This window comes from Phyllobates terribilis, unplaced genomic scaffold (genome assembly GCF_046119375.1).
Source record: "Phyllobates terribilis strain yellow unplaced genomic scaffold, ASM4611937v1 Scaffold_4__5_contigs__length_816908805, whole genome shotgun sequence".
Taxonomy (NCBI): Eukaryota; Metazoa; Chordata; class Amphibia; order Anura; family Dendrobatidae; genus Phyllobates; species Phyllobates terribilis.
The window spans coordinates 482,685,876-482,830,054 of record NW_027362764.1 but is presented as its reverse complement, the minus strand read 5'-3'; the positions used below and the strand labels follow the sequence as shown (position 1 = coordinate 482,830,054).

Below are 144,179 nucleotides of genomic sequence, written 5' to 3'. Positions count from 1 at the left end.
CTTAGGGAACTTATCTAGATGTGTGGTGAGCACCTTGCACCCCCAGCTGCTTCACAGAAGTTTATAATATTGAGCCGTAAAAATAAAATTTTCACATTTTTCCCTCAAAAAATGTTTTTCATTCCCTAATTTTGTATTATCATAAGGGTAACAGGATAAATTGCACCACGAAATTTGTTGTGCAATTTCTCCTGAACACGCCGATACCCCATATGTGGAGGCAAATTACTGTTTGGGCACATGGCAAGGTTTGAAAGGGAAGGAGCGCCATTTGACTTTTTGAATGTAAAATTTGTTTGAATAATTAGCGGACGCCATGTCACATTTGGGGAGCCCCTAATGTGCCTAAACAGCGGAAACCCCCCACAAGTGCCACCATTTTGGAAACTAGACCCCTTAGGGAACTTATCTAGATGTGTGGTGAGCACCTTGCACCCCCAGCTGCTTCACAGAAGTTTATAATATTGAGCCGTAAAAATAAAATTTTCACATTTTTCCCATAAAAAATGTTTTTCATTCCCTAATTTTGCATTATCATAAGGGTAACAGGATAAATTGCACCATGAAATTTGTTGTACAATTTCTCCTGAGTACGCCGATACTCCATATGTGGGGGAAAACCACTGCTTTGGTGTACGGCAGGGTTCGGAAGAGAAAGAAGCGCTATGTTGGCTGGGATAGCCAGCAGACACCATGTCACATTTGAGAGCCCCTGACATGCCAAAACAGCAGAAACCCCCACAAGTGACCCCATTTTGTAAACTACACCTCTCAAGGAATTCATCTAGGGAAGTAGTGAGCATTTTTTAATTTTTAAATTTATACCATTGGGCAGTGAAAAAAGCATAATTATATTTTTACCACAAAAAAATGTTTTACCCTCAGATTTTACATTTTCACACAGGGCAATGGGTAAAAATGGTGCCGAAATGTGTCACACAATTTCTTCTAAAAGTGTCAATACCCCATATGTGGCTGTATCGTACCACTTAGCCATACGGTGAGATTTGAGGGGGAAGGAGCGCTATTTGACAATTGGAGAACAAATTATTGTAGAATAGGCATTTGGATTTGGGAGCACAAAATTTTCTGAATTTCTTTTGGGGGGCAAGGACCATTTTGCTTTTCCAGAGCCTTTCTGCTACCAGTAACTTGGAAGTCCCTTATATTTTTAACAGATGATGGACCTGAGTGGGGACTAGCTTTTTTTGAGGACTGAGTTGAAGCTTTTATTGGGAACATTTTACGTAACATTTATCCGGCGCTCTAGGCTGAGCACTTACATCGGGGTTTCCATCTAATTTTCCAAGTGATGTAATTCAGATGAAACCCCTGCGGGATCCATTCACTGTAATGAGGCAGCAGAGTTACTCTGGACTCCGTCTGGCCTCTGTTTAGTGGTGTCCTTTTTTTCAGAAGTGCACAAAACTGTGGCCAACCGCACTTTTATGCACGCTTAAAACAAATGACACCGTGGGATCCCAGGCTAGACGGCATCCACAGTGGCCTATATCTGCCTCATTACAGGGAATCTTCCATCATGGGTTCTGGCTGAATCACGTATTTCAGAGATTTTCACGGAAACTCTGGTGTAAGTGCTCAGCGCAGAGCACAGGATAAATGTGAGCAGAGCCTTACTGGGATCTTTGGGAGACATAATAAACAAATCAGTAGCAGGTGAATAATATTTGTTTTATTTATTTTTTATGCCGTTCCTCGTGTGATATAACTGATTAGATTACTTTATTCTTCGGGTCGGTGCGATTACAGAGATACCAGATTTATATCGGGTTTTTATGACTGACAGCTGTCACGCACTAAAATACGCTTTTTTTGCAAAATCTAGTTTTTGCATCACCATATTTTGAGAGCTATAATTTTTCCATATTTCGGCCGATAGAGTCATGTGATGGCTTGTTTTTTGCGGGACGAGTTGACAATTTTATTGGAACCATTTTTGGGCACGTGACATTTTTTGATCGCTTTCTATTCCGTTTTTTGGGAGGTAAAGTTAACAAAAACAAACACTTCAGGAATTGTTTTTTGAGGTTTTTTTTATGCCGTTCTGCGTGTGGTAAAAGTGATCAGGCAGCGTTATTCTTCGGGTCAGTACGTTTACAGCGATACTACACTTACTGTATTTTTTTATGTTTTGGCGCTTTTACACAATAAAACAATTTTATAGAAAAAAAATATTTTTTTTGCATTGCTTTATTCTGAGCGCTATAACTTTTTTATTTTTCGGCTGATGGAGGTGTATGGCGGCTTTTTTTTTTTGCGGAACAAGATGACGTTTTCAGCGGTACCATTTTTATTTCTATTCTGCTTTTTGATCGCATTTTTTTCCACTTTTTGTTTGGCGATATGATGAAAAAGCATATTTTTTTGCTCCGTTTTTTATTTATTTTTATTACGGTGTGCACAGAAGGAGTTAATTAGTGTGACAGTTTTATAGCTCGGGTTGTTTCGGACGCGGCGATACCAAATATGTGTACTTTTTTGGGTTTTGTAATAATTTACGGAATTATTGGTTTAATATTTTATTTATTTATTTTTATTTATTTTGTGATTTTTTTTTTTAATAGTTTAAAAACTTTTTTTTTACTTTTTTTTACATTTTTACTTAGTCCCTGTATGGGACATTAATTTTTATTTTTCTGATCACTGATCTCATGTAATGTAATAGACATATATTACATTACATGAGATCTTCCCTGACTGTTTCAGTCAGAGTCTCCTGTCTGGTATCAGCTACATACAGGCTGAAGCCAGACAGGAAGGACACCATATATGGCAGAGCTGGAGGCGGTCATGTGACCTCCAGCTGCCATAGCAACCCCAGGTCCTCAAACGAAACGGAGGTCTTCGGAGGTAAGTAAGACGACCCCCTCTCTTCCTGCTGTCTCCTATATGCCGCGATCACTATAGATCACAGCATATAGAAGACAGCAAAGGGTTAACATCACTGGGACCTGATCTAATCAGGTCCCGATGATGTACCCTGTCAGAGTTAACGCTCTGCACCGGAATCGCAGTGCTTGCAGGACCCTGGGGGTCCTGAGCACTGCGAGACCACCCACCGTTTTTAAACGTCGGCGCTGCACAGAGCCCGGCAAGCGCCGACGTTTATCTACAGTGGGCGGTCGGGAACCGGTTAAGGAACATCCTTTCCAGGGAAAAGACTTGTGTATAAGTTAAAATAAATGACCAAAAACAAAAATACTCCTCCACACCTTCGGCTATGTTCACAAGTAGCATTTTTTATGCGTTTTTGCACTTCTGTATTGCTTTCAACTATGACAAATGCATTCACCGGGAAATGTCATTTTAACATTTTACATCCTTATCTGGCCATGTGCTGTGTGACACATGCATAAAGTGCTGAAAAGACATGGGAACAGCATGGGGAAGACCCCTGGAAGCATCTCTGACTCCCAGGTCACTGTCTAAAAGTGTGCCCATCATAAGTGATCCTTGCCGCATCAGAAGATGCAGACTTGCAACTATCCCCATGCAAGTTCTAGTCCCAGGGCAGTGTTCAATTGTACCTCCCCCATTTCTTGCAATACAAGCGCAAGTATGCAGCCTGCCACCCACCCACCCCCAGGCTGCAATACCATACTGCTTGCTTGCTTGAACTTGAAATTGGGCCTTTTAGGCATGTGGAGGCGGAATCTGGCCACCACGTCATGGCTGTGCTGGCGGCCTGGAATCCATACTCAGTCCCCAGCCGCCCGGCGGTCGGGTATCCATACTCGGTCCCCAGCCGCCCCGCGGCCGGGTGTCCACACACGGTCCCCAGCCGCCTGGGGGCAGCCAGGTGTCCATAAACGGTCCCCAGCCGCCCCTATTTCTCCTTGGAACATCCCCCCACACACTTTTCTTAGCCCAGCCTGCTTTAGGCAGCATTGGACGAGCCCACCAGAGAACCAGACTCCTCCGGTGGGCCCTGACTTCTCCATCGGTGGAGTTGAGAGTGCCAAGGTGAGGAGCATGATGATGATGACAGAAGTTAGCATCTGCTATGCTTTCTTTTAATGCAAGTGTAAGTGTGCAGCCTGCCACCCACCCACCCCCAGACTGCAATTCCATACTGCTAGCTTGCACTTGAAATGGGGCCTTTTAGTTTGGAGGAGGCCGAAGCTGGCCAATACCTCATGGCTGCTTCGGCAGCGAGGTATCCATACTCAGTCCCCAGCCGCCCCTATTTGTCCTGGTGTGCCTTATACATAAGATTAAGCGCGTATACCAAAACATTACCTGTGCCCTCCCCAGTGCATTTAGTGGGAAGGAGAGCCTATTCCGCTGTAGTGTGTGCATGCCAAACCCCTGTTCATGGTACATGCGAAGATGCCTCCCACCTTGCACCTGTCGTTGCAGACTTGCAACTATCCCCATTCAAGTCCTTGTCCCAGGGCAGTGTTCAATTGTACCTCTCCGATTCCTAGCAATGCAAGCGCAAGTATGCAGCCTGCCACCCACCCACCCCCAGGCTGCAATACCATACTGATTGCTTGCTTGCACTTTAAATTGGGCCTTTTAGGCATGTGGAGGCGGAATCTGGCCACCACGCCATGGCTGTGTCGGCGGCCTGATATCCATACTCAGTCCCCAGCCGCCTGGTGGCCGGGTGTCCCCGCTTGCTCCCCAGCCTCCAGGGGGTGGCCGGGTGTCCATACTCGGTCCCCAGCCACCCCTCTTTGTCCCGGTAACCTTTCCCACACTTTTCTTAGCCTGGCCTGCTTTAGGGCAGCATTGGCCGAGCCCACCGGACTATCAGACTCCTCCGGTGGGCCCTGGCTTCTCCATCAGGGGAGTTGAGAGTGCCAAGGTGAGGAGCATGATGAGGATGATAGAAGTTAGCATCTGCTTTGTTTTGTTGTAATGCAAGCGCATGTATGTAGTAGCGGCTAGGCCTGAGGTGGTCAGCATTTTGGCGCATATCCTACCTCCTCCGAGGATTGCTGGATGTTTTCCTGCTACTATCCAAGTTCTATGACTCCGGTTAAAACAAAGCTTCAGGTGATAAATGATGGATGAGGCACTCCAATGCCCCTTGGAAATGACATGGAGGTCAGAGGGCGTTAACTAAACCTTTTTTTCCATTTATAGCAACTGGGTCTCCTGTGCACTGTTGGCCTAAGCAGTGAATGGAAGGCTTTCCAAAAATTATGAGGAACTGCAATGCCCCTTACAAGAGCCATGTGTGGCACCCCAGGGGTCTGGTCACCACAGTAATAGAGATATTACGTCGGAGAGCAAGTGGGAGGTTTCCTGGTCAGGATCCCTTAAACATGCAACATCCTCCTGCCCCAGTCCTGGGAGGGGAGAATTCTGCCCTTATAAACTGGATCTGGGGCGGGGTTGAGTGAGTCAGAGAACAGAGAACAGTCAGAGTCAGAGTGAGAGCAAGGGAAAGTAACAGCAAGGAGCTCTGTAGGAGCTAGGAGCTAAAGACCAGGGGCTGGAAGCTGAGCAGAGCTCGCCCTGGCAGAAGACAATAGGAACCGGACACAGGAGTCCGAGGCTGTGAGGACTTATATATCCAGCATCAGAAACCAGCCGGCAGGGGATTTCAGGTCCTCTGGCCATAGAAGCCCGGAGGCTCAGTCACAAGCAAGGGACCAGCACCGCCGTCGTGGAGAGGAGGCTAACAGAAGGCCCCAAGTCACCAGCCATACGGGTGAGCACTACACGGTACACTCAGGGACGTGGGCTACTTCTACCCGCTTACAGCAAGGTAGCCAGGAAGAGTGCAGACAGACGGGGAGGCCTACAACTCCACCTGGCCAGGGGAACTCCTGCTTGCTCACAGACTGACCAGGCCTCTTATGCTAGCCAGTACTCCCAGGAGGGTCTACCTTATAATCATCAGTAAAGACCCTGAACTGCACTGCAAAGACTCTGAGTCGTTCCTGCTGCGCTCGTGCACCATCACCCCTATCATTCACACTCACTGCCCTGAGGCTATACTCCTCCCGTGGGGAGTTATCCCATTCTCTGCTGCGCACACAACACCAGCCTCAGCGGTCTGCCTCGCAGCGGTGGTACTCGCTGACCGCAATCCACGGGTGGCGCAGTCGGACAATTAACCTCAAAACCTAAGAAAGACTGCCACTGGTTTGACCAGCCTGAGACACGGGACCGAGTCACCGCCACGGAGACTACAGACCCCAGAGACCCGGCACCGGGTATCCCACACACGTGTACACACGGCCCAGGGGACGCGTTACATGCAGTACAGCATATTACAAACATAAGTCCCATTATTGGGGAGTGGGTCTCCCATAGTATTTGCTTATGCCTTGCAAGCAAAAGCTGCCAAAAATTAGGACGGAGCAACTTGCAATGCCCCTTACAAGAGCCATGCAGTACAGCATATTACAAACATAAGTCCCATTATTGGGGAGTGGGTCTCCCATAGTATTTGCTTATGCCTTGCAAGCAAAAGCTGCCAAAAATTAGGATGGAGCAACTTGCAATGCCCCTTACAAGAGCCATGCAGTACAGCATATTACAAACATAAGTCCCATTATTGGGGAGTGGGTCTCCCATAGTATTTGCTTATGCCTTGCAAGCAAAAGCTGCCAAAAATTAGGACGGAGCAACTTGCAATGCCCCTTACAAGAGCCATGCAGTACAGCATATTACAAACATAAGTCCCATTATTGGGGAGTGGGTCTCCCATAGTATTTGCTTATGCCTTGCAAGCAAAAGCTGCCAAAAATTAGGACGGAGCAACTTGCAATGCCCCTTACAAGAGCCATGCAGTACAGCATATTACAAACATAAGTCCCATTATTGGGGAGTGGGTCTCCCATAGTATTTGCTTATGCTTTCCAATCGAAAGCTGCCAAAAATTAGGACGGAGCAACTTGCAATGCCCCTTACAAGAGCCATGCAGTACAGCATATTACAAACATAAGTCCCATTATTGGGGAGTGGGTGTCCCATAGTATTTGCTTATGGTTTCAAAGCAAAAGCTGCCAAAAATTAGGACGGAGCAACTTGCAATGCCCCTTACAAGAGCCATGCAGTACAGCATATTACAAACATAAGTCCCATAATTGGGGAGTGGGTGTCCCATAGTATTTGCTTATGCCTTGCAAGCAAAAGCTGCCAAAAATTAGGACGGAGCAACTTGCAATGCCCCTTACAAGAGCCATGCAGTGCAGCATATTACAAACATAAGTCCCATTATTGGGGAGTGGGTGTCCCAAAGTATTTGCTTATGCCTTGCAAGCAAAAGCTGCCAAAAATTAGGACGTAGCAACTTGCAATGCCCCTTACAAGAGCCATGCAGTACAGCATATTACAAACATAAGTCCCATTATTGGGGAGTGGGTCTCCCATAGTATTTGCTTATGCTTTCCAAGCAAAAGCTGCCAAAAATTAGGATGGACCAACTTGCAATGCTCCTTACAAGAGCCATGCAGTACAGCATATTACAAACATAAGTCCCATTATTGGGGAGTGGGTGTCCCATAGTATTTGCTTATGCCTTGCAAGCAAAAGCTGCCAAAAATAAGGACGGAGGAACTTGCAATGCTGGCACCCTGGTGGTATAGTGGTGGTGGAGGCTGAGGATAAGGAGAAGATAAAACAGCCGAAACGAGGAAGCGTATACCCATGTGTGGGTGTGAAGCGGTGCATGTGAATACACCTCCCGAAATAACACAGTGGATTTGACTTCATGTTACTCTGCTGTCATTTGGTGGTGATGAGAAGTCTGGCCCAATCCCGCCCTTGTTCATTTTGATAAGGGTCAGCTTGTCAGCATTGTCAGTTGACAGGCGAGTGCGCTTATCAGTTATAATTCCCCCAGCGGCACTAAAAACACGCTCCGATAACACGCTAGCGGCAGGGCAGGCCAGGACCTCCAAGGCGTACAGAGCGAGTTCATTCCAAGTGTCCAGCTTGGATACCCAATAATTAAAAGGCACAGAGGAATCACGGAGGACGCTGGTACGGTCGGCAAGGTACTCCCTCACCATCTTTTGAAACTTTCCACTCCTTGTGAGAGTACCCCGCGCCTCAGGGCCTGTAAGCTGGGCAGGTGTCAGAAAACTGTCCCAGAACGTTGACAGTGTTCCCCTGCCTCTGCTGGATTGGAGTTGCATCTCTCTCGCCTGTACGCCTTGGTTGGGCAACGAACTGTGACCTCTGCCGCTAGCGTGTTCAGATGGGAATTTTTTTAAGAGTTCTGCAGCAAGGGCCTTCTGGTACTGCCCCATTTTTGTAGACCTCTCCACCTCAGGAATAAGAGAGTGAAAGTTCTCCTTGTAGCGGGGGTCTACAAGTGTCACCAACCAGTAATGACTGTCACCCAACATTTTGACAACGCGAGGGTCACGGTTAAGGCAGCATAACATAAAGTCAGCCATGCGTGCCAGACTGGTAACGGGCAAGATTTCCGTGTCCTCACCAAGATGACGACTGACCATGCTCTCCTCCTCCTCTTCCTCCTCCCCCCTGTCCTCAGGCCACCCACGCTGAACCGACGGTATGACAGGCACTACCATCTACAACGCATGATAGCAGCTCCTGTTCTTCCTCCTCCTCCTCCTCCTCCTCCTCCTCCTCTCCCTCATTGTCCCCCAATGCACATTGGGATGAGATGAGGCTGGGCTGTGTGTAATCGCCCGCTACGGCTTCTTGATCCATCTCATCATACTCTGGCTGCAATGCCTCCTCTTTAATTCTCTGCAGAGAGCGTTGCAAAAGACAGACAAGTGGGATGCTGACACTAATGATGGCATCATCGCCACTCACCATCTTGGTGGCCTCCTCAAAGTTTGTCAGGATGGTACATATGTCAGACATCCAGGTCCACTCCTGAGGTCTTATGTGTGGAGTCTGACCTGAATATCAACGGCCTTGTTGCAGCTGGTACTCCACAACTGCTCTCTTCTGCTCACAAATCCTTTGCAACATGTGGAGGGTAGAGTTCCAACGTGTGGGGACATCACACACCAGTCGGTGTGCCGGAAGCTGCAAACGCTGCTGCAACACAGCAAGGGCGGCGGAAGCTGTAGCCGACTTGCGAAAATGAGCTGACAGGCGGCGTACTTTCACGAGCAGATCTGGCAACTCGGGGTACGATTTAAGAAACGGCTGAACCACGAGGTTAAGCACATCAGCCAGGCATGGTACGTGTGTGATCTCACCTCGCCTCAGAGCCGCCACCAGATTACGGCCATTGTCACACACGACCATGCCGGGATGTAGGTTCAGCGGTCTCAGCCACAGATCTGCCTGCTCTTTCACAGCTGTCCACAACTCACAAGCAGTGTGAGGTTTATCACCTAAGCTTATGAGTTTCAGCACAGCCTGTTGCCGCTTGGCGGAGGCAGTACTGCAATGCTTCCAGCTTGTAACTGATGTGGTGATATCTGAGATGGAGGCTGAACATGAGGAGGAGGAGGAGGATGCGCAGGAGCTGTACACTGTGGGGGCAACTCTGACTGACATAGGGCCCACAATCCTCGGTGTGGGGAGGATGTGTTCCGTCCCAAGGTCCGACTGGGTCCCGGCTTCCACTATGTTTACCCAGTGTGCCATCAGAGAGATGTACCGTCCCTGGCCACAAGCACTTGTTCACGTGTCCGTTGTCAGGTGGACTCTCCCAGTAACTGCGTTGTTGAGGGCACGGCCGATGCTTTAGGACACGTGCTTGTGTAGTGTGGGGATGGCACACCGGGCAAAATAGTGTCGGCTGGGGACCGAGTACCGAGGGACGGCCACCGCCATAAGATTGCGGAAGGATTCCGTCTCCACCAGCCTAAAAGGCAGCATTTCCAACGCAAGCAGTCGTGAAATGTGCGAATTTAGGACTGTGGCCTGTGGGGCGTTAGCTGCGAATTTCCGCTTTCATTCAAAGGTCTGGGATATGGACAATTGAACGCTGCGGTGGGACGTGGACGTTGATGCTGTTTCTTGAGAAACTGCCATAACAAGTGAAGACTGAGAGGAGGGGGCATCTTTACATACAGTATGGACAGGGGATTGCCTTGCACACACAAAAAAAGGGGTCCTATTGCATGCACAACAGTGGAAGAAGCAGTGGTGACACCCGCTGACACTGGTCGTGGACCCTGGGTTTCGCCCCACAAAGTCGGGTGCTTTGCTGCCATGTGCCTGATCATGCTGGTGGTGGTCAGGCTGGTAGTTTTGTCACCCCTGCTGAGGCTGGCATGGCAGGTGGAACATATGGCCTTTTTGGGGTTATCAGCAGAGTCTTTAAAAAAATTCCAGACTCTGGAAGACCTACCGCTTGTACTGGCAACGTCCCTCGTGTTGGTGTTACGGGGAACGGTTGCCTGCCTTCTGTCTGCGGCCACCACACTGCTTCTTCCTGCCTGTTGGGTTACTCTGCCTCCCTCCCCCTGTGTGATGCTGGCCTCACTCTGCATGTCCTCCTTCCACGTTGGGTCAGTTACTAGATCATCCACCACCTCCTCCTCTTCCACTTGCGCACCACGATCCTCCTCCTCACTTCCTGGCAATTGTGTCTCGTCATCGTCCACCTCTTGTGACAGATAGCCAACGTCGACTTCCTGTGGCCGTGGCTGTTCAAATATTTGGGCATCGCAACATGGGATCTCCTCTTCCACCACTTCAAGCGTATCAGGCGAGGGGCCCAAATATGGAAATGGACCAGTGAACAGCTCTTCAGAGTGTCCAAGTGTGGGATCACTTGCTGTCTGACGACACTCGGCATGGTGGGGGGAAGGAGCATCAGGGTGAGGAGGAGTATGCGGTCGATACTCACGGCTACTAAGAATTGACCGTGTGGAAGACAGACCGGGGGTGGTGGTGCCCAGGTAACTGGAAGTATTATCTGCTATCCAATTAATAACCTGTTCACACTGATCAGTTCTCAATACTGGTGTTGTTCTGTGCTTCCCTAGTAATTCGGTCAAGAAGTGGGAGCGAGAATATGTGGCTGTTGGTTGTGGCACATTTTGACCTTGGCCACGGCCCCGTCCTCTGCACGAACCATCACCAGAACGTCCACTTCCACATCCCTTGCCACGCGCCTTGCCCATTGTAAATGAAGTAAAATAGCTTACACTTGCACTATCAATGGAAAAAGGGTAATAAAGAGTAGATTAGAACCGTGGAAGAGGAAAACCACAGTTATTGTTTACTGGGGTATACCACACTTTTTTAAATAGAGATATTTGCGGCTGAACAGTGAGCGACACACTCAAACTGCTTTTTTTTTTAGATACCAAAGGCCCAAAACTGGATAGTACAGGGATTTGACCCGTGGAACTGCGAAACCACACTGGGATGTCGGGCCTACACAAGACTATTTTCAACAGATATATTTTTGTGTCACAACAGTCAGGAGACACTACTGTTTTTCTTTACGGAAAATATACCAAAACCTGAATAATAGAGATTTTTTACCGTGGGATGGCAAAACCACAGTTATTGTTTACTGGGGTATACCAGACTTTTTTAAATATATAGATTTGCGGCTGAACAGTGAGCGACATACTCAAACTGTTTTTTGTTTTTTTTTAGATACAAATGGTCCAAAATTGATAATACAGAGGTTTGAACCGTGGAAGTGCAAAACAACACTTCTGTTTCTCTAGCCTACACCAGACTATTTTCAACAGTTATATTTGTGTCTGAAAAATCAGAGACACGCTTTTTTTTTGGGGGGGGGGGGGGGGGGGACACATCAAAAGGTTAGTAAGACGGTACAGTGTCTTACTAACGGTACAGTGTGTCTTCACACGGTACATTTGTACAGTGTGAAGGAGGAAAAAAAAAGGAGGATTTAGATGAAAAAAAAGGGATTTTTCCTGGCCCCCGACACCTGGTGCTAAGTCCAGCAATTTCAGCAACAGGAGCACACAGGACTGTAATGCAGCGTTTGCTGGTATAACCACTGTGTCTCCTATACAGCCTGCCTGCCTGGTATCTGGGATGGATAATAGTCCTGAAAAGGACTGTTTGTTTGTTCTGGCAGCCTTTACAGACCCTACACTAACTATTTCGCAGTTTATATCTCTCCCTAAATCAGCAGCGCTGTCCCTACACTGTCTAATCCGGAGCGACAGTGTCCAAGATGGCGGCGCCCGGTTTTAAATACTCGAGGTGACGCTGTGCGGCCAGCCAATCACTGTAATGCCCACAACCAACATGGCTGCAGCATTACAGTGACTGGCTGGCAATCCCTGCATGTTCATTGGCTCTGTAAAGCGCGCCAAACATGCAGGGCGGAGACCCGAGCTCCCGCCCGAGTAACCTGTAAATGCTCGGTGCTCGCCGAACATCCCGAGTAGCGTGATGCTCGGGCGAGTACCGAGCAGTGTCGAGCATGTTCGCTCAACACTAGTACCCATCAATAAATATTATAAAAAAATAAAAAACAACAATAAAAGTACACATATTTGGCATCGCCGCGTCCGGAACAACCTGACCTATAAAACTGTCCCACTAGTTAACCCCTTCAGTGAACACGGTAAAAAAAAAAAAAAAAAACGAAGCAAAAAACAATGCTTTATCATCATACCGCCAAACAAAAAATGGAATAACACGCGATCAAAAAGACGAATATAAATCAAAATGGTACCGCTGAAAACGTCATCTCGTCCCGCAAAAAACAAGCTGCCATACAGCTCCATCAGCCAAAAAATAAAAAAGTTATAGCTCAGAATAAAGCTATGCTAAAAAATATTTTTTTCTATAAAATTGCTTTTATTATGTAAAAGTGCAAAACAGAAAAACAATATAAATGTGGTACCGCTGTAAACGTACTGACCCGAAGAATAAAGCTGCCTTATCAATTTTACCTCACGCGGAACAGAAACAAAAAAAAAAAAAAAACAATTCCTGAATTGTTGGTTTTTGTTTATTCAGCCTCCCAAAAATCAGAATAGAAAGCGATCAAAAAATGTCACGTGCCTGAAAATGGCACCAATAACAACGTCAACTCATCCCGCTAAAAACAAGCCGTCACATGACTGTCTGCCAAAATCTGGAAAAATTATAGCTCTCAAAATATGGCGATGCAAAAACTAGATTTTACAAAAAAATGCGTCTTTTAGTGTGTGACAGCTGTCAGTCATAAAAACCCCATATGATTCTGGTATCACTGTAATCGCACCGACCCGAAGAATAAAGTCGTCTAATCCCTTATACCGCACGAGGAACGGCGTAAAAAATAAACTCTCGGGTTAGGGTTGGGCTAGGGTTAGGGCTGGGTTTGGGGTTAGGGTTGTGATGGGGTTGGGTTTTTTTTCATAAGTAAGAAAAAAAGGTGACGATATGGCGACTAGTGTTGAGCGCAAGTGCTCGCTACTTGAGTTTGCATCGGGTGCTCTGGTATGCATTGAGTATCGTGGGTATTTGAGTGACATGCTCGAGTCTCCGCCCCATATGCTTCGTGGCCAAAAAAACTTTGCGGGGATTGCCTGCCATGCACGAGCGATCCCCGCATGTTTTTTTTGGGGTGTCTAATAACCGTGAAACATGCGGGGCAGGGACTCGAGCATGTAACTCGAGCACACGCAGTACATGGTGCATACCTGAGTACCCGATGCAAACTCAAGTAGCGAGCACTTGCGCTCAAGACTAATGACAGCTTATTCAATATGATGACCTAATGTTATCAAATTCTGTGTCATACCTCTGGGTTCAAAATGTTCACTATACACCTTAATAAAATCCTTGAGGGGTATAGTTTCCAAAATATGGTCACTTGTGGGGGAGCTCCACTGTTTAGGCACATCAGGGGCTCTCCAAATGCAACATGGTGTCCGCTAACAAATTGAATGGAAAATCGGCTCAAATTGTTAGCAAACACCATGTTGCGTTTGGAGAGCCCCTGTGTGCCCAAACATTGGAGCTCCCCCACAAGTGACCCCATTTTGGAAACTAGACCCCCCAAGGCACCTATCTAGATGCATAGTGAGCACTTGGAACCCCCAGGTGCTTCACAAATTGATTCATAAAAATGAAAAAGTGAAAAAAAAAACACTTTTTCATTTTTACGAATCAATTTGTGAAGCACCTGGGCGTTCCAAGTGCGCACTATGCATCTAGATAGGTGCCTTGGGGGGTCTAGTTTCCAAAATGGGGTCACTTGTGGGGGAGCTCCAATGTTTAGGCACATCAGGGGCTCTCCAAACGCAACATGGCGTCCGCTAATTATTCAAGCAAATTTTACTATCAAAAAGTCAAATGTCGCTCCTTCCCTTCCGAGCCCTGCCGTGCGCCCAAACAGTGTTTTTTTCCCCACATTTTTTTCTTCCACATTCCAAAAATTCCTGTGAAGCACCTGAAGGGTTAATAAAGTTCTTGAATGTGGTTTTGAGCACCTTGAGGGGTGCAGTTTTTATAATGGTGTCACTTTTGGGTATTTTCTGTCATAAAGACCTCTCAAAGTGACTTCAAATGTGATGTGGTCCCTAAAAAAATGGTTTTGTAAATTTTGTTGGAAAAATGAGAAATCGCTGGTCAACTTTTAACCCTTATAGCTCCCTAACAAAAAAAAATGTTGGTTCCAAAATTATGCTGATGTAAAGTAGACATGTGGGAAATTTTATTTATTATCTATATTGTGTGACATATCTCTCTGATTTAAGGGCATAAAAATTCAAAGTTTGAAAATTGCAAAATTTTCAAAATTTTCGCCAAATTTCGTTTTTTTTCACAAATAAACGCAAGTGATATCGAATAAATTTTACCACAATCATGAAGTACAATATGTCACGAAAAAACAATCTCAGAATCAGGGGGATCCGTTGAAGCGTTCCAGAGTAATTACCTCATAAAATGACAGTGGTCAGAATTGTAAAAATTGGCCTGGTCATTAACGTGCAAACCACCCTCGGGGGTTAAGGGGTTAAATGGGAATGGTTGGTGTTATCAACTTCCTGTTTGTGGCACATTAGTATATAGGAGGGGGAAAACTTTTCCAGATGGGTGGTGCCCATGGCGGCCATTTTGGATCCAACTTTATTTTTTTCAATGGGAAGAGGGTCATGCAAGACATCAAACTTATTGAGAATTTCATAAGAAAAACAATGGTGTACTTTGTTTTAACGTAACTTTATTCTTTCGTGATTTTTTCTACAAGTAGCACTTGTTTGACATACACCATTGGGATTAAGGAATTTATAATCATGGCAGTCAGATTTCTTTTAGAGCACAAATTATATTAGTTTTGACAATAGTTTATTTCTACAGCGCAGAGGTGTCAGCTTGGGCAACAAATTTTCACCATCATTAGCCAATATGGTCATGTCCAGGTGGGAGGAAATGTTTCTACATAGTGACAATAATAGATACAGTTCTAGCATTATATGGTATGGTCGATTCATAGACGACCTCCTCCTGGTTGGAGGTGGCTCACAGGAGGAGGCAGAGGGCTTTGTGCAATACATCAATAGTAATAATTTTACATTTAAAATTGACACACACAGCTTTCAGCATTCGCATATTTCCTTGATTTGGAACTCGCGGTCAATAATGTTGACAATACAGTAAAAATAATCCCATATAGAAAACCAACAGCTAGTAATTTAATCTTACAGGCAAAATGTTGCCATCCACTACATATAAAAAAACAACATTCCCTATGGTGAACTTATTAGAACGAGACATAATTGTACAGACATCGATACATTTAATTTGGAGTCAGCAAAATCTTGTGATAGATTATCAAAAAGGGGCTACCCTGATTGGTCCTTAGAAAAGGCAAATAATGTGGTATCCCTTATAGACCGTAAAAATCTTATTAATAATAAGAATTTAGGCACTATAAAGAAGAACACCAATATCATGTTCTCTACAATCTACAGTCCACAATATAACAGGATCATGTCTATAATCAAAAAATATATTCCAATATTATATCAACACCCACATCTTATGGATATTTTCAATGATATTTGTTTTGTTGCGAAAAAGGCCCCAATATTGGGAACTTTGTCACCTTGCCTTTTCCCAAGCGACTCCCATAAATTAGCCAGATATTCAACTAGGTTAAATTTGAGTGTTTTTTTCAAATGCGGTGCGAATTATTGTAAAGTATGCTACTAAAAATGACAGGTTTACATCTCTACATAATAATCAAACCTAGGAGATTCATGACTTTCCAAATTGCAATACTGTAAAATCCAACACGTGGGCTGTACTACAGGACCCCCGAAGGGAAGCATGAGACATTTATCAGATGTTGTGAATCCCCTAGCCGTTAATACATCTGTAGCTTCTAAGCACTTCTCAATGAAATATAAGGGGGACTTAGCAGAATTCAGATTTCAAGGGATAGAAAGGGTTTATAAACCCATACATGGGGGAGGAGGTGGGAATCACAAACGCAAGCTCTTAGAAAATCCTTTTGGATCTTCATGCTGGAAACACATTCGCGACATGGGTTAAACCTTAGGCACAACCTAAAATTCTCCAGTATTAGCCATTTATTCATATTTTGTTACTTTTTTTTATTTAAATGTTTTAATATTTTACATATATTCTGTTATTCTAAATCACATGCCAATGATCTTATTCTCATTGGTTAGCTAGCATATGGTAGGTGACGCCCTCATATATTTATTAACATCTTAACTTGCACCTTTGCCAACGTATTGTGGAGCACCATGTTTTAATGGCTAAATAAAAGCTAAGTTTTACTCATAGCACCGAAGCTTTTTCACTGGATTATTTCCTACATTTTCCCCATTATATGGGATATTTCATTAAGACACTGTGAAAGAGTCAAATACAGACCAAAAGCTATTGCATTTGTTATCACACACATCACATTAGGAGAGTGCATTATTTTCATGGATGAAGCTCAAAAACTAGAACCAATTCAGCAAAAAGTAATGGGATTTTTGAATTCAGTACCCCCAAAATACCCCAAATCCATTCAAAAACCTTGGCAACTGAAAACAAAATTTTGTAGACCTGTGTAATTTTCCATATTTCTGAATAAATGTAACCTAAAGTCACATCAGAATTTTACATAAATCCTAAAAAGGTAGGGGAAAAAAAAAAAAAAAAAAAACAGTTGGTGATAAAGTACGTAAACCTTTAGAATTATGGATAATTTTGAAGTGAAATAGAGTCTGGTATTTTGAATCAATGGGATCACGATGAGGTTTGAGTCGTGACCTGCATTATTTAAAGATCAAGAATCTATGAAAGTCTGTTTGTCAGAAAATGATAATTGAAATGTATCATGGCACGAACAAATTAGATTTCTGAGGACTTCAGAAGAAAAGTTGTAGTTAAAGAATCTGCATTCCACCAATTCAGACAGATAATAATAATAATCTTTTTATTTATATAACGTCAACATATTCCGCAGCGCTTTACAATTCAGACATAATCAGCAATGTCCCCATTGGGGCTCAGAATCTACATTCCTTATCAGTATGTCTTTGGAGTGTGGGAGGAAACCGGAGAACCCGGAGGAATCCCACGCAAACCCGGGGAGAACATACAAACTCCTTGCAGATGTTGTCCTTGGTGGGATTAGAACCCAGGACCCCAGCTGAAGTGCTAACCATTGAGCAGATTGTGTATAAATGGAAGAAATACAAGACCATTATTTCTCTCCCGTGAGTGGTTGACCAACAAAGATCATTCAAAAAACAAAAATGTATAATAGTCCTCAAGGTCACAAAGGAACTCAAGGTAACCTCTAAGCAACAAAAATGCCTTTCTCACATTAGGCAATATTAAAGGGAACCTGTCAGGTCCCCCATGCAATCCAACCAAGCAGCATTCGTATATGTATTAATAAATTCCCTGCCTAACCAGCCTTTTATAATATTAATCACTTAAATCCATGTTTTAAAAAATAAACTAAAAAAGGTATTTATGAGCTCTGTTTTTATTTATGCCAATTAGGCCTTTGACTAATCGATGGGGCACTAGGCTCCCCAGACTAGTAGTTCCTCTTTACAGGTTATCATGCCCTTTTAGGGGGGGTGATAACAGGATTTGCAAGAGCCGGCATCATCGCCAGCTCCCTGCAAATCTCGGGCATGCACGTGGCTTTCCTCAAGCACATCATTCCGCCTCTGAAGCCAGGTGCATGCTTCCTGGCTTCAAAAGCGCACTGCACATGACTGGAAGTTCAGAAGACCGCTCACGTACATCTACTGTTCTCAAAATGGCTACTGATGGAGGATCATGTGCTCAGGCCTGTCCATCAGCCTCTTCCAAATGGAAAACTGCCTTCACACGCACAGGTTTGTTTGTTTTTTTGTTATTGTTTTTTAATAGAGGAGACTGATGGGACAGGTCTGGTCACAGGCTTCTCCATCAGCATTTTGTGGACAGGACAGCTGTGCTGTCTGATAAAGACTGCAGTAACAAGTGTAGGAAGAAAACTAATACATGCATATTAGTAGGTGCAACAAAATCACGTCCCCAACATATTTGTTAAAATTATCCTTTTGAAGCAAAAAAACATTTTCGAAAGAATTTTATTTAACATTCATACATGAATATCAGATTGGTTCTTAGTAAATGAGACTTCTCTGATTTCAGTTTCAATATATAAATGTATTAAACAACATCATTTAATAAAGAGATCATTGCCCATGAACCACAACAAATATCTCCTAGTCTGTAACGTAAACGATGGTTACTCCTTTTCCCTTCCCCTCTTGTAGCTATGATGTTTATCTTCATCCCTAAAGCAAAGAGAACAAAAAATTAAAAACAACATTCAATAACTGGTCATGCATGAAAGGGAACCAGTCATGTCCAAAAACACAATTTACTTGCAGATACAGGGTTGATCTTCAGGTAAATAGCATTAAAATCATGTTTGAAGGGTTAACTGTAGCAGAGGCTACAGGGAGAAAATGAAGTAATATCCTCCCTGCAGCTGCTCACTTGCAGTCATTGGGGCAGTGCGGAGAGTGGTCACAGTCACCACTCACCAGACAGTAACCATGCTGTAATCACTCCCAGGTAATTTGACAGCCTGCTCTGGGTAGTAATTACAGGTGCGCTCACAGTATAGTGAACAGTGACTAACTGCTTACTGCACCGCCCTAATAACTGCAGGGAGAATATTAAAAGATAAATAAATACTCCCTGTAGCAGTTGCGCAAGGCAGGCATCATTTTATCGCCATTTACCTCCTGATTAACCCTATGCAACAGAGCCCACCCCCCCCCATTTACAAATGCAATACAAAATGAAAAAAGTAAAGAATGTACCACACATGATTTTTTTAAGGGATAAGCCACCTATATGACTGTATTAATGGTTTAATTTCAGATGTGGGTGACAGACTATAACCCTATCACGCTGTGGCCGTTTTCCACTTTTTTGCGCTTTCATTTTTTGCTCCCCTCCTTCCCAGAGCCATAACTTTTTTATTTTTCCAGCAAAATGGCCATGTGAGGGCTTATATTTTGAGGGACAAGTTGTACTTTTGTACGACACCATTGGTTTTACCATATAGTGTACTGGAAAACGGGGGAAAAAATTCAAAGTGCGGTGAAATTGCAAAAAAAGTGCAATTCCACAATTGTTTTTTGGGATTTTTTTTACCATGTTCACTAAATGCTAAGACTGGCCTGCCGTTACGATTCTCCAGGTCATTACAAGTTCGCAGATACCAAGCAGGTATAGGTTTGTAATTCTGATGTTTTGTTTTTTTTTCTCGTTACGCCGTTTACAGATTGGATTAATTATTTTTATATATTGATAGATCGAGCGATTCTGAATGCGGCGATACTAAATATGTATTTTGGATTTTTTCTGTTTTATTTTGAATGGCGCGAAAGGGCGGGGATTTGAACTTGTATATATTTAAAAAAAAAAACGTTTTCTCTACTTTTTACTTGCTTCAATAGTCTCCATGGGAGACATGATCATCTGATCGGCTGTGTTATAGGTTGTCATGCCAACCCATCGGTGGCTCGCGATCATGTGACTCGAGATATGGACCCTTTTCTTTGGCGCCAAATTTTTCTTGACTTTACCAAGGATGCGTAGCTCACAGGATTCCCATGGGGTGTCTTTAGGCTTCTCTGAATTATTACCCTATGAACAACGCCACCTGACATGAAAATTGGTGCTAAACAAAAAAGACTAATCTTTATGCAACTGAGGATTTAATACTCCCCCAAAAAAAGTGTACACAAATGGGCACCTCTGACCTGGTGACAGGTCCTCTAAACAAAATTCTAAATATCTGCGTATTCTAACTGCGCTAACAAAGACCTAATGGGTCATAAAAAAAATTGCATTATTAGATTTTGTTTCAATAGGTTGGCCTTGTAATGGGGGACGGGTGTTAAACCAAAAGAAGGGAAAAATAAATAAATAAAACTTGCCTGTCTTTTTTGCGTCTAGAATCTTTGTCCCTGCCCCCACTTCGCCGTCTCCGTGGACTACTGCTACGCTCTCTTCTACGTCCAGATCGATGTCTGTCTCTGTGACCTTCTCCAGACTGTCTGGACTCTGTAGAACGAGATCTGTCTCTCCTGAAGAAGCAAAAAATAAAACATTTACAGCAATGGTTGTATCACTTAAAGTTTGCAAGAAATCACTTGACCATATTGGCTTGACAGTAGAGAGCCATCAACTCAGAGAGATTCCTGCATATCTGACTACATCAAGTAACCAGGCCTCCTCCTCCTTAGCAAAGGTTCACGTTGGGAAAACATGCTCAATTTTTATTACAATCCCAGTGTAACAAGAATAATAAAGAGCTAAACTCAAACAGTGGCACGGCAATGCTTATAAACCAATGGCCATGGTTTTCCTGACAGTTTAGTGCCCACCCATAAATTGCTTTGAAAAGTTGCGAACATCAAGAGGTGCAAGATTTTTGTGCCACCTCGCACTGCGCACAAATTACTACATTTCAAAGCTTTTTATGCCAGTTTTTTTTGGCATAAAAGCTTTGATGAATTGGGGCCTATGTTGTTAGTAAATTATCTTACATTTTTTGCCAACTACTACGCCCATGTTTAGAATCTTGTCATCACCTTTTCATTGAAGAAGAAGAAATTGAGGAGCTGGCTTCATCATGGAGTTCATCATGCCATTTACTACTCAGATCTTCCATATGCACATTTATGACATCTCGCATTATCTAGAAAAAAAAAAAAAAGATGAAATTGTGTGAGGAGCTGCCCACTTACTAAAGACTGAGACTTTTCCCAACACAGAGCTCAGTTTCCATCAATATTAGTGTTTTATTAGAGATTTGTTTGCGGTGTTTTATTAATGTTCTGCTTGCTCGTCAGTTTATGTACACTAATTTTACTTGTAAAGTGTGTCCAGCATTCCAGTAAGCTCATCAGTATCTCAGGAGCCTTAAGCCATTATTCAAACGGCATCTAGGCCCATTGTGTGAGTGTTGAAAGAAGAACTGGCGGAGCAGTCACCAGGTAATGGGTTTGACCTGAGAAAAATACCTCTACTAATGCACACTTAGCTTTGGGGGTGGAGGGTGAGAGGAGATCTGCCCATTCAGGGGGCTGATCCCAGTGGAGGAGAAAATAAGTCACATGCTTAGTGGCAAGTTGGTGGAATGTCGTCAAAGGGAGAGCATCTAATCTGAGGACCTGGACCATGGCTGGATTGATGGCATATGGAGATCAGTACCGACTGTGCTGGATAAACGTGCTACAGTTGGGGGATATGTCGTTGGGATTAAAATTTTCTTAAAGGACTGTTGCTACTGGATACCTGTGCTTCTATCGGTTTTATCTGTCATATGGAGGATTGTGGACATTTACCTGGAATTGCTGTATTACCATGGATGTAAGGAATAAAATATTGTCGCATCGTTAACCTGTCTAGGTGATTATTAAAACCCACACAATCTCAAATCTGGCATTTACCATTTTAAAATGGCTTTTTAAAGACATTGTACTTTTTGTTCAACTGTCACGTGATCTGTGGGTTGTGACCTAGTGAATAAGATACTATCAACTCATATACATGTAGAGAGTTCTACTTCTGAACGTCGGTCCAGTCTGACCTACTGTCAGGATCAGGAGGAAAGATTGTTCTCTTTTAGGGCAGAATATGTCATACATTTCATTTTTTTACCCCTTTGGATCAATAAATGTGAAAAAAAAAAGTTCTAAATTTTACCCCCATCCCTTCATACACCTCTTTTCCCATCATTTGGTTGAACCCAATGCACACACAGTGCAGTATGCCTTTATTTAAGTGTATTATGTATGTGGCTACTGTAGGGGAAAAAAAGTTCAAGCTAAACATTGAATAAAATGTGGTGTAAATTCATATATCATAATGCATTTGCCAAGGATGAAAGGAGAGGGAAAAAAAAATATATATAAAAAAAACAAATTAAAAACTACTAAACAATCATACTAAACTCCCGATATATTACCTCAGTATACGACTTCTTTGTGATATGGACATTCTTAGCCCTGTAAGACTGGCGCCTCCTTTTGTAGTCCCTCATTTCAGCAATGATTTCCAGGTGGGACTTGGGACACTTCTGCTCATCATCTTCAAAAGAAAAACAATAAAACAAACAATATTATAAAGCCTGAGCATAGAGATATTATATCAATATTCCCTTGAGCAATTCCCCCAATCCATCACCTCTGCCTAATGCAGGACAATCACTCCTAAAGGGATACTCTAAAGTTTGGAAGTTATCCCCTATCACTAGGGGTCGGACTGCTAGAACTCCCACTGAATTGAGGCTTTCTGTGAATGGAGCTTTGGTCAATCATGCGCACTACCACTCCATTCATTCTCAGTGTAGGTTCACACAACTGTATAAACACACAAAAAAAAACTGCTTCAATGAATAACCTTGATCAGAGTGCAATCTGTTTTTGTTAACATATAGATATCTATTTATCTATATCAGTGGAGCTATGCAAGGGGCTTGTCTTTTTCCTGCCGCTTTTATTTGTACAGTTTTGAAGCATATACTATGCTTTGATTGCTTTTTATGGCATTTGTTTGCATTGTTGTGGATTTTTTTCCCTCTTTACAGCACTGACCGATCAGCTTAATTAAATTTTATATTTTGATATCACTGCGTCAGAAGTCTGAGCTATCAAATATGTATATTTTATTTATTTTTTTACATTTCTTTAATGTTAACTGGAGAAAAAAAAAGGGAGCAATACAAATTTTTTAAAAACTTTTTGAACCTGTGATCATTTGATTGGTATTGCTGCATATAATATATTCACAGTATTGCTGTATTTAATAAAAATAGCAGTCTCCGCTGATCTCAACCACAATCGAGACCACAAGACAGGCACAAGAGTCTTGAGCCAGCTGCCTGGTTTTCACAAGAGTACAGTCATGCCAGGCAAAAGAGGGGTTCTTCAGCCATCGTCACCCTGAGATTTTGACAGCAAATTAGAATAGCACCCCCCCCAGGACATGTGCTGTAAATGATACTGTCACAGACTGCCAGCGGCATTTGACAGGGTAATAATATAGCCATCATCTGCTCAGTTCCTGAGCCCGCGTATGACACACCAATAAGTCATATGTCGGTAAGGAATTAAAAGGAAACATTCAGTAACCTTGATTGATCTTGGCTGTTAAATCCTCAAATAAATCAGATGCACTTTTCTCTTCCGCTGCGGTCTGCTTCTTAGTCTCCAGAAGGACATGGTCATATATAGCAAGACGATCGGCAGCCGTAAGATCACAGATGGCACGCTTGTGGTTCAGAGGAACTTCAACAGCTGACGTAGAGTAGTTACCTGGAGGGAATAAAAGGAACCGCCATATTGAAAAGACAAGGACACATTATACCTTGTTCTTTTAGCTGAATTATATAATATGCATCACTGTACACAGACACCACAGCAAGAAACAAGTACTGTAATCCTGGCATTTAATAGGACAGCGAAATAACTACATTTACACTTGGGCTAATGGTTGTTTTTCCTAGTTTCATTAAAGAGTACTGCACCTTTATATAATTTAAAAAAAAGAGATAAACAAAACATGTTCTTTCCTGGGATGTCCTGAGGAGCTAACACTGCCTTAGATGGTGACTAAACCGGACATCACCATTCATGGCTATACAGAATAGCTGCAGCTAGTTGAGAGGCTGCAAGAACGTTAGAAAGCAAGGCAAAAAACAAAGAAAACTAAAAACAAAATGACTAGGAAGAAACAGTGGGCATGGACATCTGATTTCTGAAAAAGGAGAGCTCATGTCTCCCCAAGCACAGCCAAGTCACAGGATGGATAGACATGTTAATGACATACAAATGATGAAAAAAAAAATTGATATTTTCTAATCATCTTAATTTTTTCAGTGTCTAGTATCAGCATCACATGCAGAAATACACAGACTTATAAGCCTTTGCTAGCGTCAATGAGGTTAGTAATGGTTGTCTGAGGAATATGTTCTGCCACACTAAATGCACTTGGTAATGCAAATCATCAAGATCTGCTGCTGGCAGCTTCCTTTGCAATTGCAGTCTAATAACCTTCCAGATGTGCTTGATTGGAAACAAGTCCAGAGACACTGCAGGCAATGGAAGCAAATTTAGGCCACACATGTTGCTCATACCACTGTGAGCACCATGTGGCCTCACATGGTCGTGTTGAAATACAGATCCTAGAACACTTTGGAGAAATGGTCTGTTTGATGCCTTAGGCTTGGTATGTGACATCCAATTTCACTTGCAATACAGAATAGATTAACTGTGGAACCAGTGGTATTGCCATTTTTCGAAAGTGTCCCAGGAATCATTTTTCAACAAAGCGCCAGACAATATGTTACTCGTACGACTGTGGGCAGCCTCTGTGGCCATCATTGGTTTGCAACTGCAAAAGGTGCTGTCAGCAGCAGATCTTGATGATTTGCATGCCCAAGTGCATTCAGCGTTTCAGAACCTTCATCTCTATTTATTCAGCATAGGTTCCATTTTTTCATCATTTGCATATCATTAACTGTGATTTTATATAATTCCACGACATTGCAACACCAATGTGGAGGAGTGTATTAGAAAAACGAGAAACTATTTGATACGTGACATAACTGGCAGCATGGCTTTACTGATCCATACTCGTTATACTGCAATTCTAATACCATGTAACTCAAACATTGATAGCTTCACTGGTTCTTACTTAGTCTTGACACATTAGGAATGGACAGGAATGCCCACTTACCCAATCACTGGCTGATGTGGAGAGCGACTGGCTGAGCGGGCATTCAAGATGTGTCAAGAATGGACTAGAAAATTAGAATTTAGCAGGGTCTCAATGAGGGAGAGTATTACTTTTAATAAAGGGGTTGTCTGGTCTAAAACGACAAGTCTGCAGTCACTATGTGACTGCAGATTTGTGAATCCTCATAGCGCACGCACTGTGCGCTGTGAGAATTCTCCGGTGTCAGCGCCGGGAATGGGGGTCACGTGACTGCGAGTATTCGATATGCATACTCCCGGTCAGAATCAGACTAGAGTGCATCCAGCGTGCACAGTGCAAGTGAGGCCAAAACCAGTCTATTCATATTCTGGCTGAGTATATATCATATCATTCACAGTGCTGATATCGGAGAATCAGACTTCTCGTTTTAAACCGGAGGACCCTTTTACACAATCTGAACACTGGGAACCTCCGTATTATATAAGAAATAGACCTCTTACTATAAACACAATTGGTGTATTTTCTTTGTAAAAGGATATTGCTCAAAAAGGATACTGCACATAAGCACAGTGGTTGTCAGGACGCTATTCCCGCTCTATACTCACCCACGCTGTGGAAAGAGAAAGCATCAAACAGATTAAGCTCTGATATACACAATGAATGACTTAACAAGCAAAAGCACAAACATGCTGGCAAAACAGTTATTGGTGCAACTATAGAGACCTTATATAACACACAAAGGGAATCTGTCACCCCCTGGCACTTATCTGACCTGGTTGCTGTGAAATTAGTTTTTATTCATACAAGTTTCTGATGCTTGCAGGCCAGGGGTCTGGAGGAAATCCCTGCCTCCTGTGGTAATTATAATGCTTCCCCCCCTCCCAGCCACTGTGACATGCAGGGGAGGGGGGAAACATAACTACCACAGGAGGCAGGGATTTCTTCCAGGCCCTGGGACTGGAACATATCAGAAACTTGTAGGAAAAAAAAGACAAAATCACAGCAACAAGACCTCTAATATGAGGCATACAGGTATGTATAGATTTACATTTCTATCACCTGCATGTCCATATTAGAGGTCAGAAAAGTGCCAGGCGGTGACAGATTCCCTTTAAATTTCCTCTCCTTTACTTCCAGTCTTACAGAAATCCTTGTTCTGGGTGTAGATGATAAACTGTCCCCACCTAGTGGCTACACTTGTGTACTGCATAGTGAAGTCAACACTAACGGGAGATATGGTATAAACACAGCATTAAGTCACTTACGTTTGTCCCACGATTTGTCTTCACTTATGGCAGGAGCATTATTTCGGGCATCTTTTATTATCTGACACTGCTTAGACTTATCTGTCAGGATGAAAATATTATCAGGATTACCATCCAATACATATTGGAATAAGGTTTGCTTCCAACATACAATTTACATTCTACAATAACACCTGCTTCCACACATCAGCTTGGCAGTGCAATGGGTTTTCTATAGTGCCCAAAAGCTGCTTCACCATTAACAAGCATAACCCTACTTGTATTTCATAAAATCTAGAATTCAAAATAAAGGAGTCTCCCACCATAAACATTTAAAGGTAATCTGTCAGGAGCAGCAACCTTCCTAAATGAAAGGGGGCATTACCAGTGTGCGACATGTAATAACTGACACTTGCTTTCCTAATCTACATGTCTCACACTGGTATCTCTCCTTTTCATTTAAAATAATATCTGGGGGCTGATTTTCAGGGAGATCTATGTCCGGCCCATAGATCTTAACAGCTCATTTACATATTAAGAAAAACATGGATTTCTCTGAAATAAGACATTGGATCAGAGATATCAAGTTATTTTATTCAGCTTCCTATGACCTACATGCCCATATAGACGGCTTATGAGGGTTGATCTTACTGACAGATTCCCTTTAAAGCTGGGACTACGGACTTGAACTTGACAGCTTCATAGGCAATCCATAAGTTATGCCATAAATGACCAAGGGTGGGGTCCTGTGTCCCTTTTTTTAGACATCTGGTGGCCTTTCAGATTTATACACTATGGGAAATCTTCCTTAGAGAAGCCTGTGGGTGCACCAGCACTTCTCTACAGACAGTGACCCTATTCTTGGATCTCTGTAACCTGTCTTATCGATACAGAATAAATGTTTGTCATGGGAATATTTCTTTGAAATTAGTTTGGAAATTTCTTACTTCTTCAATGCCATACATGGTTTTTCAGTTGCAGTCTCATGTAATGGGGGAAATCATATAATTCCTAGTCCTGCGAAGAGAAGACAAATGCATACATACCTATAGTAACAGAGGTCACCTTTGCCTTTTCATAGAAAAACTGGGGATCGCATACGACTGCCTGTGTATGGAAAGATCAGGAATATAGAATGCTGTATGATCCTTATGGTCAAATTAACATTTTAAAAGGTCCAGACACAAAGAAATACACAGTCTCTTAACAGTATGCGTTTAAGTGGGTCTCTCTCCCAATATTAGATTATGGGGGAATGTCTCATGAGAAACATTTGTGACATTCACAGGAAAGTGCCACCTCTTGGACCTGCACCCATCTCTAGAAGGGGTGTTCCCTTATAGGTGCATGCACCCATCTCCATTCATTACAAGAGGCCAAGTAGAGCAAAACACATCTGTAAGATTGTACTTAGGAACTTCCCAAGCAATGAAAAGAGTGATGCATGCACTGCCGGCTCTCCGGTCACTATGGCACCAGTCAGAATCAGTAAGGGGATCACCATTCTGGAGATAAGTGAGGGTCCCAGCAACTGGACCTACACACGTGGTCAAAATTGTTGGTACCCCTCGTTTAATGAAAGAAAAACCCACAATGGTCACAGAAATAACTTGACTCTGACAAAAGTAATAAATGAAAAATCTATGAAAATGAACAAATGAAAGTCAGACATTGCTTTTCTGCTTCCACAGAATTTTTAAAAAAAATTAAACTCATGAAATAGGCCTGGACAGAAATGATTGGACTCTTAACTTAATATTTTGTTGAACAACCTTTTGAGGCAATCACTGCAATCAAACGATTCCTGTAACTGTCAATGAGACTTCTGCACCTCTCAACAGGTATTTTGGCCCACTCCTCATGAGCAAACTGCTCCAGTTGTCTCGTGTTTGAAGGTTGCCTTTTCCAGACGGCATGTTTCAACTCATTTCTCTCTAGAATCCCTTGCTAGTCTTGAGATTTCATTGTACCTTGCACAGATTCAAGACACCCTGTGCCAGATGCAGAAAAGCAGCCCTAGAACATAACAGAGCCTCCTCCATGTTTCACAGTAGGGACAGTGTTCTTTTCTTGATATACTTAATTTTTCCGTCTGTGAACATAGAGTTGATGTGTCTTGTGTAATGCAGCGACTTGCTGGCATTACGGTAATGGTCCAGGATGAGTTTTACCTGACCATGTACCTTTCCCCTCAGGTGACTGGTCACATGACTGTGACATAGCACAGGTCCTGCGCGCACAGAATGTCTGTCTGATCACATGACTGTGACATCAGCAAGGTCCTGTCAGTATGTGTGTGTGCGCACGGGATGCATATATAAACCCTGCTTGATGGGAGACAGGTGTGTTCTGTGAGAGAGGCGTAAGGTCTGTTCCCGTGTGTGTGGGACACCAACCGTGTGAGGCCGAGTGAAGCCTGGTGCCTGAAAGGCAAAGCCTGGATCCTGTGTGGATGCTAGTGGCCTTGGAAGGCAGAGGCTTGAGGAAGAGTCCTGAAAGGCAAAGCCTGGATCCTGTGTGGATGTCAGTGGCCTTTGAGGGAACGACGGCTAGAGACCCCTACCTGGGAAGCCACAAAGCCACAGTGGTGGCAAGCCTAATGGACTGCAGCAACTAAACCCGGCAAAGGTAATACACTTTGTTACATGTACGTTGATATGGACATTGATAATTTATTACCTTGCCGTAGGCTGTAACCTGGAGCAAGTGGGCCTGTGTGCCACTTGGCTCATGAATATTGTAGATATGTGTGTCGGCGTGCCACGGAGTTGGACCCAGTGAACTGTGGCTTATGAAGTAATAAACTGCAGCATTGTGAGAAAAAAGTAAAGACATTGCACGTGTGCATTGATTGACGCAGCGAAGCGAGTAACCCCCAGTATGATGACTAGCGCTGCCTTACATATGGTTCAAGAATGTGGGCAACTGCAGCCCGGTTGCTAGCGGCAACGACAACCCGGTTGCTAGGGGCAACGGCACAGGACGACGAGTGTGGATATAGGCATCTTGCTGCAACTCGGCGGGGTTGCGAAGATTTTCGTCGCACTCAAATCCGGATTTTGCTGCAACTCGGCGGGGTTGCGAAGGTTGTCGTCGCACTCAAATCCGGTTTTGCTGTGGCTCGGTGGGGCCACGAAAATTTTTCCAGGGAGAGCGGTGTGTGAATACTGTCCTGAGGAAATGCAGGAGCAGATAAAAATGGCTCTGAAAGGAGCAGCAACTGAGTCTGAAGCTATTGCGCGATTAGAGCGATTAAAGTGCCTGTTAAAACCGGAGCAGGTATTTGAGAAACGTCTACTGGACATGAAACTGGACATGGTGCAGGAACCACAGGAGCGGTGGGCACCATATGGAATGGCGACAGTGGACCATTCTATGAACTCTCCGGGGGCGCCAGTGTTGTCCCAGAGTGCCCGGGGAGGTGGTAAGAGCTGTTGTGAACTGAGTCCTAAGACTACTATTGATTTTTCTTGTAAAAATTTCCCTGCCTGTGTGGTTGTTAAAAAGGGGCGGAGACTAAAAAAGGGGCGGTTGTGCAAAACAGCATGGAGGATAGAAAATCAAAAAAAAATTACTGGTGGTGGGTTGGTACCTCCTAAAAATGACAATGTGACCGTTGATAACAGGGTAGCTCCAGTAGAAGGGGGTGACGTCAAGGTGGGAGGTGACCTGTTAGTCCACAACACCATGGGGAGTGACACAGACCCCGTAGCTGACGGTGACACTACGAAAGTAGAAGGAGAGGTCAGTCAGGAGGGGCTAGACGAGGTGAGAAAGTCCCCATCTCGTAGACGGAGCAAGGGCCACAAAAAGGTTGCTCCTGTAGACTTGGCTGAAAATGAAAATAAAGAGAATGTAGTACTGTGTGCCTTTGCTTCAAGTGTGGATCCTCCATTAGAGGTAAAAGAGGAGGCGTCCAGTCGTGACCAAGAGCTGGAGCCTATCGGCCAGCAGGGTCAGAGTGACGTGCAGCAATTATGTGAAAACCTGGGGAACGTGTCCTCAGACCAGTTGATCCTGGAGTCTGAACAGCAGAAAATACACCAGCTTGTGAAGAACTTACAGTGAGATCTAAAGGGAAGCAACGAGGAAATTAACCAGTGGAAGGAAATGTTCTAAAAAATTAAGGAGGACCGCCACAAAATCAAGGAAGAGATTTTGCAGTTGAAGCTTGAGAAGGAGGTGCGGCAGGATGGTGTTTCTGGACGCAAACAAATCCTAGAACGACTGCGCAAACAGCTCAACCAGGAGCTGTGTGACTCCAAGAAGGAGTGTGGTGAACGCAGTAGGGAACTGCAACAGAGTAAGAGAGATTATGAGGATCTCTTCAAGGTGAAGAAAAAACTAGAGGAGGATAAGGCGGGTGCAGAGCAAGTACGCCAAGTGGTTGAGACCACTCTGCAAGACACCCGTGAGGAGAATGATGATCTCCGGGGAAAGACCCTAGATCTGGAAGCTCAGGTGAAGGAGCTACAGATGTCCTGTGATACTCTCCAGAAGGCGAAGACGTACCTTAAGGAAACAGTCAGCAAGATGGAAGCTGAGCGAGAGAGGATGGAGGAGTCCATCGGAAAAGCCACAGACCAGGGCCAGGAGTTGACCGCTGGTGATGGGAGGTATGAAGCAGATACCTCCTCGAGTGATGTGGGCTCGGAGGGTTCGGTGGATGTCGAAGACGAGATCAAGCAGCTCAAGGAGTTGCTACAAACCCAGTTGACGCAAGAGAAGCGTGAGAGACTGGCTACTTAGAGCCGAGTGGGCGCATTGGAGACGGAGAGGTCTGAGAGAGCTCTGCTGCTGGAAGAGCAGTTGAAGCAGGAAGAGCTTCAGAGACGGGCCGCTGAGAGGCGAGTGGCGGAGCTAGAGGAAGAAGTTTCCGGGCTCAAAAGTCGCCTGACAAAGTATCACTCAGTGAACGAGGCCTTCTTGGAGAAGGAAAAGGGCGAACACGTTGCACTCACTTCCTTATACCATGAGAAGGTGGACCTGAGGAGAGCTAAGAGAGTGTTAACCACAGATAAATATGAGATGGAAGTGGTCAAGACGAAAATTCGTGAATTTGTAGCTGTGAGTCAGCTCAGGGGAAGCATACAGGGTGAAGAAGCTGGAGGTCAGTTGCCCCTGAAACCTGAGCTGGTTGATCGTCTGGAAACCACTGGTGAGACCGAAACGTCTCGGTACAAGTGCCTTGTAGATGTACCCGAGGATTTGAGGGAAGAATGCACCAGTGAGTCCGTGCATGAGGAGTTTAAGAAGGCCATGGGAACCTGTAAGGTGTACCTGACCTCAGAAGCTAAACAGCTGGTGGCCCTGTCCACGACCAAAGTCACAGTGAAGAGGGTGGCTATCCTAAGTGACATGCACTGGCGATGTATTCGCACGAAGCGGTTTCTCCGGTTGAAGACGGAACAAGCCGTTAGACAACTGGAGTTGATGAGGAAAGCTCACAGTATGCGTGAAGAGGTCATCCGGGTGCCTCATGTTCTGGTGAGGAAGCTCGTTGGGAGAAATGGTCGAGCCATGCAGGTGATGGTCAAGAACTCTGGTGTGGTGAAAGTAAGCAGTCCATGTGATCGTCAGGACTGGATACCAGACGAAGACGGCAAGGTATCATTCTCCGCTGTAGGAACAGAAGAAAGCCTGGGATATATGCGCATACTGTTGGAGTACCGAGTGACCTACCTGCGAGAGGTAGAACAGTTGAATCTCGTTAGACTGCGAGTGGATAGACAGCATCATCTGAGTAACAGAAGATGGCAGCCGTCTAGAAATTATGAGACCAGACAGAGAAAGGGCCCCCTAAATAACAGAACAGCTATAGCTGGAGTTAGGGACCTTTCAAGATGTCCTGAGAGTAGTGGGCGTGGGTTTAGAGGTAGTTAAACCTCCAGCAACTCAGGTTTGAGCAGCCCATACAAACGACCCAATAGAGGCCGGGACATTACGGAGTCGAACCGGACCTTAGATACCAGGGCATGTGAGTCATACCCCTGTATGACTGACCGCTGGGAGCGGGGGAGACCTGACAAGGTTAAGACTGACCGCTGGGAGCGGTGGAGCTCTGACAAGGTTACGACCCGGAAAAGGTGACCTGACGAAGTCAGTGACAGTGACAAATGGTAGGTCCCTAAGGAATGGGCTAATGTCGTTGACTAATGTTCCAGGGGCTGAGTAGCACAATTGTAAAGTACATGGTCTCTATGTGTACTGGGGGTTATAGTGATTGTGTATATTATGTGTTCAACCCCACAAGTTTGAACAGAGGGGGGGGGGAATATGTAATGCAGCGACTTGCTGGCATTACGGTAATGGTCCAGGATTTGTTTTACCTGACCATGTACCTTTCCCCTCAGGTGACTGGTCACATGACTGTGACATAGCACAGGTCCTGCGCGCACAGAATGTCTGTCTGATCACATGACTGTGACATCAGCAAGGTCCTGTCAGTATGTGTGTGTGTGTGTGTGTGTGTGTGCACGGGATGCATATATAAACCCTGCTTGATGGGAGACAGGTGTGTTCTGTGAGAGAGGCGTAAGGCCTGTTCCCATGTGTGTGGGACACCGACCGTGTGAGGCCTAGTGAGGCCGAGTGAAGCCTGGTGCCTGAAAGGCAAAGCCTGGATCCTGTGTGGATGTCAGTGGCCTTTGAGGGAACGACGGCTAGAGACCCCTACCTGGGAAGCCACAAAGCCACAGTGGTGGCAAGCCTAATGGACTGCAGCAACTAAACCCGGCAAAGGTAATACACTTTGTTACATGGACGTTGATAATTTATTACCTTGCCGTAGGCTGTAACCTGGAGCAAGTGGGCCTGTGTGCCACTTGGCTCATTAATATTGTAGATATGTGTGTCGGCGTGCCACGGAGTTGGACCCAGTGAACTGTGGCTTATGAAGTAATAAACTGCAGCATTGTGAGAAAAAAGTAAAGACATTGCACGTGTGCATTGATTGACGCAGCGAAGCAAGTAACCCCCAGTATGATGACTAGCGCTGCCTTACACTTGCCAAAAACTTCCATTTTTGTCTCATCTGTCCATAGGACATTCTCCCAGAAGCTTTGTGGCTTGACAACATGTAGTTTGGCAAATTCTACTCTGGCTTTTTTATGATTTTTTTTTTTTCCAATAGTGGTGTTCTCCTTGGTCGTCTCCCATGAAGTCCACTTGGATCAAACAACGATGGATTGTGCGATCTGACACTGATGTTTCTTGAGCTTGAAGTTCACCTTTAATCTCTTTAGAAGTTATCCTGGGCTCTTTTGTTACCATTCGTATTATCCGTCTCTTTGATTGGTCATCAATTTTCCCCCTGCGGCCACGTCCAGGGAGGTTGGCTACAGTCCCATGGATCTTAAATTTCTGAACAATATGTGCAACTGTAGTCACAGGAACATCAAGCTGCTTGGCGATGGTCTTAGAACCTTTAACATGTTTGTCTATGATTTTCCTTCTAATCTCCTGAGAACTCTTTCCATTGCTTCCTCTGGTCCATGTTGAGTGTGCTACACACCATGCCATCAAACAGCACAATGAGTATCTGTAGCCCTATATACAGGCCCACTGACTGATTACAAGATTGTAGACATGTCCCTTTTGTCACATTATTTTCAAGGGTACCATCATCTCCACATTGAGAACACATACAGTATTTGTGGGGATTGAGAAATAACGTTGGTTGAAAGCCATCTGATGTGCGGCCACCCTTAGATCATCTATTGGAGAATCTAAGATACTGTGGATGCACCAGAGGGAACATTTACACTACAGTGAGTGTGCCTTTAAAGGAATGTGTTTCAGTTACAGATTTCCTTTAAGACAAAAGGATGTTGATCTAAGCTTTTATAATGGCAAAAGCACCAGCCTGGCATCACTGGATCCAAAGGCTGTTAGGTGCCCATAACCAGGCAAAGAAGTACAGAGATAAAAAAAAATACTCTGAAGTTAATTGTACCGTTGCATAGTTAGCGGGACACTTACCTCCTCCTTGCTGTATCCCATACGACGACGTCTGCATAGGACGACATGCTTCTCCAGAGACGTCCTTGGCATCCTGTGATTAGAGTCGTAGGGACACACAGCAGTCTCCTAGTGGAGGGAAACAGTTAATACGATCCCACCGTTCCACTGACTTATGGACAAGTTCCCATGTTGAGGATTGGCCCATGTATAGGGCTACTATACATATGGAATAGCCCTGTCGTCATTCAGTAAAGCTAATCCAGCGATTTTCCGACATGAACAAGCCCATTGTTCTCACAGATGAAGGAGCAATCATATTGGTGATGAGTATTCCTGTCATATGTGCATGGAGAATAAAATCCTCAGATCACCTGTACTGGATGCAGAATGTTGAGGCTCATCGTGACAAGCCGAGCAGAAACGAACGCTCGTTCCTCGATTATTGGTTTGTATAAACATGTGGGCAATCACTCAACTAAGAATCAAACACTTGTTCGTCGAGTAATTTGATAATTCATGCCACCGTTAAAATCTTCATCCTCTGCAGCACATCATCCTGGGTAAACTAGAGATGTGCTGCCGATAACATAATATTCCACGAGCACAGAACCATTAACGCATTCACTGCACATAGAATTCTGATCATCCTGTCTAAACAGACCAGTAAACCATTGCCGGTTGTCTTGTACATATCGGTGGTCATCTAACAGCCACGGCCGGTTCATATAAATGGGTCCTTAGTGGATTTTGTGACGTCACTGCTCATCATTCCAGCTCTCATGCCGCTCTCTGTGACCTGGTGGCTGTGAACTGCAGTAACCTTCCTGACGCCACCGCTCGTCAAAGAAGCAGGATCCTTGCGGAGTGCAGAGTGAGACCCGGCGTTGGCTGCTGCTCCAGTCTATTTTAGTTTCATTCTCTGAACTGGGCTCCATACGCTGGACGAAGAAGACGGAGATCGTCATGGGACCTCCATTTGGATTACGCCAGACCAGTGTGGATTATTAGTTTTTTTTAATAAATAGGGAAATTTTTACGAATAAAGGACTTTTGTGTGTGTGTTTATTTCTTTTGACTACGGGGTTAGTAATGGGGGTGTCTGATAGACACCTCTCCATTTCTAACCCCAGGGCTTGATGTCAACGATGCCTGCTTGCCAACGTACCAGGGCAACTGGGAAGAGCTGAGGCTAAGCACCAGAATTGGTGCATCTAATGGATGAGGGCTGCTCTTATTAGGCTGGGAAGGGGCCAATATCCTTGGACCTTCCCAGCCTTTTAATCTCAGCCCACATTTGTCTGCTTAGCCTCTGCTAGTTTTTAAAAATAGGGGGAACCACTTTTTTTTTAAGGGTTCCTCCATTTTTAATAACCGTTAAAGGCTAAGCAGACAGTTCTGAGCTGATATTAATAGCAGGGCTGTGGAGTCGGAGTCGTAGAGTCGGAATAAAATGGACCGACTCCGAAAATATATAATAAATTGGGTACAGTAGTTCAATGCAGTTTGTGGAGAATATTTTTTCATAAGAATTTGGGAAAGTTATGAAATGTCCTATAAATGTCTGTCCTATTCCTGATCTAGACTTTTAGCTGAGATGAATCTGTGCTACAGTAAAGTTATCACTTAAACATGAGCCATGTATGAGGGAGTCGGTGACATGGAAATTGAGGAGTCGGAGGTTTGGCTTACCGACTCCACAGCCCTGATTAATAGGCTGGGAAGCTTCAAGGTTATTGGGCATAACACCACCAGCCCCCAGCTGTCTGCTTTCCCTTAGCTGATTATTAAAAATAAGGGTGACCCTACACCATTTTTTTATTTTTTATTTTTAAGCTAAATACATGTACAGTAGACTACACACGCACTGCACTAATTATGTATGTCACAGACATCTTTCCATCTATTCTCTATCCTTGCACATCTAACCCCTAAACATCTGTCACTTCTATTCTGCATTCTATTCCAGTACATTTCACGCCGATGGTGCACACAGACGCCACACGTAAGGTACATATGGACGCATGGATAGCACTGGTACGGTTATCTTCAGTACCGGAAATATCAGGACGTGTGAATGAGGCCTTAGGCAGCGTGATATCAGGAGTGATGACCCATTGACAAAACAGGGGAGAAGAGAAGGAGCTGCTCTGTCAACATGACATCACAGGGAGCAGGGGAGTCACCACCATGAGTGGTCCGAGACCACCATGAGGTGGGAGAGATAGTCACCAGGCAGAATTGGTAGGTAGTAACGAACTTCCTGCTGATAAGTGCTTGGCTGCATAGGGTAGGAAGGGGGTGGGGGGAGACTAAAGACAGATAAAATACAGAGCTCCAGAGACTGGCCATAGCAGTGATGCCCCAAGCAAGCGCCGGTTAGAAATATAGCGAGCAGTGCCACCACTGAGTCTGGTACCTGATGTAACAGGGCAATAAGATGAGCAGTTGTGTCCCAGCATTACTGAGAACACACCACAGGGTGGCAGCACTGTGCACAACTCTCCCGCAGGGAGCAGCTCATGTCACTGGCACCGGGCATTCAGCATAAGGGTTATCTTGTGCTGTGCCTTAGAGACCCCCGGCCACTAGGCGGCGCACTACAGGGATCAGGTGCGGATCCTGCACTACATGGAAGACAGGAGTGTAGTCCTCAATGCTGTGTACAGACCTGCTCTCCGCCCGCAGCCTCCTGCTCCCAGCCCAGCTCCTGCAGCAGCTCGGACAGCCGGCTCCGACATTGCTCGGTAAAGTCTTTCAGCTCCTGCAATAAATGATGACGAACCCCAGACAAAGGGCGCTCCATCACCACCACAGATGGACGTACACCGGAAATACGTAAGAAGAGGCGGGGCGCACTGCGTATCAGACCTCGTTCTCGTTTACTGTCTAGTTGTCCCTTTGGTGGTTGGATTTGTATGTAACATGATGGTGAGGTTTTCTCCACACAGCGCCTCCTGGTGGTCAGTTTTTATACTACAACTAGTTTTTTTTCTATAGACTTTGTACTTCATTTTTCCAATATAAGTACGAAATATAGACATATCGGAAAAAGAGGATATTGGGGTGAGATGGGGTCATTGGAGGTAAGAGAGTTTCTCAAGATTTTCATTCCATATGTTGATGAAATATTCCATAATTGTATTGGTGGTGGTCTTTCCCCTGTGACACTGACCCCACCATTGCCTAGCATAAATGGGATGGTAGTGCTCAGTCATAATGTTTGCATTGGGGGTCCACAGCACAAATCTAACATCACCTGTTTATTTTTACCAGATTGCCCCCCATTTAAATCAAAGGTCACACCCCAAAAACCTGGAAGAAAGTGTCCACATAAGAGCGGTAGACAAGGGCCCCAAAGTAGTGACAGCCGTGGGGCCCCTTCTCTTACCTGAGCCATTGTGGATTGAATTTCATGAATGTCAGCAACGACCAATGGCCTGCCCAAGGTCAGGGGCGCTATTATTTTAGGGGGCGCAAAAATGGGGGACGTTAGTGTGTTGTGGCACTATTATATTAGGGGGGCACATTACAGTGTGGTAGCATTACCCAATTATCATGTTGTGGCACAGAGAAGGCACTACCATGTGGGGGCACTATTTACTGTGATCGGTAAATGGCGTAAAAAAATGGTACGATTGATTTTTTTTCTTAATTAAACCCATAAAAAAATGTAAAAAAAATGTAATGCTGAGGCCGTGTTCACATGTAGCGTAAAAGCTGCATCTTTTTCTGCTGCTTTTTATCTGCACGTTTTCTACGCAATAACAGTCTTCTCTGATTATTGCATGTCTGCTGCGTTTTTTATGCCTTTTCCCCCTGACTTGAAGCAGCATTTCTTTAATACTTTTTTTTACACTATAGAAAAACTTTGATTCTTCACTAAATTAAAAACGCGGGTTGGTAATAATCGCATGATCGTATCATTAACCTTCATGATTAAAAGAAGTTTTTGACTCAAGTTTCTATTTGTAAAGCTGCGCCCATCCAGTCCATTCTGAGCAAGTAAATGAAGGGTGGATGTATCGGGTACCCTACTCATGATATGGGTAGTGAATTGGTTGTTGTTTTTGGGGTTGCTGTGGAAATGCAGTAAATTAGTCATTTGTGAACTAAGGAAATAGGGACGATTTCCACTTTGCTACAAAAGTTTGATAAACCTTATAGATAACTTAAGAATTGTGGAACATTCCCTTCACCGCTCCAGCCTGCCAGTCACTGAGCTGAGCGTCTCCTTCAGTCAACCTCAGTGCATGAGCTGCTGAGCTCCGTGACTGGCTGGAGCCGTAGTAAAGCGACATAACCGCTGTAGTCAAACACCGGAACCGGAGGAGCAGTGAGGAGCCACCCAGGGAGAGCGAGTACCTGCTGAGTTTGTTATGTATTTTATACAGTTCGGACCCACTTTCCTGAAAGTGAATAATATCTTTAATGGCTTATTAATTCATACCTCCCAACTTTTGAAGACTAGAAAGAGGGACAAATTATAAGGCGCGCGTAGCGCTCTGTGGCAAATTTTGGCCATGCCCCTGGTCACACCCCAATCCACGCCCATTTACCATTATCTTTCTCCCCTGGCCGGAGGAGTTGTCAGAGGAGTGCTGGCAGTGAGGGAAATTCAGCAGACACCCAAGACTGCAGGGCCTAGACCAAAATCTAGGACTGTCCACTGTATCCGAGACAGTGGGGACTAGAGATGAGCGGATGAATTCACAGACCTCCAGTTCAGTATCCAGGTCAGTGCTATCCGGCAGCTGGAGGGAGGCCGTGAATCTCTTATCTTTCTGGGCTGCATGACATCATCTCTGCATCCTGCTCATCTCTAGTTGTAGATTATTTCTTGTTCCCTCATTCACAGTCGAAGCCGCTAGAACTTTCTCATCTTTATGTAGCTTCACTATACAACAGCCGGCTTTTTGTGTCTCTAAAGCCGTGTTCACACGTTGCAGAAATACTGTGTTCTTTGTTTTCTGCAGATGTCCGCACCAAACTCCACAATAACAATCTGTTCCCCCCTTATTTGATGCGTTTCTGGTGCAGATGTGAAGCCGCGTTTTTAAGGTGCTTTTTATAGTACAGAAAAGAGCTTTGATTTTGCACTTAATGAAGTATCTGCGTTTTTTAGGCTCCACATACACGCGTCTGAAGACGCTGCTGAACTCTGCGGTAGTGATGAGCGAGCGTGTGTTGTTAACCCTTTCAGCAAGCACGCTCGGCATTTATGTTAGTGCTGCCGCGGCTGCATGTGTCACGGCATCCTGCATGTGTCACAGCTGTCTAACAGCCTCGACACAGGCCACCGCGGAAGCTCAAACATAGATGCTGAGCAAGCCGAAAATACTCAGCGAACACCCGAAAGGGTTAACAATACATGCTTGCTCATCACTACTCTGCGGTTTTGGTGCATTTTCTCTCTATAGGCTTCTGAAAAAAACGCATGGAGAAAAAAAACGCCCCTGCATTTTTATGTGCAGAATTAAAGCTTTTCTGTACTATTAAAAAGAGTTAAAAACTTTGCTTCATATCTGCACCAAAATCGCATCAAATAAGCGGGAAAACACAAAAAGAAAGAAACGCGGCAAACACATAATAGTCATAGAAGATTGTTACTTGGTTAATTAACCCTCACCCACTGGGTCCCTATTCTCCAAATGCTCGAAATGGTATTGTTTTATCTCTCTCCATGTCAGGAATATGTATTGATGTACAAATGTTTTCCCCTTTGATCGTACTCGAGAACTTTGAACATTGCCATGGGTATTAAGATCTTATCTCTTAATGTGATGGGTTTAAACTCCCCTTTTAAAAGGTCTCTCCTCTGGAAAGAGATAGGATCATCTAAATGCGAAGTTATTTGTTTGCAGGAGACTCATCTGCTTTCCCAAGACGCACCTAGATTATCCAATATTCATTTCCCTACAATAATTCAGGCCAATGCCCCAAATAAAAAAGCAGGTGTTGCGATACTCATAAAACATACCATATCATATTCCATGTTGTCCCTCTATACTGACCCCAGAGGGAGATACATAGTCCTATCTTGTTTACTAAATAATTCCCAATACACGATTGTGACCTTATATAGCCCTAATAACAAACCCAAAATTTTCTTCTCTAAAGTTCTTAATAAAATTCACTCCGTTTCTCAAGGACCATTGATAATTTGCGGAGATTTCAACGCCCCTGTATCTAGAGATTTAGACACGGACTCGGATCGAACCACGGGTCGGGAGGAGTTAAAAGTTATCACTGTGTAAATCCTCATATATAGGTTCGATAACCTGGTCCGATCATGCCCCAATTATATTGGAACTCGATGACGGCGGCCCTCCACCCTCTGCGTTTACTTGGCGTTTGAACACTTTTCTTTTAAAATCTGCTCATAATAGGGAATATCTCTCTAATGAACTGAAACATTTTCTCGAAATTAATGATAATGGAGAAGTTTCCGATGAGACTTTATGGCTATCCCAAAAAGCCTTTATGAGAGGTTTATGTATAAAATTGGCTTCACGAGAAAAATGACGCAGAGAGTGCGAAGTGCAATCAGTCATAAATAAAATTAAAATCTTGGAAAACAACCAGAAACAAAACAAGACCCCGGCAGTTAATAGTGCTTTGCTGGAGAGTAGAAATGACATTCAGAAACTCTTATTATTCAATTATGAATATAATTTAAAACAAGTTAAAGCAAAATAATATGCCTTGGGGGATAGAGCAAGTGCTATACTGCCCTGTAGAGTGAACAAAACTGACTGCTAAGGGGAGGATTGACCATTTGCTTCAGACGAATGGGGACAAAATTTTTGACCCAATAGAGATTGCCAACGCATTTGCGGACTATTATTCTCATTTGTACAATCTGAATATGGATCATACCATCCAACATCCCTCGACTCTACATATAGAACAATTTTTAAAATCTATTGACTTACCGAAAATCTCACAATCCCAACTTGAATCTTTGAACTCTCCTATACAGGTTGGTGAAATAAAAAGTGCAATTAAAGCCTCTAAATTACACTCCACTCCAGGGCCAGATGGCTTTGCCAATGAATTTTATAAACTGCTTTCGGAGCAGTTATCCCCGTACTTGCAGCGACTATTTTTGGACTGGAGAATCAAGGGTAAAATCAATCCATTATTCTTGGAAGCGACTATAGTTACCCTCCCAAAACCAGGCAAACCCCCAAATAAACCTGAAAATTTCCGACCTATTTCACTATTGAATTGTGACCTTAAATTGTACTCTAAAATTCTAGCCTAAAGAATTAATACGGTCCTTCCTCAGCTGGTAGCCCCAGATCAAATGGGTTTTGTGCCGGGGAGACAAACCAGAGACGCCACTCGACGTGTTCTAAACTTAATCCACAGAGCAGAAAAATCTGGGGTCCCCAGTGTGCTCGTTTCGTTGGACGCAGAAAAAGAGTTTGATCGAGTACACTGGGGATACCTTCAAGCAGTCTTGACTAAATTCGGATTCATGGGACACATACAGAAGGATATAATGGCGTTATATTCCTCCCCAAGTGCGAAGGTATTAGCATAAGGCTTTAGCTCGGAACGGTTTCATATCTCGAATGGAACTCGCCAGGGGTGTCCGTTGTCGCCTGCAATTTTTGCTTTGGTAATGGAACCCTTGGCGCAGGAGATTCGTACTTGTAAAGATATCTTTGGAATAAAAATGGGATCCGTGGCCCACCCAGTTGGTCTGTATGCGGATGACGTAATTATCTCTAACACACCCTGAAACTTCTCTCCGAGCACTGTTGTCTATTCTCTCTCGGTTCTCAGAAGTATCTCTCTACAAATTGAACTCCGCAAAATCAGTGGTCCTTCCGATTGGCTGTCCCCCAGGATTAATTTCTATTTTAAAAAAGTCTCTGCCATTTATATGGGCTAAGAACTCCATTCTCTATTTTGGAATTCACCTAGTCTCCCCCTCTAAAAACTTAGTCTCTAAAAATATTTCAGAATTACTAAATACTATCAAGCCAGAGCTCAAAAGACTGAGCACCTTAGAACTCTCTTGGATGGCCCGTACACAAACATGTAAAATGACATTTTTACCTAAAATTCTATATCTTTTAAGATGCATACCACTTCCCATACAAAAAAAGCTACTAGACGAAATCCAAGCTCTACTACTTCGCTTTATTTGGGGTGGCAAAAAATCCAGATTCCAGAGCTCTCTGCTGTTTTATAGAATGGGAGAGGGAGGTTTGGGACTACCGAATATCCACCTCTACTATAAGGCATGCACGATTGATGCTCTTAGAGAATGGTGGGACCTTACGTCCAATCTCTCGTGGGTTCAAATGGAAAAATTAGATACCAAACTTCATTCTACTAGACTCACGTTGGAGGCGGAATTTCTGCTCCCGAGGTCTCAATCTTGCTCACTCCCTACAATGACACATGCTCTTAAAATGTGGAGAGAGATGATTTTTAAAAAAATTATACACATTCCGTTGAAATATATCTCGCTTAGGAGCATTGATCTGGTGGTCCCGTTCTCCCAATTCCACCGTTGGGAAGATTACGGCATTCCTAATTTGCAGTCTATGTTTTCAGCTAGTTCTATCAAAACTTTTGACGAACTATATCAACCATATATCAACTCCCCGGTAACCTTCACTTTTCCTATGTTCAACTAAAGAGTTTCCTATCCTCTTCTCCAGCAATTGTGTCACGGCTGGCTCCATCCACAATACAACACTTTTTTCTGGGCAAGAAGGGATTCTCCAGGGGTGTCTCGGTAGCATATAATTTTCTCAATACTCCCCCTGATAACACTAAGCTCCCGTACATGACTAAATGGGAATCAGATTTGGGCACTTCGTTTACTCATGACCAATGGCAATTGGCCTTATCTTGGCCCCTTAAAAGTTCGCCATGCATAAACCATCTAGAAATTGCAAAAAAAATTCAACTTTGTTGGTATCTACCCCCAAACCGTATAGCTCATCTATCCCAGGGAACATCTCTATGTTGGAAAAAATGTGGAGAAATAGGTACACTCTTGCATTCTTGGTGGTCATGTTCTAAATTAAATAGCTTTTGGAGGGAAATATTTGGATTGTTGTCTGCCTGTGCTGGAAGTGACGGCCCAATGAATCCTGCATTACCTTTACTGAACATAGGCATTACTGACCTCCCGTACAAGAACAGATGGCTCTGTTCTTTTGTATTAACTGCAGCCAGACAAGCCCTTGCCTCCAAGTGGAAATCCCACTCTGCTCCATCAATGGATGACATCTGGTAGAGAGTCGACTCATATAATTCTTATGAAAAGATTCTGTCATGGGACGCTTCAAAAAAAGATAGGACCCAACAACGGTGGTGCGCATGGCCAGAAGTTAAAGCACTTTTTCGTGGCCAAAAATCTTAGGTATAATATGCTCATTGTTCCCGTTATACCATACGTTGTTTTTCTGTGGAAACTAGATTTAGTTCCCTTATTCGTACGATCCTTGACGGTATCTACTTTGGAGAATATACCCTTCCCTGTTTGTCCCCCCATCCCTTCCCCCCATCCCTAATGAGAGGTTGGCTTATATCCTGCTGCTCTTCCTCTTCTATTCCCCAGGTTCATGACACTAGAAGTTCCTTGCTATTTGCTCTCAAATGCTGTATTGTACACTAAATATCGTATGTGCTGCACCTGATGTCCTTTTTCTTTGTTATGTTGAAAAACTTTAATAAAAATTTATTGTTAAAAAAAAATAAATAGAAGATTGTTACTGCGTTGTTTGGTGCGAACACCTGCAGAAAAAAAGCAGCAGAAAGAGCGCAGCATTTACGCTACGTGTGAATACGACCTCAGCATTACAGTTTTATTACATATTTTATGGGTTTAATAAAGAAAATATATCAATCACGCTATTTTTTTTTACGCCATTTACCGATCCCCGTAAATAATCTGATCGCTGTGTCCTGCGGGTCATTTCGATTACAGGGACACAAATATGTCCATGTTATTTGTTCATTATTTTTTATAAAACGCATTAAAAATGACAATATTATTTTCATTATCAAATGGTTTTCTTTATTATTTTTTAGCAATTTTATAGGCTGAAAAAATCTTATTCTCCATGTAGAATAAAAATACCTAGTACACAGCAGTGTATTTCTATGTATCAGTGTATTTCTATCCTAGGCAGATCCTGCAGTACAGATCAAGTAGACAGAATTCTAGAAATTATATCACTAGAGCTTGTGGTTCTGCAGGTTAAGTGTCTGTGTCAGTAATGTTTTAAGGTTGTGGGTTCAAAACGAAGGACTCAAAAATAATTTTCTTCTGCTCAGTATACAGGCAACATAAAAATACATTGCTATACACAATGTATTTCTATGGAGATGTATACTCTGCTTCTGGAGTCATTGCCTGCATTGTAGATTCAAGATAACTAAATCCTCCTATGTTTATCATTGAGAGCTGTACTCAGTGGTTAGAGCTGCAGCCTCTGGACACTGAGTTCCCAGTTTGAGTCTCAGGGAGATGCGATCACAGGAGAAAGGTGAGTAATATAATTTAATATATTCACTGACCAGTGAGTGGCCCTGCCCCCTGAGGAGGAACTATGGAGAGGTGAGTATAAATAGAACCTGGGAGAACAGCTCAGCTGTGATGGATGCAGGACTGAGCCCTGAAATTGTGACAGTCCTGCAGAATATGGGACAGTTGGGAGCTATGTTAATTGGTTATATCATAAATCTCAGAACTTTATATGTCAGTTGCCATTAATAAGTTGTAAAACAATGTGTACATATTCCAAAACCTAGCTGACAATTGCATCAAAATGCACAGTCTGGTGGTTCTTCTGACCAGCCTGTGACTGGCGATCTCCCGGTGGGCCCATGTGTTGGATATAGTGGGGACCCGCCGGTAACGATGGTCTTTATAACCAGGGGCCTATCAAAGGCTGCTGAGCGCTGATGGCCGCCGGGAACATCACTGTCTGCTATGCAGTGACGTTCAAAGGCCGCCGGACAATCAAAGGCCGTGTGTGTCAGTGTTTGGCCTTTGATAGATCAGTGGGCATTTAACGTCACTGCTCTGCACCTGGTGCTGACATCAGTGCGTGGCGCATAGCAGTGATGTAAAACTGCCTCCGTCACTACTATGCGCCAATATGAAGCCGTAAGAGGACGCCGCCGGGGAAGGTAAGAAGTTTTTATTCTTATATGAATGGACAGGGTAGTGAGTGGAGATAGAGAACTAGGATGAGGCAGCATTGAAGCTCATGGGTGATAAATACAGGCCCAGGATGGGTGGATGGGGGATACATACTGGCCCAGGATGTCAAGGATGGGTGGGGGGGATACATAGGAGCCCAGGATGTGTGGAAGGGATACATAGAGGCCCAGGATGGGAGATATTATTAAATAAAGGGAGCCAGGATGAGTGACAATTACAGTGTGGGGGCCAGAATGAGGTATTAGTTTATGGTGGCAAGTTTGGACATAATTACTGTAAGGGACATTACTGCTGTAATATAATTCTTCATGGGGGACTAACAAAAGGGAGGTCCTATTACTGTGCAGGGCGGCACTATGCTCCCTTTTTTCTTCATCTTGTGTAGTGAAGAAATCAGGGAATAAGTGTGGAATGTGCTCTAGAAGTGATCAGCTATTGATAACTGTGTGTTATTTTCTGCAGCGATGAGTCCTGGATGGAAGATGTGATAGTGGTCTGTGCCAGATGAAGAAGAAAAGCGAAGATGAAAGACTTCAACTAGAGACATCACTGGTGAGTCAGTGTATTACATGTACATGCATACTATACACTATATAGTATATACAGAGCTCCGGTGTATAATGTCACTGGTGATCACTGCATTACCTATACACTATATACAGATCTCCTGTGTATAATGTCAGTAGTGATCCCTGTATTACCTGTACACTGACAATATATACAGAGCTCCTGTGTATAATGTCACTGGTGATCACTGTATTACCTGTACACTATACACAGAGCTCCTGTGTATAATGGCACTGGTGCTCCCTATATTCCCTGTACACTGACACTATATACAGAGCTCCTGTGTATAATGTCACTGGTGATCACTGAATTACCTGCATAATATATACATGGGAGCTTTGTGCATAGTGTCAGTGAACAGATAATACAGAGATCATCAGTGCTATTATACACAGGAGCGCTGTATATGATGTATCGCGTACAGGTAATACAGAAATCAGCACTGACCGTATACACAGGAACTTTGTACATAGTGTAATGTCACTGGTGATCACTGTATTATCTGTACACTGATACTATATACAGAGCTCCTGTGTATAATGTCACTGGTGATCACTGTGTACATTGACACTATATACAGATCTCCTGGGTATAATGTCACTGGTGATCACTGTATTACCTGTACACTGACACTATATACCGAGCTCTGGTGTATAATGTCATCAGTGGTAATATTTGTGTTATTAGTATTGTGGTTTTTATTCATGATCCTTATTATAGTATTATTCGGTGACAATGTAATGGTAACGTGTGGTCTGGTCATGGTATGGTGGTACTTGTATGTGGTGGTAATATGTGATCTGGTCATGGTGCGGCATTATTTGTCCCTTGTATGAGGTATTATTCGGTTACTATGTTGTGGTGATATGTGGTCTGGTCATGGTGTGGCGGTATTTGTCCCTCGTATGTGGTATTATTCGGTCACTATGTGGTGGTAATATGTGATCTGGTCATGGTGTGGTGGTATTTGTCCCATATATGTGGTATTATTCGGTCACTATGTGATGGTAATATGTGGTCTGATCATGGTGTGACGGTACTTCTCCCTTGTTTGTGGTATCATTGGTCTTGGTATAGTGAAGTGTGTTGTGTATGGAGGTCATTTGGTCTCTCTGATATCAATAAGGGGAAGATTCTTTATTTCCAATATAGATTAATTACTTTGACGCTTAACCCCTCCCTGTCCTGTGTCTATTACACAGTAGCAAATATGCACTTAGAAAGGTTCTCCGGTGAAAACAAGTAATCGCCTATCCTAAGGCCACATTCACACATTCATCATTTGGTCAGGATTTTACATCAGTATTTGTAAGCCAAAACCAGGAGTGGGTGAAAAATGCAGAAGTGTTGACGTGTTTCTATTATACTTTTGCTCTGATCCACTCCTGATTTTGGCTTACAAATAAATGTTGTAAAATACTGAACGTGTGAACGTGACCCAAGAATAAGTAATTGATTGGTGGCGGTATGACTGATGGGACCCGTGCGATCTGCAGAATGTGGAGTTTATATCCCCATTAGACTGGAGTGGCATGTGCGACTTGACCACTGATCCATTCATTCCCTCAGTGGCTGCAAGTGCTTCTCTTGTTTTTTTTCTGGAAGCCTCAAAGAGGATGAATGAAGCGGCGGTCAAACATCCCACCTGCCGCTGCTTTTTAACCCATTCCCGGCATGCGCCATACATGTGTACTGCTCTGCGGGAGTTGCGTTCCCGCAAAGAGCAGTACATGTACGGCGCGGTGATTCACGCTGAGCGGGTGTCAGCTCTGTGTGAGAGCTGACACACCGCAGCACCGCCCACGATCGGTGCTAGCACCGATCACGGCTGTTTAACCCCTGTGATGCCGCTGTCTGTAGGGACAGCGACATCGCAGGGGGAGTGGACTCCCTCTGTGATACCATCAGCACAACGTGATGTGATCTCGTTGTGTTGATGGTCTCCATGGCGACCCCCAGTCCCAAGATGGCCACGGGGTCCTTCAGGGGCCTCAGTGAGCAGGAGCTGAGATGCCTCCTTCCTGCCTGTCAGATGCTGCTCTGATGCTCTGCAGTGCAGATGCATTGCAGAGCACCAGATCAGTGATCTGAAAGTATGAAAATGAAGTCCCACCCAGGGATAAGGTAAAAAAAAGTAATAAAGCACTTAATAAAAATTATAAAAATATATTTAAAAAAAAAATCACAAAATAAAGAAAAAAAAAGAAAATATATTAATCCAATAAATATATTTATTGGTCTAAAAAAAAAAAAAAAGTACACTTATTTGGTATCACCACGTCCGTAAAGACCCGACCTATAAAATTGTCCCACTAGTTAACCCCTTCAGTGAGCACCGTGTAAAAAAAAAAAAAAAAAAAAACCCAAAAAATACAACGATGCTTTATCATCATACTGCCGAACAAAAAGTGGAATAAAACGCGATCAAAAAAACGCCTGCAAATAAAAATGGTACCACTGAAAACGTCATCTTGTCCTGCAAAAAACAAGCCGCCATACAGCTCCATCAGCAGAAAAATAAAAAAGGTACAGCTCTCAGAATAAAGCGATGCCAAAATAATTATTTTTCTATAAAATAGTTTTTATTATGTAAAGGCGGCAAAACATAAAAAAAATATATAAATGTGGTATCTCTGTAATCGTACTGACCCAAAGAATGAAGCTGCCTTATCAATTTTACCACACACGGAACGGCATAAAAAAATCCCCAAAAAAACAATGAATTCATAGTTTTTGTTCATTCTGCCTCCCAAAAAAAGCCACGTGCCCGAAAATGGTACCAATAAAAACGTCAACTCGTCCTGCAAAAAACAAGCCCTCACATGACTCTGTCGGACAAAATATGGAAAAAGTATAGCACTTAAAATATGGCGATGCAAAAACTTGTTTTTACAATAAAAAGAATCTTTTAGTGTGTGACAGCTGTCAGTCATAAAAACCCGATATAAATCAGGTATCGCTGTAATCGCACCGACCCAAAGAATAAAGTCGCCTAATCAATTATACTGCACGAGGAAAGGCGTAAAAAATAAATAAAACCAATTCTTTTCCTGCTGCTTATTTGTTCATTCTGCCTCCCAAAGATTGCAGTAAGTCTCGCCTCACATTTATCCGGCGCTCTGCGCTGAGCGCTTACACCGGGGTTTCCGTGTAAATCTCTGAAATATGTAATTCAGACGGAACCCACGGCGGAAGATTCCCTGTAATGAGGCAGATGGTGGCACTGTGGGCGCCATCTGGCCTGTGATCCCACAGTGTCCGTCTTTTTATTAGGCGTGCATAAAAGTGCCGTCGGCCACAGTTCTGTGCACTTCTGTAAAGAAGGACAACACTGAACAGAGGCCAGATGGAGTCCAGAGTAACTCTGCTGCCTCATTATAGTGAATGGATCACTTGGGGATTTCATCTGAATCACGTCACTTGGAGATTTAGATGGAAACCCCGATATAAGTGCTCAGCGTAGAGCGCAGGATAAACGTGATCCAAAATGTTATGTAAAATGTTCCCAATAAAAGCTTCAACTCCATTCACAAAAAAGCAAGACCCCACTCAGGTCCGTCATCTGTAACAATAATGTAGGGGCTTCCACATTACTGGTAGCACAAAGGCTCTGGAAAAACGAAATGGCTCCTCGCCCTCCAAAAGAAATCCAACGAATTCTGCGCTCCCAAATCCAAATGTCCCCCTCCCTTCAGAGCTCCAGTGTGTGTCTAAACTGCAGTTAGTGTCCACATGTTTGGCATTTCTGTAGCGATGAGAGCCTGCCTAATTTACGTGTGCATGTCTCCAGAAGCACGAGCTTGGCATAATGTACTGGTAACCACAATGTACTGGTCACTACAACATACTGGTCACTACAACAGCAGTTTGCAATCTTCACTTAGCAACATCCACTACTGCTGGTTTGTGGAAAACACCCATGAAGTCAAAATTGTCACTACACCTGTAGATAAATTCACAAAGGGGTATAATTTCCAAAATGGGTTCACTTGAGGGGGAATTCTGCTCTTCTAGCACGTAGGGGCTCTGTATAAGGAGTCCTCAAACTATTCCAGGAAAATCTGCGCTCCAGGAGGCAAATAGCGCTCCATCCCTCCCAAGTCTCGCCCTGTGGCTAAGCAGTACTGTACAGCCACATATGAGGTATTTCTAAATTCATTAGAAATTGTGGGACAAATTTTGGTGCAATTTTTACCCATTTCCCAGTGTAAAAATGTAAAATCTGGGGCTGAAACAAAATTTCCGTGTTAAAAATGTAATTATTTTTTCTTCACAGCCCAATGGTATAAAATTACTTGACCCACCTGTGGTGTCGATATGATCACTGCACTCCTAGATGAATTCATTGAAAGGTGTAGTTTGTAAAATTGGGTCACTTATGGGGGGGGGGTCAGCTGCTCTGGCACCTCAGGGGCTCTACCAATGTGACATGGCACCCTCAAACCAGTCCAGCAAAATCTGAACTCCAATATGGTGCTTCTTCCCTTCTGAGCTTTGCACTATGCCTCAGAAGTAGTTTTCGACCTCATATGGGGTATCTGCATAATCAGGAGAAATTGCACAACAAATTTTGGGGTCCATTTTCTCCTGTTATCCTTGTGAAAATGCAAAATTTTGTGCTAAAAAACATTTTTGCGGTAAATTTTTTTATTTTCAATGTTGTAAACTTCTGGGGGTTCAAGGTGCTCACCACACATCTAGATAAGTTCCCTGAGGGGTCTAGTTTCCAAAATGGTGTCACTTGTAGGGGGTTTCCACTGTTTAGGCACATCAGGGGCTCTCCAAACGCTACATGGCGTCCGCTAATTATTCAAGCAAATTTTACATTCAAAAAGTCAAATGGTGCTCCTTCCCTTCTGAACCCTGCTGTGCGCCGCCCAAACAGTGGTTTTCTCCAACATATGGGGTATCGGCTTACCGATACCCCACCGAGAAATTGCACAACAAATTTTGGGATCCATTTTTTCCTATTACCCTTGCAAAAATATAAAAATTGGGGTCTAAAGTAACATTTTTCTGAAAAAAGTTAAAATGTTCATTTTTTTCTTACACATTCCAAAAATTCCTGTGAAGCATCTAAAGGGTTATGTCACAAACCGATCGGAGCCACGTGCCCCTGATCCTTCCTCACAACTTCCGTGAGTTCTGGGTTTAGGATAATGGGAAGCGAGCTTATAAATTTTATATATTTATTTACTCAAAAGAGCGATGCTAGGTACAATATATACAAGCGGTTACAAGATATATATATACAGTAGTCAGACAAATACAGTAAGGAAGCAGTAATACGATACAGTAAAATTAAAAGGAATAAAAGTGAATATACCACACTTTCATCAAAGGTCTCTGGACACGGCGGGAAGGGTGCTGTCATGGGTCCAGGGCGGTTCCTTGTGTCTTTCTGCCCATCTGTAGCGACAGGTGACCCTCAACAGAAGACTCCTCCTCTCTCACAGAGGGACACATTTATACGTAACTTGGGCAGGGCAGAAAATAGGCGATTTACATGTAATCTCCTCTTCCCTTCTATTAGACATTTCATAATCCATTTCCCAGCAATATTCTCAATGTAAAGTGCGCATGGTAATTGATCTAACACAGGAGCTTCCCCTGACTTCAGAGGTAATTCAATTAGCTATTCCTCATTGCCATGATTCAATTAGCTCCCCCATACTCTTTTGTCAGGAATAGGCGTTTGCACTACAAAGGTATATATCCTAGCTGACCTGTATTCAATTCTCTCCTGGGCAATAGCATTCTTTTGGTAATTGCCTTTTGGAGCCAGCGTAGTAACGTAATGGTAATTAAGTCATATCCTGACTGTGGGGAATACACCATTTCCCCTGGGGTCCTTTGAAGTCAGACAGACTAGCATTCCTGCTGAGACCTTCATAACTGGGAATATGAATTTCCAGTCCCTGGCCTCACCACAGGTTAATAAACTTCTTGAATGTGGTTTGAGCACCTTGAGGGGTGCACTTTTTAGAATGGTGTCACTTTTGGGTATTTTCTGTCATATAGACCCCTCAAAGTCACTTTGCATGTGATGTAGTCCCTAAAAAAATGGTTTTGTAAATTTTGTTGGAAAAATGAGAAATCTTATAACTTCCTAACAAAAAAAAAATTTGGTTCCAAAATTGTGCTGATGTAAAGTAGACATGTGGGAAATGTTATTTATTAACTATTTTTTGTGACATGACTCTCTGATTTAAGGGCATAAAGATGAAAATTTTGAAAATTGCTAAATTTTCAAAATTTTTGCCAAATTTCTGTTTTGTTCACAAATAAACGTAAGTCATATCAAATAAATTTTACCACTATCATGAAGTACAGTATGTCATGAAAAAACTGTCTCAGAATCACCGGGATCTGTTGAAGCGTTCCAGAGTAATTACCTCATAAAGTGACAGTGGTCAGAATTCAAAAAATTGGCCTGGTCAGGAAGGTGAAAACAAGCTTCGGGGTGAAGGGGTTAAAATGGGGATAAAAGTTCCCAATTCTTCTGATCGGTGTGGTTTCCAATGGTCGGATTCTACCGATCAATAAGATATCATTTACCTAACCTGTGAATCGGTGATAACTTGTTTTCATCAAAGAACCCCTGTAATTGTACATCCCAGTTATAGTGGCGTACAGTAGATGTGTAGGAGCCGCCTGTGTTTTACAGTCAACGCTCCACTATAATGGGGATAACGGCTAACAGGTATTTGCATAGGGTCAATTTCCCCTTTGGGCCCCAGACACCCCAGTCCGACCCTGCTCCTGACTCAAGCTTAACAGCTGCATAGAAATACATGCTGTCATGCTTGGGTCAGGAGAGCCACAAGCCAGTCCGAACATTGACATGCCGTTGTGGTCTGTGTTATATGGCCGTCTGGCTGCACCCATATGCAGAGTATCACAGGCAATTATTCCACAAGTTCTGTAGGAGCAAGACTACTCACACTTTATGCATAGCTGTAGACACTGGTTCACACTGCCTGATTTGATAGATGGAGTATATTAGCTTTTAATGTTCATGGGTGACTCTTATACTGTTTGAGTTATGGCTATAAGAAGACTAGTGTACCCCTGATGGTTTACCTGTTTTAATTCTATTGGTTCCCCTTCCCCCTCCATGCAGGAATGCCGACATGCTCACCACCCACGGCCGCATGCTTCCAGCTTCCGGGTGTTGTGCGCGCCACAGCCTTGTTCTTAAAGGGCCAGAGTGCGCACCTGCAAGATGGCTTCCAGCCAATAGCTGGGAGGCATGCTGTTTAAAAGCCATCCTCCCAATAGGGAGGGGCTAAAGCAACATAGAATTCTTAGATAGTGTGGTAGTCTACATCCTGGCGAAAATGCGGCACCGTGACCGGAGTAACGGTGATCGCATTAAGGTGCCTGCTAATTCTTACAGCAGGCCGCCGGGATTCGTTGCCATGGGGAGTGTCACCCCCCCCACCCACCCCCGCAACTACGATCACCATGATTGGCTGTTCAGAACTAAACAGCCAATCACAGCGATTTCAGTGTTTCAGGAAATGAAAATGCCTGAAACACTGAGATCCAGCCTATGATCGGTGCTGTAACGGCAGCGTCAACAGCCCCCGCACTGATTGGTGCAATCAGATCAGTGTGCAGAGACGCTGTCTGACATCACAGTGACCGAACTGCACTTCCTCATTCCAGCTTGTAGACATTGTAGGGCGGTCGATGTGCTGCTCTTTCGCGCATCTGCTGGGTCTTCTGGCACCGCAGGTTTTTCATGCCTGTGCCAACACTTCTGCTGCTGTTGATCATGAAAGATGAATGAAGACGTTCCTTATCTGTTCCCAGATTTTTCCTAATACACCCCAATCCCCCTTTTCACTCTCTTCCTAACCCCTTCCCCACTCCCCCTTCTGCCGCAGAATGCTGATTAGCACTTGATTGCTCTTTTTTGTCAGTTTTTTCATGTGTCCTGCAGCTGTCGAGCGTTGATCAGTGACTCAAATCACCAATCGTCACCCGTGCTTCCTTTTGGCCAGGACTTTTGCTATTTTTCTTCCCCCCTTTTCCACCACATCCGTGCGTGCGTCCCACATCCATTAAGCGCTGATCAGCGACACACATCATTGATCAGCATCCAGTTGTTGTCATGGGGTTTTGTTTGTGAAAAAAGAATTAAAAAAATTATTTAAATTAGTTGATAGGGCTAGATTAGGGACAGTAAAAAAATATAGTGTACCAATCAGCATCTACTACAGTATTTTTTACTGAATATAGTCAGGGTTAGTGTCAGATAGTTGTGGGCACTCAGTAATTTTATTTTTACTGACGTCCTTTTAGTTCTTTTTTTATTTTACCAATTTTTTTTTTTTCTTTATAGATTCTTTTTCTGTTCTAAATAAAAAAGTTGACGCCAACAAACACACACACACACACACACACACACACACCTGAATAAAATTCGATACACACACACACAAACACCGCATACATGAAAAAATGTCCTGGTCACCCCAAGCACAGTATTCAACTGAGGAGGCATTCGCCTTCCTTGTCGCCGATGTAACATACCTGGCGGCGTCCTTGCATGGTGGTCCATCTCCCACTGTGCAAGAGCGCGCACTTTATCTCCAGTCCAGAATGTCTCTCTGGCTTCCCTCCTTGCTGTCTGTTTGTCTGTTTTGGCTGCATAGGGCGACGCCCGCTGAACTTCCTGTTTCTTGTACCTGCTGCGGACACGCCCCTGTTGCACCTTCAGCCTATTGCTGTCCATCTTTGGGTATTTATACCACCTTCTTCCTCAAGATGGCGCCTGAGCATTGTGTCCTGTCAGTCGGCTTTTTGTCTCTGACGTGCCAGGTCCTATCCTGTTTTCCTGCCTGTTCTCCAGTTCTGTGTCTGAACTGTGGTCTGTTCTTGTGAACAAGCTTCTAGCCTGTTCTTTCGCCTTCTAGGGGCTGTATTCCTAGATCTGCCTGTCTGTGCCTTGCGGTATCTGTTCCCGTCTGAACAGAGTCCTGTTTGTGTCCCAGCCTTGCTGTATTTGTTCCCGTTTCTCTGTTTCCAGTTGTCTGTGCCTTGCGGTATCTGTTCCCGTCTGAACAGAGTCCTGTTTGTGTCCCAGCCTTGCTGTATTTGTTCCCGTTCCTCGGTTCCTAGTTGTCTGTGCCTCGTTTCTACTTTTGCCTTTTCTCCCTTTTCCCTCTTTGTTTTCTGCGTCTTTCTGCAGAGTCTGAACTTGCTCCTAAATTCCTTCTCGTCGTCTCTGTACCTCTGTTGTGAATTTAGTGTACGCTCGCTACTTCTTTGTAAGTACTGTGTGTGCTTCTGGTTCTGCCTTTCCTTCTCCGTCTGTTCTTTGTGAACAGAGTCCTATCCCCCTGCCTTGTCTGCTGCTCTGCGGTTTCCGCTCTGCTCCTGCCTTGTTCGCCGCTCTGCGGTTTCCGCTCTGCTCCTGCCTTGTTTGCCGCTCTGCGGTTTCCGCTCTGCTCCTGCCTTCTTAGCCGCTCTGCGGTTTCTGCTCTGCTCCTGCTTAGCTTGCCGCTCTTGCGGTTTCTGCTCTGCTCTTGCCTTGCTTGCCGCTCCTGCGGTTTCTGCTCTGCTCCTGCCTTGTTTACCGCTCTGCGGTTTCCGCTCTGCTCCTGCCTTGTTTACCGCTCTGCGGTTTCCGCTCTGCTCCTGCCTTGTTTGCCGCTCTGCGGTTTCCGCTCTGCTCCTGCCTTCTTAGCCGCTCTGCGGTTTCCGCTCTGCTCCTGCTTAGCTTGCCGCTCTTGCGGTTTCTGCTCTGCTCTTGCCTTGCTTGCCGCTCCTGCGGTTTCCGCTCTGCTCCTGCCTTGTTTACCGCTCTGCGGTTTCTGCTCTGGTCCTGCCTTGTTTACCGCTCTGCGGTTTCCGCTCTGCTCCTGCCTTGTTTGCCGCTCTGCGGTTTCCGCTCTGCTCCTGCCTTGTTTGCCGCTCTGCGGTTTCCGCTCTGCTGCGGCCTTCTTAGCCGCTCTGCGGTTTCCGCTCTGCTCCTGCCTTGTTTACCGCTCTGCGGTTTCCGCTCTGCTGCGGCCTTGTTTGCCGCTCTGCGGTTTCCGCTCTGCTGCGGCCTTCTTAGCCGCTCTGCGGTTTCCGCTCTGCTCCTGCCTTGTTTACCGCTCTGCGGTTTCCGCTCTGCTCCTGCCTTGTTTGCCGCTCTGCGGTTTCCGCTCTGCTGCGGCCGTCTTAGCCGCTCTGCGGTTTCCGCTCTGCTCCTGCCTTGTTTACCGCTCTGCGGTTTCCGCTCTGCTGCGGCCTTGTTTGCCGCTCTGCTGCGGCCTTCTTAGCCGCTCTGCGGTTTCCGCTCTGCTCCTGCCTTGTTTACCGCTCTTGCGGTTTCCACTCTGCTCTTGCCTTGCTTGCCGCTCCTGCGGTTTCTGCTCTGCATCTGCTCGCTGCTCCGGCAGTCCTGTCCTGCTCTGCTTCTGCTCGCTGCTCCGGCAGCCCCGTCCTGCTCTGCATCTGCTCGCTGCTCCGGCAGTCCTGTCCTGCTCTGCTTCTGCTCGCTGCTCCGGCAGTCCTGTCCTGCTCTGCTTCTGCTCGCTGCTCCGGCAGTCCTGTCCTGCTCTGCTTGTGCTCGCTGCTCCGGCAGTCCCGTCCTGCTCTGCTCTTGCCCACCGCTTCGGGCGTTCCCTCTCTGCTGTGTTTGGCTACCGCATCTGCGGTTCTGTTTCTGTGACCCAGTCTGTACTGGGTCTTGTCCTCTCTGTGCTCCAGCCTGTCCTTTCGGCCAGTACCTCCCTGCCTGCATATTCGCCTGTATCCACCCGTCTGCATACCTGCCGTGTTCGCTTATATCCACCAGTCTGTGCCAGCCTAACCTGCCTGTTCCAGTAATCCCTGTGTGGGTCAACCCCCGTGTCCGGAGTTTGACCTGGAGTAGCACCTGGTCCCTCTGCCCGGTTTCTCCCTGGTGCACTGGCGTCGTATGCCGTCGTGCCATCTTGGTCGGATCGGCCAGATACTTAGTCACGCCCCTCCAGGCACTCTCCGGTTCATGGTCCAGTGGAACCACTTCTCCCGCACACGCCAGTCAGTCCGGGCGTGTGCATAACATCCGACACATAGTGGGGGAGAGGATGCCACCTTCCTTTATTTGTCTTCTTCCTCCTCTTCCTCAAGCAATACCGAACTGTCACGCAGAGGCCCCAGGACAAACAATTAACCAGCCCCAACCATTCGTGACTCCCTACGGACCTCAAACCCCCCCCCCAAAGATTATGAGTCACAGATTTCTGACATTGTGGCACAATCAGAAATCCAATTTGACACCACCAGCCCCACAAAAATAGACTTTTTCAAAGTGTTTTTCTCTGAGGATTTTGCAAACCTCACGGTGGCCCAAACAAATTTGTACAATCAGGAATTTTGGGCCCAAAACCCCACTACGTCATTTTCTAACTGGACCCCTGTAGATGCAGTAGAAATGAAGATGTTTTGGGGCCTTGTTCTTCACATGGGGATAGTGAAGAAGCCAGAACTTTGGCAATATTGGAGTGTTGATGTTTTATACAACACTCCAGTGTTCCGCATGGCTATGACCCATAAACATTTTGAGGCCATCCACAAATGTTTGCATTATAAAGGTAATGTGCTATGTCCTCACCGAGATGACCCCAACTTTGACCGACTTTTCAAAATTTCAGCCGGTCATTGATCACTTTAGCAACAAGATTGCTGAGGTGTACATTCCCCAAAGGGACATCTGCGTGGATGAGACCCTAACACATTTCAAAGGGAGGCTCAAATTCTGAAAATATATGCCCAGTAAGAGGGCCAGGTACGGAATAAACTCTACAAGCTGTGTGAGAGTACCACCTCAGGGTACACACACAGATTTAGGGTTTATGAAGGGAAGAACACCCGGATTCAACCCGTGAATGTCCCCGTGTTCCAGGAGTGAATAGGAAAATTGTGTGGGATTTTGTGCCCCCACTGCTGGATCAAGGTTACCACCTCTACACAGATAACTTTTATAACAGCCTCCCACTCTTCAAATACCTCTCTGCCAAACCTACCGCAGCATTTGGTACTGTCTGCGAAAATCAGAGAGGCCTTCCTAAGTTGCTAATTGGGCAGCTGCTAAGAAACGGTGAGAGCAGACCCCAATGTAGTGTCAACATGCTGGTGGTCAAGTACAAGGACAAGAGGGATGTCCTTTTCTTCACCACCATGCATGGTGATGGCAGCACCCCCACCACTGTATGAGGTACCACTACACGTCCCCAAACCAGACTGTGTCCTGGAGTTCAATAAAAATATGTTGGGAGTTGATCGCTCTGATCAAGTCCTCTAGCCATACAGTGCCATGAGAAAAGCTAAGGTGTGGTTCAAGCAGCTGGCTGTTCACATCGTACAGATGGCATTGTATTATTCTTTCGTGCTATTATGATATGCAAGCCAGACCGGGACCTTCCTTCAGTTCCAGGAGGTAGTGATCAAGGCACTAATATTTGGAAGTCAGGAAGGAATGGCCCTAGTACTTCCGGAACTGAAAGTGCCCGTATTGTACCAGGGCAACATTTCCCTGGTGAGGTCCCTCAAACAGCGAAGAAAGGAAGGTCACAAAAAAGGTGCCGAGTGTGTTACAGAAGAGAGATAAGAAAGGACACCACTTGGCAGTGCGATACCTGCCCCGACAAACCTGTTCTATGTATAAAAGAATGTTTCAAACTGTACCATACATCCATGGACTACTAAATTTATTTCTGACTCACGTATGACAACCTAACGTACATTACACAACTCATGTATGCCAACCTGATGCACTTTACGCTACTCACGTATGTCAATCTGATGCATTCTACACAACTCATGTATGCCAACCTGATGCACTCTACACTACTCACATATGCCAATCTGATGCACTCTACACTACTCACGTATGCCAACCTGATGCGCTTTACTCTACTCACGTATGCCAACCTGATGCACTCTACACAACCCACGTATGCCAACCTGATGCACTCTACACAACTTACGTATGCCACCGCATAAAATTCATGTTGCATGAATTTTTTTATCTGAACCCTGTGGATCATGAACTTTTAGCTGAAATAATAAAAATCAATTTTTTATGGACCTGGAGTTCCTCTTCCTTTTCCAGTGATTCCCGCACGTTCTCCGGCTCCAACATGTTGAGAGCTGCTGCAGGTGAGCTGGCATATCTTTTTCTATGGAATAAAATTCACATACCAGGATAACACTAGATCAATTCCAGTATAGGGTTTCCACTATTTAGGCACATCGGTCTCTCCAAATGCGACATAACCCCTCCCTGTCATGCGCCAAAACAGTAGTTTTCACCCACATATGGGGTATGTGCACAACAAATGAAAAAATGTAAATAAAAAATTTTGGGCTAAAATAAATTTTTTGTAAGAAAAATGTGATTTTTTTATTTTCACGGCTCTACATTATAAAGTTCTGGGAAGCACTTGGGGGTTCAAGGTGCTCACCACACATCTAGATAAATTCCAAACGCAGCTTGGCGTCCGCTAATGACTCCAGCCAATTTTGCTTTCCAGAAGTCAAATGGCGCTCCTTCCCTTCCGAGCCGTGACGTGCGCCCAAACAGTAGTTTTTTCCCACATATGGGGGTAACAGTATACTCAGGAGAAATTGCACAACAAATTTTGGGGTCCATTTTCTCCTGTTACCCTTACGAAAATAAAAAAAAATTGAGTCTAAAGTACATTTTTTGTGAAAAAAAAGTTTAATTTTCATTTTTTTCTCACACAATCCATTAATTCCTGTGAAGCACCTGAAGGGTTGATAAACTTCTTGAATGTGACTTTGAGCACCTTCAGGGGTGCAGTTTTTAGAATGGTGTCACTTTTGGGTATTTTCTGTCATATAGGCCCCTCAAAGTCACTTCAAATGTGATGTGATGTGGTCGCTAAAAAAACGGTTTTGTAAATTTTGTTGGAAAAATGAGAAATCACTGGTCAACTTTTAACCCTTCTAACTTCCTAACAAAAAGATTATGTTTCCAAAATTGTGCTGATGTAAAAGTAGACATGTGGGAAAGGTTATTTATTAACTTTTTTTGTGTGACATAACGCTTCAATTTTTTCACAAATAAAAGCAAGTCATATCGAACACATTTTACCACTATCAACTGTCTCAGAATCAATGGGATCCGTTGAAGCGTTCCAGAGTTAGTCCACATAAATTGACACTGGTCAGAAATGTAAAATTTGGCCTGGTCAGGAAGGTGAAAACAGGGTTGGGGGGTGAAGGCGTTAAATCTCTCTACATATAGGTTTATATCTGTGACTAGCTGAAACAGTGGGCTGTAACCTTATATTGTATTTGTATGTCATTGTACTATTGTGGGTGTATCTGAATTGTGATTGGCTAATGATCACATGATATAGTGAATAAATGTCTGTATTGGCACATGGGTTAGCTTAAGACCACACAGGTCGAAACGTTGCAGCTGCTATACTTATAGAGGAATAAAGGATTTATATGTGAAACTTCACGATGAGCCCAGGCTTCACTTGCTTTGGCTGATACTACAACATACATACATATGTTTATTTATGCTGAAGAAGAAGTATGGTACTTCAAAATAAAAAACGCACATTATCCTAGTATGTACCTGGATTTATTACCATCCACCAGCAGCGTGGATTTTTCCACTTTTTCCTTTCCACACAATTCTACTTGGTACCTGGCCCCGTGGACCTGCTGCAGCTGGGATTACATGCTCATTCAAATGTTGTGTGATCACAACATAATCAAGTTAGAATAACCTTTATTTGTTTTATCCATTTTAACCTGATAAGACCCTATTGCGATTTTCTCTCTTCCTTGGTATTACTATTTGACAGTTGTATGAGACTTCTTGCTTCTCATTGTGTGGGTAGAGACATATAAATACTGGGGAGACGGTGATAATTTCATACACAGGCGAGGTACAGTTGTCTTGATAATGAATGTAGTTAGGCACGAAGAACTATAACCATGTGTATGATGAAGCAGGAGGAGAAAGAGGTGAAGGCAGCTAGAAACAGTAACTACAGTCCTGTCTCAGCTTCTCCTTAGTTTGCTGTGGCTGTTTTTGTTTTGTAACAGTGTGTAGTGAGAGACTGAGATTAACCTTTTACATGCAACCAATTCCTTTTTTTGCAGACTTTACAAACAGCTCTGTCCTGCTTGTGCATATTAACCCTCCTTTTGCAGCTTATGACAGATATGTTACTTTTTACTTCCTTCCTCATAACCGATAGGTTCAGAAGGAAATCTAGTGCGAGCATATGGCTGCTTCCACAAATGAGCGACATTCTGTAACTGCAACATTTTTCAGGCGATAGTCATATGTTATGTGTAATATATATGATATACAGTGAGGAAAATAAGTATTTGATACGCTGCCGATTTTGCACGTTTTCCCACCTACAAAAAAATGGAGAGGTCTGTAATTTTTATCATAGGTACACTTCAACTGTGAAAGATAGAATCTTAAGAAAAAAATCCAGAAAATCACATTGTATGATTTTTACATATTTCATGCAATAAAATCCAAATTAATTAAGTATTTGATACTATAGAAAAACAGACCTTAATATTTGGTACAGAAACTTGGTCTGTAGTTCTTGACCAAGTTTGCACACACTGCAGCAGGGATTTTGGCCCACTCCTCCATACAGATCTTCTCCAGACCTTTAGGGTATGTGCACACGATGCAGAAATGCTCAGGATTTTTTCCTGAGCGTTTCTGCATCTCTCTGGCAGGAAAAAACGCATGCGGATTGTACATGCGGTTTCCTGCCAGGGACATGCGGAAATGAAGCGGTCTTCACTTTCATTTCCGCATGCGGGTTGACAAGCGCTTCCCAAGCGATTTTAGCATCACTTGGAAAGTGCTTGTCAACTTTACACTATATAAATCCATGCAACCGGCATGGATTTATATAGTGTGTGAATGTCAAAAAATAAAAAATAAATATATACTTTACCCTCTGATGGCCCCCGGTGTCCTGCTTCGCTCGGCCCCGGCTGCCGGCAGTGAAGACTTTAGGACCTTCCGACGTCAGCGTCACGTGACCCGTCACATGACTCTGACGTCAGCGAAGGTCCTTCTTCATTCAACCCCGAAGTGCCGCGAACCAAGCAGGAGCGCTGAGCGGGCCGTCAGAAGGTGAGAATATATATATTTTTTATTTTATTCTTTTTTTTTTTAATGGTACCTGGGTCTGGATGAGAGTCCTCTCATCCACACCCGGGTACCATCCGCACATTAGACCGCATGAAAAGCGCATCAACATATACAGTGATGCGGATTCCATGCGGTCTAATGCAAGTCAATGGTGGCAAAAGAGCAGCGTTTCCGCAAAATTAATTGACATGCTGCGGATTTTTGACCGCAGCGTTTACGCTGCGGAAAAATCCGCATCATGGGCACAGCACATGCGGATTTCAATTGGGGAACATTGCTTCCCTTCTACCATGCGTTTTTCATGCGTTTCCGCGGCATTTACGCAACTGCAAAAACGCTGCGGAAACGCATTAAATACGCATCGTGTGAACTCAGCCTTAAGGTTTCGGGGCTGTCGCTGGGCAAGAGTTTCAGCTCCCTCCAAAGATTTTCTATTGGGTCCATGTCTGGAGACTAGCTAAGCCACTCCAGGACCTTGAAATGCTTCTTACAGAGCCACTCTTTAGTTGCCCTGGCTGTGTGTTTCTGGTCATTGTCATGTTGGAAGACCTAGCCATAACCCATCTTCAGTGGTCTTACTGAGGTAAGGAGGTTGTTGGGAAAAATCTCACGATACATGACCCCATCCATCCTCCCTTCAATACGGTGTTCCCTTTGCAGAAAAGCACCCCCAAAGTATGTTTCCCCACCATGCCGCATGGTTGGGATGGTGTTTTTGGCATTGTACCCATCCTTCCTCATTCAAACACGGTGAGTGGAGTTGAGACCAAAAAGTTATATTTTGGTCTCATCTGACACCATGACCTTCTCTCATGCCTCCTCTGGACCATCCAGATGGTCATTGGCAAACTTCAAACAGGCCTGGATATGTGCTGGCGTGAGCAGTGGGACCTTGCTTGCGCTGCAGGATTTTAATCCATGACGGCGTAGTGGGTTAGTAATGGTAATGTTTGAGACTGTGGTCCCAGCTCTCTTCAGGTCATTGACCAGGTTCTCCCGTGTAGTTCTGGGCTGTTTCCTGACCTTTTTCAGAATCATCCTTACCCCCCCCCCCCCCACCCAAGGAGAGATCTTGCATGGAGCCCCAGACTGAGGAAGATTGACAGTCATGTTGTGCTTCTTCCATTTTCTAATAATTGTGCCAACAGTTGTTGCCTTCTCACCAAGCTGCTTGCCTATTGTCCTGTAGTCCATCCCAGTCTTATGCAGGTCTACAATTTTGTCCCTGGTATCCTTAAGCAATTCATTGTTCTTGGCCGTGGCGGAAAGATTGGAGTGTGATTGATTGATTGAGTGTGTAGACAGGTGTCTTTTATACTGGTAACGAGGTCAAACAGGTGCAGTTAATACAGTTAATGAGTGCAGAGTAGGTGAGCTTCTTAAAGGGGTTGTCCGATCAAAAGTGATAAGTCTGCAGTCACTCCATGTGACTGCAGACTTATGAATCCCCCCAGCACAGGCACTGTGAAGATTCGCCGGTATGAGATCCGGTAATGGAGGATATGTACACTACCGTTCAAAAGTTTGGGGTTATTTAGAAATTATTTTTGAAAGAAAAGCACTTTTTTTTTCAATGAAGCCAACATTAAATGAATCAGAAATACACTCTATACTTTGTTAATGTGGTAAATGACTATTCTAGCTGCAAACGTCTTGTTTTTTTTGCAATATCTACATTGGTGTATAGAGGCCCATTTCCAACAACCACCACTCCAGTGTTCTAATGGTACATTGTGTTTGCTAACTGTGTAAGAAGGCTAATGGATGTTTAGAAAGCCCTAGAAAACCCTTGCACAAGTATGTTAGCCCAGCTGAAAATGGTTTGGCTGATTTGAGAAGCTATAAAATTGACCTTTCTTTGAGCTAGTTGAGAATCTGGAGCATTACATTTGTTTGTTCTATGAAACTCTCAAAATGGCCAGAAAAAGAGAACTTTCATGTGAAACTCGACAGTCTATTCTTAATCTTAGAAATGAAGGCTATTCCATGCGAGAAATTGCCAAGAAACTGAAGATTTCCTACAACGGTGTGTACACTCCCTTCAGAGGAGAGCACAAACAGGCTCTAACCAGAGTAGAAAGAGAAGTGGGAGGCTCCGCTGCACAACAAGACAAAGTACATTAGAGTCTCTAGTTTGAGAAATCGACGCCTCACAGCTCCTCAACTGGCAGCTTCATTAAATAGTACACGCGAAACGCCAGTGTCAACATCTACAGTGAAGAGACAACTCCGGGATGCTGGCCTTCAGGGTAAAGTGGCAAAGAAAAAGCCATATCTCAGACTGGCTAATAAAAGGAAAAGATTAATATGGGCAAAAGAACTAAGACATTGGACAGAGGAAGATTGGAAAAAAGTTTTATGGACAGACGAATCAAAGTTTGAGGTGTTTGGATCACACAGAAGAACATTTGTGAGACGCAGAACAACTGAAAAGATGCTGGAAGAGTGCCTGATGCCATCTGTCAAGCATGGTGGAGGTAATGTGATGGTCTGGGGTTGCTTTGGTGCTGGTAAAGTAGGAGATTTGTACAAGGTAAATGGGATTTTGAATAAGGAAGGCCATCACTCCATTTTGCAACGCCATGCCATACCCTGTGGACAGCGCTTGATTGGAGCCAATTTCATCCTACAACAGGACAATGACCCAAAGCACACCTCCAAATTATGCATGAACTATTTAGGGAAGAAGCAGGCAGCTGGTATTCTATCTGTAATGGAGTGGCCAACGCAGTCACCGGATCTCAACCCCATTGAGCTGTTGTGGGAGCAGCTTGACCATATGGTACGCAAAAAGTGCCCATCAAGTCAATCCAACTTGTGGGAGGGGCTTCAGGAAGCATGGGGTGAAATTTCTCAAGATTACCTCAGCAAATTAGCAGCTAGAATGCCAAAGGTCTGCAATGCTGGAATTGCTGCAAAGCGAGCATTCTTTGACAAAAGCAAAGTTTAAAGGAGAAAATTATTCTTTCAAATAAAAATCATTATTTCTAACCTTGTCAACGTCTGGACTATATTTTCGATTCATTTTGCAACTCATTTGATAAATACATACACCTCCAGCCAGGTGTATGTATACAAGTGTATGGAGAGCGAGGCCGCACTGTATGGCTGGGGGCATGTATAATGTATACATAGCCTCTGGTCCCAGGTCTCATACCGGCGAATCCCTCCAGCGCACAGTGCCTGCGCTGGGGGGATTCAAAAGTCTGTAGCCACACAGAGTGCGACTGCAGACTTATCACTTTTGACCGGACAACTCCTTTAAATAAAAACAGGTCTGTGAGAGCCAGCATTCTTGCTGGTTGGTAGGTGATCAAATACTTATTTCATGCAATAAAATGCAACTTAATTATTTAAAAATCATACGATGTGATTTTCTAGATATTTATCTCTCACAGGTGAAGTGTACCTACGATAAAAAATTACAGACCTAGCCATTCTTTGTAGGTGGGAAAACTTGCAAAATCAGCAGTGTATCAAATGCTTATTTTCCCCACTGTATCATAGTTGAAGGAGGTAGGGGTGGTATGCATGGGTAATAAAAATCCCTCCCCTGACCGGACCTGGGAGGAGAATAATATTCAACACCATCCCCAAGGACACAAGTTGGGGACCCAAGTCAATTGCACATTCTATCCCATCTCCCTGGGAGCAGAAAATAATGTTCTTACAGAGGACTGCTGAGTATAGAACTTTCCTATTTTTTTCACCTTTTATTTTTATAACTGTTTTTGCACCTTTTATGTATGTCCGTTATTTTTTTTATATAGTTTTTTTTCTTAAAGCACTGTTATTTTTGTGTATTGTAATTAGAAACATTTCTGACACCATGCAGCAAACTTTAATGTGAACTACAACATATTTACAGGGGAATATGCATTGATACCAGTATCTATCACCCAAATTGTTCCCTACAATTGGGAGCAATTCAAGGTATAGCGGAAAGTAGGGGTGAGGAAAAAAAATCTAATTTCCTACGCTCTTAGTAAACGTTATCTGAATACGATCTATGATTATTTAGTCATACTTAGTATTTAACACTGGGAAGTAAATTTGCAACTAGACCATTTCTGGTATCCTAACATTTAGAGATGAGCGAATCGGATGAGATCTGAATGAGCCAAATTGCAGATTTTACTGGGTAATTTGTTTCAAAGTGAATTTATCCTCTGAGAGTTGAGTATAAAAATACCCTAGAACACCATAAACGTAAGCTGTAGAAAAAGAAAAAAAACAAACAACTAATACTCACCTCACTGCTCACCCTCTCCCAAGGTTGAAATCTTCTCTTCTTACTGCTGCCACACTAATGCAGGCCAGTACTTCCAGCCCCGATTAGGTCCGGGACATCCCTTGACACATGCAGGAATGTCCCAGGCCTAGTCGCAGCTGGAAGTCCTGGGCTTGCATGAATATGCCCGTTGTTTCAGAGCACGGAAGCCATAAGAAGAGGCACTGAGCGCCGAGGACTGTTTGGCGAAGAGTGAGCAGCAGAAGTGGCCAGAGTAGTAAAGGGAGTTTTTTTTTGTTTTTTTAAATAGTTTGCTGACCCTTTAAATTGTAGGTTAAAAATCCTACCGCCATTTTGCTGAATACACGGGGTGTGAATTACAAAAAAAGAAAATCTGAATTCTGGAAAAATACAGGTTTTTGTAAAATTTGAGTAGAATTCAATTTCACGTAAATTAATTTGCCCAACCCTAATTATGTCGCTATTAAAAAAAATTGGAATTGGTAGAATATACTTGTCTACAGTATCCTGATCTATTATGCCTTTACGGAAATGGGACTTATTTATGGAAATTGGAATTTAAAGGGTATTAGATATATAAACTAATGTTGCTGTCAAACATTCACCCAAACATTAAAGTACAACATAAAAAAAACTTAAAATATTTAAAAGTTTATTGCCAGCCAATATAACAAACAAGCATAGTTGAATATAAAAGGCCAACTCCTGTAAACCATACAGCGGTATGCAAGTATGACATACAATCAGCTATGTTAGTGCTGGAAATAAATCTATATAAAAATCTATGACTGGAGCCTTAACCATTTTGGTGTTTTCAGAACTGCATCAAAGAAATTCAAGTCAAAATGCTAAAACTAAAGAATGCAGAAATAGCAAGTAAGCTTTCACCAACATTGTCTTAATCGGATAAGAATTTGTAGAAAAGGCACAGCAAATGCAAACTACATTACAAATAATGTGTTACCCATACACATTTCTAAATACATAAAACATTTTCTTTAACCATTTTGGTAATAAAGAGCTTGTTAAAAGCCATTATGCCCCTCATAACAAAAAGATTAAAGTTTGTTTTTCAGTGCACATGTTATAACATTTCAAATAAGAAAATATAAAGCACGTACTTTAGCCAAGTGTTATTTTTAAGGCCAAAACCAATATAGTTTACCCCATTAGATAGTAAACCCCATTACCAATTAATTTCCCAAAGAACTACTGCTAACAGATTGGAAAGAATAGCTGTATGAAGAGGATGATGAAGCATCAAAACTTCCTCGTCGGGATCCACTTCGAGAACCTGAACGAGATCCTGAGCGGGATCCAGGCGCTGAAGATACATTATATGGGCTACTTATTCCTTTAGAGGACACTGAAGCTGCTTCCAACATTCTCAAGCCTGTTACATCTTCAACCATTGAACGATCAACTGCTTCTTTGTAGGAGATTTTCAGTTTAGTTTTTGGACAAGTCAGAATTTTGGGGTAGTTGCTGAGGTCTCGTAATTTCTGTGCAGCACGACCATCAATTATACTTTTCCGTATAGCTTCTTCTGTTGTAATTCTGGATTGTGTTTCTGGATCGATAAGGCCTCCTGTTAAGTACTGAAACTCAAGGAAACGTTGTCCAGCTTCATATGGCAGCCAGTTTACCTTCATAGCTTCGGCAGCAGATAATTTTTTCTGCCCTCTAACACCATCAAAACCAGAATATGCTTTCTGGGCTTGCTTCAGTCTGGCTGACATATCCTGATCTATTATGCCTTGATTGACAGCATCTTGCAGGGGAATTCTTTGACCAGAGTTTAGGTTTATAATGCCACCTGTGCATGCCTGTGCTTCAAGTAAACGCTGTCCAGTAATTGTATCGACAATACCACGCTTGATGCCCTCTGAAATGGAGATTTTTTCTAAATTTTCTGTATCAAATATGGCTGCAATAGGACTGATTTCCTCTAAAGAGTCTGAAAATGAGCCACTTTTAGACCAGGAGCTTGAGCTTGTTCGAAACTTGGGAGATAATAGGGATTCTTGTCTTGAAGTAACTAGTACATCATCACTTAGATTCTTGTTGGAGATCATGTCTGCAAATTGAGTAAGGCTTAGGGTACCAGCACGGTATTGTTCAAAGTTGCTTTTATTGATTATGTTCAAGTCTATTGCTTCTTGGACATCATATTGGTTGCCCGTTTTGCGGTCGACAAGTACAACTCTGGTTGAGCCATCTGAACCTGTAGTAGTTATTTCTTCCCATTCACATTCTTGTTCTGAAAGCTCAAGATAGGTGTCATAATCTATAAGCCCTTTGTTGTAAGCTTCTTGTACAGTCATTTCCCTGTTGGTATCTGGGTCAACTATTACCACTCTGCGTTTCCTAGAAGTTTTCTTTTGGGATGCTTGGACTAACTTTTTCTTTTCTTTTAATGGCAGTAGACAAAGATTGGTTTTGTCATCTACAATGCACCGTTCTTTTAATTGCAAGTATGTCAAATTTTCCTCTGTGTTAGGATCAAAAAAGCCTTTGGTGTCATCACTAGGATCTGAAAGGATTTCATTCAGTTCTTTATTGAAATAACCACGTTTATATGCGACATCAACTGGTAAACGATGACTTGCTTTTGGATCAATTATTCCACCAGTAGCTATCTGAGCCTCCAACAGGCGGATACCATGACCTTTTTCAATAAGCTCTTTGTTCATAGCCTGAAACAATGAAATGATGTTCCCAGTTTCTGGGTCTTTGTAGCCAGTTACAGCTCTTTCTGCAGACAGTAATTTTTCCTTAAATTCAATTCCAACAAGTCCTCTTCTGTAAGCTTCTTCAACTGGAAGTCTTAGATTATTTACTGGGTCCACTATGAATCCTGTTGCTGCTTGCGCTTCCAGTAGTTCCAGTGTGGTTCCAGGTCTTAGCAATCCCTTTTTCATTGCATCATAGATTCCTAACTTTTCTTTTGTAGCCTCATTGTAGATACCAGCAATACAACTGGATCCTTGCAGAAAATCTTTAATTCGTTCACTGACTTCTTCCACTGATATCTGCCCAGATTCTAGTTGATCTACAGTAGAAGAGCGAATTATACCCGACTCTACTAACTCTGTCAAAGGTACTTGATGTCTGATACCAGGGAATGAAAGGCTTTTCTTCATAACTGGAATCAAAAGTAATCCTGTGTGGGGTTCAACTCTGCATTTCTGCTTAAGTTGTGCATAACTGACGTTCTTCTTAGTGACTGGTTCTATGTAATACTTTCCATCATCACTGGGGTCATTAAGAGATTTATGTAAATCACGGTCAATCAAGCCACGAGATAAAGCAACCTCAATGGGCACAAAGACACTGTTCACTGGATCAACTATTCCACCTGCAGCGACTTGAGCTTCTAAGAGCCGTATACCAACTTCCCGACTAATCAGATTTTTCTTGATAGCCTCTGAAGCACATACAATTTTTCCTGAGAAAGGATCTTTGAAACCAGTAACTGCTTTTTCTGCAGTGTAAATGGCTTCTCTGTCTTGGAAATCAATGAGGTCCCTAGCTACAGCATTGTCTACTGAAAGCTTTTCATTCCTGTCTATGTCTATTATTCCTCCAGTCGCAGCTTGAGCCTCTAGTAACATGACTGAGCTCTCAGGTGAAATCAGTTTCCTTCTCTTTGCTTCCACAAATGAATGTTTCTCTTTAGGTGTTACAGATACTCCGGCAATTGCACCAGCTCCCTTCAAGAAGGGTTCTATTTCAGCGGCAACTTCTTCCAGTGTTCTCTGGCCCTTTATTAATTTTTCGTAAGTAGACTTTGTTATTATCTGACATTCCAAGAGCTGATGTGCTGTAACTTTTTTCCTCAGACCATCAAAAACAAATTTGGAAAGATCAACTGACATGTCTTCATCAGTTTGAATCTGCTTACTTGATGATATAGGTCGCCTCCTAAGATTGTCTAGTTCTCTTTCAAGAGAAAGTCGTTGATTGTCAAAATCTACTTGAGTCAACCGTTGAGTCTCCTCCATCTTCCGCCTGTATCGCTCTTCAATAGATCTAATCTCTGCCTGCAATCTTTCAATTTCAGCTTTATATGAAACTTTCTCTCTTTCACTTCTCTCCCAATCACTCTCAATTCTCTTCACATCTTCCTCCTTTCGGGTGTATTGTGTTCTCCACTGATTAAGGTCATTTCGAATTTGCTGTTTCTCTTCTTCCATGCGTTGCTTATTACGTGTTTCTGCATCTAATGAAGACTTTGCACGACTTAGTTCCTCCTCAAGACGTTGCAGCCTTGTTCTGTCTTGTTCCAAAAGTTTTATTTTCATCAAGAGGCTTTCTTTTTCTTGAACAATTTCTGTACACTTCATACTAGATTCCTGTATCTTACCGGTGGCCTGCAACAAAAGAAAAGAAATACAAAGAAAAGATTGTTTATTGCCATAATCAGCCTACATCACCGACAACAATTTACTCATATTTACAATACTACCAGTATGGGACCTAAAATCTCATATTGTCCTTTTCATTTCGGTATGCTAATGAAGCATTTTTATAATGAAGTAGAAACTATGTATTTGACTACATTCCCATCCCACACAATATGAAATGTTTAAAATGTAAAATTACACTGCATTAAAATAAGGATTGAACAAAAGTAAGGCTATTGGTTGGTTATAGCATGCTACCGTAGATTTTGCTTTCGGTGATTTTATTCTATAATTGGTCTGAAAACTGAAAAATACACAAAACAGAACAAAAACATTTACAAACGGAGACAAAATTTAATGAGAACAGACTTGATTTACTGACATCTGAGATTAATACAATGATTGGAACATAAACAAGGTTAGTGAAGACTTCGGAGAGTAAATCAAATCACAACATAAACAAAAGAGAAATGTTTAATAAGATTGACAATATGGAGATTTTATCATTTTAGAAGTTACAGAAATGGTTTAATTAGGTGCTTAAATTAGTGTAGCTTAAATAGGTGCACACATTGCTATACTAAATACATTTTAAATATGTATGCTCTTTTAAATATATTTATCATAAATACATGCAAGTATAGTATTTAGCCTCCCCGGCCTAAATATGACAAATACAATAAGTAGTGAATGTATCTATGTAACTGGCCTAGTATTAAATATTATATGCTTTTTAATAAAATTATTAATAATGCTTCATTTTTTATTTTGTTATTACTAATGAAATTTATCTTAATTGGAATTCTGGACTTTGTGTGTGAGGTTTCCAGAACAGTTTAATGCCCGCTTACTGCTTTATAGATAACCAAAAGTGCACCCCTGTCCTCAAGGTGCCCAAAGTTAGAAAGACTCATATTTTGGCAACTAGAAATTCAATTATAAGTTATTAGAAGCTAATTACATATGTTAGATTATAGAATGACTAAATTACTGGACAGAAAACACATTAAAGGAAATTTATGTGAGTACCTCTAGTGCTTGCTTTTGGAATTTTTCAATTTCCTGTCTCAAATTTTGCCTCTCTTTCTGTAATTCATTTATTAGGCCCTGTAGCTCCAAAGATCGCTTGTTGCTGATTTGCAGCTGGTTCTTTAACTCTGTAATAGTTGCATTTTTTTCACCATCCACTTCATCTTTACATTTCTTGACCTCCTCATTTTCCAATCTAACATAACGCAGCTCCTCTTCAAGCCTCAGGTGTTCTTTAGTCAGATTTTCTGTTATTGACTGCAGCCTCTCTATTTCTATTTTACTCTCATTAAGGCTTCGGTTTCTCTCTTCAATGGTTTTCTGCAGGTGCTCATTTCTTATGTGAGCCTGCCGTAAGTTTTCTTGTTCTACATGTAATTGGCGACGTAGACTTTCCACCTCGGCAACAAGTTTACTCAACTCATCAATGTTTCTCTGCTGGTCTCTGAGCTGACCATCTAAAGACTCTCTCTGTTGTCTTAAGTCTTCCTCAGTTTGCCTTTTAATGATTGTAACTTGCTCTACTTGTTGTGTTAGCGTTGTGATCTTTTTCAGTTGCTCACTACTTGTTCTTCTAAGAGCTTCCAACTCTTCTTCTAACTTTTTATTTTTTGCATGCTCATCTGCAGCAATTCTTTTTTGCCTGTTAATCTCTTCCTCAAGTTTGTTCTTCTGTGTCTCCAATTCTTTCAGTTTGACTTGAAGTCTGTTTATTTCATTTTCTTTTCCTTGTTTTTCTACTGACAGCTTTTCATAGTCTGATTTAAGCCTTATTAATTCTTGCTCCTGAATCTTTAATTTGCTTATGGTCTCTGTGGCAGTGGTGTTGGATTTTTGTAGATCAAACTGGTTCCTTTGAAGTTTTACATGCTCCTCCTCAAGTTTCTTCTTTTGGTTTATTTCAACCTCAATAACTTTTTTCAATCTTTCAATCTCTTTATTGCGTTCCTGAATTGTTTTGGCAGCATCGTCAAGGGATTTTTTATTTATTTGCTCCTCCTCAGACCTAAGCTTGGTGAGCTGCTTCAACTCAATCTCCAATTGCTGCTTCCTTTGAGTCAAATCTGATGTGAATGACTTCTGCTGGTGAACATCATCTTCTGTTTTTTTCAAATTAATTGTCATTTGTGTCAAAGAGGTCCTTAATCTGTTTAACTCTAATGACAAGTCTCGTTTCTCTCTTGCTAGACTGTCCACCTGTTGATTCAAGCCAGTCATGTTGTCTTCTTTTTCAATGCTTAGTTCGTGGATGGTGGTTTTTGAAATATTAATTTCTGTCTCATACTTGTTTCTTAAATTTATAAGCTGATCGTCATAATTGTTTCTTACCTTTACAAGCTCGTTTTCATATTGTCTCTGACGTGCAGCCTCCTCCTGAAGTTGGTATTTTAATTTGTCAATCTCACCGTTTCTATCTTGAATTGTCCTGCTAGCTTCCTCCAGTGATATCTTAAATCTTGTAACTTCCTCTGAGCTACTATTAATCAACCTTTGTAGTTCCTTTTCTAATTGCTGCTTTCTCTGAGTGATCTCAGACCCTGAGGCTTTCTGTTGAAGAGCATCATCTTCTGCCCTTCTGCGTTGTTCATTTGTTTGGACAATGTTTTCATTAAGTCGAGTGATTTCTTGGGTAAGATCTCTATTTTCTCTTGCTAATTTCTCAAGTTGCGCTCTTAATTCATATGTGTCTTCTTCCTTCTGAACCGTTATTTGCTGTATTGTTGTCTTCGTAATGTTTATTTCAGATTCATACTTGTTCCTCAAACTACCGATTTCGTCACTATACTGCTTCCTTACCTTTGACAGCTCATTCTCATAGTCCCGCTTCCTCTGGCCTTCATCCTGCAGAAGAACTTTAAGCCTCTCTATCTCATATTCCTTCTCCTTGATTATCTTGTCCGTTTCAATTTTTTGACGGTTGACACCTTCTAAGTCACTTTGCCTCTTTTGCTGAATTTGGCTAAATTCATTCTTCTGGAGCTCACATCTGTCCTCCAGTGCTTTTCTCCTCCTTTTCTCATCATCAATCTCATATGTGAACCTGGTGATCTTTTCATTGAGTTCAGTTATCTGACTATAGCATTTATCAAGGTTCTGTTTTGCAGAAGACCCTTCCATTTCTGCCTTCCTCTTCATATCTTCCAGAAGAAGGAGTCTTGATTTGTACTCTGAGCACTCGGTCTGATATTTTTGCAGATTTTGATCAAGAAATTTGTTTTTCTGGGAGTTATCTGAATTTGCATCTCTGGCAAGACGCAGTTCCTCTTCAAGAAGCTCAATCCTAGTGTTTTTCATCTGTAAAAAAAAAAAAAAAAAAAAAAATGTTTGTCACAATTCAATATTCCGATTATAATTTTCCAAAACAAAAGTTAATGTCCTTTTATTTGAGCCATTGATTTAATGAATGAATATTGTCCGATGTAAACGTGTCAGTGTTTTTCAGCAAATTGCATTTTTTACGTGGGCCGAAATATGAGTGTTAGTCAGTAGGACACCCCCTCATTTAACCATAGTATGCAAACTAAGTGGATGAACAATTTTTATAATAGTTGATCCCCATGTAATTTACACATGCAGATTACTGCAAATGGAAACAGAAGTATAAATGAGTGTCAATTGACATGATGTCTTCTGAAACTGAAGACCGTTCAATCGAAAGTCTATAACATGCCTGTCTTTGGTCTCATAGGAGAGCAGCTCTTAAGCCTTTTTTTTAGCGATCTGTGGAGGTTTTAGCAGAAGAACCCCTATGATCAAAATATCTGACAACTCTATGACATGTCAAGTATTCTATTAAAATGCAGTTACATTTTAATTAAAACATAAATTCTTATTCATATGTTCTCCATGGACAAACATTGTCAGATTGGGTTAAATAAAACACTCTATAAGGTGTATGCATGGTAAAATACCTTTAAGTCTTCCATGCTCTTTGACATTTCATGCAAAAGTCTGTATAAATCATTTCCTCTAGTTAGCAACTCTATGTAGCGTGCTTGAATGTCAGAAGCCTGAAGAATAAAAAATAACATGGGTTATGCTTGTGGTTGTCTTAGCAGAGTAAAGAAGATGCTAATTATCTAATATATGCAGCTTTACAACAAGCAATTACATATTTGCAGTTACCTTGCTGCCTAAAATAATGACAACTTTACTAGTTGTCCCATGATAATTAGTCTGACAATAATGGTATCACATGCACATTTTGTTGCCACTACTTAAAAAATAATGGCCAATCTTATTTTCCCTAAAATATGTTTATATCTGTTGAATGGTTTGATAACTTCTGAACAGACATACAAAAAAATATATATATGTTTTACTAACTTCTTGCAAGACAACGACTGCTGGGGATTGTACCACGGTCCTTTTTATTGGGATGTTAAGTAAGGTTTCCAGTCCAGAGCTGTATGACGCCAGCTGGAGCTCATAATCCTGAATAATAAAAACAGGAAAACATTAATATTAATGCTTTTTATATAGTGTATTATAATGTATACTATGCCATTAGATGGTGATGCTTTAAGCTCATAATACATTATTTGTGGATGTCGTAGATTTGTAGATTTTAGTGAAGACATTGCAATAAAAATCTACAACAGTGTACAGTATAATACTTGGGATGGGGTTCATGAAACCTACTGTATATGTGATGGATTATGATCTATACGCACCCTATATATCATGTATTTTTATATAATACTATGAAGTACAATTAGAATTGGAGTGAAAACAGAAAATATTAGGAAAAGAGGTACAGACACTATTTAGAGTGTACTGTCATGCGGGTCAGATATTGGCTTACCTTGATAGAAGATGCACATTGGTCTGCAGTCTTCATCACCTCTTCTACCTTTTCTCTTTTGCTTTGTATTTCGACATTTAAATTCTAAGACGCAAAAGAAAACTTTTCAATTCTGGAACTTCTGTACATTCGATACATTTATAAGATTGGTTATATAGTCTACGGTGCAAGGTTTAAAGACTACAACCACAAATATGTTAACGAAAAAGTTTAGAGGGACGATCAGTTTTACCCACCTTTTGTTCATTTAGATATCTTGCAACGGTGTTGGCATCTGAAAGCTTCGCAGACTCTAATACATCTATCTTCTGTTTGGTGTCACTGATCCACTTGCTCAGGGACTGATACATATCTCGGTAATTCCTCAGCTGTTTTCCTTGCTTTTCAAGCTCCCAAGATCTAGATAAGGGAGCATTGTTAGACTCCTGTACATATGCAACCTCATAAGAACCAAATGAAGTCTTTTATTCATTCTCTATATTATTCCCATGGTAACATTAGTCCTATGGCAGCACTAGGTGGCCCACATTTCCAGTCTATAATACTTATACACCCCAATGTCTTCAGCCTCATCCAAAACACATTGTATTGGCTACAGCATAAAAATCTGTCCCCAGAATATAATGTTTGTGTCTCATTTCTGTAGGAAAACACATTTACCTATCATCAATTTCTTTTTCGATCCTATGCCAGCGTTCCGTCAGTTGATTGGCTTTGTCAGAGAATTTGGAGAGGTCTACTTCACAATATGGATAGGCCTGGACAACACGGTCATTTATCTGCAATGTTTTCTTCAGCTCTGTATCCAGAGATATCAGCTGGGATTTCTTCTGTTCTAGCTCAGATTTCATTTTCTAAAATTCAATATTGTAAATCTTAATATAGGAAATACTGTATGATGTTAAAAACAAACACACGGCTAAAGTTGTATAGTTGGACTTTTTTTATGTATGGTTACAGCATGGTGTATGAGAACTTTGGAGATCATGAAATTTCATTCTCTCATTGACTGATTTGGAGGTAAAATCTCTAGACCAATAGTTACTAAATAGATAAAAACAACAAGCAAACACCAAACGTTTTTATCTGTCCATACACCTGATTCTCAGCTTTTTCTTGCAACAGACTTGTATACATTTTGGTTGAGCGAGTACGAGTTCTTGATGGGGGAAATCGGAGTAAGATTGAGCCTTGAAAGTCAACATATCCGATTCTTCTTTCTCCTGACATCAGCTGTTGAAGGAGAGTCGATAGGCCCCTGTATGCATAAGGTTCCCCTAAATCATTCAACTTTGCTCTTTGCAAGTGAACGCTACTGGCCAGCGTCCCTGCGTGTCCACTCTCCCTCCTCCCGGGAGGGACGCAGATATATTCACCACCCCGGCTGTGCTTCCTGCTGCCATGGTTCCACTGGCCTGTGGACACTGCACAGGTCTCCCGGTGGCGCGCCTAGTACGTGCGCACTCTCACTCTTAAAGGGTCAGTGCACGCATTTTAGAAATGCCCCCAGCCAATAGCTGGGAGGCATCAAGTATAAAAAGCACGCTCCCCAGTAGGGAGGTGCCGGAGCAACCCCTGTAGTTTCCCTACTGTGTTTGTGTAACTAGTATGTTGCCAGGTCCCTATCCTTGAGTTAATTAGTGTATGTACCTGAACCCTGACACAGCTCCGGCGGTACCTGAGCCTGAAGACGCAACAGCGGTACCTGAGCCTGAAGCCGCAACAGCGGTACCTGAACCCTGAAGCTGCACCAGGGCCCCTGAAGCCGCACTGGCGGTACCTGAACCCTGAAGCCGCACCAGCAGTACCTAAATCCTAAAGCCATGGATGGTTTTAAAATAATAAAAAACAGGCATGCTCACTTTCCAGAGCCCCCACGGATACAGTGCAAGGTACTTCTGAGGTCTGTGAAGACCTCAGCAACACAGTTAGGTGACTGGAAGAGAGCATCAAAGGATGTTTTTTTTCCATGATGCACTCATCTAGTCACCTTACCGCTGTAGTAAATCACACCTGCAGCATTCAGATAACTAGAAGAAAGCATCATCAGAGAACACACTTTTACAGTAACTTGACCATCCTGTGACTTCTGAAATGAGCACACATCACTTTCAAAGAAGGCACAGACCTCTGAAGCAGTCTGTGGTAGATCTGCAGGGGCACTGAAAGAAGACTATGCCTCTGTTAAATACTTTAAAATCATCCATGCCTAAAAGAAACATGTATTTAGGTGTCAGACAACCCCTTGAGGCAGAACTTAAAGCACCACCCCAGCATGTTTTTTTTTATTGCAGAGCTGGAGTGGTGCTACTAATCTAAGGTCCCTGACCCTACTCTCATATTTACCTGTCGCCGTCTTCCCCTTCTGCCAGTCTCCGGAAGTTTGTGACCTGCCGGATCGCTCCAGTGTTCCATGGAGCGAGCTGGAGGTCAGTCTTCAATGTAAGTCTATGAGAGCCTAGTTCCGGCTCGCATAGACTTGCATTGGGGGCTTGTGACGTTGCTTCTGCCTTCCAGCCAAGAAGTTGTGGTCACAAGATGGCGGCACCAAAAAAAGATGAAGATGCCGAAGGGTGAGTATAAGACTGAGGGCAGGGACCTTACATTAGAAGCACCACTACAGTGCTAAAAAAAAAAAAACGCTGGAGGGCGTTAATGTTTTTCTGGTGACTTGTAGCTCTCAGACATATATTTCAGAAATTAGAAAGTAGTATCGGACTTCATTAGATAAAAAATTGTATTCAGGAATAAAAATATACTTTCAGTCCAGCACATCTGAGGCCAGATACAGACGAAACGGAGACTTCAGAAGCATTTTAGTATACTGGTTGGCAACTTTCTTACCTTCAATGCATTTCTATAGGCTTCAACTTTTGCTGGATCAAGTGAAATAGTTTCTTCTTCTGTCAGTCGAGCTTCATAAACCTTTATCAGATCCTCAAGCTGAAGAATGTTTTGAAGTAGAATCCTCAGTGCCTGAAGTCTTAAGGACACATAAAAGTAAGAATTAGCAGGAAAAGAATACAGGATACCTGTGTAAAGAATGAAGACTGCTCACTAATTTCTGGGTTGCATCTGCTTAATAGTAAAATGTTTAATAGGTTTAAATCCCATATGATAACCTGGCCTAGGAAGATTTTTCAGTTTTGCCAGATTAGTAAAATCCAGACAATCAATTGTCAGATTAATGGAATTTTGCTGCATTGTTTTTATTCTTGTTAAAAGGAGTCTGTCAGATTATGCCTAATAAACCATCTACAGCTCTGAGTAAAGGTTTTCAACCACTCCTTCACCTGAAGGAACATAGCATACAGGCTGTGAGTCAGTCAATCAGGAGGAGGTGGGGAATAGAGCTGGAGTGACAGAGGCTTCATCTCTACAAGAGATCTTTAGCCTCATTTGCATATAATTTGAAGTGCTTCTTTTTCAGTAACGGAGGAACGGACTGGTTATGTAAAAGTATTTCAGGTCTTGACTTTGAAAGAGCTACATGGGCATATAAATAATTTGGTGGGTGAAATCCTGCTGACAGATTCACTTTAAGACATGTAATGGACCACTGCCCAATTATGTCAGTGACTGATCAATTCTAAAATCTTTCACATGTGTTGTATATTCTCGATACGACTTTTGAACGGTACCGCCCCTACTTTGGGCAATGGCTATACTGACATACTGTGCATGCATGAGATTTCAGTACTGCTCACAGTTACTGTCACAACGGTGCAGCTGGCCATCAAGGCTAAGGGGTTGGCAGTAGACGAAGGTTAGTGTTGCATGACTTGTCTGAAATAGGCTGCCTGGAAACGTAAATGATTTACTAGGCATAATTCCATTTTTGTCCTTTAGAGGAAGCTTGTATAATAAAATAGCTATGTAGCATAATGATGCGTTCCTTTGTGATGTCCTTTTAAAGCCAGTACCTAAATTGGTTTATATTGAGTAACCGCTTTTTTTGTCCAATATGACTAAAAAAATGCTAAATGCTGAAGTCCCTCATAAACATGTTAGTGATCTAGAGTTATTAAACCACCATTGTTATGTGTAACAGTGATGTAATAATACTTTATTGTACCTTTCCAAGTGGTCTGCAGAAAAACCATGGATATTCTCCATTTTCTTCAGAAGCGCATTCAGCTCTGACTGCATATACGCAGACTTGTCTGAGTCCTTTAAGCTCAGGATCATCTCTTTAATCTTGGTAAGTTGTGATGCAAAGTTTTGTCCATCTCCTCTCAAAGCCTGTCAAAGAAAAGTAGAAGAAAGCGACCAGAATTTTAGGTAAATAACACCCAATTATAAAGCACTAGCAGGGCCTACTCATCATTAAAATATACCATCATCCCGAAAAAAACCTTCACAATTTGCATTTTATTTCATATACAAATGTAAATTTACTATATATCCTTACCCACTACCTTTCCCACCCCTTTGTGGGCATGAACATGGGCGCCACTGCATTTTATAAGTCCATTGTATTCCATACCATCCTTGTTAAGAAATATTTAATTTGCTCCATAAAATTTCCAGTGAAACATATTTTTTGGATCTTCTCTAAGCAGTGCTGTGGCCCTGGGTTTAAGTCCCAACAAGGACAACATCTGCAAAGAGTTTGGGTGGGTTTCCTACCACACTCCAAAGGCATACTGATAGGAAAATTTAGATTGTGAGCCCCAGTATCTCATCCTGCTTTTTTCCTAATTCTCTGACATTATTCCAAATATCACTATTTTGCAAAAAGTGTGCATTATGTTTTCTAATATGGCTTACATACAGGCACCATTGATAATATTCCCTCATATACTTTATCAATGGAGTATAAAAAGCGCAGCAAGCTCGAATGAAAATAAGTTGAATTTCTCAGAAGTTGCAATAGTGACATACCTCTAAATCGTTTATTCTGTATGAGAAATCTCTAAATGTTTCTTGATCGACATTGTAGACATTCCTTTGCAGAAGCTTGGTCTCGTGGATCTCCAGTTGCTGGCGGATCTTTTGGAGCTCTAAAAGCAGCCAGTTCTCCTGCTTTAGCCTGTCACTGTCTACTACAGTAGTAGAAGTATTGCTTCCTTTCAAATTGGAGGCAGTATTCTGGGTAACAACTTCAACTCTTTCAGCTGAAATGAAATAGACAAATAACATCTTGTTATGTGACAATAAAATGCAGCTCTGAGAATAAAAATTAAATATCAGAGGTAAATGCATACATAAATCAACATTAAAGGAGTCGTTGTCTGGTAACATGTTGTCATTAAAGCACACCTGTCAGCAGGATTGTGCTTAGTAAACTACATACACTGTCAGGTGGGCGACATTACATTGATTAATATGATACCTTTGTTGATGAAATCCATCCTGTGGTTCTTGTGTAATCTTTACTTTCAGTTTGGAGATAATGATATGCTCGTGCTCCGGGGCGCTCTATCTGGTGCTCTGATTACATATTCATCTGTATGCTCTTATGACAGCTCACTGTGCCTTCACTGACCAGCCTCCTATTTTACCTGGCCCCGCACTACTAGATGCCTTATGTAAAATAGGAGGCAGGTCAGTGAAGGCACAGTGAGCTGCCATAAGAGCATACAGATGAATATGTAAGCAGAGCACCAGAGAGCGCCCCCCACAGGCCGCCCTAAAGCACGAGCATACCATTATCTCCAAACTGAAAGTAAAGATTACACAAGAACCACAGGACGGATTTAATCAACAATGGTATCATTTTAATCAGTGTAATGCCGCCCACCTGACAGTGTATGTGGTTTATTGAGCACAATCCTGCTGACAGACGCACTTTAATATCAGAATTCTGACAAGGGTTGGATGTAACCACTGAATGAAGTTCCACTGAGCAGCTCTACTCAATGTGTAGCAGCCGCTGCCAAGTACTACAGAACAGCTCCTATTCTCAAGCATAGAAACTGTTCTGCAGTACTAGGCAGTTCCTGCTACTCATTGAATAGGAGCTGTTTCTCATTATCCAGAAGTAGCCATTACACATTGAATGGAGCTACATAATGCACCTCCTTCTGGCTGGAGCCGAACAAATAGCTGATCGGTGGGGGTGAACTCTGAATAGGTCATTAATATCTTGTGGACAGACAACCCTTTTTAGAAAAGAAGTCACAAATCACACCAAGCTGCCAGACAACTGTGCTCAATGGACTGCTAGATTACCGATATCTGGTCTCTGGCCAATTAGAAATAAAGCTGGATCCAAATGGGCTAGATTAATATTAGCATAAAAACGCTGCTGTGTATTGTGGCCTGTAATTTAATGTAAATGTGGAACATTTATCTTAGAAGATATGACACTTAGTGTATGGCGATTTGCATGCCCCTATTGATATCCAACATATTGTAGATCTATACGATATCTATCCTAAAACCAGTTGTATGAATGAGGCCTTAAATTATTACATTCTTACAACCTTGAATACTAATGGACATTGCATTTAAAAATCATGACAACTGAAATGTAATAGAATGGGGTAATCACTGTTTCTATAACCATCTGATGGCCATCTGATTCTGCCCAAATCTACACAGGCGGTATATATGACAAGCATGGGGTGTGGTAGGAAATGTAGTTTGTAAGCTGAACGTGAACATATTTACATACAAGTATTTATTTGCTGCTGTGGTCGTGTCTTGATGTACGTGGTCTCCTTAGTTTGGTAGCTGGGAAGTTGTACCACCAGGGTCTGATAATGCTTCTGTGCTTCAGAAAACTGGTTGTGCATTTTTCTTTTGTCTTCATCACCGAACATGTTTGAACCCTGGCTATTTCTCATGAATTCCTGGTAATGTACTTCCAAATCTGATACAACCCTTTGGTAGTCTTCTTGACGCATGGTCTTCAGCTGTAATAAGAAGCCATATATTTAATAACATACATTTTAAATACTTCTGGACCACTGATAAACAATAAATGCTTGGGTGTTCTATATTCTGCTCTGCAGCGCAGCAGCCGCACGACGACATCATGCAGCTGCGGATGCGAGGAGTCGTTTGTCAGACACAGACGAACTCCCCATAGAGAAGGTAGAGACTGTAATAAACCACCTCTGCCTTCTCCATTGCTGTATAAACATCGCTGAAAAAGTGCAATTTATGCGGAATAGGATGAGCTGACAGTGCTTCGACCTCCAGACCCATTGATCAAGTTGTTGCTGGGTGTGGGTATGGAGCCAGAGTTTCTGGGACCTAAGACTTAGATCAGTTCTGCTATGCAGACAGGAAGCTGAATTTTTACTGTAACTAGGGACAATATACCAAAGAATAAAAAGCAGAGGGATAAAAAAACTAAAACAAAAATAAAAAAAAACACATGGCCAATCCATACTGGTGATGATAGCTCCGCCCTCATCGATAAAAAAAAAACTAAAAGAAAGCAAGTTTTGGATATACAAAAATAAATTTTGTTCCCCTCCCCATAATCATTAAAATGTACTTTAGTGGTCTTTTGTGGCAATTAAAAATGTGAAGAAAAAAAACAAAACACATGTATTTCCTTTATTTTCCCACGGATATTGCCGGATATCGGGAAAAAAAAAAGTATGAAAATAGAACAAAAATTAGGCTCCACATTTCGTGAAAAAAAGATGCACAAATTATTTGAATATCCAAAGTAAGAAAAACATTATAGCTCTTTAAACTGCGTGCACAAAAAAACTGAAAATGTGCCTGATCAAGAACGGGGACTAATTGGCCTGGTCTTGAACTGGTTAACCATATTATAATTGCTGATGTGTACATAAAGTCATACCTTAGCAAGTGTCATAGTCCTAATTTTCTCTATGTCAATCATGCAGTAGTGCCAGGACACCAAGCTCTTCATATTGATGTACAGTTGGTTCCAGAGAGTCAGAATTGCTTCATAAAACTGTTCTATCCTGAAATATGAAAGCACATGTTTATTGTACTTATGCTCAAGATGTGAGAGGACATGCAAGCACACAGTTATCAGTTCAGGGGTATGTGCTTGCTATCTAATATTGAAGAAGCCTTAAACAGCCCAATTTTTGGTCAATCACATAATTATATCATCCCACAACTAAAGGTGTCCATACACCTTAGATGACTGCCAGACACCTCTGGCGATGGCTTATCTCCTGGGAGGACAAAAAGATTGGGTGATATTAATTTACTGCCGATCCCCTTCTCCCCAATCATCACGATATGTCTGGGAAAACATTGGTAGGCCTCTATACACTTTAGATGGTCAGCCAGACTCATTGGCAGGTTGGGCCAACTCTTCTCTTGAAACTTAATGACATATCCCTTATAATCAGTTAAAATATTTAAAAATGCTGGAAGATCTTACTTGGAAGACAAGTCTATAGCACCAGGATTTGGTGGAGGGATAATCAAACTGACAGATGGAACCACCATGTCTAGCCCACCAGGACCCGTCACATTCCATTTGCTGCGTTGAGAATTGTTCTTCAAGATGCATTCATCTCCTTTGTGGATAACTTTCTGCGCAGACATTTCAAAAAAATCAAAGTGTAGTAAACCATTTCATACATGTTTGGCTAAATATACAAAATTAAAGGGATTATCCACTCCTTAGGATAGGTCATCAATGTCTGATTGGCCGAGGTCTGATACCCGGCATCCTCGCCGATCAGCTGCTATCTGTGTCGGCGGCAGCGGCCACCAGCAGGAAGTACTCACTTGCCGAGCTGCTCGTCATCAATGTCTGATTGGCCGAGGTCTGATACCCGGCATCCTCGCCGATCAGCTGCTATCTGTGTCGGCGGCAGCGGCCACCAGCAGGAAGTACTCACTTGCCGAGCTGCTCCGTCTACTTGTAGCGGCCAGAGCTTTGTACTGCACATCCGCCTCCTATTCAAATCAGTAGGAGGCGGATGTATAGTACCCAGCAGCGGCCACTACAAGTAGACAGAGCAGCTTGGCAAGTGAGTACTTCCTAATGGTGGCCGCTGCCACCAACACTGATAGCAGCTGATTGGCGGGGCTGTCGGGTGTCAGACCTTGGCCGATCAGACATTGATGACCTATCCTATGGATAGGTAATCAATATAAACATAGTGGACAACCTCTTTAATGCATAGGTATAGAGATAAGCAATTTGATTTGTTCTTTGCCTCACTGCCCTTGTCTGTCAAAGTCCAGTTCTCCACGACAGCTGGTCTTAAATTCTGCACCTAGCATCCTGGGAAAGGCTGGAGCTTGCTAGGACCTGCAGAAGTGAAGACTTGCTGCTATGGAGAAGGTCTATTTGGAAGGTTTAGCGAGTGGGTCATGAGTAATTAAAGAGGACCTGTCAATTGCTCAAAAATATTGAGTCATATACCTTGTAAAAATCCCTGAGCTCCACTGATTCTGCTGCTTGTTTCAGTTTAGACCCACATCTCCTCATTGCAGAGATATTCACATTTATTGCTTTTGGAGCACTGTATGAAATATTTGCTTGCAGAGCAACTGAACGTTTCTTCAGAGTCTTCTCTGAAGGCATGCACTTTCGTCCCTCCCACGCAGACGCTGCCAATAACAGCTCGGCAGCTGATCTAGCAAGATGTGGGAGGGAGGGGTGAAAGTGTATGCTCCCTAGAGAAGACTCTGAAGAAATGCCCAGTTGGTCAACAATGGAGTAATAAAGCGCAAAAAGAAAAAGAGCGGAAAAATCAGGGGAGCTCAGGGATTTGAACAAAGTATTTACCTTAATTTTTTGAGCAAGTGACAGGTCTTCTTTAGACACAATTCTCTGATTTTCGAATTTACATGCTAACAAATCAAAATATAAGTAAATCGTAAAGGATTTATTATACATATTATAAAAAGAAATGATACCTGGTCCTGCTTGTAGTCACAAAGAGCCTTAAGAACAATTGGCTTTTCTCTCTTGTAGTCCGGGTTTCTCGGTTTGAGCTGTACTATTTTCTTGGATTTGTTGACCAAGTTTTGAACCTGTCGCTTGTATTCGTTAATTTTGTCTCTTTCTTTCTGCAAAAATAAAAAAAATTACTTTTAGCCATAGAAACTCCAATATCCAACCGGCTAGTAATATAGATATTATAAATTTAAATAAGTCAGTTGCCATCCAATTCCTAAAAAGTCAAACACTTTGCAATATCGTGCAGAATTTCACATAACTAGAGGTGGAGATGAAGGATTAGGAAATTTGTATATTGATCTGTACAGATTTCTGGTTCTGATTGTTGATGAAATGGAAAGACAGATCAGAATCATACCTCTAAGTCTTTAATCATTTCCAGGACTCGTGGCAATGGCATGCTTTTGTCGCATGGGTACTTCTTTCGGATAGTGTCTTGAAGATTTGTTAAGTAAGTTTGGGTGCTCTGCGCCTCATCAAAAAACTGAAAATATGATGACATTGTGAGAATGAAAGAAAACATTCAGAATGAACAAATAACACATTAGTAAGATTCTATTTCTTGAACTTTTCTATAAATCTAGACCATCATTATAATTAGCAACAATTCTCCATATTAAGCCGAAATAAAGAATACCAGAAGCCTGGGCTTCATGGTTTGCAGTAGGCAAAGTTGGCATGGCTAGGAAACAAACTGCCCTTCTTGACTTTCCAGAAAAGAACAGCAATTGCTTCACAAGTACAAAATCTGCGTGTAGCTTACTTGGAAGTAGGCAGCATTTTCTTTCAAATGAACATCAATGCATTTGGTGATTTGAAGAATCCAGCTCCATTGAGTCTGGAGTGTATCCATATAAGCCTGAGAAAGAGAAGTCTCCATCAATAACAGTGTATAAGGAATAGGCACAGTATACATTAAGTGGCTTAATCCAAAATACAACTTTAATTGAACTAACTTATTGGAGATTAAAGATCCCCCCTACACATTAAACTGAATTAATAGATATTGACAGATTCAGTTGAAAGTGATATAAGTATGGGTGACTCTTGGCTATACCCTGATGGATGATGTTGGGCGACAGAAGGATCTGCCATGACCAATTTCGAACTGTCAATCCTTTTGTTGTTGAAGAGATAAGTCACCACCAAAGATGTCTGACAGACGTTCTCTCATAGAGAACACATGAACGCTCTACAGAGGGAGACCCCTGTATGTGGGAGAGTCGGGCAGAATATCTGCCGAACTACCGATTGGCCAACAGCTATCTAAAGTGTATGGGGGATTTTATCCTGTCGCTTGATTTCAAGAATTCATTAGACAGTGTTGAAGTGGTTACTAAGTTTAATTATCCACTCTGTATGTGACTTTTTATGTCACTTTAGATCATTATTGTAATTTGTACTTAAGTTTTGTTGACTTTTACTTTCAAATACAATAAAGGCATGCTCCAGCACATAAGCCAAATAGAGCCCCCATTCACCCAGCATATGCCAAGAGTATCCCTCTGGCAGCCTCTAGGCTGGTATGCATCGGTATAATGGGTTGTTTTTTTCACTGCATAAACATTTACCGTGCAATATGATTATTTTATGATGGGAGCCTATTGGTAACCTATGCCACCAATGGGCATAGTAACCTAGTGAAATTCATACAGGTAACAGGACTGAATGTCCTTTAATTATATGAGGCTGCATCTTTCACGAGATGCGAAATTTAAGAGGCAGAGTAAACTATTTGGCATGGGAGAAGGTAATATAGTGGACAACATCTAGATATCTTTGTTTAAATTAGACTTGTCATGAGCACTAATGAAAGATGTTTAGCAGAAGTCCTATGTAAAACCTCAAAACACCTTCATGTCTGACAAACTTAGATTTTCTATGCCTGAATATCACCATAAACATCTAAAAATTGTAGCATCGGCGTCTCTGCCCCCTGACAGAAAGACGCCTTCCCCCTTACCACCGCGCTCCAGTCCGCCAGCCTGACTACCAGTCCAGTCCGCCAGCCTGACTACCTGTGTCCGCAAGCCAAGTACAATCTCCAGCCCGACGGTCTGCCTACCGTCCTAACCCGCCAGTCTATCTATGGGCCAGGCTTGCCTGCCTACCCGGAGAACGTACCAGTTACCTGCCGTGCCTACCAGCCAGCCTACCTGGAGGCTCCTGCCAATTACCTGTGGTGTCTTCCAGTCCGTCTTCCCGGATCACCCGTCAGCCTGCCTGCCGTGCTCATCTGCTGTACCAGTTAGTCCCTGCCTTCTGACCCGTGGGAGTCACCTGCTCTCATACAAGGACTGGTCCAGGGTAGCACCTGGTCCCTCTGCTCGGTCCTTCCCTGGTTCACGGAGTCGATTGAGCCGCCGTATGACCTTGGTCAGTCCGAGTTGATACCTAGTTACGCCCCTCTGGTCCCTCCCTGCACCGCAGCACAGAGGTTCCACCACCCGGATCCGTAACAAAAATGTATTTAATTTGCAGCAATGGGAAGAAGGGTGTACCATTGTGGACATTCTCTTATGAAAACAACTTATTTCCTTTAAGGACAAAAGGATTTGGCATTGAAATTTAACGTGCCTGGACCTTCTTTCCATTGACATTTGCTGATGGGACACCAACATATGCAATTGACCGTTTCTGAAGAAGTCAGCTGGAAAAGGTCAACACTCTTCTAATGTGAAAGCCAATTTTAAATAATTACAATGGAGACAAGACTTTGCCTTCAATGACAGCATAAAGGTGCCATTATTTCATCATTTTAGAGCTTTCTGGTTAAGAAGCTCTGATCTTTGCCTTTCATCTCTATCATAGCTTTACCTCAATCTTGTCTGATGCTGGATGTTGACTCAAAATCAGTTGGTCACTTTCTTGTTTCAGCTTGTTCAGTTCTTTTTCCTTAACCTCCAACTGACTCATAAGTTTCTAGAAAATAAGTGAAAAAAGTTGATTAGTTACAGTTTTTCATATAATATTTGTCAGAAGTGCTTCTTTTTCAAAACCCTTGTAAAATGCAACAAAGTTGTAGGAGATGATTTGAGGGGATTTCACTAGTCACACTCAGTGCTGCATTTAAAATTCTGCCAGGTGACCAAATCTGAACATACACATTAAATAAATATTGGTCAAACCAGATAATTTTAGTGACATTGGCCAAACATCTAAAGTGTATGAGGAAGCCTGAATGTCTCCTGATGTCAGATCAATTTTTTTTTTTCCTTTAAAGGGGTTGTCTACTGCTTGTAAATTACTATATTTCCTCCATTTAAAGAAAATTAAAGACAACCTGTATTCACCTCCGGTGTTGGCACCTTACTGCGATAGCAACCCTGGATCTCCCGAGGCTTGCTTGACATTGTTATGTCACGTGAGCCATGCAGCCTATCAGCAGCCACTTCACTCTCACTTCTTTCAGACGTAACAGATATTCATAGGAAGTCAGAAAGCAGTAGCAGCTCTCACTTCTTCTGGATGTTAGTTTCGTCCAACAGAAATAAGTATGAAGTGGCCCATTAGTTGCCACTTATTGGTGACAGGGCTAGTGTGACATAACATTATGGAATACCCAGAACCAACATCGTTTTAATGGTACTGACACCCGTGGTGACCGCAGGCTGTTTTTATTTCACATGAGGGAATATTAATCGAGAAGTGGTTGTCCACCATGCGGACAACCCCTTTAAAGCATTGTTTTTGGTTAGGTAAAGCCAAGTCACCTTAGGCTACCCGTAGGATAGGTGGCAACTGCTAAATCGGTGGGTGTCGGACGGCTGTGCCCCCACAGATCATCTAATTTCACTTAGAATGAAATGGCAGTGTTTTTATTCTCTATGGGACTGCTGGAGATAACCTGAGTATAGTGCTCCAGCTGTCCCATATGGAATGTATGGAAGGGTGGTGAGGCATGTGCACTCCCAATTATGACCACAGTTCTCTTCTGGTGAGAATGTGGCCAGGTGGAGTCGCCTGTCCAGCATGTGGCCTACTGCCTGATAGCCGACCGCTAAACTCTGCTATCATTATTATATTATATTATTATATAGACTATGAATAAAGCAGCAGGGCAGTGTGGGGACTTATTACACCAAGACCTATCATAAGAATTATCATCTGCCTAGTACATAAGTTTTCATTTTGTAGAGACTGCAATATCCCTTCAAGCAATCTACTATTATCAATATTATTCTAGACTGTCTTTATAAAGGCTCCTGATTTTTGCACGTACGTTCAGTAGCAATCTCTACAAAAATTCAGGCTATTAAGTAATGAGGCGCTGGCATTTTATAAGGAAAAGTGTTCTGCATATAATAACTTATTTGTAGCCTCTTTTGAAGATGTATCCACCAACGGAACAGCAGATCTGCTCAAAACATAATGAGTCTTGATTCATGTAAATCAATTTACGGTACATTGTGGAATCTGTCAGGTTTTTGTTTGGATTCTAGTGTTTTTAGCCTCCAGAATAGCACTGCAAATTTCTCTATTCTTGATGTCAAAAACCCTATAAGGTATGAAAAGCAATTGTCAAGCACTGGAGGCTTACAGAGAATGATTCTTGCTTCCTTGGGATGTCGGTGTTCTTATCACTCCAATCATAGAGCAGTTCTTCTTCCTCTCGATCATTGATCCACATGATTTCTCTGGATGTGGCCTGAATGATGTTCTGCAGTTGTCGCAGCTGATCCATTCTTTCAAAAGAGAATTTCTAAATTTGTAAAACAGATGAATATTAGAATGAGGACATATAAATGTATAACCATGATGAACATGTGGAGCTGTAAATTGGGTTCTCAACCAGTCAAGACTAGAGATGAGCGGTGTTCGACTAGAACTGTTCGCCAATCTCAAATTCGAGCTGTTTTGGGCGGTGTTCGAGTCGTTAGACGAACCCGAACGATTTGCCAAAAATTTGGCTGTTCGAGGTTATGTTCGATAACTGTTCGTGCACCAAAAGCGTGTCCTGCATGTCTGGCGCTATTTAGAGCACCAATCATGCAGGGATTGTCTGCCACTCACTGTAATGCCACAGCCATGGTGGTTGTGGCATTACAGTGGTTGCCCAAATCGATGGGAACAGTGCTCACAGTGAAACATGAAAAGCCGGCAATTCAGCAGCGGTATACACCCGTACCCGACAATTTAGAACCAAAAGAATAGAGTATCACACATAGATTAGATAGGTAGAAACATGCCAGTCACATATATAAGAAGTACAGTGACAGTGTTGGTTACTGTACTTGTCATTTAGTGTAAAGGATTTATTAAAAAAAAAAATATTAGTGTTTTCATGCACCGTCTCTTTAAAAAAGCCGGCCGGCAATTCAGCATCGGTACCCGACAATTTAGAACAGCAAGAATAGAGCATCACACATAGATTAGATATATATGTGGCTGACATGTTTCTATCTAAGAAGTACAGTGATAGTGTTGATTACTGTACTTGTCATTTAGTGTTAAAATAAAGGATTTATTAAAAAAAAAAAATTGGCGTGGGGTTCCCCGTAATTTTAGTCTCTAGCGGAGGTTAAGCAGACGGCTGGGGCAGATGTTTGAAGCCTGGGAAGGGGGTAATACCCACGGAGCTTCCCAGGCTACTAATATCAGCCCCCAGCTGAATACCTAGCCTTTACTAGCTATTAAAATGGGGGACCCCAAAAAGAATGACGTGAGGTCCCCCCTATTTTAATAGCTAGCAAAGGCTAGGCAGACAGCTGGGGGCTGATATTAATAGCCCAGGAAGGGTGCCATGAATATTGGCCCCCTCCCAGGCTAGAAACACCAGCCGTCAGCCGCCCCAGAAATGGCGCATCCATAGGATGCGCCAATTCTGGCACTTAGCCTTGCTCTTCCCACTGCCCTGTAGCGGTGGCAGTGGGGTAATAGGGTTGGGGTTGATGTCAGCTTATAATGCCAGCTGACATCAAGCCCAGGTTAGTAATGGAGAGGCGTCTATAAGACACCCCCATTACTAACCCCATAGTCAAAGTTACAAAAAAACACAAACACCCAGAATAAAGTCCTTTAATTGAAATAAAGACACAATTCTTTATTGTTCTAAATTAAACCATACTTACCATCACGCCCATTCCAGCTGAAGCCAACGATCTCCTGCAATAAAAGTAAAATAATAAAGCAACATCATCTTTACCTTTCCATGGTTCCCACGACAGCTTCAGCTCTGCTACATTCACATGACAGGCTGGACCGCAGCAGAACGCTGCCATCCAGCTTGCCATGCGGCAGACACTGAGAAGCGCAGGCATGCTTGCGCTCCTCAGTGTCTGGCTGTGACGGCATCCAGATGAGCAGAGTTCATGTCCAATGAACTCAGCTCACCTCATGCATGTCACTGACAGCGTGGGAAAATTCTCCTGCGCATGCGGTGAGTGCAGGAGAATTTTCCCACGCTGTCAGTGACGTGCATGACAAGCTGGATGGCAGCGCTCAGCTGTGATCCAGCCTGTCATCTCAATGCCATCCCAGTGTGGGAGAATTCTCCTGCTCAAGCGCTGAGCTCTGAGAATTTTCCCACGCTGTCAGTGACGTGCATGAGGTGAGCAGAGTTCATTGGACATGAGCTCACCTCATGCACGTCACTGACAGCATGGGAAAATTCTCCTGCACTCACCGCATGCGCAGGAGAATTTTCCCACGCTGTTTTTTTAATAAATCCTTTATTTTAACACTAAATGACAAGTACAGTAATCAACACTATCACTGTACTTCTTATATATGTGACTGACATGTTTCTATCTATCTAATCTATGTCTGATGCTCTATTCTTTCTGCTATAAATTGTCGGGTACCGATGCTGAATTGCCGGCCGGCTTTTTTAAAGAGACGGTGCATGAAAACACTAATATTTTTTTTAATAAATCCTTTAACACTAAATGACAAGTACAGTAACCAACACTGTCACTGTACTTCTTATATATGTGACTGACATGTTTCTATCTATCTAATCTATGTGTGATGCTCTATTCCTTCTTGTCTAAATTGTCGGGTACCGATGTATGCCGCTGCTGAATTGCCGGCCGGCTTTTTTAAAGAGAGTGTCTTCTGAGCAGTTTGTAAGCTTTTGGACACCTTTGAAGGTGTTTTCTATGTGTTTCTATGTGTTTTTGTTTGCCTGCCATTGGTTTTAACGGTGTTCTAAGGTGTTCGACGAACAGTTCCTCGAACATCCCGGTGTTCGACGAACCGAACCAAACCCGAACACTACGGGGGTGGCTCAACACTAGTCAAGACCTTCACCTCTGTGTACATCGCTACAAATCCCAACATGGAGTGTTTATAAATGAAGATTGCTTGCAATTGTATGGGTCATAGGCAATCTCATTCATTTATATGAAGAGTGATTTATGTGGTATTCAGGAGATTGCAAGTATTGCGCCACAGAATGTTTAGGTCTGCTACAGCCAAGTAATAATAGTGGCACTTGTGGTCATAAAAGTTACGTACCAGCAATGCATCGTATTCTTCTTCTAGCTGATAAATTGCTCCTTTCTCACGCTAGACAATTTTAAAAAACATTATATTAGCACAATTGTAAACCAAAATATTAATATACTAAATATTCTATTGATTTGCATATAAACAAATAAACTTCATACACTTAAAAGATCCAGTGGCATTCAAGAGGTAGTGTACAGAATCTTAATCGGGGTCCTAAGTAAGACAAATGCCCCAGTACATTAGATCGGCATGGTTTATACCGGTCTTGAGGAGGCATGCTGGAGCTCTAGGCGCCTCATTCATTAAGAGTTGTATGAAAAGTGGCATGTGCCTCCTTGCGCCTTACCACAAATCTTACTCCAGTCAGAGACTGGAGTAAGATTTCTGGTGTAAGGCACACCGCAGCTCTTAATGAATTGGACAAGCTGTGGTGACACATTTTAGCGGAGCTTGCCGAAACTTGTGAAAACGCCAAAAGTTGTGCACAAATTTTGTGACATGTCAAAGTGTTTTACACCAGAATTCTGGCAAAAAAATGATGAATTAGGGCCAATGTGAAGAAATCTAAGAAGAAAACAACTTCAGTATAAGCACAAACTTGTGTGTCCAAAGAAATATGGTGTAAGTTAACTAGTAGCAGATTTAATTATCTGTAATAATGTAAAAAAAGAATTACCAGATCAGCTTTAATTTTGTCCAGCTCCCATCGATAGTCAGCAATGGCATTGTGGAATTTTCTGTGGTTACCGATCTGCTGCTCTACAGAAGCGGCATCAAATCCCCAGTCAACAATTTCTATTTGACGCTAAAGGAGATAAACAGATTGAATAAAATTAACAAAGACTGAAGGTTGCAGCATGCGAAACGTTACCCCTTGGATCTCGGTCAGATGCCTATCACCCAGCAAAACTAGACCTCACACTTTGCACTGATGAGGGGCAGTACCCCGAAAAAGTGACTAAAAATTGAGATTTTGATTTTGGCTTTAATCCTAAGTCATGTGACAAGGCTCGTTAGAGAGTCGATATTGACTTTTAGAATTGCTACTTCCTATAGGTGGCACTAGAGTTCTAGTCCTCTTCCTCACTGAAGAGACAATTTGCATTTTTCTATCCTCAGTCAATCATAATGACTGTAAGGCCATGTTTACACGAGCGTATGTTCATCCTGAAAAAAGCAGACGATTTTTCATCTGTATTGTCATCTGTTTTTATACATCAGCAGTTATTAAAATTTATAAAGACTAAATTCAGTTTCCTATGTTAGTAATGGCAATGTATCCAAAAAAATTGGATGCTATACAGAAAAGCTGTATGGGATACGATTTTTTTTTTGTGCACCCATAGAGTTCAATAGGAGAGTCTCATCCGAAAAAAGTAAGACACTTGTGCATGTTACGATTATTTTTTACGTGGATATTCAGTCCATGTAAAAAAAAGTAACAGCCCTATTGAAGAACACCGCTATGAGTGCTGTCGTTTTTTTCCACTATGGACAGCACTCGGACCGAAAATACAGTTGCATGAATGTACCCTAACAGTATCAGAATTGCAACCATCATAGAATTTCGCTAACATAAAGAACACCAAAATAACAGAAAGCCTCTTTCAGAAGACCATGTTTATTTTCATAAATGTATGTAAAATTACATATAAAAATAAATTAAATTCATAAATAAGGATTGATTAATGAATGCAAAAGCCAAAAATTAAGACTTTCTGCAGAAAAGAGTTCTTATTTTTCCTTTTTGTACATATAGTTCTGGTTTCCCTAAAAAGGTTGGGTGGAGATACACCAAACTAATGTATAATTTAGAGCTGTACAAGCTGCGGTGAGGGAACACGCTGCACAGGGGCACACCTTCGCCCAGGGCATTATGGCAGATTTCCAAAAGTAGCAGCCATTTTACATACACAGCCACATAAGACTTCAAGCTTTTACAGTCATGTTGAGACAACATAGCCAGGTCATCCAAATCACATGTTCTGGCATATTGCCCAAAAACATCACAGTTAATTATGGTCACTCAAGCAAGACTACCACAGATATACTAGACAGTTGTTAAGAGGCACTTAAGATATGTAGAACTTAGTGAAGTGTTTCTCTACGCGAGGTTGTAAGAACACGTTGTTAAGAAAAATTCTCTGCATTAGGTTTTGGATGCTAAAGATCAAATTTCCACTTACATTGAATATGATTGTGCAATTTTTCCTCTATTTGTCCAGTGTTACAATCTACCACTTACCCGTTGCTGCCTAATTTGATTTAATGCTTCCGTAGTGATCCGCTTAGTCTGATCATCCCATCCTGAACCACTCTGAGAAGAATATCCACCACCTTTAGATCCTTTACGTAAACGCGGAGCATGGATGGCTTTATCAAGGGCACGCATTTGGTCAGCAAGCTGAAGCAATCTACAAAATACAACAAAAAACATTTCCAGTTTAGATTTCCTATTTGTCAGACATAAAGTCAAGTCTGCTGGTCGTTGCATGGCCATACTTCCTGTAATAGGAATCACATGGTTGTCCCATCATTCTCATCTCCTTGATCAAGCCTTCAACCACCTCCATTTCCTCATGGGCTCCCCCAAGACAATCTTCCAGTTCTCTATTGCGTGCAAGCTGACTTCCATCTCCATACTTTAGTTCCTGGAAAATAAAATGGCTATACTATTGGATATGCCATTACTAAAGTGATACAGGTTAGTGTTGTGAATATCCAAGGCTAAGTTTCAGTTCATTGCCTTAGCTCTGAACCTTAATACCCACAACAAAGCATAGTTTAAGGTTATGAGCACACAATGTTTTTTTCAGGAGGACTCCACTCCGAAAACCGCCTAAAAAAAAACGCTAACTAAACATTCAAAACTACTTTCTGTTCACATGTTCAGTCTTTGGAGCATCTTTTAACCCCTTCAAAAGACGCCAAGTGGTTAAAAGAGGTGACCTGACCATTCTTCAGGTGTTTTCCGCTCTAAAGATGCTCTATACTTTACAATACAAGTCAATTGGAAGGCTGAAAAGATGCCCAGAAGCCTGTCTTGGTGAGCGCTTTACCTGTATTTTTACTTGAAAAGATGCTAGCGGTTTATTAATTGTTAAATGAAGTAAAAAAGAAAAAAAAAAAAAAAGACCCCACAAAAATGCTAGTAAAAATCCTAAAAAAAAAAAATTGCTGGGGATCAAAAACAGCGAAAAAAAATGCTAAAACAAGACGCTTCTAGGGGAAAAAAAAAACAAATGCTGGTATTTCTCGAAAGGTCTTCCTCTTTAAAAATTTGGTGGGTTCACCCGCCTGAAAAAGACGTTGTGTTCACAAACCCTTACCCAAAACAAAGGCATCTACAGCACCCGCTTCCCTTGAGAATAAAGTTATTGGCCATTTTGAATTCAAACATGCCCATCGGCCAACTTGACAGAGTGGGAACACCACCATGCACATTGGATAGTTGACTCGTCCTGCAGTAATCAGCACGTTAGACTGATATTTATATGAAGTGTATGGCAAGAGAGTGAAGAATAAATCATACTTTATGGATACAGTTATTTTTCAAAAGAGCAATAAATCATCATCATCCAAAAATTGTGTGTTATACTTTAAAAGGCATATTTAATGTTTTCCACCTTTGGGAATAATTTTCTTTTCAGACTTTAAATGCACATATTTTTGGCTACAAAACATTTGTTAATCATTAAAAATGTTGTTTGACTTCTATAGCTTCTGTGTTGTACCATCTATTTTTGGCTACTTAATATGTTAACTGAGAATGCGTCAGTGAGCTTGTTCCGATGGTCCTATGGGAGAGTTTCTAATTAATTTTGTCTTTTTATTTTTTTTAGCTCCTCTCAGGTGATTTATGTCCATACACCACATCAAAGTTGAATGTGCAGTGAAACAGGCAGCCTTTAAAAGTTAAACGGTGCAACATTTTTAATGAAACCAAATAGCCAAAAATTTTTTATCTACAAATACACTTAAAAAAAAAAAATAAGAATAAAGTCCCCAGAGACAACCCTTTAAGATACATGGAGGTTTGTTAGTAATGCTGCCATTGTCTACAGATGAAAATATAAGTAATACTATGGTTTTGTCACAGGGATGCTGCGGCAGAGTGGGGCCAGAAGATCGCAGCGTCTGGTTACAAGTACATCTGAACTCGTTAGTTCTGCTTCACCTTCCTATTAGCAGTTCAGGTTTTCCTTGCTCTGTTCTTGCAAGGGTTAAACAGTCCTGTTTGTCTCCTGGAGCTCTCTGTCTCTTGTCTCAGCTGATCTGACTTCATCAATTCCCTCTGGTTTAAATACTCTTGTCCAAACTTCAGTTGTTGCCAGTGATAGCTTGCAACTACCTGGTTTGGAGCTGGAGGAGTGAAACATGGTTGCCGCACCGGGTGAAAGAACACCGCTAGGGATCCTAGGAAGCTCAGGGTGACCCAGGGCAAGTATCAGGGGTGGCCCCTTGTATTCTTCCCTAGTCCCAGAGCTTCCACCCCTTCCTGTCGCCCTGTCTTGCTTTGGGTAAAAGCATTACAGGTTGTTTTGCTAGAGGCTCTGTGGACTTTTTTCAAAGACTCTGAAACCAGAATATATGGTCCAATATAAGGACAGTACTGTATAATATAATGTCAATGTCCTCAGGATTAACACAAAAAAAAAAAAAAAAAGACGCCGACATCAAAGATGCTGCAAAAACGACTGTAGAGACTCCAAAAAAGACTCTCCAGGAAACGCATGGCAAGCTGAAGAGTTTCCTGAAGTGTCTTACTCTGACAAAACTCTGTGGGTACGCCAGCGTCTATAAGGCACCGTGTTCACATACCCTTAGACTAAATTCTGTTAGGAAGGTCATGCTGCAAAATAAGAAAACAGCACCATTATATACACAAGTTGCATATAGTATTTGAGGGCACTGGATATATTAACGAGGCTTTAAATAAATAATTTAAAGACAAAAAGCATGAAATATGTGCCCCGTAGCTGACGACTAGTACCATCATGGCTGTGTAGTGCCCTATCCACATTAGATTTGACATATTGCCTATACAAAGACATTGGAATAATAAATTATATTTTGGGGGGCTATGATATGTAGTAAGGTACCGTGTAGATGTAATTAAATTAGCTAAATAGAGCAAGTGAGAAAATAACAAGTTACCATTTAGAAGCTTGGAAATCATTGTTCCTAATTTTGCTTATCCCAATCCAATATCGTGCAATTTATTACACAACCAAACGATAAATTATATAACTATATTTCATGGCATGAACTCGCTCTACAGCTACAGGTCTTGATGGACATTAAGCTGCTTTTGGATGGTAAATCATTATATTCAGCCTCTGTAATAGGCAGGTATGGGCTGTATTCCCATATTTTCAATTCTTTCAATTCATACAGTAAAATCTCTTTAGAGGACTATCCACAATAGTAAGGAGGCGGTCATCTCAAAAAGGGTGGCAAGTATGAATATTTGTGCTAGAAATAAAAATCTAACAAAAGTCTGGGGTGGTCTTCTCAAAGAAGTTAACTTCTTTTCAGGGCTCGTGCTTACGACCATAAAAATAGGACAACTGCTATCCATCGTTTTCACGGATAGAACTCTTCCTCATGTTATTCTATGAGGCCGTGCACATGTTCGATTTTTACATCGGACTGAGTCGGTCTGAGGAAAAAAAGAATAAAAAATTTGCAGCATACACAGTTTGCCTCGAGAGAATTGGATGGCACTCGCCCATTAAACTTTATGGGTCCGTGGAAAAATTCTGACCGCACTCAGATGACATCTGAGTACAGTCCGATTTTAACGTACTGAGACCATATAGAGAGGGTGGAGAAACTTTTTGTTTTCTCCTCCACCAAGAAAATCGGATCACACTCTGATTAGAGTCTGATTAGCATAATTGGACCGATTTGCTCTTAGATACGTTGGAAAGGTTTTACTATATGGGAACTTGGAGCTACGTGAAATAATATATGTGGGAATTGGATTATGATGATAATTCACTATCAGAATCAACTAATCTGCTGCCAAATGGCAATTACAGTTGCTCATTCCGTTGCCAGGTAGATGTGGCTGTGGCTCCAAAGAGAACCTTAAAGGGAACCTGTCACATTGGACATGCAGTCTGATCTATGGGCGGTATAGTATAGAGAAGGAGAAGCTGAGCAGAATGATATACAGGTTTATTGGAGAAGATTCAATATAATTAGTATTTTATTTATTGAAATCCCTGGTGTGTATATGTATATGAAGGCTTGGACTGGCCCTCTGGGAACAGGTGAATCCCCCCGTGGGCCACTACATGCAGACAAGGGCTGTGTCTTGTCGTTTCATTCATTTAACAAACTACACAGTTTATTATTATTATTATTATTATTATTTAGATGCATAGCTAACTTTATTAATAAAGGTAATTTAATATTTGCAAGTCCCTGAACAGTGGGTCCCAAGAGTCAATGTTACTCGTGGATCCTTGGCACCCCAGTCCGACACTGTGTTCATGAGTCCAGTGGGTGGTCCTCCTTAGTGATTGACAGCCAGTTTTGCATGCACAGTTATAGAGAGAAGACTGTCAATCACTGAGCAGGACCACCCACTGGACTCCAATGCAAACAAACACCAGGGATTTCAATGACTAAAATGCAAGATATACTGTAACTCTTTTCACAAATATGTATATCAATCTGATCAGCTCTTCCTGCTCTATAACATCCTGGCTGCGGATCTGATACCATTTTCAACATGACCTGTGCCTTTCAAAGAGAATCTGTCAGCAGGTGTTTGTTATGTAATCTGAAGACAGTGTGGAGGTAGGGGTTAAAACACAGAATTCAGCAATATGTCATTTATTAAGCGGTTTGCTGTTATTTGCTTACAATGAAGGTTTTATCACCAGGACCTCATCACTGCTTGGACTACACTAGTGAGAGCTAGTCTGAACACACACCCTCCTGTGATAAGCAGCTCACTGTCTATAGACTATGTACACAGAGCCTGGCGTGGGCGGGGTTAGCTTTCTCAGCTCTGCTGTATCCTACATCTAAAAACCCTGTGTCACAACCACTGCACCCAGTAAACTAAGTGATACATTGTTGGATTCAGTGTCTCTTTTCCTACATTATGCTGCTCTCAGATGAGGTAACAAAAATCTGCTGAGATTCCCTTTAACTGTAAAAAATCATGTAGTTCCCGTTCATAGACTTCAATGACGTTTTATATGTTTGTGAGCGCTATACAAACATGGGATTTCTATACGTGTCCAGTCGCCTACATTATCAAATATGATGGCAGTTATCTATTTCATATATTTTAGACTTCTTGTTTTATGAAGATGGAGTACATACCGGGGCTGCAATCAGCTCTGCACGGATTAAGCATTCGGAAATATGCTGAAGCATGTCTTGGACGGTGTTTGAGCGACGGGACATTGTCCCAGTTTGCCTGAAAAACAGAAAGGTGAATAAATGAGTAACTTTTGAATTATATAGGGTAGCAGCCAGGCCATAGAGCCCGAGGGGATCCTGGCTGTATGATGTTTGTATGAACAATATACATACATTGCTATGAATGAACATATTCTATCTATTCTCTCCACACAAAGCTGCCCGTAATGAAAACAATGTCATGGAGATACCAAAAATGCCTTCCCTGCAGCAACACTTATGAGAACAATGAGTGGTTGTTGCTTTAAAAAAAAATAAAATTATATCTATATGTAGTGCAATTCTTTAATATGTCCTCTAGTAGTCGATGAGTTCTATAGTCTGGTGCACATAATCTGGAATCACATCAAGAAGCAAGCGAACAAGCAGAGAGAACTAATTACTCCACATAAATCCAGTTTTAAGTCGACAACTCCCAGCCCAACCACATTAGACCCGAAATGAGGGCAAGGACGTTGGGCAAAAATGCACCCATTACAAATATGTGTGAGACCGACCTTTGAAAAACAGCTTGATAGATAAGTAACTTTTGGACACTTCATAGTCAGGCCCCATTATTCCTGTACTAACGGAATTTTACAGAATATTAACACTCAGTTACTCTTTAATAGACTGTGCCATGCAGAGTATACCCAGTCATAAAGGCTTACAGCATAGAATATGCAGCACCAATACTTGTATTTAAAGCGAGCCTGTCACCTTGCCCCATCTAAACATCTACCACAGCATTAGATGTCCCTGAAGAACTCTTTTTGTTTGCTAATCCAAGATATTATATATTGTGCCCAGTTTAATCTGCCAACTGGGCGTTGACAATCTCCCCTTGAAGAGATCTCTCTACCCAAGGCTACTCACAGCAAGTCCTTTTTGCTTCTTTCATTCTATCATATGCATGTGAAACAGAAGGGCTGTCAGAATGTATGCTATACTAAAAGGAAATTATTCTGCTAGATTTCAGTTATTATGTGCCAAATAAATATATTTGGTCTATTTTGTTCTGACATGTATATATATATAAAACTAAAATTCTTAACTTATTTGAGCTCTACAAGTAAAATCTATAAAATTTGCATAGACACAAAATTCCTATTTTGTTTTTTTTTTTTTGTAAAGGGAACCTGTCAACTGATTCATGTTACCGAAACTGTAGTGAAGATCTCAGACCATCTCCTGCTTTCTAACCATCTATATTTTACTCTGAAGCGCTGCGGCACTTTAGGGAAAAGCTGAAGATGCGATGGAGACAAGGTAATTGGTCCACGAGGCACGTCCTTGCCATCTTTTCCCATTTGCCCATCTAGACTGACAGGTCTCTTCCTATACACACACAGGTTAAGTTCATTTCAGCACTGCGGACCAGTCACATCCACAATTTGCAGACGTGACTAGTTCTATGTGCTCATCTGCATGGTAGATGGGTGCAGGAGCTGTAAACTATTTGCATGCACTAGTCTAGTGCGTAATTCAGACCAGACTTGTAAATGTAGGAATTATTTTCACACAGACCTTAGGCATTCGCCCATAGGTAATAATTGGTCTATGTGTAGTCCATTGCATACATGGTTAGCAACAGACTAAAAAAATTTTGAGAACGCACCCATAGGCACAGACCCATCAGTCTAGCTCAGTGGGCGGGGAGAAGTCAGCAGGAGCCTTCCCCTTGGACTAGTCATCTTGTCCCCAACCATACCTTCAGCTATGATTTTCTCCAAAACAAGCCAGAGTTAAATACAGATATTTAGCATGCCCAGACCCCTCGCTGATTTATATTGCCCTTGGTTTGGTTCCTTTTAAATTCCCATCATTGGCATAGTAATGCTTCTAGTGATATCTGATAATCAAATGCCCTTGACAGTGCCACCTCTCCCAAGCGTCTGTCAAATGCTGAGAGCTTTTAATTTCTTTGCCAGAACAAGCCATTTCTTGTCTGGTATGGGTGGGTATGGGTGATTTCATGTGTGCAGTGTCTCAGCTTGTAAGCAATAATCTTTCCTTCAACAAAAGAGTAATTATGCTGACTCACTGAAAAAGGTGTGCGAAACATGGATACACGCATCAGAGGAAAAGTCCACTTGTTATTACACAACTGGATTACAGCAGACCAGCCTAGGAAAAATGTAAGCTATCCAAGAGAAATGTGTAGTCTTAATGTTACAGCAGACAACCCAGAGAAAGGAGTGGTGCATGACTAACTCAGACGCTAGACACCAGTCAGGCCTTTATCAGCAAACTTCATTGTATTCTGTGTGAAAAGCCAAATCTACCTGTCTGACCTCGTCAGATTTATTATGACAGACATTTATTCCAAAATGAGTTCACTAGAGCTAATTCACCCATGTCCCATACAAAACAGCTGTGCCTCCTGAAAGAGTCACCTCTAACACCACTGGGTCCAAACTTGTAGACTGCTTATGACCGGAATAGAAATTGGGTACAAATATGTAAAGACCCGCTGAGTCAAAAAAGTTCCCATAGAGCTTTTATGGTAATGGGGTCAGTGTGGGGAATACAGAGTCCCTGCTTTGTAATAAAGAAGAGAGAACACCATAGACTAATGAAATGTATAGAGAAAAATGAGAATCATATATACTTTAACTGTGAGACCATAGCATGATCATATCAATTTTTTGACCTGTTCTTAAATTAAATGTCACCCTCCTACTTGACAACTAGGTTGAATCTAGGTTTGATATAGGAGGATAATTTTTGGGGTGCTGGAGTGGTAGTCACATGAGAGCCCTGGAGCCTAAGAGGCCCAAGTCATTTTGGCCCATACTAGAAGACCAGTTGTGCCCCAATAGAAATTTTTGCATTGGGGTCCATGAGCTTCAAAGATAAGCTACTGGCTGGGCACAAGATAAAGTAAATGCATGGACTTCATCCAAGCTGGGATCAGTTCTGTACTACTAAATTAATTGTAACATTTTATTAAGTCTGATAGAAGGATAAGTAAGCTTGGTTATCCTTACTTGTAACGTCTACTGTATAAAAACATATCCCCCGAAGCCATGAGTGGTTCGCATTCAAGGATAAAGTTAGTTGACCAAACTTATGTGATTTTATGTTTTATAGTGGTGCTTGCGCTAAGTATAGACTTAAGCCCAAAGTTTATGATTCTACAATTGTGTACCACATCCAGCAAACCTATCCAATTTATTACAAACTGCAACTACTAAGCAACGCCTTCATTAAAATTAGAACTGTAATCGGATTGCCCTCTATGGGCATCAATGTTGTGTAAGCCAATATCTTTTAATACTTTTCCTGATCATGAAAAACTTTGCTTCTCAAAGTTCAAGCAACAATGTAAAAAGGCCCCACAAGTACAGTCGTGGGAAGGAAAAAACAATACCAGTTTGTAAAAAAAAAAAAAAGATACTAAAGAATGTTTTTAGGAAAAAAGTTCAGTTCTCAAGTTTGCAGGTACAGCATAAGAGAAATCCAGATATACATTACTGTCATACTAAGGTGTACACTCTCCAGCGTTCTCTTCTATAGGGCTTTCAGGATTTTTAGCCAAAATATCTGACATTAGTCTCCGTACTCATGGTGGTCAGTCATTAAAAAAAAAAAAAAAATACCAGGAGTTGATTGAAGGCAGTTATAAAAGACAAAAAGTTCTCTTCTGAAGTCCTGAGTCAGTAAAGTTAAGAGGTCTAAGGGGTAACATTTCTCCTTGTGGAGAGTGACATACCGGATCTGGCATGTCAAGGTAAGGAGGCTTATTCGCCGTGCAATGCTCCTCTGGGAAATTTAATATGCAAATTGCCTCTTCAGAGAAAAAGAGGAGTTGAACTCTATAGCACCACCTATTGGTAGCAGCAATCCTACAAGTCACAATCAACCCTTTAATGAGTCGTGTAATATTGCATATTAAAGTTAAGAGGTCATTCGACTTTATTTCATCTAGGTGTTGAGGAAAGATTGTTGTTCTGGAGGGCACCCGAGATGCCTGAAAGTCTATGGGCCCGGTCATACAGCCCAGTGTCATTGGGAAAATTCTTCCTGTCACCCACTACCCTCTCTCACTACATAAGTCAATCACAATGAGAGGATCCACCCTTTTCACAGCTTCTCTGTCCTTCCAAGAGTCATACAGAGCACAACTTTCACCCTAATTTATGGCCTACAGCAGGGGTGGGCAATTAATTTTCCCAAGGGGCCACATGAGAAACTGGCACTGCTTTTGAGGGCCGAACCAGTCGGCTGAACTTAAAGGGGTGGTCTGAAACCAAAGGTGAATTTCATACTAAACATTTATCTAAATAATGTAATTTTCTAATCTTTTTTTATATACTTCAATTGAAAATTCCCTAATATACCCTCTCCAGTCTGACTTCCAGTCTTTTTTTTTTTAACCTCCAATGGCATTTTGTTTGGAATACTCACACAGGACGTCATAAGGTGGTAGAAGCTGTGGTCACTTCCGCAGCTTCTGCCCCCTCCATGAAATGAAGTGGCATCAATTATGTCTGTTTCAGAGGTTGGGCTAGTCCCTGCTCTACTGATAATGCATCGGTTATAAATTATGACCTATGGACAGTATGAGCTCCCGGCACTATATTCCTTTGAATGAACAGTAACAGTGCACTCCCTTGCTGGCTCTAAAGAGAAGTGATGAGCCAGCAAGAGAGTGCGCTGTCAGTGGAAATTGTAAGGACACCACGCAGCAAGCAGGGACTAACCCAGACTCCGAAACAGAGGTCACTGATGGTGCTTCGTTTAAATGTGAGGAAAGCAGCGTCAGTGATCGCATCCTTTTCCCCTTGATGACGTCCCATGTGAGTATCCCAAAATGCACTGGAATTCTCAACGAAACATCATTGGATGAGAAAAAACAAACAAGAAGTTAGAGTAGAGAGGAAACGGTAGGGAATTTTTAATTGAACTGTACTAGATAAGTGATTGGATTGAATTAAATAGACATTTAGTATGAAATTTACCTTCTGTTTTAGGCCGCCCCTTTAATTCTGCTCAATATTAATTTTATCGCTTTATAAAAAGAAGGTGATTATATGATTACGTTTACACGAGCGATGTCATGATTGTCATCCAGAAAGGCAGACTATTTTTATCATCTGTATTGTGATCCATTTTTATATATCAGAAGTGAATAAAATGTACAAAAACAAATACAGTTTCGTATGATTGTAATCGAAATGTATCTGTAAAAATCAGATGCCATACAGATGATTAATATGTGATTCAATTTTTTTTTTGCAAACTCGGACTTCAATAAGTGAGTGTTATCCGATACACAGAAGAAACTGGTGTGTGCTGTGATCTTTTTCACACGGATATTTGGTCTGTGTTAGGCCACGGCCCCACTATCAGTATTCAGTCAGTATTTTTTCTCAGGAGTGGGTGATAAATGCAGAACTGGTGACTTGTTTCTATTATATCTTCTATTATTCTCTGATTGTTTCTCACCTGGTTTTGGCTCCCACTCCTGAGGAAAAAATTCTGCCAAATACTGATAGTGGGGCCATGGACTTAAACTGTAATCTGAATAGCTCAATTGCAAAGCATTGCTACTAGTCCTGTCCGTGTGAAGTCAGGTTTATTTTATTTTTTTCACGAAAAGCACTAGGACCGAAAATACAGTTGTGTGAACACACCCTGATAATACTTGCTACAATAAAGTTTATCATAGCAAGCATTGGCAATTGATCAATCAATACATAAATTGGGAGCATGTGGAAAAAAAAAGTTGTGTGCCCACCCCTGTTCCACATGCATAGATCCACATCACATGTGGGGCAGGATGTAACAGGCAGGTGGGGGGATCTTTATTAAAGTCTATGGCTGTGATAAGTCACAGATCACAGCAGGGAGCATTGTGAGGAGCTTAACACTTACCTCACCTGCACAGGACATAGAACACAGCGCAATAACTCAAAAGCTCAGTGTAAAGGGTGAGGTAAGGGTTAACCCTCACTCAAAGGTGGAGAGGCAGCAGAGTATGTGGGGTGCAGTTTGGGGAGCACATAGAATATCCCAGGTGAGGAGGGGCACTTCACTGTTGGAGTCATTCACTAGGAATACAAATGTTCTCTCCGATCAGTCTGAGCTGCCAGGGGAAGACTCAGTAAGCTGCAGATAATTAGCTGCTCTCACTGAGTGTAAACTGCGGTCTGAGAAAGGAGGCAGTGCTGTGCTGTGAACTGATCAGCACAGTAGACACAATGTCAGCTCCTAGCTGTTATTTTATACCATGGGGCTCAACTTAGATGTCACTTGCCCACTATGTGCAGCAGATGGGTGTAGTAGTCCAAGTTTCCCTCTTCTTGAACACTCCTGACCTGAAGACATTACAGTAGCTCTGCTCTGCAAGCAAGGAACTGAGCATCCCCACATCCACCAATGAGAAGATGGCATCCACAGGGGGGCGGAGCTACAATCAGAATGCTGAGTCTGAGTAAGATAATAGCTCAGGCTTTCTCCTGCGTCTGGCTGACTGTGTCAGCGGGCCACACAGAAGCGGTCAAAGGGCCGGATGTGGCCCGTGGGCCACAGTTTGCCCAGGTCTGGCCTACAGAGTGGCAGTCCTAATTCAATGTTGGCATCCGAGGAGGAGAAAGTATTTAGCAGCTTCATTTGGTTTTGCTGTAAAATCAATAGAAAATGAAAAGTAAGATACTGGGAAAACAGAAACTTCTCAGGTATATTATCATATACCTTGAGGCTTTCCCCAGGAACAGGTTTGGTGTACATCTCTGGAATGTGCTTTCACACAATATACATTTATGACTGCGAGCCATGGGTCTGCTCTAACAAAGCTGTAGATATTGCACTTAGAAAAAAAGCTTGTTAAAGAAATACTAAAAGAAAGGAACTGGTAACATAAACCACACTGGAAAATAACAACAAAAATCGTATCTACAGGCAGTATTAAATAGTTAACATTTCCTGAAAATAAATATGCAAAGTCTGAATGTACACCTGCTCTGAAGAAATTACAAAAACTAAAACGCGACAGAGATGAACCCTTACCAGAAAGGGATAACAATCAGATTGGTAATTTTTAAGTTGATATCGATTGATTTTTCCAACACTCTCATGAGTATAGGTGCCCCAAACAAAAGACTGTCAAAGATGAGGATCCATCATGTCTGATTTCAGACTGCCAATTCTTTTGCTCTCTAAGGTGCTGGCAGTGTCTCTTTCATAGAGAACACAGGAGCGTTCGGTTGAGCGAGCACTCCTGTGTAGGCGAGATATGGACGAGATAGTTACAGGCCAAATGACCGGCCAAACCATTGCTTAGCTGAGTAGTCTAAGGTGTCTGGGACTTTAGACTCTGTTCACACTGGCACTTATCCCACCTTAAAAGAAAAATTATAAGGTGGCCAATATGTGAACACCACATCTACCTTGGGCATGCTAAGCAACCAATATTTATTAAACTTTGAAGATATAGCTTATACAGTAGGTACCACAATACAAAACATTTGTTCATAGGGTGAAATTATTTTTAAGCTTGCTTAAAAATAATCATTTTTGGCAGCGCATCATCCTGTGTAAACATGACCTGTGCAACTGAAAACCACAGCCTGTGCACACAGAACAGTCTACTAAAAATCTTCCTGCAAATCAGAAGCACAGTCGGCTCATATAAACAGACGATTAAATAATTGGAAATCATGAAGCAAATCGGCTGTCTTCTTTGGGCTTTTGGATTGTGCTGTTTTTGAAGGATTGGCAATTGGATTTTAAATTTACCTGACCCCTTTGTCTTCAGGCAAAACTGATCAACAAGTCCAGTGTGAATGCCAGAATCTTCTGCGGTCAACATGGGCCAACTGATCCACTGGGAGGAACTAAGCCCATCCTCCAGATATTGTATATACATGACAAATGACATAAGTGCTCTGTGTTTTCTTTGCCAAATAAATGCTATACTCCATAATAATAGTAAGCCATTTAATCCTGGGTCACTCCTCAGCAAACCCCTTTATATAGGTCATAAACACTTTATGAGCTTTATCCGTTTGTATGAGTAATATAACAAAGGCGTGACTATGGACAGTAATTGTGTGTATGATGGTCCAGCCTACGTACTGCACTACCTAGCCACTCATATAGTCTATACACCTAGAGTAGGAGTGAATCTGTATATTAAGAAGCTGAAGTAATCATAGTCCTCTAGTGTGTTCCTCATCTAATCTGAGCTGCTCCTTTTACAAGCACAAGTTTTCCGATATTACAACACAAAAGGTTCATGAAAGTTTGGCTCGCCAATGGAGACTTGGCCGGTACACAAAAGAACATTAGTAGTACAGTAGTTAGGGAGCTTATTGGTTTTGAGAAGACAGTAGAGGGGGGAGGCTTCTGCTACAGTTAGTTGTCTAAGGGTATGTGCACATGATCAGTATTTGCTGCAGATTGGACGCAGCACATGCAGGCTTTCCCCATAGACCTAACCTCTATGAGGAAAGTCCGCATGTGGGAAAAAAAAGCCTCCGCTCATTAGCATATTGAGCGAAAGACGGCGGCGGCTGCTCCGCAGCATCGGGGTTGCAGGCGGTGAGACATCATGTGCACATACCCTTATAGCCAGGTACAGGATTTTGAGAAGGAGGCGTGTGGAAGAAGACACAGATGAGAATTCTTTATGTTTCTCTCAGTTTGTGATATAATAAAAAAAATTGATCAATGGAAAGGGGAAAACAAAGGAAGGGATGGGATATATATTTTTCTCAATTTTCCATCTTTCCTTTTCCTTTTATCTTAAATGTACATAAGCATGGACATTTGTGGGAGGTTGTATTTAGTGTACAAAATAAGGCAGACACTCATTGCATTTTATAATCGGGGTCAGACTGACCAACAAGAGTACCCCCGACACCAATAATCGGCTCTATACAGAAGACAACCAGTTTTCCTTTTGAAAAAGTAAAAAATTATTTTCTAGTGGCAACAAGACATTTTCCTATAACATTTTCGTATAGTATGTTGCCTATCAACTATAGGCAACATGCTGTAGAAATGTACCTATTCTACTGTCTATTGCCTCATTCCAGTTACATATGACTACATTAAGATCTAAAATGTAAAGTGCAGCGGAATATGTTGGCACTACAGAAATAAAAATTATTATTATTAAGATAATTACTTCATTCTCGCAGTATATATGCTATCACTATATAAACAATCAGGGTGTGGGGAGTTCTCACTTGCCTGATGCATTCCTTGTAGAGTTCAGTAATTTTAGACTTCAGGTTCTTTTACATGTGAAGATAACTTTGTAAAACAGCCTAACCAGTCAAACACCCACAACGGCACTGGGAAGAGCCGGCCAAGGGGGGAGCCGGACTAGTCTGGTCTCTTCCTAGGTCTTCAAAGTATATTTTCTCTGAATCGCCATAGTGTTTCAGAGAATAATATACCTGGATACAATTGTGCAGCCAGACTATGATTCATGCTGGTCATGGTTTGGGCAGCACAAATCACCATACAGGTTCCCTTTAACATCACTGCTAACGTACTTACAATAAAAAGACATTTATTTCCTGCCATGGGGAGGTCATTTAGGACACACACTCCCCTGTGCAGACATCTATATACACCACATATAATGGCCAGCATAAGCAATCTACATATAAATAACTGCTATCACCAAGATAGCAAGCACTCCACCAGAGTCTAACATTAATAGATTAGCTCATATGAGCACTCTAATGTGCGCTGTTATTTCATGCTGGTCTGTAATGTTATAGACCCCCCCATGATGTCTCCTCCTGTCATCATGACACTGTGTGAGCAGTAATGCCTAAAGGCCCCCATACACATTATACTGAAGTTGGTTCAATCCTCAAATAATCTGCATGGGAACCTCTTGATTTTCCCTTTACAAATAATGTCAGGAGGAGAGAAGGATCTGGCCTGTTGGATTTCTAATGACTGATCCTTCGGTTCTCCGGGACATAAGCCGCTGCCAGAGGAGTCTGGCAGTGGCTCTCTAGTAGCGTTCTTGTGTATGAGGAAGTTGAGAGAGATGGACATCAGCCAAAAGATCATTCAGTTGACATCTAATGTATGGCCTCATTTACATGGGCAAACAATCTGTACATAACAAGCACCAATCAACGATACAGCATGTCGATTGGCACTCCATTTCCATGTACATTTAGCAATCATATTGAAAGTACAAAACTGCAGAGGAACTAAGCTGGTATATTTTTCTCATTTGTTAGCTAATCCCTTGGCCTATTTACACAATGTAGTGAATGGTAATCAATGTTCGTTCAGCTAATCATTTACCAGTGCAAATGGGTTTTAAGTCAGTGGGATCTGGCATGGACTCATGCAATGTAGGCAGTCCAGTTGGAGAGTATGGGGTCCTCCAAAACTAACCATCACAAACTATTACTCCATTTCAGACAACTTCCAAAATTATACACTAAAAATACTTATCAAACAATGCATTGAATAAGAAACACATAAGTTTCCTCTCCTTTCCACCCAGTATCAAATGTGCAATCTCCACAAAAGCATGGAAACCTGGCAGTATCAATTTCTATTACAAATCAAATTGTTCCATCATATTTATTTAGTTGAATATGCAGGTAAACATATTATTAGAAGGGATGAGCGGACCCGTGGAAATTTGGGTTCTGGTACCAAACCCGAACTTTATTCCAAAGTTCAGTTCGGGTATCAGAACTGTACCCGAACACAATTGAAAACAATGGAGATCCGCACTTTTCAGCTGGAAAATATTTTCTCTCTCTGGAACTCCGAATTTTGCAACGGACTTCCAGGAGGAGTCCATGTTTAGCACCGGACAGTGACTGTCTGGTATGAACCCCAAACTTTTAAGTTGGGTTCTCTCATCTCTAATTATTAGCTAGTCTTAAAGACTGATTACAATGGGAATTCCTGTTAACTCAGTTCTCCTTTAACGCATGCAACTGGGGTTGTACACACACTTAGTATTATTTGCGGAATTGTGTAAGCTCAAAGTCCATGCTGTGTAGCAGCAAACATTACTATGTACAAGGAGAAGATCAAGACTATTTACAGTTCCATAGAAGAGACTGTTCTGAAAATATCTATAAACCCAGAATCAATGGTAAAGTAGAGCTGAAACTTGAAATGCAATTGACCATCCACCCATCAATATTTAAGGCTCAAATAGCTCCATATTGAAAAATGAGTGAATGTATATCCTATCTTTATACTACATGTTTTGGGAAAGAATAAAAGAAACTCAGTATTTAATGTGAAAAATGCTATAAACCAAATAAGACGTAGCCCCTCCGATGATGTTGTCCAAGGCTAATGTACATTTTGCCTTTAGTTGTCTAGTTTGGGCTGGGTAGAACATGAATTCTTCTAGTATGACCAGACACTTTAAAGTACAGTTCGACATATATCTGTCTAGGTGGAAATGAGACCTATTATTCAATTATATAAGTACCATTTTTTAAAGGGGATGAGAGATAGACTCCAGACCAGGGAAGCCTTACCACTGACCCCAGGGTGTACCGATAGCAAAATGTGCTTTGTAATCAACTTAAGAATGACTAGTTTGTCTTGATTTTTCCTAGTCTGTAGGTTTGGTAAAGATTATATGGTTCATAGATACAGAAGGAGTGGTGTATGGGCTTCCATCAGCAATGTCCTTACCTGCCAAGCCCTAGATTATTGCATAAAAAGGCGGCTTATAGAAAATATGTAGTGCTCGTTAACAAAAACTACTGCTCATTTGCTTTTTTTAATTTCACTTTTATATAGGATATCACATTATAGAATTTGCTTTGATTTGATGATCAGTAAATAGGGAGTAGCTATGGGATGTGCCAAGGTAGCAGCTACTACTGGGTCCTGCGCCTGGTAGGGGGTCTATGACTTATGCCTTGACGTTTAGCTCAATACAGCATGAAAGTAGCCCATTATTTTTTTTGTATTCTTTTATTGTCTGGAATAGAAGCTTTGCAGGAAATGGGAGAAATTCAAAGCTTTCCTACAAAGTTTACAGAGTGCATGTTGACATTGGCCTGATATCTTGATAAAGTTACAGCCAAGTCACGTTTTGTTGCTTGTGTGAGAGCTGAATACACGAACACAGAAGCAGCTTTTATAAAAGAACAGTATGTAATAATATCTCTACATCCTAGCTCACATATCAAGCTGCCCATATGCAATGAGCTGTTTCAAGTTCACCGATGGTCAACCACAGTGCTCAGACCTCAAGGGTCTACTGACTATAATCAAAAACAACCAAAATGGATTGCGCACCCAAGTCTTAATGAAGGTGTCACTGTAGTACGATGCGCCAAATTCATTAAGAGGTGCATGCCACTTAATGAATTTGACACATCTCAGTGGCGTGTGCCTCACGTGAAATGCTACTCCTGACAGAAGGATAAATGCTACTCCAGTCACTGACTGAAGAAATGCCACTTTTGCTGGTGTAAGGTGGCTGTTGGACACATAGTAGATGGGAGATATGTATCACCAAGTTTGTTGTCCTCTGATGTAAAACCTGGAGTAATGCTCTAGTACACATAGTCCTAAGAGGGGTTAATAGGCCATGAGTGGGCCCGGTTTATAGTGAACAGCTCAAGAGTTGGGCGGGAAGGCTGTTTACCATATCTTCATCCCTGGGTGTGGTTCACATTGTAAAATGAGGCCTGTTTGTCTCACATGTGGTCTTTGTGTGGAGGTGTGCAGATCTCCAGGAGAGTGTGTCTTTGCAAAAGGTCTAAGAAGATGGACTCAAGCCGGAGAACCCATACTATTTTTGAATGGACTTTTTACTTTATGTTTTCACTTTGTGTCGGGAACAGGCTGTATTTAAGTTTCCTGTGCTATGGTTTATGTGGAGTGAAGTAAACCAGACTTTTAAATAGAAATGTTCCTGTGATACCTAATCCTGCACCCAAGTGAGTAGCTTTGTTACACTAGATTTGACGGGCGTAGCATTATCCCACCCCTGGCTCGTCCCTAGCTGTGCCCATTTTGGCAGAGTTGTTTCAAATTGATGTGAAAACACCAAAAATAGCAACATTCTGCTCAACTCCACATCACACAAAAGTTTGGCAACTGTTCAAAGTCTTTTAAGCCAGCTTCCTGGCATAAAAGCTTTGATGAGTCAAGGCCCTATAACTTTAATATTCTGAATTATTGTCACTGAACAACAAAGAGACAGGTTTCAAGGAGAAAAATTTAGGGATCGATTAATACTTGTATTTGCATAAATTAGATGAAAACTAAACTGCATTGAAAAATGGCAGCATAACTCAATAGTTGGTACAGCGGACTGTCACATCACCCCAACATACTCATGAAATCCATTGACAAGCCACATCCCATGCATATGAATTGGGATTCCATATTCTGCATGGACATCTGAGGATTAGCCCTGCTGAATCAAATTGAGGCTAATTCATCTGTGGGTCTACTGATTATCTTGTACTGCACATCCACAGAAAAAGTCTGTGTGTCAATTCTGTTGTGGAAATGCATGTCAGATTTTAATGTGAACATAGACTAAAGCAGTCCATCCAAATTAAATACTTGTTGGCTGAATGATCGCTTGCTTGACAACTACCTCTTCCGACTGCCCGACACACAGCAAAGCTTGGCCCGGCCGAGCACCTTTGTGTTCTCTGAGAGAACCACTGCGAGAATCATCTACCATCGACTTATCTTCCCAATAAAGAAAAGGGTTAAGTGATTGAATTTCACCCACCCAATCTTATGCCACCTGATAACCTGCGGGGACAGTGGGGAGGCTCCCATATACATTAGATGGTTGGACAATCCTGCCAAAAATCGGTGGGTTCAGTTGACTTATCTAATGTTTATGGGAGCTGAAAAAGTTTTGCTGTTAACATCTTTAGTCTCAATATTAGCATTTTATTACCATGTACCTGGACTGGTACCAGGGATGAGTCATCTGCACATAAAAAATAATCAGTGAGCAGAGATCATATATCATACTGAAACAGAGAAATAATCATTAGGGTTTATATCTTCAGATATGTATTGTGCAGACAAAGGTCTATTCATCCACATTCCCAGCCTCATAACTACAGAATTAAATAAGCAAATAATTCCTATAGTTTATAACCGGAAGACAGAAAAGAAGTCTGCAAAGAAGCCATGTGAAATGGAGACAATAGCAGAGCTGCACGATTTACTTTGCTCAGCTTTGTCCTTAGACAGGCCCTTTATCAGGAGTGGGTAGGGAACCATCCTGGAATGTGAGGTCACATAAGCAGCAAGAGTTAACCCCTAGAGTGCAAGGCAGTGTGCAAAACACACAGGATGGCCAACGTCAACACATTTTATTGGACAGTGAGCTCACTAGCTACTTTCAAATGATCCTTGGTAGAAATGTTTAGGAGAGAAATGTAACACACCCACATTGTAAAGAGTAGCTGCCTAGCAGTCGCCTTACCCCACCCTACCCCCAAGCAAGTTGAAAAATTCCAAAGTTTCGAGTTTTCTTTGGTTTACAGCTGCAGTTTTTCTTTACATATTAACAGTATATGGGATCATTTTATCTACTAGCGAAACTTTGCACTAATAATACACTATCGCAATATAAGATCAATGAGTATTATATGTATGTATTAGTGATACTACTAGTAATTAGCATAGGCATTATAAGCATTACATTCTCCAGTTATTATAGGTAGCTGTATAGTGGTAAAATGTATGTTCTCACACACATTATTGAAGTCAGTCTACAACAATGAGGAAACGGCAGATATCAGGAACTGTTGCTGTGGGTACTGTCTTTTTGTCTATATCTATTAGTCCCCTGAGTATTCTGATATTGGTTTATCTAAAATCCGCCAAACAGTTCCAGAGATATGGGCCTATTTATTCAGTGCCGTTTATGGCCTTTAAAAAGGGGCATGGTTCACAGGATCCTCTGGGGCATGGCTTTAGGGTGCTCTACATTGTGACCAACACCAGTTTGGTAAAGACCATAAAAAGTACCACTAACTAAAAAGGTCCATCTCTCCAAAAATGTATAGTGGATTTAATAGAGAAAAGGAATACTCTGGGGAGCAAGAGGAATAAAATAAGGTACAACTGCTCACTGCCGAGTCCTCTGTAAGGACAAGATATTGAACTACTAAACACTATAATTAATAATGCCTTTGTGGACATTCTGTATGTCAGCAAAACTACATTTTTGCAGGACACATATAGCCAAGGCTCGCTTTCCATACTCCATAACTGGATAAGATTATACAATTCAACTATATTTCTTTAAAAAAAAAAAAATTGAGGCAAAAGACACCAAATTATAAGCAAATTTAAGGTGCATTTAGATCTCCAGAGTAAATATGGCAATGATCACCCAGCGAACAAGCACAATGTTCCTTCATTCGGTGGTCAGATCGTTTAATCATCATTAAATCTCCCAATGTAAAGCGGGAATGTGTTGCTATCAACATGATGCTTTATGGAGACAGAAGGGTCATTCCTAACCATTGTTCCCATCAGTTTTTAACTGGCCATGTAAACAAGCATTAGTCGACAGGCGCTAATTGACGGGTTGAGATCGGCTCATCTAAATACTTTTAAAAGAGGTTGTCCATTACTGGACAGCCCTTTAGATCCTAATGTGCCTTCCTGGATCGGCGCTGCTCCAACAATATTGGCGCTGCGATTGGCATTCACGTGACATTGTTGTGTCACATCAGTACTGCAGTCAATGTTAAATTAATGTCGGTAGTCACAGCGCTGGAGTCGCATAGGTCTGGGAGGTGACTATGCAGTTTTTATTTTACACGGGGCACACTAATACCTAAGAAGGTTGTGTCCAGTAGTGAACATCCCCTTTAAGTATTTACACTAATTGCAGTGATTATATCCAGCACAGAGAAAAAACAACAGGACATTCAGTTTGCCATTGCATAAAACATGATATTTTTATTTAGGAACCAGCCTCTCAAGTTGATTTTAAGCCAATATTTGACCAGAATAAAACTTATTTTTTAGAAAAATCTGCTTAAAAAGGCAGGAAGGAATCTAAATCAATGCTGGAAAGGGGCCCTCCTTCGCTACCCCCCCAAAAATAGAGGACCTAAGTAATGCAAAACAGTGTGGTTGTTAATGATGAGCTGTCTAATGACATCAGTTACCAGGCAGAAGATCCATAGCAACCAGACCAGCTCAAATCACAGAGTTTGGTTGGTACTGTGATATCAGCTGAGAAACGCTGCTGGACGGCAGTCATGGCGTGCTCTATTTCAGCCTGTGCATGCTTCTGTAGGCTCATACCCATAGGATGCGCTGGATCTACACTAAGGAACCAATTCATCATTGCTGTTTCTCCATTTTTCTGGAGTCATTTGCCCCTTTGTAGTGGCTTTAGTATGTGCACTGTATTCTCTATCCATTTTCAGTAGTCTTTCGTTTTTAAAGAGGAAGTCCACTACTTTTACATTGATGGCCTATCGTTAGGATAGGTTATCAATGTCTGATCGATCGGGGTCTGACATCCAGCATCCTCGTCGATCAGCTGTCATCGGTGTCGGTGGCTGCCGGCTGGACGTATTTACTTGCGGAGTGGCTGCCACAGGGTACTACACATCCGCCTCCTACTGATTTGAATAAGCAGCCACTACAAATAGATGGCCAGCTCCACAAGTAAGTACTTCCGGCCGGCAGCCGCCGCCACCGATAACAGCTGATTGGTAGGGGTGCCGATCAGACATTGATGACCTGTCCTAAGGATAGGCCATCAATGCAAAAGTTGTGGACAACCTCTTTTTTTTCTAAACAACTTTTGTTTTTCAAGTTGCTTTAAACAGATTCATGAACTGCGACTTTTACCAAATGCCATAATTTCTGGGCACATTTCACTCCAATCCTTGCCCGGAGTAAGGTTTCTGGTGGGGTTTTCAATTGGATACATTTTTGCGACTTTGGTGTTGAGAAGACCCAAAAACTTGCCACAGACAAAAATAAAAATAATTTTAGGCCAAATTCATGACCCCTATGCGCCATTTTGAAGAATTTGGCACAAAAAACATCAGCAAATACCACTAAGCTAAAATAGTAAAATGACTTCAATAAATCGCAGATGACGATTTGGGTTCTATGTGATGTGGACCAAAAATTTGGGGACCCATGTGCTGGGGCAGTGTCAGCCGTTCATGATAAACCTTGTGAATATGCCGTGCTCCGTTCTTCTAAATAAATCCAGAGAAACTCTTCAAATAATGAAGTGGAAAACTATGAATGAATTTACAATGTGTACACTGACTTATCTAACCCTGTAAAACAAAGCTGCAGTCGTGGCAGTAAATCACTGTGAGCAGATTGTGGGGGGGGGGGGGTTGTTCATCTCTTGTGAGAAAATTAAAGATATAAGTAACCTGCTAAACTTCTTCAGTTTCACATTATCGTTCCTGAGAGAACGCCTACAGCAAAAACAAAAAAAAATTCCACAGTCTGCTCAACCACTTTGCCTTAGTGATCTCATCCCAGACCTGCCTCCACCACCTTGGCTATGGGGGCTGGGTAGACCGCCCTGGCAGTCTGTGGACAACATTGTCATTGCAAAACAGTTTCAGGGCAAGACATAACAGCAAGGAAGCTAGAATCATTGTACTATAGTCACAGATCATTTACGTAATCAACAGGGGATGTATGGCTTGGAACGTGGTAAATAATTCACAGCAGGTGACTCTCACAGGGTATAGCGGTGACTTCCTCTAATGCTGCTGGATAGAAACACAAGTGGATGTATGATTTCCTAGATGCCACACTTGGGGTGACTGACAGCAGTTTCAGGTCTATCATAAGTCACTCACCCCGCAAACAATCTGATGCATCCGGATGACGTTTCCATTGACCGCTATGCAGAAAAAAGCATTATGTAGGAAAATATGCTCAAAAATATTTTTCAAATAATTTGCTATTAGGCTCATTCTTTTTATTATGTCAACATTCATTTTGCTCATCAGATTACTAATTTTGTTTTATAAAATAATCACAAGAAAAGCTTTGGAAACCAGACTCCGAGGACTCATTATTGGTATTAGATAATTATCTATATGTAGGCAGCACAGCAGTAAAAAAATACAACAATTCCACTCTTGGCTTTGGTTTAAAACTATACAAAAATTTTAACAAAATTATCTAATGTGACAACCCGAGTGGCAATTCTATAGAACACACAACCATCTACTAAAGGAGACAAATCTTTGCAGATCATTACGTTTGTGGAGTTTTTTCAGCTGCCTGATAATTTCATAACAGTTGGAAGCTCCAATTCGCACTTTTAAATTATAGTATACCATAGAATATTTATAGGTTTCTCACCCGTAGCCTTCTCCGGTTTGTTCGCTGTAGGACTGCTGGACGTAGTACGTTTTCTGCGGCATAAGTCCTCCTCCGCCTCCTCCTCCTACAACCATTTTGTGGTGGTTGTTCATCTCATACCTGCCGGATAGATCCGGGCCAGATTCTGCTCTAGTGAGCCTACCTAGGGTATTGATCCGGGTATGGGACCCTCCGTTAGTACTCATTTTGTAGCTCTATCGATAGCTGACAAGGCATCCGCCTTGAAAAGGAAAAGTGATCTGGGTGTGCAGGTGTGGAAAAGGAAGACAGGTAAAGCTAGCCCAAACCCGGGCAACAATTTCCAGATGTGCAAGTAAATGATAGTCAATAGCAAGGCCCAAAAAATGTATTGTAGGTAGTGGGAATCAGGAATGAAGCAGGACAGGCACAGAGCTTTCTCCTGTTTGCTCTACAGCTCTGTGCCTCTGTAATCAGGGAGAATGTGAACCAAGAGACAGGGGAGGAGTAGGAGGTGGCAGGTCTTACCCAGCCCTCTCCTGTGGAAACGCCAGAGGCACACCTTTGTTTCTCTGTGTGTGTGTCTATATTTTTTTTCAAACATATTGTGATTGCTGGCAACACCCTAAATATCTGCAGCCCCAGCCCTGCACCACCTCATAAATATGACAGCTCTTCACCTGAGCACGGCGAGCTCTCCCCAACATGTCTGTGTCAGCAAAACACAATTACATACTTTCAGCAGATATACAGTAGGACTTCACGTCAAAAGTTTTTGAACTTGAGAATGAAATTAAACTTTTTTACCTACCCGGGCTCCATAGTAAATGAACACGCAGTAACAAAGGTGTTATAGATAGTTGGAGGGGGGGGGGACTTTTTGTGCAATAGGCAATGTAGTAAAATAAACTTTTTGTACCATAGTTACGATGCCTAGTATGGCAGAACAATTCATTAATTTGTACCTATAATATCGAATAATACAAGGTAAAGAAACCATCTACATAAGAGGCAGATGGCGGGCGTTGGATTGGATTTCAGCTCAGTTATTATTTGCAAGCTAAGCATCAAATTTTAGCAAGGTCATTTCCGAGGTACGGCCATTGTGTCTCTACAGAATCAGAGATGTGAGCACTGAGCTCCCATTGAACCATGCAAATTCCATTCAGCGCTCGGCGCTGCGCCCCTCCCTGCGCTGAATATAATGGCTATTTGTAAGGAAGTGATCACTGGAGAATAAATAAAGGGCTGGAAAGGAGTCAATGTACTAAACTGTGGTCAGCTAACAAAGACAAGCAGAACAGGTCACTGGTTCATCTACAGCTGGGATGACTTCTTCAGCCCACCACAGTGTCAATCCTTGTACATGGTGAGCAGCAGACTGGATTGTCTCGTCCTACCTTGTATTGAGCATTGTCTGTGTCCAAGACAAAAGTCCTCCAGTGTTTCTCCCTCCTTACTGCCACTCAGCAAGTATCCGACAGTTTCCGCATTGTCAAGCTCTAAATACCTGCCTTCACTTTTCTGCTGTTTAGCTGGTATCTTAACAATTTCTGGTTCTGATCCGACCAGTCGTTCACAAAATCCCATGTCAATTATCTGCTGTCTAAAAACTGTTAACCTTTGTTCTTTATTCACTAACATTCATTCAAACCGCGACAGACAAAAAATAATTCCTTACCCAGATTTTGTCTGTCTTATATTTATTATTATTATTAATAAAATATTTCCATTTAGGCTGTGTGCCCACGTAGCGTTTCTCAAGCGTTTATGCTGCGGAATTTCCGCAGCGGAAACGCTTGTAAAACGCTAGGTAATCCGCACCCCATGGTCCCCAAGGGGATTCCGCATGTTCTATGCACATGCTGTGGATTGTTCCGCAGCGTTTATGCTGCGTACAAAAATCCGCAGCATGTCATTTAATTTTGCGGAAGCGCAGCGGAACTCCCGCCATTGACTTGCATTGAGACGCACAGAAACCGCGACTGTACATTTGTACAAGCGGCTTCTATGCATCTCTATGTGCGGATGGTACCCAGTTCTGGAGGAGAGGAGACTCTCATCCAGACCTGGGTACCATTGTACCTGTAAAAAAAGAATAAAATAACAAATAAAGTTTATATTCACCTGTCCGGCGTCTTCTCTCTGAATGCCAGCAGCGCTGAAGGACCTTCGGTGACGTCACAGTCATGTGACCGCAGGCCCTTCACCGCTCTGTCTCGCGATATGCCGGCAGCCGGGAACCAGCCAGGAAGCAGCGCTGCAGCCACGCCGGGCATCGGGGGTGAGTATAGCTTTATTTTTTTTATTTTTACGGTTCACACTGTATAAATCCATGCCGTTTGCATGGATTTATACAGTGTGACCTAGTTGTCAAGCACTTTCCAAGTGATGCTATCGCCTGGAAAGCGCTTGTCAATCTGCATGCGGAAACGCATGTGAACCCGCATGTGAATCCGCATGTATTCTGCAGGAAAAACGCATGCACAATCTGCATGCGTTTTTTTCTGCCAGGGAGATGCAGAAATGCTGCAGAAATTTTCTGCTTCATTTCTGCATCGTGGGCACATAGCCTGATTCCACTGGGTCGTGCACAAGACAGCACAATGCACCCCTAAGCAATGGCAGGGGCAACAAAAGCTGTCCTAATCAGTGGAATGGCAATCAATCAATGCTGTTTCCCAAGCATGCGGCCCAGATATTTTTCCTTGGACAGAGTGGTCCTAGGAAAAAAATTGCTACATGCATAATTTGCCTGTGATAATAGGATGGCACTTGCCCATTCTTGTTTACTGGTCCGTGGAAAACATTGGACTGCACTCGGATGACATCTGAGTGCGTCTGACTTTCATGAATGGAGAAGATGGAGAAACTTTTGTTTTTTTTTGTCTCCACGTCCAAGAAAATTGGATCACACGCTGGTCAAACTTTGATCCGAGTGTGATTAGCATAATCAGACTGATTTTCTCAGATGGAGAACATAGTATGACCCTAGCCTAAAGGTACTATGTTATCAGAATATGATCTACTGTGTAAATCAGTTTTTTGTTTTTAATGTACTTAAAAAAAATTAGCAATTTTCTTTCCCCCATATCACAATTTTTATTAAAAGAAAAATTTGAATTCTTGCAATTTTTATACTGACCACTAAGGCTTATTAGACTTTGTCTCCCACTTTGTCGGAACTTGGCAAAAATGACGTGAGAACGCTAAAAGTTGCGAAATTTTTGCGCAGCCATGTGTTGCACCAAAATATTGCAACTTTTCAAAACTTTTTACACTAGAACTTGGACATAAAAGCTTTGATGAATCAGGGCCTCAGACCCTATGTTAGGCATGATGGAAGCATATAATGAACCTGTGCACAGGTCATCATGAAGGGAGGGGGAAGCAGCTGTGTATAGAGGTATAACCTGTCATTTGGTTCTGGAGTCAGCTCATTCCCCTCTGCTAAAAAGGTGCCTATGATATGTACGAGAATAGTGGTTTTCCTGTAGGTCTGAGACCAACCTTAACCTATATCCAGGATCAAAAGAACACGATCAGGAAATGCAGAGAGTTTGCAGGCATCAATCTTTTGCATATCAGACTAATTATATATGGATTCAGCAGGGGATGCTTAACTGCATGAATAATTTGGAAGACTAGAGGAACAGTGACAACCCATGTCATCCACTGAGACAGATATATCGGCGAAATATCTGGAGAGACTTTGCATAACCTTGAAACAAGAAGGCATGGAAACGATGCATAAGGATCATATATTTGAGCGGAAAGGGCTCTTAAATAGGCCTGAAGGTAGCCTCTGCAACTTAAGCCCCCGTCTCACATAGCAAGATCGCTAGCGAGATCGCTGCTGAGTCACGGTTTTGGTGACGCAACAGCGACCTCACCAGCGATGTCGCTATGTGTGACATTTTGCAGCGATCAGGCCCCTGCTGTGAGGTCGCTGATCGCTGCAAAATGTCCTGGACCATTTTTTGGTCTTTGCCCTCCCGCTGGTCAGCACACATCGCTGTGTGTGACCAGCGGGACCAGCGATCAGGCTGGTAACCATGATAAACAGCGGGTTACTAGGGGCACACGCGCACTTAGTAACCCGCTGTTTATTATGGTTACCGCTCTGCTACGGTGAGTGGTAACCATAATAAACAGCGGGTTACTAAGTGCGCGTGTGCCCCTAGTAACCTGCTTAGTAACTCGCTGTTTATTATGGTTACCGCTCTGCTACGGTGAGTGGTAACCATGATAAACAGCGGGTTACTATGTGCGCGTGTGCCCCTAGTAACCCGCTGTTTATCATGGTTACCAGCCTGCTCCTGCTTCAGCAGGCTGGTAACCAGGAGCAGGACATCGTGGAAAGATTCTTTCCACGATGTCGCTGCTCCCCTGATCGGTGGTGAGCCTGCCTGTTTGACAGCTCACCAGCGACCACATAGCGACGCAGCAACAATCCCTGACAGGTCGTATCGTTGTCGGGAAAGCTGTAGCGTCGCTAAGTGTGACGGGGCCTTTATTGTCTAGCACTAAACATGGCAGGCACGGCATGTTATCAGACCCTATGTACATAATAAACAACTGCTGACACCTAGATTTTGATCTAGTTACTGTATTAAGTGAATAAGATCGCTAATTGCGTGGAAAAAGGAGAGTAATGTTCACAAAAATCACCATAAAAGTCACCTACAAATAGCTTGAAAGATTCGTCTTATTCATTTCAATGTTATTTGCTCATTGTTCATATATAGAGTTTTTTGAGCATTTTTTTTCCACTTCTTTGAAAATGCCTGGGGGTAAAAAACAAAGTACATGTCACGTCTTTGAAACAGATCCTGATTAAAAATGCTCTAAACTAGTCACTGTCAAAACAAAAAGCTGCAAAAAAAATTCTTCAGGAAAAAAATTGTTGAGAAAGTATTTTAAAACCTCTTCCAGACTGCATTAGGAAAAGAAAAACTCCAAATATTTTCCCCCAAAAAAGGAGCATTTCCTGAAGCGATTTTTACTTGAAAAGTTGACTTATTGAATAATTCAAAAATCTCAATCTGCACAAAGCCTGTAGGACATATCAGCAGCAACCAGAACTGTTCCCTTCCACATCGGAGGTGAACAGTGACAATTTCTCTAGAACCGTATGGTGGATTTTAAAAAAAGAAAACAAAATATTCAAGGAACCAGAAGGAACAAAATAAGAGCGAAAGATGGCTATTGTTTGTCTGGTGACAGGTCCCCTTTAAATGTAGGCAATGATAGATACCTACTACTCATAGACTATCATAGTACAGGTAAACTGATGTGTACTTAAATAGTTGCCCATGTGTGGCAGAGCTCACCGTTTCTTGGGAGAATAGTTATTTGGCTCCCTTAGGACCAGTGCTCAAGTATGACTGCAACCACTCCACCCTCTATGGCTATTTCTCTGCGCCATTGAATACATTGATAAAATTGTATTTTCTTGCAGAAGCTTTTTTGCAAAAATGTAGAAAAAAAAATTGTAAAATCTAAAAGTTTCCAGCAGCTAAATAGGAAAGGATTCTTTACAGTCAGAGCAGTCAGACAGTGGAATGCCCTACCACAAGAGATAGTGATGGCTATGTAGCATTTAAAAAAGGGCTGTGTGAGGACCTGGCAACAACTTACTAAATACCTTTTCAGCACTGAGCACCCATTTTCATCGATCTTATTTTTGTATTTTGTTAGAAATTTGCTTGCTATGTTTTGTTAGTGATTTGTTTGCTCATCAGTTCAATCTCAGGTATCCATTCCATTCAGTGACCTTATCTCAGGGTCCTTGGGCAATTGTTCTTTCAGCCAAGGGACCCCTTAAGTAGATGGAAAGAGTGGACACAGTGGAACTGTCACCACAAAGGTCTTACATGCAGTCTCATGTTAAAGTAAATGCTTAAGGGGGAGGGTGTCATCACTTCTGACCTTTGGAGGGGGCTGACCCCAGGGAGGAAAAGAGACACATGCTTTAATGAAGAGTTGTGTGGAAGGATTGAAAGAAGAGGATGGAGACTGAGGACTTGGAAGGATGGATTGATAAACATGTTACCATTATGGATTATGTCGTTTGGATTTAAACTTTCTTAAAAGGACTGCTGCTACTGGATACCTGTGCTTTCATCGTTTTATCTGCCATCTAGAGGATCATGTGGCTACAGACTAAACTGGCTGGAGATACGAAATCTGTGGGCAAACCAAAAGTTGGGAGACAGGGAGTAAGGCCTTATACAAAGCCAGTAGAACTACTGAACCCAGATTGGGAACTTGAGGACTGAGAGAACTGTATTTTGGCCATTTACCTGGAATTGCTTTATGGCTGTGATCAATAAAATATTGTTGTATCGTTAACCTGCCTAGGTGATTACTTACAACCCACAACGTCAGATCTTTACAGGCTGGATTATTTTTCTCAACACAAAAGGCAGTGTGGATTATAAATAATCTAGGGATAGAGAATATAGAACTGGTGATGAAAGGTTGAAATTGATGGACCCAAGTCTTTTTTCAACTTGAATGAAACAGTCATATCTACTCTTTAAAGGTATGATATTACTGTCTGTTTTAGATGCTACTTGTGTTTTTCATAAAATAAGGGTATGTGCACACGATGCGTACCAGCCTGCGGCCTCGACTCTCCGGAATGAGCGGCACCATTTTTTTTTTTTCCATATGCGGACTTTCCTCCACATGGGTTAGGTCCATGGGGAAAGTCTGCATGCGGACCCGCAAGAGAAATTGAAGCGCCGCAAGAGAAATTGAAGCGCCGCATGTCCATGTCCGCGGGTGATCCGCAGGTGCCAAGATACGCATAGTGGACATGGGATTTCCAGAAATCCCATCCACGATTCTGTAACATCTGGCCGCTGCTAATTTGACGCTGCAAAACCTGCAGCGTCAAACCCGCAGCATCTCCGGATCGTGTGCATAGCCCCTAACAGAGCACCTTTTCTTAGACCTCTACACTGTGTCACCACTCTGTTATTCCTCCTGGTAATGTGTTAATGAATCATTCCCCTTGTCGGTAGGGTGTGTCCTTGCATACACTGACCCTGACTATATGAGGCTTTGGAGGGATACACACTTACTTTATGCATTTCCAGGAGAAATAACAGAGGAATAGTGCAATGCTCTGGCATTGTAATTTCATGGGGCATCCACGTATATGCAAGATGGCACGGGGCAGTAGCCATGGGCGAGGTATTCGTCTTTTGCACCCCGGCACGTTACATGAAAGTGGGTGTGTGGACTTGTGCTTTGAGGGTGCTATGCCCGTGCAGGCAGCACGTAACTGATGTTGCTAGTTTACTAGGACCAGGTGTTGGACAGCTCAATGAGGGAGACCGTGATTTGAAAATTAAACTTTTTACTGAACAGGAACTTGGTAGGGAATATGTACAAGAGATAGCGGGTACACAGTCTTATGTACATTTCCCTTACAACTCAAAGCATTTTCCACACAGTTTCCTTCCTTCATTTCTCTATTGTTCTCTTTTCCTCTTTATTTGTCCTCTGTATTCACTGTTTCTCACTACTTCACCACAACCAAGCTCAATACTACAGTTCTGCTTGGCAAGAGTCCTTTACTCAACCAGCGGTTCCCCGTCTTCTCTCCCCTTAGGGAAGCTATGGTGCCAATATGGCCGGTACTTATCTTTAGTGCTGACACAATACACTGTGTGCAGAATTATTAGGCAAATTAGTATTTTGATCACATGATACTTTTTATACATGTTGTCCTACTCCAAGCTGCATAGGCTTGAGAGTCAACTACCAATTAAGTAAATCTGGTGATGTGCATCTCTGTAATGAGGAGGGGTGTTGACTAATGACATCAACACCCAATATAAGGTGTGCTTAATTATTAGGCAACTTCCTTTCCTTTGCAAAATGGGTCAGAAGAGAGATTTGACAGGTTCTGAAAAGTCCAAAATTGTGAGATGTCTTGCAGAGGGATGCAGCAGTCTTGAAATTTCCAAACTTTTGAAGCGTGATCACCGAACAATCAAGCGTTTCATGGCAAATAGCCAACAGGGTCTCAAGAAGTGTGTTGGCCAAAAAAGGCGCAAAAGAACTGCCCATGAATTGAGGAAAATCAAGCGTGAAGCTGCCAAGATGCCATTCGCCACCAGTTTTGCCATATTTCAGAGCTGCAACGTTACTGGAGTATCAAAAAGAAACAAGGTGTGCGATACTCAGGGACATGGCCAAGGTAAGGAAGGCTGAAAAACTACCACCTTTCAACAAGAAACATAAGAAAAAATGTCAAGAATGGGCCAAGAAATATCTTAAGACTGATTTTTCAAAGGTTTTATGGACTGATGAAATGAGAGTGACTCTTGATGGGCCAGATGGATGGGCCAGATGGATCAGTAAAGGGCAGAGAGCTCCACTCCAACTCAGACACCAGCAAGGTGGAGGTGGGGTACTGGTATGGGCTGGTATCATCAAAAATGAACTTGTGGGACCTTTTTGGGTTGAGGATGGAGTGAAGCTCAACTCCCAGACCTACTGTCAGTTTCTGGAAGACAACTTCTTCAAGCAGTGGTACAGGAAGAAGTTGGTATCGTTCAAGAAAAACATGATTTTCATGCAGGACAATGCTCCATCACATGCATCCAACCACTCCACAGCGTGGCTGGCCAGTAAAGGTCTAAAAGTGGAAAAAATAATGACATGGCCCCCTTGTTCACCTGATCTGAACCCCATAGAGAACCTGTGGTCCATCATAAAATGTGAGATCTACAGGGAGGGAAAACAGTACACCTCTCGGAACAGTGTCTGGGAGGCTGTGGTGGCTGCTGCACGCAATGTTGATCGAAAACAGATCAAGCAACTGACAGAATCTATGGATGGAAGGCTGTTGGGTGTCATCATAAAGAAAGGTGGCTATATTGATCACTAATTTTTTGGGTTTTTGCTTTTGCATGTCAGAAATGTTTATTTCTAAATTTTGTGCACTGATATTGGTTTACCTGGTGAAAATAACCAAGTGAGATGTAATTATATTTGGTTTTTATTAAGTTGCCTAATAATTCTGCACAGTAATAGTTACCTGCACAAACCAGATATCCTCCTAAGATAGCAGAATCTAAAAAAAAACCACTCCAACTTCCAAAAATGTTAAGCTTGGATATTTATGAGTCTTTTGGGTTGATTGAGAACATAGTTGTTGATCAATAATAAAAATAATCCTCTAAAATACAACTTGCCTAATAATTCTGCACACAGTGTAGAACTCCCACCCGGGACAATCTATTCATCTCACGTACACAGTCCTGTCTAGGCCCGATATGTTGAAGAGTTATAAACTCTGGGCCTTTCTGCTAGATGTCCTCTCCCAGGACCCTGCTCCGGCAATTTACGCTTCCTTGTTTCTGCACCGGATCTCGCTATCTCTTTTTTCTCCTCTCACATAGCGACACCCAAAATGCAGCACTGCTCACAATGGACTTTAGGTCCTCTTATTGAAAGGAAATTGTCACTCTCCCTTCAACTTTTTCGCTCTGACTCGCCCAGGGGGATGGGGACGACTCGGTACCCGGGCCTTTGCCTGGCCTTGAGGATGTCGCTGTGGTCGGCTCCCGGGCCCGTACTCTGGGGTCAGCTTTTAAAAGGGGATTGTTTGTTAATTTTATGGAAGTTCGTGACGCCACCTGTGGTTTCTGGTGAGAATCACCAGCGCTGCGGCAGTCCACTGAGGCCGGTGATAAGGCAGCTCGATGGTATAGCTCCCCACAGGTGGAGCTAGGCCTCAGGGCAGCGTACGGAGAGGGGGATGCAGGACAGGCGGGACCCAGCCGGGTCAGAGCAAGAACGGGGATGGACACGGTAGTCACTTCAGTACCTTTTACTGGTGGTGGTTCAGGCACATCCCGGAGCACTGTAGGTCTAAGGGTGCATATCAGGATCCTCCCCAATGAGCGGGTGTAGGGTCTCCTGCTTCTTGCCTCTGCGTAGTAAGTTTCTGACCTGCCTGAAGCTAGGCCTAACTTTATCTCTGTCCTGCACCGGCTGACGTTGTGGTAGGGCCTTCTCTTGGAATGCACGCTCCCAGCTTACGGGGTCTATGTGTCTCCTGGCTCTGTTACATATCAGCTCTCTGGTGAACCTGGGACCTGTAGTTCTCCAGGGATTCCGGTTATGCCTTACTGGGTCGTAGAGATCCCGGTAAGCTCGGACCCGGTGTTCGGTATATGTTTCAGGGTGAGCTGGGTAAGCTCCTCTGCCCCCACTGCTACTCACTTTCCACTCGCCTTCGGCCACGCTCGGGCCGTCACTAGGCTACTCACACTAACGGCAGCTTGCCGCTCTTCACCGCTCTTACAGGCGTCGGCACACCTTGGGCTCACTTACTTGAGCTCCTGAGTCTAGACTGGGCTTCAGGACCGCTGGAGGCCTAGCTTGCCTACACAGCAACCCACGTGCTTCTCTGCACACACAGCTTTTCACTCTCTGTGCACTCCAGACTAATTAACTGCCTAGCTCCACCTTCCCTATTTATATCCCTAACGGGCTCCCTCTGCTGGTCTGAGGTGGAAGGTGGAGATGTGTGAATGTTTATGGGGGCCTTTTGTGGAGGATTCCATTAATGCACCCTCCTAGGATCTGTGGTACTAAGCGCAGCTGGGCGCCACAGCTCCCACTCTGGGCTAGTCCCAAACATTAACTCTCACTATCCCTACTTTCAAACTACACATACTATCAATATTGCTAACACACTTTAATGCACATCACAATTCACATTACACCACATAACATTTTGTTTCTTCAAGGGGGAACTTGGGCAGTATGTCAATTTCTTTTCATTTACACAATCACACATATGGCTGTCTTTAACGTTTCCACAATAAATACAGTACAGACCAAAAGTTTGGACACACCTTCTCATTTAAAGATTTTTCTGTATTTTCATGACTATGAAAATTGTACATTCACACTGAAGGCATCAAAACTATGAATTAACACATGTGGAATTATATACTTAACAAAAAAGTGTGAAACAACTGAAAATATGTCATATATTCTAGGTTCTTCAAAGTAGCCACCTTTTGCTTTGATGACTGCTTTGCACACTCTTGGCATTCTCTTGATGAGCTTCAAGTGGTAGTCACAGGAAATGGTCTTCCAACAATCTTGAAGGAGTTCCCAGAGATGCTTAGCACTTGTTGGCCCTTTTGCCTTCACTCTGCGGTCCAGCTCACCCCAAATCATCTCGATTGGGTTCAGGTCTGGTGACTGTGGAGGCCAGGTCATCTGGCGTAGCACCCCATCACTCTCCATCTTGGTCAAATAGCCCTTACACAGCCTGGAGGTGTGTTTGCGGTGATTGTTCTGTTGAAAAATAAATGCTGGTCCAACTAAACGCAAACCGGATGGTATAGCATGCCGCTGCAAGATGCTGTGGTAGCCATGCTGGTTCAGTATGCCTTCAATTTTGAATAAATCCCCAACAGTGTCACCTGCAAAGCACCCCCACACCATCACACCTCCTCCTTCATGCTTCACGGTGGGAACCAGGCATGTAGAGTCCATCCGTTCACCTTTTCTGCGCCGCTCAAAGACATGGTGGTTGGAACCAAAGATCTCAAATTTGGACTCATCAGACCAAAGTACAGATTTCCACTGGTCTAATGTCCATTCCTTGCGTTCTTTAGCCCAAACTAGTCTCTTCTGCTTGTTGCCTGTCCTTAGCAGTGGTTTCCTAGCAGCTATTTTACCATGAAGGCCTGCTGCACAAAGTCTCCTCTTAACAGTTGTTGAAGAGATGTGTCTGCTGCTAGAACTCCGTGTAACATTGACCTGGTCTCTAATCTGAGCTGCTGTTAACCTGCGATTTCTGAGGCTGGTGACTCGGATAAACTTATCCTCAGAAGCAGAGGTGACTCTTGGTCTTCCTTTCCTGGGTCGGTCCTCATGTGAGCCAGTTTCTTTGTAGCGCTTGATGGTTTTTGCAACTGCACTTGGGGACACTTTCAAAATTTTCCCAATTTTTCGCACTGACTGACCTTCATTTCTTAAAGTAATGATGGCCACTCGTTTTTCTTTACTTAGCTGCTTTTTTCTTGCCATAATACAAATTCTAACAGTCTATTCAGTAGGACTATCAGCTGTGTATCCACCAGACTTCTGCACAACACAACTGATGGTCCCAACCCCATTTATAAGGCAAGAAATCCCACTTATTAAACCTGACAGGGTACACCTGTGAAGTGAAAACCATTTCCGGTGACTACCTCTTGAAGCTCATCAAGAGAATGCCGAGAGTGTGCAAAGCAGTCATCAAAGCAAAAGGTGGCTACTTTGAAGAACCTAGAATATAAGACATATTTTCAGTTGTTTCACACTTTTTTGTTAAGTATATAATTCCACATGTGTTAATTCATAGTTTTGATGCCTTCAGTGTGAATGTACAATTTTCATAGTCATGAAAATACAGAAAAATCTTTAAATGAGAAGGTGTGTCCAAACTTTTGGTCTGTACTGTATGTACGGCATTCTTTTCTACCTGAACTCCGCGACTACTAGTGATGAGCGAGCATGCTCGCTACTGCTCGGTACTCGCCCGAGCATCTCACTGCTCGAGATGCTTGGCGCTCGGAGAGTACTTCTGGGATGCTCGGGCGGGAACTAGAGTCCCCGCCCCGCATGTTTGGCGCTGTTTTAACAGCGAATAAACATGAGGGATTGCCTGCCACTCACTGTAATGCCACAGCCATATTGGTTGTGGCATTACAGTGATTGGCTGGCCGCATAGCGTCATCGGGTCTATATAAGACCCGGTGACCCTATGCTCGTCACAGTCTACCCTTCAGACAGGCAGAGTAGGGAGATGTGCTGCTGAGCTAGGGAGAAAATTGGCGGTTTATTAGTGAGGTATTAGGTATTCCACAGCAATATATACACATCTGAACTAACAATCCTTCTAAGGACTAATACAGCTGCATATATTATTCCTGGTGATATCAGGAGTTAGGCAGGCAGAGTTTGTGGAGAGTGTATAGAGCAGAATATGGTCCATTGCACCTTCTGTCTGCTGCTGTTACAGATATCCATTGCCCTAGATATCAGGGATAATTTTTTTTTGTTCTTAATCCTGATTATTTGCTTAAAAAGCAATATAGTACACCATTTTACTGCTCCATTTGCTTGTTAGCAAAATATAGCCAGGTTTGTTTGATTTTATTCGCATTGCTGTATTGTGGAAGCAGGGAAACGTGTCCATCATCAGATGTGATCCGATATTAGTGCTGTAATAATCGGGACATTTTTTGGAGCGTGTCAAATATTACACTCCAGTTAGTCTGCCAGTTGTGTGTTGTTCAACCTATTCTCACTTGGTCTATAAGGCAACTTGGTCTATCAGGCCACTGCCTAAAACCGTGGTCATCAAACGTGATCAGATATTACTGCAGTAATAATCATCACATTGTTTGGAGCGTGCCAAATATTACACTCCATTTAAAATGGGCAAGGTGCGTGGCAAGGGGCGGGAAAGTGGACGTGATGCTGATGGTACATGCAGAGGCCGAAGCCATGGACAAGATGAAACTGTCCCTGCTGAGGGAGTACAACCAACACCCATATCATGTAGAACTACCTTCCTGTCCCAATTTCAAGGGGACCGCGGAACACTACTCTTGGAGCCAGAGCAGAGTGAAAAGGTTGTTGGTTGGATAGCAGATAATGCTTCCAGTCTGTTTGCCACCACCACCAGCCTGTCTTCCACACGGTCCAGTCTCAGTAGCCATGAGTCAGGACCACATATATTCCTCACCCTGATCCTTCTTCCTACCACCATGCCGAGTGCCCGGAGACTAGTGATCCCACACGTGGAGACTCTGAAGAGCTGTTCACTTTTCCATTTATAGATTTGGGCCTCTCGCCTGGCTAGCTTCAAGCGGGGCAAGAGGAGATTGCATGTAGCGATGCCCAAATATTTCAGCAGCCACGGTCACATGAAAGCAATGGTGGGAAAGTGCAATTACTGTGGCAAGAGGTGGATCATGATGATGAGACACAATTGCCAGCAAGTCAGGAGGAGGCCCAGGGTGCGTATGTGGAAGACGAGGTGGTGGACGATGAAGTTACTGACTCAACCTGGCAAGGTGACATGCATAGCGAGGACAGCAGCACAGAGGGCGTAGCACCACAACAGGCAGGAACAAGCAGTGGGGTGGCCAGATACAAGGCGGGCAACCGTTCCCCGGAACACGAACACGAGGGAAGTTGCCAGTCCAACTGTTAGGTCTTCCAGAGTCTGGCTCTTTTTTAAAGACTGTCCAGATAACCCCAAAAAGGCCATTTGTAACATCTGCCATGCTAGCATCAGCAGGGGCAGCAAAACTACCAGCCTGACCACAATCAGCATGCTCAGGCACGTGACAGCAAAGCACCCGACTAGTTGGGGCGAACTCCAGGGTCCAGAAACTGTGTCTGCAGGTGACAACATTGCCTGTTCCGCTGTTGTGCATGCACACAAATCCCCTGTCCATGGCGCAGGCGTAGATACCTCCCAGCCTGCACCTGTCATTGCACGCTTGCAACCAGGTCCACGTCCTTATCCCAGTGCAGCGTTCAGTTGTCCCTACCCCAGTCCTTTGAACGCAAGCGCAAATACACAGCCAACGCCCCACATGCCACAGCGCTAAACAGCCACATTTGACTGCTTGCACTTGAAATGTTTCCTTTTAGGCCCGTAGAGACAGAATCTTTCCGCAACCTCATGGCGGCAGCCGTCCCTCTGTACTCGGTCCCCAGCCGCCACTATTTCTCCCGGTGTGCCCTCAACAATGCAGTTACTGGGAAGGTCCACCTAACCACGGACACATGGACAAGTGCTTGTGGTCAGGGACGGTACATCTCGTTTACGGCACACTGGGAATATGTAGTGGAAGTCGGGACGCAGTCGAACCCTGGGATGGAACACGTCCTCATGACACCGAGTATTGCTGGTCCTTGGTCAATCAGGGTTGCACCCACATTCTACAGCTCCTGCTCATCCGCCTCTTCAGCCTCCATCTCCAAAATGACCACATCAGTCGGAAGCTGGAAGCACTGCAGCACTGCCTCGGCCAAGCGGCAACCGGCTGTACTGAAGCTAATATGCTGAGGGGACAAACCGCACACCACTGCAGAGTTGTTGACTGCTGTAACACAGCAGGCATATCTGCGCCTGTTACCGCTGAAACTACAGCCAGGCATGGTCATGTGTGACAACGGCCGGAACCTGGTGGCGGCTATGAAGCTAGGCAAGCTCGCACACATATCATGCCAGGCCCATGTGCTTGACCTAGTGGTTGAGCGGTTTCGCAAAACCTACCCGGATCTGCCTGAGCTGCTTGTGAAAGTACGCCGCATGTGTGACCATTGCAGAAAGTCACCTACAGCTTCTGCCGCCCTCACCATGCTTCAGCAGCATTTGCAGCTTCCAGCTCACCGACTGGTGTGCGATGTCACCACGCATTGGAACTCAACGTTGCATATGTTGGGAAGGATTTGTGAGCTGCAGAGGGCAGTTGTTGAGTACTAGCTTTAACACGCCCGTCGGTATTCAGGTCAGCCTCCGCACATAAGAGCTGATGAGTTCACATGGATGTCTGACATCTGTGCCATCCTCCAAAACTTTGAGGACTCCACCAAGATGGTGAGCGGCGATGACGCCATAATTAACGTCACCATCCCGCTTCTCTGTCTACTGAAACGCTCGCTGCTCACAACTAAAGAGGAGGCATTGTAGGCAGAGCACGATGAGATGGAACAAGGAACTATACTGGGTGATGCCACACAGCCCAGCCTCATCTCATCTCAACGTAGGTTGGGTGATAGTGAGGAGGAGGAACAGGAGCTGTTTTCCTGCGCTACAAACGGTACTACCCACACAACAGTCATACCGTCTGTTCAGCGTGGATGGCCTGAGGAGAGGGAGAATGAGGAGGAGGACCAGGGGAGGAGGAGGAGAGCATGGACAGTCGTACGCTTGGTGATGACAGGGAAGTCTTGGCTGTTGGCAGTCTGGCACACATGGCTGACTTTATGTTCCGCTGTCTTTCCCGTGACCCTCGTGTTGTACACATTTTGGCCGACAGAAATTACTGGTTGGTCACACTTCTAGACCCACGCTACAAGGAGAACTTTCTATCTCTCCTTCCCATGGTGGAGAGGTCTAATAAAATGTTGCAATACCAGAAAGCCCTTGTTCAAAAATTATTTAAAAAATTCCCATCTGACAATGCTGGCGGCAGTCGTCACAGTTCATTGGATAAATAAGGAGTACAGGCAAGGGAGACACAAATACGATGCAGCAGAGGTAGGGGAACACTGTCAAAGGTGTGGGACAGTTTTCTCAGACCCTCCCAGCACCCAGGCCCTGCTGCGCAGGGTACTCTGACAAAGAGGGGAAAGTTTGGGAAGATGCTGAGGGAGTACCTTGCCGACCGTACCAACATCCTCCGTGATTCCTCTGTGCCTTATAACTATTGGGTATCCAAGCTGAACACATGGCATGAACTGGCTCTCTACGCCTTGGAGGTCCTGGCCTACCCTGCCACTAGCGTTTTGTCAGAGCGGGTCTTTAGTGCCGCCAGAGGCATTAGAACTGATAGGCGCATCCCCCTGTCAACTGAAAATGCTGACAGGCTGACTCTTATCAAAATGAACAAAGGCTGGATTGGCCAGACTTCTCAACACCACCAAATGATAGCAGCGGAACATAAAGTCAAATCCAGTGTTTGCTGTTTTTTTTTTTTTGGGGGGGGGTCTATTCCCATGCACCTCTTCACACTCAGACATGGGTATACGCTTCCTGATTTTGTCTATTTTCTGTTGTCTTCCTCCTTCTCCTTCTCCTCATCGTCCACCAGCATATCATCAGGGTGACCGTGATGCAATACCCACATAATTTTTTTAAGGGTGTTCATGAAGTCCGTAGGAAATTTTTTTTTTTAGAGGCCTACCTGTAACATTTTGTATGATATACAGTATGTTCATGTATACTTCCCAGGGGTAAATGTTTTTCAGCCCATGCACTTAGTGCATGGGCATTACCAGTAGAGGAGACCCACTCCTTAACAATGGTAACAATTTTTTTAATGAGTCCCTCCTCTACGTCTCTTCAAAAGGGTATTGGAGTGCATCTTAATTTTTGCCAGCCTTTGCAGTCACTGCATACGCAATAACAGGAGACCCACTCCTTAATAATGGGAACAACAAAGCATAGCCAGCTGATGGCCCTCTAACAATAGTAAGGGCCACCTGATGGCCTTGTAAAAATAGGCTTTGTGAATTTCACAGTCCCTTCTTCCTAAATGAAACAGGATGTGTCTGATTATGTTTCACACACCACATGGCCAGATACGGTAGTAAAATATTAAAATTACATTTACCGGTGAATGTATTTTTCACCGTTGAAAGCAATGCAAAAGTGCAAAATCGCATCAAAAACGCTACATGTGAACATAGCCCAAGGTGTGGAAGAGCATTTTTGGTTATTTATTTTGCCTTGTATACAAGTCATTACCTTGGAAAGAATGTTCCTTAGCATTTTTTTACAGGAAAATCCATTTTGGCTTCGTTTTTGTATGTTTTATTGTCAGTGGCGTAATACTCTGACAACATTGTTCACAGCACTAACCTGGGAGTCAGAGACACTTCCAGGGGTCTTCCCCATGCTGTTCCCATATCATCTGAGCACTGTTTCCATCAATTTGGCCAATTTATAGGCCCCCTCCAGAACTCCAGGCAGGGACCGCCGGAAAAATGCTCGAGTTTCCCATTGACTTACATTGGGCTCGTTACTCAGGTCAAGCACCCGAGCATTACAATTTGCTCGACCTGAGCAACGAGCACTCGAGCATTTCCGCGCTCACGCATCACTAGTGATTACAAATGTAAGTATGGTAATTCAACATTTCTCCAACTGTTTTTACTTGGCTAATTTAAGAAAAGTGTAATTCTCATGTTGTATTGCACATATGCATTATTATTCTGCCATGTTGTTTAGAAGATGTACCTAATTTACTATTAATTGCAAGTGAGGCATAATAAAAACACACTGAAACTATTGCTATGAATCATAATTGTTGCCACGACTCCAGCCCCTATGATTTCCCATCGAATTCATAGCAGTGACAATAGCAGTGATTAAGTCCTGACTAGATGGGCTATTCCTCTGTTCCTGACACTCAAGGTTTATTTTTCAAGTTTAAGCATATCATATGACTAATAGCTGGGGTTCAGCGCTGTAATAATCTTCTTGGTAGAGCAACTATTTCCTTGTCTTCCAAGGAGCACAATAAAAATATAGAATGTTACCTGCAAAAAAGATGAAGTGACAGCAATTAATAATGAGAAACAGACAATGTGTATTACGAGTCATGCAACATAATTGCTTTCTTTAATTTCCATTGTACCAAATATAGTAATAATGAATAACAAATAAGATTTTAAAGGGATTGCACCAATTCAGCAAGTTATTACCTTTCCACAGAATAGGTGATAACTTACTGATCGCTGGGGCTCTGACCCCACAGATCCCAAGAACTAACTCAGTCACAGCTCTAGGGCAGCGGTGTTCACACCGTGCAGTAACTGAATCAGTGACCCAAGCAAGTCCAACATAAGCAGCTTTTATTCAGCAGGCTCACGGGCAAACAGAAAAGTCCTCCGGTTCGCAGCCGGGTTAACAGAAATCAAAAACAACGGTTGCCAGGGGCAACGGCCGCGCCGTGCCGCTCGCAACCTGACGGGTGCAGAGCCTTCCCAGGCGTGGGTTCAGCTACTCACAGATCTGCCGAGCTTTCCTGCTATGCTTCTAGCAGGTCCCAACACTGAACAACACTAATCCTTAATTCAGGGTTTTTAAAGGACCTGTGGCAAGAGCCACTGGAAAACCCGGGTTGGAGGGAGGAGGCCGCCCCACTGCCTTCCTGTAGCCTCCTCCAAGAAATGAAGGCCCTGCTGGGTTTTACTTAATCTGCCTTAGCCAGATAGCCTGACCAGGTCAATGCTCACCTTCATTCCTGCATTACAGCCGTAGCTGTGTCTGTGACTGCAATGCACTCCAATGGGTTTAATAGGTCTCTGTACATATTCTGGGGGATATATACCGTCCCTCGTATACGATCCCCGTCACTGCCTCACATATCCCCTTCCTCTGTTCAAACTTGTGGGGTTGAACATTTGTCACTATACAGGGTGCCCAGGACAGGGCATCCGCGTTTGCCTGCGACTTCCCAGGGCGATGTTCTACAGAGAAACTGAAATTTTGCAGTGACAGAAACCACCTGGTGACTCACGCATTCCTCTCCTTGACGTTCCTCATCCATACCAAGGGTGAGTGGTCCGTCACCAAGCGGAACTGACGCCCGAGTAAATAATAACTTTGCGATTCCAAGGTCCCCTTAATAGCCAAACACTCCTTCTCTACCACGCTATAGTTTTTCTCTGCCAGGATAAGTTTTCTACTCAAATAGGTGACCGAGTGCTCTTCACCATTCATTTCTTGTGACAATACCGCCCTTAGACCTACCTCCAAGCCATCTGTCCTCTAGCCTTATCGCACCTTTTTTTGGGGTTTGCCGTTAACTCCGTGGCTCTGAGAGAATCCAGCACCGCTTGTATCTGGGATAGCTGCGTATGCCAGTCGGTGCTAAAGATAATAATATCATCTAGATACGCGGACGCGTACTCCTGATGAGGCTTGAGCATGTCCATCAGCCTCTGGAATGTAGCCGGGGCCCCATGTAACCCAAAAGGTAAGACCACATAGTGATATAGACCCTGCGGAGTTATGAAGGCGGTCTTTTCCTTTGCCGATTCCGTGAGAGGTACCTGCCAGTAACCCTTGGTGAGATCGAGCGTGGTAAAGTACTAGGCCTGCCCCAGTCTCTCAATCCACTCAACCACCCCGGGCATTGGATAAAGATCAAATTTCGACACTTCATTTAATTTCCGGAAATCGTTACAGAAGCGTAACGATCCGTCCGTACGATGGGACTAGCCTAGTGATTCCTCTGACGCCTAACTGGAGCATTTGTTTTACCTCAACCGTGATGGCTTGTTTCCGGGCTTCGGGTACCTGGTACGGTCTCATTCATACCCTTACCCCAGGTTCGGTGACAGTGTCATGTTGGAGAACCGTAGTCCTACCTGGTAGCTCTGAGAACACGTAGGTATTCTGCTGCACCAGCGAGCGAGCCTCCCGTCGCTGCTGTTTAGTGAGAGCATCACTTACCCTGACCTCTCCCCGGACGCATCCCTGGCTGAAGGTAGAGAACTCTCTGACGGCATGCCTGAAATGACGTCTGTAACTAAACACTCTCGATCTTTCCAAGGTTTTAGCAGGTTTACATGATAAAGCTGCTCCAGTTTCCTCCTTCCGGGCTGATACGCCGGGTAATTTACCTCCCTCACCTTTTCTCCTAACCTCATATGGCCCTTGCCACTGGGCCATGAGCTTACTCTCGGCTGTGGGTACCAGTACTAACACCCGATCGCCCTTGTTAAAAGACCTGACTCTGGCTCTTTTATTATATGTACGCTTCTCTGCTGCCTGGGCATCTAACAGATGTTCTTTCACGATGGGCATGACCGCCGCGGTCCGGTCCTGCATACTAGCCACGTGTTCAATTATACTCCTATGTGGAGTCGGCTCTTGTTCCTACGTCTCTTTGGCTATGTCCAACAGACCCCTAGGGTGTCTGCTGTACAATAACTCAAAGGGAGAGAACCCTGTGGAAGCCTGGGGTACATCACGGATGGCGAACATCAAATAGAGTAGCAACATGTCCCAATCCCTTCCGTCCTTAGAAACCACCTTTTTTAACATGGACTTGAGGGTTTTATTGAACCGTTCTACTAGCCTGTAGGTTTGAGGGTGGTACACCAAGGTGCGCAATTGTTTTATTTTTAGCAGTTTTCACAGTTCCCTCATCACCTTGGACATAAAAGGGGTCCCTTGATCCATCAGGATCTCCTTAGGTAGCCCAAGGCAACAGAACATGGCAAACAGCTCCCGTGCAATCAGTTTAGCCGAGGTGTGGCGCAGCGGTACAGCCTCCGGGTACTGGGTGGCATAGTCGACGACCACAAGTATATGTTGGTGGCCACGAGCGGATTTTACAATGGGCCCTACCAAGTCCATTGCAATTTGTTCAAAAGGTACTTCTATCACTGACAGAGATACCAATGGGCTACGGAAACTGGCTGTGGGTGTGGTCAGTTGACATTCGGGGCAGGATTCGCAGTACTTTTGGACCTCCGCATAAATCCTAGGCCAAAAGAACTTCTGCGAGATACGTTCTTGCATCTTTTTAACCCCTAAGTGTCCACCCAGCAGGTGTGTGTGTGTGTGTGCCATCTCCAGAACCGCCCGACGGTACGACTGAGGTGCCACTAACTGTTCCACGACCTCGTCCCTGATTTTGTCTACCCTATAGAGCAACTCAACGATGACTACCATGCGTAGAAATACAGTATCTGCACTGGGCTGTTGAGCTACGCCATTTACCTCTAACACCCTTTCCCGTGCCCGAGTCAGGGTGGTATCCTGTAGCTGAGCTGTCCCAAACGTGTCCCGGGACACTTCCAGCTCGGGGATCAATGGGGTCTCCTCAACCTCTCCTGCCAGCACCTCTAGGGGAGACCTATCAGAGTCACACTCGGTCCCTAGGTTGGACACCCCTACGGCAGGTACCCCTCACTCGGGTTCGTCGGGTACAGCGCCTGTAATAAATTTTACCGGAGAAGAGTGGATTTTGAATTCCACAGAGTCCAGAACAGGGGCAAGTCTATTCCCAATACAGTCCCATAGGGAAGAGTTTTTACTACCCCCACCACATGTTTTATGTCGCCACATGGCATGGACAAAACTACCTCCATGGTTGGGTACTCTCAGAGGTCCCCATGGATACACACAACCCCGACTGTCCGTCCACTGGGGTTGTCTCCTGCCACGAACGACCCATGTACCAAAGTCACTAGGCTCCCCGAGTCTAGGAAGGTCTCCGTGGGGTACCCGTTAACCAGTACCTGGCACAGTTGGGGTTCACTGTCTGGGGGGTCGGCACTCGCAGTGCAGACGTTCTGGGCGTACATTGAGACCCGGCGGTTATACGCACAGTCCATGGGCTCCGTAGTCAGGGGGCAGTTAGCAACCACATGTCCCGGCCCCTGGCATCACCAGCACCTTATTGTGGGGGTACTGTTAGTTCTTATGACCGTTTGGGAGGGAACCAGTCTCCTGGCACTCTCACTTCAGCACGGGTACGGTGCTGCCTGTCCTCAGCAGAAGAACGCGACCCCTTTCCCGGTTCCTGGGTTGGCAGGGATCGGCGTGACAGCCGCAAGGGGGCAGAGTCCCATATAAAGTCCTGAGTGGCCGAGTAGTGCTCGATCAGGCTGACCACCTGGTAGAGGGGGCTGGGGTCCGCTTGCCCCACCCAACGTTGGATAGTGGCTGGCAGAGTCCTCACCAGCCAGTCGACCACCACCCTCTCCACCATCTGGGCTGGAGTCAAAGACTCACGCTGGAGCCACCTCTTGACCAGCAGCAAAAGGTCATAGGCCTGAGACCGGGCAGGTCGGGTCTCCACAAAGGCCCATGAAAATACGTGCTGAGCCCTCACGTACGTATTGACCCCCAGCCAGGCAAGGATCTCACTTTTGAGCCTCTGGTAGTCATGGGCGTCCTCCCGACTGAGGTCGAAGTAGGCCTTCTGGGCATCGCCGACCAAAAACGGAGCCACCACTTCTGCCCTCTGCCGTGCATTCATAGATGGTCAGGAAGGCTTCCACGTCGTCCTCCGGTCGCATCTTCCTCAGCGCTGAGCAAACCTTGTCACGGGCCTCTCGACGTTCCGAGATCGGCATTGTGGCTGTTTCCCGCAGGGTAACAATCTATTGTAGCATCAGTTTGTTTGTTTTTTTGCTGCTGCTGGTACAGTAGCTGCTGCTGATTGTGCTGCTGTTCCCGCTCCTGCTGTTGCCGTTGAAGATTCTGGTGCTGCTCCTGCTGTTGCCGCTGAGACTGCAGCTGCTGCTGGGTGAGCACCAACTGCTTTAACAGCTCCTCCATTTTGTCCACAGGGTGGGGCTGAAAGGAGGTAGGCCGGATTGTGGTCATGCAGCTGCCGAAGGGGTATGCCTCAGTCACAATGCCCACATTCTCCACCAAGCTGTAGGGCGGCGGTGTTCACACCGTGCAGTAACTGAGGCAGTGACCCAAGTAAGTCCAACATAAGCAGCTTTTATTCTGCAGGCTCACTGGTAAACAGAAAAGTCCTCCGGTTCGCAGCCGGGTTAACACAAGTCAAAAACAATGGTTGCTGGGGACAACGGTCGCGCCAGGCCGCTCAGAACCCGACGGGTGCAGAGCCTTCCCAGGCGTGGGTTCAGCTACTCACAGATCCGCCGAGCTTTCCTGCTATGCTCCTAGCAGGTCCCAACACTGAACAACACTAATCCTTAATGCAGGGTTTTTAAAGGACCTGTGGCAAGAGCCACTGGAAAACCCAGGTTGGAGGGAGGAGGCCGCCCCACTGCCTTCCTGTAGCCTCCTCCAAGAAATGAAGACCCTGCTGGGTTTTACTTAATCTGCCTTAGCCAGATAGCCTGACCAGGTCAATGCTCACCTTCATTCCTGCATTGCAGCCGCAGCTGTGTCTGTGACTGCAATGCACTCCAATGGGTTTAATAGGTCTCTGTACACATTCTGGGGAATATATACTATTCCTCGTATACGATCCCCGTCACTGCCTCACACCGCTCTATTTATTGCCTATAGGAGTGGCGGCTCCATGCTAATGGGGTATTTTAGAGCACTTTTCTTGAGATCGATAATGGGTTCCAGTGGTTGCATCCCCTATGATCAGCAAGTTATCACTTATTATGTGCCAAGTTGAGACAACCCCTTTAAAGTAGACTCTGTGGGCCCGATTTATCAAGACCAGTGTTGTTCACACCAGTTGTTGCGCAAGTGGTTGTGGAATCACTGTGTCACGATCCGGGAAGAGCCTGGATGGGCGTAACTAAGCAAATACCTGGTTCTTCACTAGAGCCCCTGATGGTGTGGTTAGACTTGAACCCAGGTGGATGCCAAGTGCTACTCCAGGACAGACCCCCAAAGTCACTGTGGCAGGAAGCAGGACAGGCCAGGAACTGGTTAACAGGGAGGATATGGCTGGTAGACAGATGCGGAATCAGGCACAGGCAGGACAGGTACAGGAACACGGGATTGCCACAGGTACAGGGATCACAGGTGCAGCTTCACAGGTGCTAGTTCAGATGGATCAGGAACAGGGCTAGGCACAGGCAGGACAGATCCGGGTTTAGGTGCAGCAGTACGGAATGGAACAGGTGCAGACAGGGTGGAAAGGGTAAAGTAAATGGGACGGACAGAATCCGATTCAGAGAGCATAGGTACAGGGACCTTACAACTAGATAACAAGAAACTCACTGCTGATCCTAACATTGCTAAGGTACCTCCCATTTGGGGAAGGTGCCTTAAATACCTAATGTCTCCCAGTCATTGGCTGGAGACATTTTCAGAATTGCGAGCGGCCCCTTTAAGAAACAGGGAATGCGCACGCCCTAAGAATTCTCCCAGCAAACCTGCGTGCCATGCACAGGCCTTGGGAGGAGACAGACGGTGGGGACCGGAGCAGGATGGAGCGGTGAGTGAACACACCGGCGTCCTTGCTGAGAGGGGGAAGGGAACTCATGCAGGGGCGCCGGCGCTGTCCTAACAATACGCTCCCTTTTCTTCAAGCCTGCGAGGAATTTCTGAAGATTTGGGGCATGAATATTTTTTTTGGGCTCCCAAGACCTCTCCACATGGCCAAATCCTTTCCAATCAAGTAAGAAAAAGGTTTTTCCTCTCACCCTCTTGAAGGCTAGGATATCCTTTACCTGAAAGACATCTTTGGAGCTGATGGGAGCAGGCGTGACACCAGGATCCTTGAAGGATGGACTCAAAATGACTGGCTTCAGGAGGGAAACATGGAAGGAGTAGGGTATTCGTAAGGAGGCTGGCAGCTTCAATTTATAGGATACAGCATTCATTTGTTTGATGACTTCAAAGGGACCAATGAAGCAAGGACCCAACTTGTAGGATGGGATCTTAAGACGGATGTACTTAAAGGATAGCCACACCTTATCTCCTGGACCATAACAAGGTGGGTCCAAGCGTCTCTTGTCCTTATGCCTCTTCATACGCTCAGACAATCTCTCTAGAGTGGCTTTAGTGTCCTCCAATATCTTCGAGAAATCCTTTTGTAAGGGTATCGGCTGCGGGTACACCAGAAGCGGCCATCACAGGAAGAGGGATTCCTGGCTGTTGCCCAAAGACAATAAGAAATGGAGAATTTGCAGAAGACTCACGTGGTTGTTATAGGAGAACTCTGCGAATA

General features: G+C 43.1%; 2 protein-coding genes across 7 annotated transcripts; both read right to left on the bottom strand.

The window, feature by feature from the left end:
• Nucleotides 1-18,446: 18,446 nt before the first annotated feature.
• On the bottom strand, nt 18,447-54,766 carry SNRNP48 (small nuclear ribonucleoprotein U11/U12 subunit 48). Of its 3 annotated transcripts, none has more exons than XM_073678738.1 (9): nt 54,631-54,766; nt 34,344-34,451; nt 27,410-27,470; nt 26,385-26,465; nt 23,535-23,717; nt 22,370-22,491; nt 20,991-21,097; nt 20,334-20,483; nt 18,447-18,674 (listed from the first exon to the last, which is right to left on the bottom strand). In XM_073678738.1, exons 1-9 carry the CDS (start codon nt 54,748-54,750, stop codon nt 18,626-18,628), a joined length of 981 nt encoding a protein of 326 aa, XP_073534839.1. In that variant the 5' UTR covers nt 54,751-54,766; the 3' UTR covers nt 18,447-18,625. The 3 variants fall into 3 exon arrangements, with proteins under 3 accessions (XP_073534839.1, XP_073534838.1, XP_073534841.1); XM_073678737.1 differs by lacking the exon at nt 54,631-54,766 and adding an exon at nt 36,994-37,185; XM_073678740.1 differs by lacking the exons at nt 34,344-34,451; nt 54,631-54,766 and adding an exon at nt 36,994-37,186.
• A 12,366-nt stretch (nt 54,767-67,132) lies between these two features.
• Nucleotides 67,133-120,199, bottom strand: DSP (desmoplakin). 4 transcript variants are annotated; one of them, XM_073678734.1, is made up of 24 exons: nt 120,171-120,199; nt 100,393-100,489; nt 95,551-95,699; nt 95,294-95,462; nt 93,725-93,853; nt 93,055-93,105; nt 90,137-90,298; nt 88,414-88,518; nt 86,360-86,455; nt 85,955-86,080; nt 85,554-85,706; nt 84,061-84,215; nt 83,503-83,629; nt 82,357-82,597; nt 80,622-80,854; nt 79,813-79,979; nt 78,582-78,720; nt 76,398-76,591; nt 75,974-76,136; nt 75,738-75,821; nt 75,260-75,367; nt 74,845-74,943; nt 71,933-74,227; nt 67,133-70,870 (listed from the first exon to the last, which is right to left on the bottom strand). In XM_073678734.1, exons 1-24 carry the CDS (start codon nt 120,182-120,184, stop codon nt 67,691-67,693), a joined length of 8,436 nt encoding a protein of 2,811 aa, XP_073534835.1. In that variant the 5' UTR covers nt 120,185-120,199; the 3' UTR covers nt 67,133-67,690. The 4 variants fall into 4 exon arrangements, with proteins under 4 accessions (XP_073534835.1, XP_073534834.1, XP_073534836.1 ...); XM_073678733.1 differs by lacking the exon at nt 120,171-120,199 and adding an exon at nt 118,792-119,282; XM_073678735.1 differs by lacking the exon at nt 120,171-120,199 and adding an exon at nt 118,792-119,282 and having other exon boundaries at nt 73,262-74,227.
• Between the last annotated feature and the right edge of the window lie 23,980 nt (nt 120,200-144,179).

Coding starts and splice junctions, on each gene's coding strand:
- SNRNP48 (XM_073678737.1), bottom strand. CDS start 37,128: ATGGAGCGCCCTTTGTCTGGGGTTCGTCATCATTTATTGCAGGAGCTG. Junction 23,718..26,384: donor AGACAAATCGTGGGACAAAC/GTAAGTGACTTA, acceptor TATTCCCTCCAG/GTAACTACTCTACGTCAGCT. Junction 22,492..23,534: donor AACAGCCAAGATCAATCAAG/GTTACTGAATGT, acceptor TTTCTTTTGAAG/ATGATGAGCAGAAGTGTCCC.
- DSP (XM_073678733.1), bottom strand. CDS start 118,997: ATGAGTACTAACGGAGGGTCCCATACCCGGATCAATACCCTAGGTAGG. Junction 95,700..100,392: donor CAGAGCTGATTGCAGCCCCG/GTATGTACTCCA, acceptor TTTATTTTCCAG/GAACTAAAGTATGGAGATGG. Junction 93,854..95,293: donor ATCAAATTAGGCAGCAACGG/GTAAGTGGTAGA, acceptor TATCTCCTTTAG/CGTCAAATAGAAATTGTTGA.